Source organism: Oryzias latipes, chromosome 12, assembly GCF_002234675.1.
Source record: "Oryzias latipes chromosome 12, ASM223467v1".
Lineage (NCBI taxonomy): Eukaryota > Metazoa > Chordata > Actinopteri > Beloniformes > Adrianichthyidae > Oryzias > Oryzias latipes.
The window spans coordinates 14,552,354-14,695,207 of NC_019870.2; the positions used below are offsets into that span (position 1 = coordinate 14,552,354).

The 142,854-nt window shown below is 38.3% G+C and overlaps 8 protein-coding genes and 3 non-coding genes across 19 annotated transcripts in view; 4 read left to right on the forward strand and 7 right to left on the reverse strand.

Moving 5' to 3' along the window:
• The first annotated feature begins 5,932 nt into the window (after nt 1-5,932).
• On the forward strand, nt 5,933-8,928 carry LOC101173157. Of its 6 annotated transcripts, none has more exons than XM_004074810.3 (12): nt 5,933-6,066; nt 6,218-6,271; nt 6,361-6,387; nt 6,645-6,695; nt 6,829-6,864; nt 6,949-6,969; nt 7,044-7,079; nt 7,333-7,401; nt 7,530-7,556; nt 7,757-7,792; nt 7,869-7,901; nt 8,830-8,928. In XM_004074810.3, the coding sequence occupies exons 1-12, from the start codon at nt 6,021-6,023 to the stop codon at nt 8,841-8,843; spliced, it is 450 nt and encodes a 149-aa protein (XP_004074858.1). In that variant the 5' UTR covers nt 5,933-6,020; the 3' UTR covers nt 8,844-8,928. The 6 variants fall into 6 exon arrangements, with proteins under 6 accessions (XP_004074858.1, XP_011480159.1, XP_004074859.1 ...); XM_011481857.2 differs by having other exon boundaries at nt 7,363-7,401; XM_004074811.3 differs by having other exon boundaries at nt 7,366-7,401.
• Nucleotides 8,929-9,197: 269 nt separating this feature from the next.
• On the reverse strand, nt 9,198-17,269 carry LOC101173722 (sodium-dependent phosphate transporter 1-B). The gene is made up of 11 exons (XM_011481855.3): nt 16,975-17,269; nt 15,237-15,930; nt 14,929-15,069; nt 14,416-14,501; nt 14,100-14,196; nt 12,074-12,193; nt 11,540-11,824; nt 10,817-11,411; nt 10,548-10,733; nt 10,372-10,456; nt 9,198-10,280 (listed from the first exon to the last, which is right to left on the reverse strand). Exons 2-11 carry the CDS (start codon nt 15,583-15,585, stop codon nt 10,125-10,127), a joined length of 2,100 nt encoding a protein of 699 aa, XP_011480157.1. The 5' UTR covers nt 15,586-15,930; nt 16,975-17,269; the 3' UTR covers nt 9,198-10,124.
• Nucleotides 17,270-21,290: 4,021 nt separating this feature from the next.
• On the forward strand, nt 21,291-26,295 carry stard7 (StAR related lipid transfer domain containing 7). 2 transcript variants are annotated; one of them, XM_004074813.3, is made up of 9 exons: nt 21,291-21,595; nt 21,720-22,181; nt 22,469-22,632; nt 22,736-22,785; nt 23,413-23,523; nt 23,624-23,706; nt 23,791-23,890; nt 23,974-24,058; nt 24,242-26,295. In XM_004074813.3, the coding sequence occupies exons 2-9, from the start codon at nt 21,733-21,735 to the stop codon at nt 24,418-24,420; spliced, it is 1,221 nt and encodes a 406-aa protein (XP_004074861.1). In that variant the 5' UTR covers nt 21,291-21,595; nt 21,720-21,732; the 3' UTR covers nt 24,421-26,295. The 2 variants fall into 2 exon arrangements, with proteins under 2 accessions (XP_004074861.1, XP_020563376.1); XM_020707717.1 differs by having other exon boundaries at nt 21,291-22,181.
• A 3,134-nt stretch (nt 26,296-29,429) lies between these two features.
• mir218b (microRNA 218b) lies at nt 29,430-29,519 on the reverse strand. The gene has a single exon (NR_107152.1). It is a non-coding gene; the product is annotated as a microRNA 218b (primary transcript).
• A 2,939-nt stretch (nt 29,520-32,458) lies between these two features.
• drg1 (developmentally regulated GTP binding protein 1) lies at nt 32,459-40,372 on the reverse strand. Of its 2 annotated transcripts, XM_020707718.2 has the most exons (10): nt 40,196-40,372; nt 37,493-37,531; nt 37,254-37,377; nt 36,966-37,141; nt 36,796-36,865; nt 36,258-36,427; nt 35,670-35,800; nt 35,132-35,299; nt 34,893-35,015; nt 32,459-32,799 (listed from the first exon to the last, which is right to left on the reverse strand). In XM_020707718.2, the coding sequence occupies exons 3-10, from the start codon at nt 37,375-37,377 to the stop codon at nt 32,700-32,702; spliced, it is 1,062 nt and encodes a 353-aa protein (XP_020563377.1). In that variant the 5' UTR covers nt 37,493-37,531; nt 40,196-40,372; the 3' UTR covers nt 32,459-32,699. The 2 variants fall into 2 exon arrangements, with proteins under 2 accessions (XP_020563377.1, XP_004074863.1); XM_004074815.4 differs by lacking the exon at nt 37,493-37,531.
• A 4,153-nt stretch (nt 40,373-44,525) lies between these two features.
• LOC101174204 (small conductance calcium-activated potassium channel protein 2) lies at nt 44,526-80,681 on the reverse strand. 2 transcript variants are annotated; one of them, XM_023960704.1, is made up of 9 exons: nt 79,785-80,558; nt 79,345-79,440; nt 58,690-59,108; nt 58,322-58,463; nt 58,125-58,235; nt 56,779-56,906; nt 54,618-54,626; nt 51,544-51,613; nt 44,526-46,303 (listed from the first exon to the last, which is right to left on the reverse strand). In XM_023960704.1, exons 1-9 carry the CDS (start codon nt 80,556-80,558, stop codon nt 46,028-46,030), a joined length of 2,025 nt encoding a protein of 674 aa, XP_023816472.1. In that variant the 3' UTR covers nt 44,526-46,027. The 2 variants fall into 2 exon arrangements, with proteins under 2 accessions (XP_023816472.1, XP_023816473.1); XM_023960705.1 differs by lacking the exons at nt 51,544-51,613; nt 54,618-54,626 and having other exon boundaries at nt 46,149-46,303; nt 79,785-80,681.
• A 7,111-nt stretch (nt 80,682-87,792) lies between these two features.
• LOC101167557 (solute carrier family 2, facilitated glucose transporter member 5) lies at nt 87,793-92,982 on the forward strand. The gene is made up of 12 exons (XM_020707719.2): nt 87,793-88,086; nt 88,219-88,317; nt 88,388-88,548; nt 88,624-88,748; nt 88,856-88,985; nt 91,035-91,183; nt 91,284-91,471; nt 91,627-91,737; nt 91,912-92,013; nt 92,094-92,169; nt 92,258-92,385; nt 92,463-92,982. Exons 1-12 carry the CDS (start codon nt 88,030-88,032, stop codon nt 92,676-92,678), a joined length of 1,542 nt encoding a protein of 513 aa, XP_020563378.1. The 5' UTR covers nt 87,793-88,029; the 3' UTR covers nt 92,679-92,982.
• Nucleotides 92,983-95,759: 2,777 nt separating this feature from the next.
• LOC101174682 (cytosolic purine 5'-nucleotidase) lies at nt 95,760-103,928 on the forward strand. Its single transcript, XM_004074816.4, has 17 exons — nt 95,760-95,998; nt 96,977-97,050; nt 97,126-97,243; nt 97,352-97,447; nt 98,258-98,349; nt 98,434-98,491; nt 98,575-98,668; nt 98,750-98,803; nt 98,887-98,970; nt 99,073-99,108; nt 99,188-99,295; nt 99,386-99,452; nt 100,868-101,038; nt 101,123-101,174; nt 101,889-101,949; nt 102,147-102,323; nt 102,437-103,928. Exons 1-17 carry the CDS (start codon nt 95,937-95,939, stop codon nt 102,527-102,529), a joined length of 1,497 nt encoding a protein of 498 aa, XP_004074864.1. The 5' UTR covers nt 95,760-95,936; the 3' UTR covers nt 102,530-103,928.
• A 3,849-nt stretch (nt 103,929-107,777) lies between these two features.
• On the reverse strand, nt 107,778-107,882 carry mir301b (microRNA 301b). The gene has a single exon (NR_107153.1). It is a non-coding gene; the product is annotated as a microRNA 301b (primary transcript).
• Nucleotides 107,883-108,070: 188 nt separating this feature from the next.
• Nucleotides 108,071-108,174, reverse strand: mir130c (microRNA 130c). The gene has a single exon (NR_107154.1). It is a non-coding gene; the product is annotated as a microRNA 130c (primary transcript).
• A 9,612-nt stretch (nt 108,175-117,786) lies between these two features.
• The window catches only part of sppl3 (signal peptide peptidase like 3), a 31,225-nt gene continuing 6,157 nt past the window's right edge, over nt 117,787-142,854 (reverse strand). Inside the window, exons 2-11 of the mRNA XM_004074817.4 lie at nt 131,995-132,072; nt 129,079-129,170; nt 128,807-128,926; nt 128,498-128,576; nt 127,252-127,364; nt 126,543-126,649; nt 125,295-125,458; nt 121,566-121,756; nt 121,306-121,415; nt 117,787-120,428 (exon numbers count right to left, since the gene is read on the reverse strand). Of these exons, the coding sequence (XP_004074865.1) occupies nt 120,357-120,428; nt 121,306-121,415; nt 121,566-121,756; nt 125,295-125,458; nt 126,543-126,649; nt 127,252-127,364; nt 128,498-128,576; nt 128,807-128,926; nt 129,079-129,170; nt 131,995-132,072 (1,126 nt within the window). The 3' untranslated portion in view covers nt 117,787-120,356. The remainder of the gene's footprint in view (nt 120,429-121,305; nt 121,416-121,565; nt 121,757-125,294; nt 125,459-126,542; nt 126,650-127,251; nt 127,365-128,497; nt 128,577-128,806; nt 128,927-129,078; nt 129,171-131,994; nt 132,073-142,854) is intronic.

A 142,854-nucleotide genomic window follows, 5' to 3' on the forward strand; every position in this document is an offset into this window, starting at 1 on the left:
GACAGTTGTGTGTTTATGTCTGTACCTTGAGGGAGTGATGGGTGTGAGGTCCTTGCCCATAGTCTGGATGACTCTGCGACCCCATACCCAGAGTCCAACACAGATGCCTACACCACCGTACAGCAGAAGCCATATGGGTGTAGGTTGAGTTGACATCACGTCGCCTGTTGAGTAAACCAACCACAGGGCCACCAATGGTCCAATGGCATTACTGCAGAGGAAATCATCCAATTAAAAGCTGCCATAGACACCTTTTATTTTAATCAAACATGGGGGTTCAAACAAAGTTCCCACCTCACATCGTTCCCTCCGTGTGCAAAGGATCCAAAGCAGGCGGTGAGAATTTGGAGGAACTGAAACAGAGTGGAGACCTCTGGCTTGTCCTCATCAAGTTTATCATCTAGAGAACTTTGGCTGCTTTTCACACCGTCTAGTGTCACATAATTCAGAATTCCTTCCACAGTTCTCTCCTCTGTCACTTCGTTACAGCAGGCGGTGTAACTATTCACATGCTTATCACATGCTTACGTATATTATCCTAATCACCTGACCTTGGGGCTTTATCACCATCTTGTCCACCACAGATGTACATTTCTAAATGTTCTGTACCTGTGTTCAAACCAATGGCAGCTACAGTGTGTGAAAGGTTGGTGCAGACTTGGATTGGTTTATTTTCACCATCAGCCCTGCAGCTGCAAATCTTGGTCCTTTTGTGCAGTTTGAGTGTCTTCTGTAGTTTTGGCAGTAAACATTACGGGTAATTGGACTGTTCTGGAACTGAACCTGGTTGTTTAGACTGACCTTGCTAATTGGACAAAAAAAGAAACAAAGAAAAAAACAATCCTGTGAAACCTGTTTGGTTTATGCATGTGTATCCATGTCTGAGCTCCACATTCTGAACATTCCTTAATTCCAGTTATCATAAGCAGCAGATGGAAGTATCAACTCTTTAATAATGCAATAACTTACAGTCACTCTTCTTTTTCAAGTGAGGGCAAACAAACAACCTCACTAGATGAGCAGTTACCAGAGCACAGGTCAGTGAGATCAACAGGATACCCCACCAAGGAATCCTGTCAAATTCCAGTACTAAGAGATTGTCATCAAACATGCAAAGAAAAAAAAGCATAGACTGTTGTAACCCTTGTGCTATCCTAGGCACTTTAACGTTGGGAGTTGGGTCATCTAGACCCACTAGACAGTGCGCTGAACCTTTTTTCTTCAATGATTTTTGATCTTCACTGGTGTCCATGGATTACATGAAATCTTTCCACCTTTATCCACCTTTGTCATGGTAGGGAGAACACGTCAATGTAAGGGTGGGGTCATCTAAGATAGCACAAGGGTTAAACAGGGGTGTAACGATTAATCAACCTGATCGAGTTCTATTCCTACAATCCAACCAGATTGATCTGTCTGTGGCAAGTTGTTAAAGAAACACAAGGAATCTGGAAAACTTCAGCTGCACTGTTATTTATTTCTGAGTCACACTGGTTGAATTTTTGGCTAAAGATGACCATGATCAATTTTAGGTCAGTGAATCAGATTGAATCAGGTTATGATTTGAATCGAATCGTTGTTAATTACAGCCTGTCATTACAGCCTGGGTTTTAAAACATACATAAGAACCGAACCTCATCAGTTAAACCCTTCCAGGAAATCATGTTTTAAAATAAATATAAAAAAAATGTTGGATTAAAAAAAGTACTTTAGTACTTAGAAATTAGGGGCAGAAGTTGAACTTGTGAATGAGCATAAACACAAAAATTGGTTTCTAATCTACAAAAAAAAAATAAAAATAAACAAGAATGCAAATGTGTAAAAATAATTTACTTGAAGCTAATTGTATATTCTGTAAGTTCATAAGGTCCTTGTAAGTTCTTTTCTTCAATGTTGTATGAGTTAGAGTGTTTCCACACAGCCTCTCAGAGCAGAACCCGACAGTCAGACTTCTGTCTTTGTCGTGGGTGTGTCAAACAACAAACAGTCCCAAAATTTCAGCTTTTCCAAGTTCATTTCATAAGGCACCATGCAAACGGAGTCTTTCGTGCAGCAGTCCTCCACCATAAAACCTGGGTCCAAATATGACTAAGAGATGCTCACAGCACATGAACAAATAAAACGGCCTCTGTGTAAATGGTAAACAGTCTGGGACATGTGGGAGCTGTCTGAGGGAAACGTTTATTTTCGGCTGTGGGTATGGGGCAGACATTTAGACTGGCTAGAGTGCTACTTACTTTGAGGTCTAGAGAACAGAATGGAACAGATGTTGATTCCCATGGTCAAAGCATAAAAGACCGACAGGGATTTTAAACTGTTGGGTACTGAGTCTTTCTAAAGTGAAGAAACAGCAAAAGTTCTGTAATAAACATTTCACTTTCAACCTGGTTTAACTTTCAACCTGAGTTCAATGGCCGTGTATTTTGTAAGTACAGTAGAGCCTGGAAACATGCGTAACTACACATGAACGGTAAAGTTTTGAATGCGGAACACTACGTAGACTTTTCATTGAAAGTGGCCGTTTGAACGCATGTTGCTGCAGGTGGTGTAAATGCAGGGAAGCAGATTGAGAGGCTTTGGACACATTAAGAGGAGGGACAGGGATTATGTTGGTAAAAGGTTGCTGTAGCTGCCAGGGAAAAAAAACGAGTTTTGAGGAAGACCACTTGGAGGGTTCGTGGATGTAGTGAAGAAGGACATGAAGGTGGTGGTGTTAGCAAGGAGGATGCAGCGGAGCACTTGCTGTGGAAACCTAAGCCGAGCAGCCAAAAGGCAAAGAGGAGGCTACACAGTAAGCTGGTTTCGTTTGCTGTCTACACTCAACCTCTACAGCAGGGGTGTCAAACTCATTTTCACTGAGGGCCACATCAGCACAGTGGCTGTCCTTAAAGGGCCAGAAATAACTTATAGATGTAACTAAATGTAATTAAAAATAAATGTATCTACTCCTTAATGTTAATTAATTCATTATTTTTTATAACTTTTTAATCCTTGTGCTATCTTAGATGACCCCACCCTTACATTGACGTGTTCTCCCTACCATGACAAAGGTGGATAAAGGTGGAAAGATTTCATGTAATCCATGGACACCAATGAAGATCAAGATCACAAATCATTGAAGAAAAAAGCTTCTGCGCACTGTCTAGTGGGTCTAGATGACCCAACTCCCAATGTTACAGTGCCTAGGATAGAACAAGGGTTACATTGTCAATTGCATTTGCAAATATGTTTGGTTGTTACTTCAGCATAAATCCTTTTAAATTGATTCTGTCAGGTTAGGTTATATGGACAATGTTTAAGTCCTAATGTATAGTAATCCAATATTTCAAGTCCAATTCCCCCTAGATATGGATATATACACACCAATTTTTATTTTTTATTTTAAGAAATTAAAAATTTTTATGCTTTCGCGGACCACATAAAATGACATTGCAGGCTACATTTGGCCCGCAGGCCTTGGGTTTGACACATGTGCTTTAGGGAAAGGATATTCCCAAATGCTGTATGTAGTACCTGCTGCTACTTTCATCAAACTTCTTTATAAAAATAACTGAGAGTTAGCCAGACTTGGTAATCCCAGCAGTAAATGATCATCACAGACCATGCAAAATAAAAAAACTTAGAGAGAAAGGTTGTTTAAAAAACAAGATGAACTGTTCTGTCTCCAAGTCCAGATGATCAAATTTTGCTTTTTCCCATTTATGTAAAAGCAACAGTTTTTTTAACTGATACGTCTTGAAGCAAATTTCACAATTTAGGAGCTCATCCATCACGTCCATGCAGGAGTGGAAAACAGGAAGCAACAGTCACAGCTAATCCCACATGTGCACCGGCCACAGGCATGGAGTGCAAAAGGGAGGAAGAAAGTTCCAGAATGTGTAACACTACCCGCCACCAGTGAGTAACCTGCAATAGGTCACCAAAAATCCTTCTGGGTAACCAGTCTCAACTAACTCCAGCCCTCTGTGCTCCATAAAATAATGAAAGCTTCACAAAGAATATGAGTAAACTAAAATTCTAACAAGTCCTGCTTTTGTTAGCTCACATTACGTCATCAAATTAAAAAAAAAGTAAAAATAATAATGAGTTGGGCCGTGTCTTGTTTGTCTCAGTCATCCTGCTTTCTAAACAGAGCAGTTCCTTTTTAAACGGTGGGCGTCTGCAGACGAGCATCATAAATTATAAAACGGAGGCCAAATGAACGTAATGGATCCTCTGTTCAGTCTTTTGTTATTGTGGTCTCCTTGTTTTTTAACTTCCAACCAGACTCCTCCTTTGGGGTCCTCCAAAACACAGAACTTGAACAGACAACATACTTTTTAGAACAATTGAGTAGATTTGAATAGAAACTCCATGATGTCGCTTGCTGTTGTTTTTTTGAAAAAATGCTAATCTAATTGTTGAAGTGTGCCAAAAAGTAAATCTAAATTAACAAAATTAGTATAATTTATATTAATATACGGATGTAAACAAAGAACTGTGTATGAAATGTAACAGTACAAATGCTAGCTGTTGGTATTTCCATTCATTTACATCACCAGCATTCAAATTAAACATGTATTCAGAAATACAAACAAGATTTTTCTTCTAATTTAAAATGAGAGCTTAAAATAAAGAAATAAAATGAAGAAAATCAAATAAAAACTCTGTGATGAGCTCTGGAATGTCTTAGGTTGAGGAAGTACAAATGTTTTGTGAGCAAAAGCAACAAGCACAGATGAACACAGCCTCTAACAAAAATGTGGAAGTTAAAAAACGGGTCAGAACAAGCCTTATGTAAGACCACTGAATAAGCATGACAAAGTTTTAGCTCATGTGTGCCAAAGGTGGACAGTCAAGTTCACAAAATAAATCTGAAAGGAGCAGAAAACAGTTATTTGAATGAACTTGTGTAACAGGTGTCACCAAATAAATGGATAAGTTGTTTCTGTTAAATGAATAGTTCAAATCTACTCTTCTTGAATAGAGTTAATAATCATTCTACTAAATAAATCTAATGTGACCTAAGTGTGTAATGTGTCCATTACTGCTAAAATCTCTGCATGATTATAAACAATTACACTGTTGAGAGGATGGCGTCTTCATCTTACATATCTGGGAATTCTTCTTTGTTTTTGTAATCAACGCATTCTTTATTTTTAAAATGAGTTTGATAAATCTCTGTGATTTTTTGTTGTATTGTCTATAATTAATACTTGAAATAAACCAATAAATCAAATCCAATCTTCACTTTGTTCTCCCTAGATTGAAAATGTCAAAGACTATCCCAGCTGGGTTCTTTCTGCGTGGAGTTAGCATGTTCTCCCTGTGCATGTATGGCTTTTTTGTTTTGTTTTCTGGCCACTCTGGGTTCTTCCCACAGTCCAAAAACAGGCTTTTTAGGTCAAAATGACACTCATTGTGTGAATGTGTAGCGACAGACTGGCAACCTGTCCACCTTCACCCAGCAGTAGCTGGGATAGGCTCCAGCAACAATGTGACCGCAAAAGGGATTAGACGAGTTTGAGCGATGGATGGATTTATTTCCACTTTGTTTACTTAGAAGTAATTGTCATGTCCAACTCTGTACTATCATTTTGCTGTTGTTTATGTTGAGCAGTACATTGGGGTGATTGAGAAACTATCTCACTGAGCAACATGCTAACCTACCATCCCTAACCTAGATGTGCCCGTTGATATCACCACTTCCAATTCCAAGAGGACACAAACACTGTTTTGAGCTCTCATGAACAGAGCCTGTTTTTTTTCTTCTATTTTCCTTCCATCAGACATCCCAAATAATGGCTAGTGTGACTGAGCAGAAAACAATGGGTGTCATTGAGAGACTGAATAAGGGTACGTCTGTGTCGTGTTGTGTCCCCTCAGGTAGGGGGGGGGGGACAATGGTACCAGAGCCGCCTGTCAATACAGAGCATGTGATCTGACTGTGGATTCATATAAGAGGATGCAAAGTGACAACAAAAACAAAACGCAGTGTTTGCAGCCTCCAAAATCCTTCAAAACTCAGACCAACAGCCACAATGAGATTTCTTGGTGTTTTCCTTGCTGCAGCAGCATTTCAAAGCGGTAAGTAAAACAAAATTTAACACAGAAAAACTGGTGAATGAAGGTGTGCATTGTTTTTCACATTTCCTGTCATCTTGACTAGAAAAGCATATCTGAGTGTTAAATCTTTTTTAAATGTATTTTAATCTGAACTTATTTTATTTTATTTTAGCGCTCTCAGCATCTATTCAGTCCGCATCAAATGAGGAGAAAACAACTCCATCTGGTGAGGAATCCTGTTTACAATACATTTCAGCAACAATGATGTCTTTGACACAAATGGTTACATAACTAAACGCTTCTTTATTCTTGCAGATGGGCTCACAGAGCTACAAAAAATAGGTAAATCACACTGTTTCAATAAGAGAAGGGAAATTTGTCGGCTCGTGTGCTGCTAAGACAATTTCCTGAAAAGTTTACTGAAGGTGCAAATATTTTATAAAATGAAATTTTCAAAAGTTACTTTAATTCCTTCTCAGAAAAGCTTGTAGATTAAGCCTGTCCAAATTTTTTTTTAACCATTGCTTTGACAATTTTCACCACACTTTCACTACAAAAAGAAAACAGATTTTTTTTTAACCAGCTTGTCTTTTTCTTAGACCAGATGGAATTTGAGGCTGCTCAAAAGGCAGAAGAAGCACAGATGAATGGTAAATGAATGACACAGACAGAAATTGGCATCACAAATACTGGAATTTGCACCATGTAAATACATTATTTCACATCTGAATGCAAAGTAAAAAAAACAAAAGAGAAAACAATTACCGGTATTTTCCTGTAAAGTTACAGAGGGACGGGATGAAGATGTCGAAAAAGCCAGTAAGTATTAAAAGCTGTTGATTTTTTCTAAATGGTTGATCACATAGGAATCTGTTTTGAAAAGTTTTCAACTCTATCTTACAGGTGCTGGTCAAGAAGATTCTGGTAGATTCTGACACATTTTGTGTTTTTTTCTGGAGGACTTTCCTCTGTGAAAACTTGTTTTATTGTCCCCACAGTGGAGAAGCATGTTGAAGCTGAGAATGACAGCACAGGTGTGTGAAATTATAATGGGATAACATTAAAAATAAATATATTCATTTTTTTCGTTATTTAATTAAATCAACTTTATTTGTAGAGCAAATAACTCAAGTTAGTCAAAGTGCTTCATATAAAATTATTTACCAATTTTAAAAACCAAAAGCAAGATAAAGAAAAAGAAATAACACAAACATTAAAAACACACAATTATTTTAAAAATGCTTTTTTTCTGTATTATTTAAATGTTTCATTCAAACCGGTTTTCAGGGCATCCTAACTGTGACGCTGTTTCTCCAGCAGAGGGCGCAGGGAACAATGCCGACTCTTCAACAGAGGGTAAATCAGCGGTTTCATGTTTCATTTAGAGGCCTGTAGGTGGCAGTAAAATGCAGTTCAGAGAAAGGCAAGACCAACATAGAAAATGTTTTAATTGCTGCATTTTCTGCTTTCAAATTAAAATACAGAGTCAAATTCTTGTGAAGACGCTGTGGGTGAGTCTGAGAATTTACATTATTTTAACCTATAATATATTTGACATATGAAAACTCTATTTTCTGCTCCTGCAATAAAATAAACTGATCTTCTCCTTTACTTATCATTTAACTGTTTTATGCAAAACTTTACTTTCACTATAATGTCTAAAAATATGGGAGAGAAAGAACAGTCTGATAAAATGTAAATGTCTTTGTAGAGCGTCCTGAGGTTGTGACAGAGACGACCAAGTTAGGTAAGACCAAATAAACAATTGTTATTTTGAGTCCAGTCACCTGTTCCTATCCCATATTTTCTTTTGTCTCTCACAGAGGAAACCAGCCAGACTGTACCAGCAGAAGAAGGTGAAAACCTCTGAAATACAGCATTCCCAGTATATGTTGTATAGAAAGCTAAATGAGGGAAAATGTCTATAAACTGGTTTGATCCAGTTTATACCCTAAAGGTGGTGTTTAAAATTCTTTGAGTCAGACTCACAACTACCGGTACCTGCAAGGAAAACATGTGGTGAACCTTCCTCAGCAAGACAGTGAAGTCTAAATTGTGGGTTAAGCAATAAACCAGATTGAAAAACACAGGCGGTTCGAGCCAGTCCAGGCTAGATTTTGAGAAGTGGCAGAAACTTTGAGAAACTGAGTTGTATCTGCAATAAAAAGTGTTTGGAGCGCCATTTTCAAATTTACAACCAAGCAGTTTAGATGGTTTTACAATGATTTTCAAACTGAATAAACAAGTGTTTATCTGAGGAGGAACTTGGGCGATAAGATATACAGCTTTGACCTCCAAAAGGGACTTCAGGCTTGTTTGTTAGAGTCCTCCTTGTGTGAGTTCAGATTCTAGGACAAGAAACCAGGACACTCATACAAGTCTGTCCCAAGGCGCGTTTGATTTCAGTGATACATTTGTACCCTTCCTTTCCTTTAGGATTTTTCTACGACTTGGCAGGTTGCTGGCGCTGGTGTTAGAAACACACAGCTTCAATTCTACCACTCTATTGTAAATCAATTACCTTTAACAAGGTCAAACCTGCTGTGCTTAAGGGACTAAAACAATAACACTGCAGTAATGACTAGGAAGTTCCCATCCAACAGTGAGTCACGTCACGTTTCCACCTGCAACACACCTGATTCCTCAGCCGTCTATGAGCGATTTCAGTCACATTTGTTGCGAGCATAACATGCTTTAGCACAAGGGCGTAAAGAACCGGATGGAAGGTGCCGATGGCCCATTTCTGTGTAATGGAGGCCCGTTTTCATTCTGTCGTCCTCACAGATGTGTTGGAGTGATACAATGGACAGCTGCTCTGATGCACGACATGAAACCTGAGCCGACTCAGGGTACTATTACATAAATAAAGAGATCAAATGTGAATTTTCTGTATATTTGGCTTTTTTTTAATTTAATCAATGACTTGGGAGAGCTTCTCTAGGATGTCAAATGGAAACTCCATTGAATCAAGGGGTTATCATTTAAAGGTGGAAGTTTGTGACACTTTAAAAAGGCAGACTCAATATCAGGTTGTTTTTTTTTTATTTCAATTTTTCTTCATCCACTAATGTAGAGCAGATACTGTGCATTAAAAAAACAAGTCTTTGGTACCTAAAAAACATAAATGAATAAATTAAGGCCACTACTGCATCTATTGTCTGAAAAGTATTTAGTTCTGCAATCAACCATCCACCCGCTGGCGGTACACAATATGCGACTTAAGGAAAATGCAAGCCATTCCGTGCCAACACACTCATGTCTCCAGTTTGAAGGTCCAGTTCTTTGCATTTGGAAGATACAGAATGAAAGAGCAAAGTTAGAACATGCCATGTTGCGAGGGGCCGTTGTGGAAATGGCTGCTGGAGGGTGAACCACTAATGTTGAAAGCAATCATCTAAGTTTGCAGATATGCAGCTAATTTGAGAGCAAATTCTGTTCCCATTTAGAAATACTGACATGTCTTCTTTAAGGGCGCCTTTTCTTGTAGTGTTTCAGTTACAGCTTTCCTTTGATATGATTTATTCGACAAATAGAAAGTTTGTCTACAGCACATTCTGAACAATGCTAAATGAAGCTGAAGTTCACCAAAGCAGCTGTTAGATGTGACTGTTTTCAACTGCAAGGCTATAAAAAAAAAGATAAAAACTGATACGTAACAAATATATGGACATTAGAAAGGTTTCTTAATCTTGACAGAAACAAAAATAAACTGAAGCTTGAAATAAAACAACTACAGCATTGTTCCCCAGCATGTAAAACTAATTACACAGGTAATTGCATATAGTCTATGGAAAAAAAAAAAAAAGTTTTCAAGATACAGCACAGATATGCAAGTTCTCTACTTACATTGAAGTAAACCAGTGATATAACAGGAAAATAAAAATGGTGTGGCCAGGAACAACAGGCACATGAAATAAGTACTTTCATACTTTGATTAAACACGTCTACATGTTTTTTTTTCTCCCTTCAGTTGTCAGATTGAGGTCAGCAATACATTTTGGCCACGAAATATTACTCCTCTTCTGGTTAAGCATTGATGTAGCGGCTTCTCCCTTCTGGTCTGGGATGCAACTGCATGCTTATAGGATGCCATAGATGAAAATGGCCATGATAGCTGCACTGATGAGGCCAGAGATGGGCACAGTAACAAACCATGCCATGAAGATATTTCTAAACAGGCGCCAATCCACTGCCTTTTTGGAGCGAAGCCAGCCTACAGCCACCACTGAGCCCACCTGATGAACAACAGCAGTCAGAAACATCCAGCCATCCTTTCACTGAACTGACTTGATCTAAAGTCATGATTAAAATGAAAGATTTCATTACCTTGCAGTGGGTTGTAGAGACTGGCAGACCAATGTTAGAAGCAACCACTACAGTCAAGGCTGAAGCCAGTTCAATGCTGAAACCACTGCAGGGAGGAGACAAGGTAACATGTTTGTCTGTGAAAACTGAGCAGTGTGGTTTTTGTGACTAAGACAGTTGTGTGTTTATGTCTGTACCTTGAGGGAGTGATGGGTGTGAGGTCCTTGCCCATAGTCTGGATGACTCTGCGACCCCATACCCAGAGTCCAACACAGATGCCTACACCACCGTACAGCAGAAGCCATATGGGTGTAGGTTGAGTTGACATCACGTCGCCTGTTGAGTAAACCAACCACAGGGCCACCAATGGTCCAATGGCATTACTGCAGAGGAAATCATCCAATTAAAGGCTGCTATAGACACCTTTAATTTTAATCAAACATGGGGGTTCAAACAAAGTTCCCACCTCACATCGTTCCCTCCGTGTGCAAAGGATCCAAAGCAGGCGGTGAGAATTTGGAGGAACTGAAACAGAGTGGAGACCTCTGGCTTGTCCTCATCAAGTTTATCCTCTAGAGAACTTTGGCTGCTACCTCCATCCTGTCCTCCAATTTCAAGTTTCACATCATTTTGGTGACTTTCTGGAGTCGTCTCCTCTGCTACTGCGTTACAGTAGCTGGTGTAGCTGTCCATACGCACGCGCTTCTTCTCTGGACCACCCGAGCCTGGGGCTTTCTCGCCATCTTGCCCAGCGCGGGTATCTCCGTCTTTATGTCTGAAGTCTGTGTGCATACCAATGATGGCCATCGTGTATGAGGTGTAGCTGTTATTGCGACGAATGGGACGATCGCCACCTTCACCCATGCAGTCTCCAACTTTAGCCAGGTGGAGTTTGTGCAGCAAGTCTTTGTAGAGACCGGAGTCCTTGTGTACCGTGTGGTATGTGGTGTAACCGTTGTTTGGAATCTGTGAATCTTTGCTATTTAAATGACTGTTAAAGGTGACCCGGTGAGGAGCATTTGTAGAGCCATTGCTGAGGTTGTTCTTCGTCTGCTTGGAAGCTAAATGAAGATTGAAAAATAAAAAAAATGTTGTTGATAGTTAATACAACAGAAGAGCTAGATTTGAACATGATTTTAGAACCGTTTTTAAAATAAGTTTTTTTTAATTAGTCTTTTCTTGAACTTACATTCGTTGCTGTAGTCGTTGTCGTCAGAGTCACCTATGTTAAAAGCCACCCTGCGTTCCTTATACGTCCCATCTGTACCGTCAGCATCAGCGGATTCACTACAGTCCTTATTTTCCCCATCGTCGGCACATCCGATATCAAACATCACTTTGCGGTCTGCAGGAGCCTCCGTGGGTGCAGACATCTCTTCTGTGATCGGTTTTGGGACAGGATCCTCTTGAGAGTCGTTGAGATCCCTCTTTTCCATCAGGGGGCTCTCAGAGGGGCTAGAAGACTTCATATCCCCTAGCAGGTGAGAAGTTGGGCAAAACTTTCAGATCATGGGCAAACTTTTAAAGTAAAGCAGATTATTTTCAATTCTATTAAAATGCAAAGTGAAAACATTTGACATGAAGTGATATAGTACAAGTACAGTTTGTATTATTTATGCTTACATTTTGAGGATTCTCATCAATAAAATGCCACAAAATACTTTGCATGAATTGATATAAATACCAAATGTTAAGTGGTAGAAGTTGAGCATCATAAACTTACGTTCAATCTTTCTCTTTAAGTGAGGGCAGACTACAAACCAGACCAGGACACCAACCAGCAGGGCACAGGTCAACGAGATCAGCAGGATGCCCCACCAAGGAATCTTGTCAAGTCCCAGCACTGAGATCACCACGGATCACACAAAGACAGTCATTTTATAAAGGTCAATGCAGAGTTAACTTAAAAAAACAAAAACACTTGGAACCTGTGTACACACAGGATTTGTTTTTTGGTGACGGGTGCAGAGCTGCAGCAGTCAGGAGTGCGCTATGGCCAACACTGCAGTAAAGTTGGGTGCAGTACATGCAGTATGAACTCTTACTCCTCTTCACCAACATAGCACAAAAAACAAGAGGAAACTATACTGCATTTAAAGACAAAACAAATGAAGTCTAAAATTCCCTCCATTGTGGACTGGATGGGAAGTTTAAGATGAGCTAAAAGGAAATGATTGCTAAGGCCGAGTGATGAGCCTTAATTTCAGGGCAGAGTCCATGCAGCACTCTCTGGATCCACTCTGCAGCATGACACTGCAGAGCAACACACTTATGTTTATTTAGTTACGAAACAGGAGCTCACTCCCATCAGGAGAGGTGCACGACAGGGAAGGGAGGCAGCCTTGACACAGCTTTCCTTTGGTGCAGGATTACAGGCCAGCATGGAGCAGTTTGATTTCCACATCATATGAAACAAAACTCCTGGCATACTATATTTCTTTAAGACGAAAGTTACACAATTGAGAGAAACTTCGTCTTTTTTTTTTGTTAACTTTTGCTTCAAATATCTACATTATTACCACTAATCCACAATGGAGTGAGCTTCTCCAACCGCAGAGCAAATGAATGAGTATACCAAAAATGGAATTTAAGCACAACTTTGCTCTGTCCCTCCCTGACGCATTGGCCTACATTACATAATCCCAATGTTACATCAACCATCCCAGACAGAAGTTTGTCAGAAAATTGCTCAAGCACAAAATTTGGTCATGGGTCCAGAGTGACAGTGGTCAAGATAAACTGTCATGGTGACAATGTTTACTCTGAAACATCCAGAACGTTTCAATGAAGTACGTACTAAAGCTCACACGAGTGGATCATCTGTGTAAATTATGATGTGAAGAAGTCGCAATAAGCCAGTTAAGCAACTGGAATTTACTGACCACACTAATAAATCAACACAGACCATAAGTTTATTATGCAGACCAAACTGCTGCATTACCAGCAGTATTATGTGGGACAGTAGAATGCAAGAATCTAAAGTAAATGTAAACAAAACAAAAAATAAGAGGTGTGGCAAAAACGTAAGGTTGCATACTAACTGAGCTCTGAATAACATCTGTACCTGCAGTACAGATGCAGCACCTGCCAACTGAGGTACCCAGTTACAGGTCCTCAAGGGTTCCATCTTGAAGCACTTTGAACAATTCTTTAAGACTGAGCTCGGCTAAGCTCGGATTGGGCTATGCAAGTCATGTCCTCGTGAATTGCAAGTGATCTCCTCCCTGCGATGGTACTGATGTGCATGCACACAACAGTCCACCAAATCTTGTCAAACTCTGGTCTCGAGCCACCATTTAATGGCCCAGACCAGCTAACCTCCTGAATTGTTAGGCCCTGCAGAGAGAAGAAAAAAAAGGAGCAAAAGTTGCCAATTTAATGAAAGTTTTCAAAAGATATTAGACTATCAAATTCCAAATCACTGTAACCATTTCCTAGATAGTAATAAAACAAGCAGAGGACATTTACATGATCATCCTCTTTTTTTTATTTTCCCTAAATGTGAAGGACATCCAGCATCTAAACCTCCAACTCCCTGTTGTGCTCCACTCTAAAACTTGCTTGCAGCTCTGACCCACAAAAAAAACCCAAAAGCAACAGCACACCACAGAAAAGTTCAAATAAACACTGCTTCTGTGAAAAAACAGTAAACAGTCTGGTTCAGTCTGGAATATGTGTGAGCATCCGCCTGTCTGAGGGAACAGTTTATTTTAAACTGTGGTTAGGCACGCAGAGCAAATGACACTCACTTGGAGCTCCAGTGAACATGATGGAGAACAGGTTAATTCCCATTGTGATGGCATAGAAAACAGGAAGGGCCTTCAAACCATTGGGTACGGGATCTTTCTGCAGAAAGAAAACAAATCGGTAAGGAATTTGACATTTCGTGGGATCCATGTGTTTTGTTTGCATAGCGTTAATCCGAATCTGGACACACTGGTCCAAATAGAAGCTGAGAGACCATTTTCTGTTTGTAGATTGGTAACGTTTAGAAATGATCTAATATTAAAAAACGGGAAGTTCAAAAATGTAAAAATATTATCATCCTTACAAAAGCAAGCTTACCTTGTTTAAAATGAACTTGCTCACAAACCAGAACACAATGGCTGACATCATCCCAGACAAAAGTGGACTCAGGAACCAAGACCCAACTGAAAATGAAATTCAAAGACGGGGAAGAAAGAAAGTCATCACTTGAATTGTCTATGAACACTCATTCATGCAGATAGAATCCATCATAGTAAGGTTGGCATCTGGACTTGGTTTTTAAAGTTGAAGAAGTTTCACCTCTTATCCAAAAGGCTTTGTCAATTCTGAAATAGCTGGTTTTGGATAAGAGGTGAAACGTCTTCAACTTTAAAAACCAAGTCCAGATGACAACCTTTAAATCTACTACTGTGCTGGTTGTCACTTGAATTATTCTTTTTTTTTCATTATTATTTAGATCTCATTCTAACAGGTTACACAATACTGATATAAAATGATACAGTATACACACACACACACACCATTTCATCCATTGTGCAATTCACACAGGAACGAAGGAAACAGATTGATGAATCGAATTGCTTTCCTTACCGATACGGAGAAGCTCAAGCCACCGGACTCCTTGTTGGCCTTTGGCGATCAGTGAGAATCCAATAGTAGCACCAACAATGCAGTGTGTTCCAGAAATGGGGAGCTTAAGGAAGGAAGCAGCCAGCTGCCACACAGCAGAACCTGGTGACAAAAAAATTGAGGAAATCTGTGAAAAGAAGCTAAACTGCTAAGCTGACTATAAGAAAAAGCATGTTTCCCTAACAAAGTCAATAGTGTGGTAAATAAATGAACATGTCAAGCTTATTTTACACTAAATGAGTCTGAAATGTACACCGTGAATGACTTACCAACCATGGCACTGACAGACCCAGCCATCAACTCCGGCTCAGAACCATTGTACATGCTCACGTCGATGATACCCTTCCGAATGGTTTCGCTCACTTTAGCCCCAAGAAGTACAGAACCCAGAGTCTCAAACACTGTGGCCAGAATACAGGCTTGACGGAGAGTCACAACTCCAGAACCAACAGCGGTGCCAAAGGAGTTGGCAACATCATTGGCACCCACAGAAAAGGCCAAGATGAAGGCAATGATGAAGCCGAGAATCAGCAACCACATGTGCCCCACCAGGGCAGTTTGGCTTGCTAATCCTACAGTACTAACTACCATGATTGCAGCTGTAGTTGTTGATACCATGACTGCAGATTTTGTAAGATATTTCACAATCTTAAAGGGAAAGTAATTCCTGACAATATATGTATATTTGCTTCTTAAAAAGAAAAATTCAGCTGTAAACAGTAACTACAATACGAACCTATGAAATGAAAATAAATACTGTATTAATAAGACTTTTGAAATTCAGTGCAAACTTTAAAAAAATTGAATGGCCAGAAAATGATTCAATTCAACTACAGTCCCTAATAAATAGTTATTGCTATGCTGAAATTATACTGTGTCTAAGGGTTGTTTTGCCTTTTGCCATTAAACAGAGTGAGCAAACAGCCATTGCGAAGTTATGACTGGGGGGTGTGCCAAGATGGTCTGCAAGAAAGAAAGAAAAAGCACAGGAAATGAATTACTTAACCGCTTCAGCATTAGAATGGAGAAGAGATTTTTATGATTAAAGATTAATGAAGAATTATTTGACATTTAAACTAGAATCTAGGGTGAAGATGACAACATTACAGAAAATAGTAGTTGATGTTCAGACCGGAAGGTCTGCTACTAGCTTCTAGAAAACACGAGGAAGCCATATTTAGGCAAAATGGCGCTCGAACTGCACTAACTAATAACGTTTAAATTGATCACCAAATATTATTTTCAAACAAGACACGTGCCGTTTTATGAGAACGAAGATTATATTCATAAAGGTCGATTAAATAATGCGAATGTCAACTGAAGAGGAGAACTTGGTACGTAAGCACGTGTCGTCATTCATTCATACGGCGCAGCGCCGTATGTTTTCTTTATTTCAGGCGCCATAGAATACAATTTACGGCTCATAAGACGCGTTTGGGTGTTTGTATTTCATCTTTAATCGTGTGGATTTTTTGATAGACAACTGAGCTCAATAACTCGGCTTCATCGCACTTCCGAGAAGCTGTGTCGAAAGGACGACGCACCGTGACGTGACTAGGGTTGCACAAGGAACCGGTACAGGATCACGGACCAACCGGGTGGAACCGGTACACATCTCGACCCAGTTTTGCTTACAAAGATCTTCCCGATGCGTGCAAATCAGATGGTCGGCGTTTCTAATTTAGGCTAAGCGTATGAAAGCAGTTTCATTGGTCGTATCGTAACGGTTTTAAGTAACGTGGCCTAAGCTAGCATATTCTTAGTAATTAAAACAACGATCGCCTGTTTTAAGAACGCATTAAAATAAATGTAATATTTCGTGGAATTATCATACGTATATTTTGCACAAAATGGTAAAAACATAACATGTTAGAAAAGCTTTTTTTTAGCGTTAGCTTTGGCTAAAACTCGTTTATAAACGAACACCAATGCTAAATAAAATATGAAAAACCCCACAATGAACATCAAATGTGACACACATGACAAGTTTTTTAAAGTATTACTCACCACGCCGAGGTTGTTACTCTTGGTCAACTTAATGCCGGTTTGCTGTTAAGCTAATTAGCGCGCGCGCACTAACCAGTTACGATAGCAAGCGGCGCGCGGGATAAAAAAGAAAGATAACCTACAAATTACAACCTCAGGTTAAAAAAGACGAACCAAAAAACAATAAATACAGACTAATTGTATTTGACGATCTAAAAAAAATCTAACCGTCTTTTCGAAATTTGAAGCGTTTCCGTGTTAATAAAGCCTTCTCTGGCGCATTTGGAGCTCGCCTAAGTTGAATTACACGCCGGAAACACTTTTAAGGGAGTCGTTAAATAAGCTCCACCCGATGACAGTCAGGAAGGCGTGTTTCCTTTTTTTTATTCTTTCCTTTTCTTTTTTTTAGGATCACATGACAACCCACTCCCACTTCACGCTGTACGCGCATGCAAAAGATCACATTACACATGAAAGTTGAGCGATTACTTCTTAAAATCACACTTATTTCCTTTAGACCATAACAAAATACTTTATGTATTTATTTTATAAATCTGAAAATGAGGATAGTACAGATAAATGCCTAAACAAATTGTTTATTTCATCACACTAACTTATTTCATGTAAAAAAAAAAATCGTCATTGAAAACAACAACAATCTCTTTTCACCCTCTTCTACTCCATAGGAAGTAACTATTCAATTTTTTTAGTAGCATGATTTGTTTTAATTTTTTTGCCAGTTCAATAACGGAACAATTAAACGACTTTTTTGTGTTACCTTGAATTGAACAATCCTGTCTTATATGATCATGGAAATTTACCTCAACCGCCACCTACTGGTATAAATGGAAATAGCAGCGTCCTTCCAGACTAAGCAGCTTTTCTAGAGGGGGACGTCTGCCGCGTGCACTACGAGCTAAACATCTGGTTATGGATTGGCAACCAGACTTCCAGAAATCTATACTTAAAACAAACGAATAACTTGCCGTTTATTTTGTTCACATTTTAAGACAAACCCAACAGAGAGTTATGTAATAAGTTCCATGGGCTCCCCTTACCAAGAGTAACCAAAAACCGGACGACGTCAGAACCTGATGATCTGTGGCACAGATTCTGTTCCGCTTACTCCCATTTTATAAGATCTTTATAACATGAAGAAAGTATTTTGTATAATTTCTGGAGTTCAAACGAGTTATTTCAGTTTAAGTTTACACTTTTTTTTGCAATAATTTGCTACGAACAGTCATTTTGGGGGCATGCTCTTGAAATTCTTATGTTCAGCATGGGAAACGTTCTTATCTTAAAACACGAACGCAAGATGTCAAAAACCGTAGTTGCTCTACGTCCAAATGATTGCCAATAAACTAAAAACCAAAATGCGTCACAATTACGATGATACTTGTAGTGAAAGCTTGTTTTTTCTAAACAAGCTTGAACGCATCATTTCTGAAAAACGTGTGGGTGGAGTTATGTCTATGGTGGAGAATAGCCACAAGTTTTTTTTCCCGGAATTTACCATTTCAGGGGTATTTGCATAATCACAGGTATCTCATGTGACTCTTTGAACGCACCAGTTGAACCATTTAAAACTAGTTTACTTGATCTATAATATTTTGCTTAATTTCAAACTACAAGTTACTGGTCATTCATTTAAAAAAATACACGAATAACTAGAACTTGGGAAACCATGATATAGATGGATAGACACATAGATAGAAATGAATTGATCTTTGAAGTTTTATGAATTCTTGTTCTAGAAAACAACACAGAATTTTTACATTTTGGTTAAAAACTGCATAATCATAATTAAAAGCCCACTGGGAACGCTTTTACAGTAGATCAAAAGACGATCAGGTTGTGACTTTCCAGGATCTGGAACCTTTCCAGGAATATAAGTCTTTCAAAGAAAAGACTAGGTGTTGCACAGTATGATGGAAAATCATTCCTCTAAGTTGAAAACAAATGTTTACAGCTTCACAAGGCTTCAGGTGATCTGTTAAGGTGGCGGAAAATGTTTTGGTTTTTATCTAGTTTATTTTTGTGTATTGAAACAATCAAGTGACCAATGGAAACAAACCTTTTCAAAGCAACCTGTAGCCTAGTCTTGGGCTACAAGACCTACCTCCCTTGTTTTCTGGGAACCATGCAACACTTACTGCTAATTGCTTAGGGAAGTGTGTCTGAAAATATTACTTTACATTTTTTGGTTTCTACACATTTAAATATTTCAATGAGCATTGGTTGATAGTTTTATTCACTATCAAAGAAGTTCCCAACCTTGAACACATTTAAAAGCAAGTGTATGGCATTTAAAAAGTAAAAATACATACATTTTTAAAGATATGTTGAAAAATGTTGGCATTTGTTTATAACAATGGCGGTGAAGGAGATTAGCCACCCTGCATCTTGTATGGGAAGCACTCTATGCATCATAAAGCATGTCCCAGCAGTTAACCATATCTAAAGGCATAGCTTAGGGTTACTTAGGTCAACTTTAAGCTTTATTAAAAAGTGAAATTCTTAATATCTTCAAAGATAGAGATGTGTCTGCCTCCTGAACTGCACGAATGAGTGGTTTAACATAAAATCTGCTGAAACTATCATTTTGATTAGGAAAACTCTAGGAGTAACCAGAAAAACTGCCAACTGGAAACAAGGCGTTCTGCATCTAAGATAGCATGTCATTTTTTCTTTAAAAACTTTATGATGAAATTGTAATGAAATAGAGTCTGCTGAAAACAGGCAACCAGAGGATGAAGAGAGCCTGAAACTCTAGAAATATGATCTCTTCCGCCAGTTATCCTCAGAACTCTGCCAGCACCTTTTTTTTTAAATCAGCTGGAGGCTTCTCAGAGAAGTTACCTGATGATGAGGAAACACACAAGCATGTGTTTCATTGCAAATCTGTGACAGCACGTTCCTGGTTTTCCAACTGTTGCAAAGATGAAAGAAGACAGTTCTGAGAACCAGACGGACAAGTGGGTAAAAAGTCCACGTCAAAAAACAGTCCTTCTTTTAAGGAGGAAAACATTACCTTGTTTCATTGACACACTTTCAAGATAGCAAAATCAAATTTTTGTGTGTGTAACTTTACACCTGAGTATTTACCTTGGGCAATAGACTTATAAAAAACATACAAAATTGTGAAAAACACTTTATATGTGTAGTTAAACAGCGCCCTCCAGCGTATTTTCAGTTGAATTTATTATTCTCCATCCTTTGGGTTTTGCTTTTTTGCCTTTATATATTTATTTAGCCTATTTTAGTAAGCTTATTTATTTGTTTATTCAGTTTAGTTAGCTCGTTTCTCAGTAGACCTGTATCTTCAAAAACAATGAAAATATAAGCAAATAAATACAATGAAAATATTTCATGGAGTTGTCACAAGAACATTGGAGTGTATCTTCTGTTCAGGGCTTTTTTATCTCAAACAGATGACCAGCTTGATATTTTTCACTTTTTATTATTCATAAAAATAATGTAAACTAGTTCTTTGGGGAACAAAATTGTAAACTTAAAACATGATCAGCTTTTGAGTCACAAATCACACAGAATGTTGTCATTACCTAATAATGTACTACTTCAATTTAGGCCTTCTCAGTAGGATTAAGGTTGTTAGTTAGAATATTGATTGGTTTTTCTTTAGAGAAATGTAAGCTATATGTGAACCCAAATCAACTTTAAAGAACAAAACATTTTGATGGGATGATGTAAGCATACATACTTAAACATGAAGGAGTAGAGTATAGACTATATTATTAGTTTCCTTGGGAGACCATTAGCTACACAACACATTAAAACATAAAATGTGCAGTGGCATTTAATATACAAATATTTTAAACATCCATTGAAAAAAACACAAGTTATAATTGTGATTTTTAAAATACCATATTTAGATAATAATGTCCAATTCCTATTTGACTTTTAAAGTGGCAAGTGGATAATTCTTAAGTTGTCTGCAAATGTTTACAAGTGTGTCTTGTTTTTTAATTTTAAACAGTTGAATGTAAAACTAGGACGTTAAACGACGTAAACGAGGCGTTGATCGCCTTTTCTAAGAATATTAATGAATTCGGGGTCGTGACCGCAAATATTCAAACTAAAAGCCAAATTCAGCTTTAAATTCTGAACTGTGTTTGAATGTTGTCAACATTTGTTCAATAAAGTTTTGTTGAAAAAGGTTGATGTAACGTACCATCGCTTTGACAGACAAACGTGCTGTTCCTCAGTTGACAAGCTTTTTTATTCACCAATGAATTCTGCTCTATGGGAAAGAACTACCCAATGAACAGCCGAACTTTGTTTTGTAAGGCGGGCTGTAAAAGTGGGCGTGGCATAGTGGATTGTGAGAGGAGGTCAAATCCACAACTCGAGTTTAAGTAACGTAAAGGGTCAGATAAGCAAGTATATAGCTGTTAAGTAGTAATTTTTGTTTTGACGTTTCATGAAAGAGATTTATTTAGGATATTATGTAGGATATTCGTGAGTTTTCCAAGCAAAAATAGTTGAAGTGACAGATAGGATGTCTTGCTAAGGCTAACGCCTAGTCTCGTGTTTCGCACACGAGGGTGATTACCAGCGTTTTCATCCGACCAAAACAACTGCGACTTAACTGCCAGACAGCAACATTCTTCGTATACATGTATGATGCTCTGTGTTTCTTTCCGGGACATTAATTTTTTTCTACAGATCTTCTTTCGATAACCTTGATTCAGCAAAGTGCTTTAGTTTCTGTGCTCGTTTCCTTGGATCTCTTCTTGTCACAGCCCAACAGCTGTCATGTTTCACTCTGTACCCCGTCGTCCCGTCTGCGAGATCGGCGTAAACACAATGAGGCTCCAGAACAGCAGATCGTTCAGGCGAGCCGTGGAGGAGGCCAAAGAAAAGCTGGAGAAGGTCCCGTGGCTGGGGAGGAACGTGGGCCTGCTGTTGTCATGGCTCCAGAGGGCAGGTGCGGGTGCCAACGAGGCCGCAGGTCAGAGCAGGAAGGGGCTGCTGTCGATATTTGCGGACCACTGTGGCTTCGTCACCGGCCAGAGGCTCCGGCGCGCGTGCCAGATCGGCGAGCTTTACTCCAACATCTATTCCGAGCGAACCAAGTGGACCCTAGTTGGGAATATATGGCGCAGATTTCAGAGCAGGAACGCCCCCACGGGGAAGCTGGTGGCGGCCCTGGCTGGGATCTTCATGTGGGAAAGCGAGAAAATTCAAGATGAAGAAATGCGCAGGTGGGTGAACAAGCTTTAAACTGACAAAATGCCCCGTGTATATCACCACGGGGAAGCTGTGCACTCACATTCAATCATTAACTTCTGACACTTCAAGCTGAATGTCATAACTTAGCACATTTCAATAATTGTATTTACATAAATAAAACAGTTGATACCAATGCACAGTACTAATACTGTTGGAAAAAAGACAATAGTCACTCACTGTTGTGTTTCCTGATTTTTTGCATTTATGAACCATTAAAAGCTGCAGAACTTATCTTTTTACTGGAATCCTTTCTTTTTAGGTGTGGACTGGAGCTGGAGGCCCTGGAGGATGTTAAACGCATGTACACATCTTCTGCGACTGTGAGCGGACAACCGGATGCCAGTTGGGAAGCGGTGATGGAGAAGAAAGATTTCAGAGTATGGAAGCGACCTATTCCCAACAGTCACCTCTATGAATACAGAGGTCAGCCACGACAACACACTCATGACCAGCACAGGGCTAAAACCAGAAGGGGATTTATCTGACGAGTCAACCTCTTATCTGTTTTATTTATTTATTTTTTTAGTCTTGGGTTCTTACAACGATGTCACTCCAAGACAATTCTTCAACGTACAGGTAAAGTTTTCTTAAATCTTAAGGACTCCCTTTCAAGCAATGGGTTAAACTCATTTTGACAGTATTTTATGGTTTCAATGTGTCTTGTTCTGTATGCAAAAGAGCTAATAGGTCTATTTGTGATAAAGAGTAATGATTATTGAATTATTTTCATTTGTACACATGCTTATATTTAAATCAATTTGTGACTAATTATCCTAAGTTTGAAATATATTGTCTCCTTTAATTTGAGTTTTGTTTTGATTGCTTAAAATAAACAATTTCCAAATTCTATTAGTCAGTTAGTGGCTAAGGCTGTTAAAAAAAAAAAAAAAAAGCAGGCTGTACTGTAGGAGATGGGTTTGCTCTAAATAAGTAGAACAATCTCATGATGGAGACCTTTTGATTGATTCACCGGCTGTGATGCCAGCCAGAAAAATCCCCCAAATAATATGAAATGCATGAATTCATCACAGTTTAAGAAAACCAATGCAATGGCCATGGGTGATGTGGTTGATATGCACCTTGCATATTGTTCACCCGAGAGAGTTGCACCTTCAGCGTTTCCATTATCAAATGTCCTGTTTCAGGATACTTGCAGACCCGTAAACGTTCAGCTGTTTTTAATGTCTGATCTCCTTTTCCTAGTTGGACACTGAATACAGGAAGAAGTGGGATTCCTTGGTCATTAAGCTTGAAGTGATTGACAGAGACTCCATGACTGGTTCTGAAGTCGTTCACTGGGCAACACACTTTCCTGTAAGTTGACCTTTTTTCCCTCATGTATTTGTGATTTTTTTGTTATTGAAGCAGTTTTGGCTAGAAACATTTTTATTGTTCATTTGTTCTCTTTTTACAGTATCCGTTGTATTCAAGAGACTACGTATACGTGCGCCGCTATGAAGTTGATATCAACCACAATCTAATGATTTTGGTCTCCAGGTAAGATAGAAACGTGTCATTTTAAAGCCAAAACAACCCCCAAAAAGTTGAAACTGATCTATTTTGTTGTTGTTGCTCTTCCAGGGCTGTGCAGCATCCCAAAGTCCCAGAGACCCAGGAGTTTGTGAGAGTCCACTCGTACCAATCAAAGATGGTCATTCGACCTCACAAGTCCTTTGATGAGGTTTGTTTGTAAATGTGATGCAGCACAAATGACCTGTAAGATATGTTTGACACAGGTTTGGTTTTATCGTTTGGTCTTCCCAGAATGGGTTTGATTACCTGCTGACGTACAGCGATGATCCACAGACCGTCTTTCCACGTTACTGTGTGAGCTGGATGGTTTCCAGCGGTAAGCTCCTTTAATTCCAGAAACCAAGTTTTTAGTTCAGATGTAATCTTGATACATACTTGATTAACTACAGTTACTTAAACTAAGTTCTATATTCTACAATGTTTTTTTATAAAAAGTGTTTTTGGCCAATGTACATATTTATTTTGCTCATATAGGGATCTTTTTAAAAATGTTTTTCAGGAATGCCCGATTTCCTAGAGAAGCTGCATGTTGCTGCATTGCGAGCGAAGAACTTAGAAATGGGGATTCATGACTACACGGGCGTCATTAAATCCAGCGACACGAACCGCCCGGCCAACCAGGACCGGCTCGGTGGAGAAGGCGCGCACACAGGTGGTTCTGGGCAGATTTACGCCTGAGGTGGACGTTTCGTTGACAAGCTGCCCGGTTGGCGAATTTTCACTTGCACTTGAGTTTGAATTAAACCCTCCAGTCCCACTTTCAGGGGAACATCTCTATTTGCAAAGGAAGCTTGCAGCCTGCGTTGCATAAAAACACGTCCATCCAGATGTGAGGCAGTAGTGGTCGTTAAGGAGATCTCTCAACAATCGCATTAGTGACTGCATCACTGTCTTTGTAGGAATAAAAATGCAGTGAAAATGTCAACAAGACTCATGACAGACACTTTTTTTTGTCGCTTAACCAGTCAATGCCACACAATATTTTACATGGTTTGATAAAAGTGCTAAATTTAAAATTGCAAAGAGATGCTTTGGCCAAATCACAGTCTTTCACTCTTCACTATCTTTGAGCGGCGTGTAAATGATAAAGCCCGATATGGTGTGCTGTTCAGACCGCCAGCTTCCACATAACTGTGGCTGTGAATTCGGATGATAAGCATAGAGTAATGCATTGGATTTTGGAGCGTGTGACGAGGAAATCAAATCTCTGCTTGTTTTTTGGTGGACGATATGAGTAACGTTAAGACCTTGACCCTATGTATCCACTGGCAGTTGAAGAATTTAGCTTTATTTGGCACTATTATCAGGTTCCCTCATTTTATATATTTAAAGCACGTTGTTTTGCGTGTGTCTGCATGAGATTTATATGGTTGAACAGGAAAATTGCAAATAGTGCTTTTATAAAGTAACCCAGTCGGAGTTCACTGAATTTAAGATAAATTTGAAGCTTTTTTTGTTTTTGTTCTTTTGTACAGATTAGTACAGTTCTCATATTTTCCATTTAGAGTGTGTGTGTGTTCAGAGAAGCCAGCTCTCTGAAGTTGAAATCTCCTTCAGGCATTAGGGGCATAGTGTCTTATAACAACCAGATAAAGCCTCATGTAAAATGGTACTTAAAGCAGAGAAACAAAACGATGCCCTTCCTGATGCAAAACCTGCCCCATCCATCCACCAGTCAAAACAATTTCCGTTTGTCTGATTTTTACTCCAGTCAAATTTACATTCATCAAAGTGAAATGTTCTCTTTTTGTAGTTATGAGTGTTTATTTTCTTTCTGCTTTGTTAGTTTGTCTATAAAAAAACCAGACTGAACTGGAAGACGATTAAGTGTGCGTTGAGCTCTGTCAAAGAAAAAAAGAGAAAAGTTGTTTAATTATTTTTATTGAGTCCTTCTGGAATTGAATGAATTCACACAGGTCCCTCTATATGCATTGGTAAGAAACTGTATGAAAATGTATAGAAGGGGCCACATTTCAGTGAGTTTCAGTGTTGCCTAATCATTAAATGCAGTGTTTACAGCCTGTCAGACTGGCACTCATATACCAACAGTCTGTTGTGTTTAAAAGAACAAAAAAGAGCTTCACACTAAATTTATAGATAGAATTTGTGTACCTGGGACATTTTAATGAGTGTTCTTTCATTGTGCTATACTTTTCTTTTTGGTTGAAGTTCTGTGTCCTAATTCACCCTAATTATGTTTTCTGTGGTGAAGAAAGTCCTAAGATCTAATAGAAATGGCTGTATGTGATTATACTGGATTTGTTTGTAATAAAATGCATTTCCCCTCCAAATCTGATGTGGTCAAACCAAACTGTGAAATTCCCTTTTAACGTACTTAAACATGCCATATTTGCCGACAGTAAGCATGTGTCTGAATGTAGCAGCCAAGCCTGTTATTAAAATATACCAGTGTGCCACCTGCAGATCCCTACAGGGTTTTCTTTTTGTTTCTTAACCAGCACGTGTGGTTTACTGATGGTGAACACGAGCTGGTGCACTTACACCCAATGATGACAAAACATTTGAAATAAAGGACTAACCATTTGAAATGAATCCACTTTGTGTTCATCTTATTTCACCTTGTGACTGTAGAGGGACTCAGTCCTGTCTTGGTAAAGGAAGAGATTAGTGGTGTGTCTGTCTGAAACAACTGTCGTGGTCAACAATAATGGGATAATCTGGCGATGTGAGTGAAAGGTCGGTGCCAGATTACATGGAGGTTGGGTGGTTCATCTGGCCGTCTTTTGGAGAAGACGTCAAATCATGGAGACTTTTCAGGCGTCTTCCAAATGTTTCAAGTAGATTACACACACTATTTTCAATTATTTTTTGAGGATCTGGGGAAGTGTGTGGTTGTGTCTGACAAGAAAGCAGAAGAATTCTTTTCTGCTTCTGTACAATATTATAAAAAATGAACAATGCTGTTCCTTTTCCTGCCAATGTTTCGGTCATAGTGTCTCAGCTTCACTGGTTTCAAGTTTTCTTTAGCATCTATAAATGTCTGGTGCATTTCCCACTTAGACGTCTTTTGCATCTTTACCGAGGTCTTCTCTTACTGTGATTCAGGGGTCTGCAACCTGGGGCTGCAGAGCCACATGTGGCTCCTTTATCCCTCCATTGTGGCTCTTTAACTATAAAGAAAAATGTTAACAATTTCAATCCATTATTTTGGTTAATTTCTTTTATTTAATTTTTTTATTTCTATTTAGATTTTTAACATGCAAATTACTAAGAAAAATTATGGTAAGAGTAGTTTATGAATAGAATAAGCACATGTAACCCTTGTGCTATCCTAGGCACTTTATCATTGGGAGTTGGGTCATCTAGACCCACTAGAAAGTGTTCTGAACCTTTTTTCTTCAATGATTTGTGATCTTCACTGGTGTCCATGGATTACATGAAATCTTTCCACCTTTATCCACCTTTGTCATGGTAGGGAGAACATGTCAAAGTAAGGGTGGGGTCATCTAAGATAGCCCAAGGGTTAAATAGAAAATGGATTTTATTTCAATAGTAAAAGAAAAAAGTGCACCAAAGTCATAATGATGGAAAATGTCATGTTTGTTAGGCTTTGTTGCATTTTTAATTCAAGTACCGGTAAATATGCTGTAGCAGGATGATCTTATTGTGTTTTATTTTAAAAGGAAATTGTATGTGCTGCTGTCAAAAGTTAAATTGATATATTAGGAAAATTACAATAATTCAATTAACTCTTTAAAAGCTAGATGTTATGAAGAGATTTAATGGCCACAAAACATAAAGCTTATTCTTCTAAACAGGGACTTTGCAAACCGCTGCTGTAAGTGGAGGTCCTGCTTTATAACCTCTGCTCTTCTTGTTGCGTGTGACAGTTACTGTTTTTTTTTTGCACGAAAACTAAAAGAAATATAAAACATTGTTGAAATAGATACAAAGATCTTAAAACATTCATGTTTCATTACAAAAAAAGATAGAAATTTGGTGTTTTAATAAATCCTCTAAGAGACAACATGTACACTTCTACATGCAATTTAAAAAACAATTGACCTTCACATTTTTGTCAGTTGTTCTACATGTCAGGATAGAAAATAACCAGTCTTATCATGATTGCATACTAGAAAAGTTCAAGTGATCCCTGATGCAGTCCCACCTTCATCTTCTTTAACACTTATGCTGCACCACATGTCCTGCAGGGCTGACACGTGTCCCTTACTCTTGGCCTTAGGTATGGACTAAAGATCAGTGACTAAAATGGTGACACAAACATGAAACTAATTCTGGACTGCTGTTATTGCAAATAAGGGTTACTAATGAAAATTACGATTTTCTCAGGTTTATCTTAAAAGGAAAATGACATCAAGGTTTATTATAAAGCTGAAAAATTGAAACCAAACTGGGTTCATGGTTTCCCCTGATGCAAAAATTCACATTGCAGAGGAGCAGCATCCATCAATCTCATCTTCATTTTCAAATTCTGGATTACTAGTCTACAGGACTGATGCAGTAGTGGGTTGTATGGGGGCCATGCTGTCTGTTCTACTAAAACTGCTGTAGTCAATATTTCCACATGTCAGACAAGCAGGGCAGCAAAATAAAATCAATGAAGTCATGATTTAGTTCCATATTAGCTGAAGTAGCTTCTTCAGTTCAGTTCCCTGACATGCTGGCCCACCGCCTCGTCAGGGCCATAGAAACTCGCTCTCAGAGCAAAAAACGTGTGTGTCACTTGACAGACAGTTGACAAACTGTGCCTGATGTAACCAAAGGTCTTAGGATGCCAGCTGTGTCTGACAAAATGAAGAACCAAGAGGTTGGAAGTAAAAAACAAAATAGAGATCTAACTGGAAGACCTCCTAAATGTCGAGACAGAAAGCCTGAATAGTAAATAATTAGAATATATAAATAAATAAAAAAGCATAAATCATTTTTCTCCACAGCAAAACCTTCTTTCTCATCTCACTTGACTGAACTATATTTGTCTTGTGTGTGATCCAACATCCTAAACCTGCAAGAAATAAAGCATCAAGATAATGAATCAATGACAGTAAGTCATGCAAAAAATAAAGAGTCTGGTTTTCATGGGTGATTTTTATTGTTGCAGTGCATTAATTTTGATAAAACATGGATTCACACGGTGAAGCTTAATCCCAAATATTAAGAATACCCATTCAGCTTCTCAAACCTTTCGTGTTCAGTTTGACTGTTGCAAGGTTTCATGGTTTGATTCACTCATCTGTAATGGGTTTGCACTTCTAACAAGCGACACGTGGTTTTGTATCTTTACTCTCAAAAACGATGAAAGCCATAAAGTAATTACTATGATGCATCTTTCACTGTAAACGGAACGTTTTATCATTCATGAAGAGACAACAGCTTTTTTCTCTTTAGAGAGCATAACACTTTCCCATTCGTCTTCATTTTTCAATATTACACTTTGTCTTTATTCAATGCAAAACACAGAAAACATTTTTCATTTAAACACAGAAGCTGTTTGGAAGTTATTTATTTGTCACAATTTCACATTTTCACATTTAAATGGTCCTTGAATAAGAAAACATTTTAAATTGGAGCTGCTTTCAACCATTTACACAGCTGTTGTTCTTTTTTTCTTCTTTTAGACCTTCACTTTATTCACATTTTCATATCTTCAAAATGTCATTAACATACAAAAAGTATATATATATATATTCAGGCTTTTGCTCGCAGAAAGTGCTCGCAAGCCTCCAAGGTGCTTGGCACAACCATGGACAGAGCATCCACTGCATGGTTAGATCAAGCACAATGGGGTCCTGGGCAATGACAAAAATATAGAAATACCTAAAAACCCAAAAAAGGTCACATTGGTGCTGTGTCAGTAGCACATAAAATGTCAAAATTCAGATGTTAACATTTTGCATGCACGCTCAGTCACCAAAATCCCTAGAAAACATGACGCATAACTGCAAAACCAGTCTCTTTGGTTTCGATTTTAGCCTCTCTCCGCTGTCCAGCAGCTTCTGCAATTCAAGGTTCACAAATACTAAAAGGTATTTGGGAGAAGAGCCGAGATTTTTGGAGAAAGCATCATGAAGGATTGTAAGAAGTTGCAAATAGGAAGAGCTGCAGAATGATAAAAAAAGGGATTAGTCATAGGTCATGCTCACTGCGGAAAAAAGGGCTACACCCTTCCTGCGCACGAACTGCGTCAAACCACACCCTGTTATGCTTCTTTTCCAATTCTAACGGACTCTACTGGAAAAGGCATCCCATAACTTCTAAAACATTTTCTACAAATTTTCAAGGGAAAGCTGAATAACTTTCCTTCATTTTACTTGACGTTTATCCAATTATCATTGTCAAAGTTATCAAACATAGTGTGGGTGACCTTGACGAGAATTTTAGCTGCTCATAGAGTCCAGACATTGACTTTTCATAAAAATTGACTTTAGGAGAGACTTGTTGACCCACTGACCTTGAGAAATACACTCACATCACCACAGTCCCTCAAAGGACATCTCGTCAACTAAAAGGACGCAACCACCTTCAACGTTTCAGTCCTAACCGTGTTACCGTTCAGTGAGTGGAACGTAAAGAATCATGATACGATCAAGTTGAAGGAGCCGTTTCCCCAAAATGCCTCACAATCTTTTTACCTTCTCCCAAGTCTCTTTCAGCTCCCCAGGGACAGTTTACCAAAATGAGATGATGCTGTAATCAACTTACAGCTCAGATAGCTGAAGCACTTTGTGTAATGAAATGATGCCATGATGTAAATGAATGCAACAAAGACAAATCCTGCATTTGGAGCCATCAAATGGACCCAAAACGGTAGTACGTTAGATGTCGGGTAATAGTGCAGTGGATTGAGGAATGGAGATGTTTAGGACAATGCGGAGGGATCAATGGGATGATTTTAGTAGATGATTATGACACGATGGTATGTATTCTTACCTTGATTTTGGGGAATTTTCTTTCCCAATAGGTTTTCTTAATAAAGATCTTACAAGAGTTATTGTCACATCAATTAAAATTCTTTAACATGTCAATATGAACAAAGACATACAAGGAAAAAGAAGACATTGGATCCTTTTTAGATAAAAGGTCTCTGACTAATCTGACAAATCAGCAGTTAAATGTTATCAAATTAACCAGATTGATCTTGCCCTTAATTTGCTTAAAAACATCTAAAGTTCTCTTTGGATTTTCTTTGGATCTGGGAAAAAAACCCACCTTTTCCATCCATCCAGTGGCCTAAAAGTTGGAGTAAGATGTGAGCGGTTGAGTAGGAATAAAGGCGAGTAGTTGAAGTGGGCGCCGTCTTGGGGTCTTCCCGCTCGCTCAACCGGAGACACTCTGTCCAGAGTGCATCCTCAGCACCCTTCAAGTCCCCAACTCCTGCTCCTCCTTCAAGCTAGGAGGGGTTGGTAATGTGGTCTTGGGATAGGTGCAGTGGCAAAGAGGACTTGGTCAGTCTGGGATTGGATGGTAGTTGGGGAGTTTGGGTGGGTCGCTGGTTCCGCATTTCATAAATATTAATACAGAGTCCACCCTTTCTAAATGGGTAGATTCTTTAATTTTGTTAGAGGGGGAAGTGCTTTATTCACTTAATGGCTTTTATTAGTGGCCAGTCCTCAACTCTTTCATTAGCTAAAGTGCTGCTATAATTTACAGGGTAAAGGGAGTGGGGTGGGGGAGCAGCAGTGTCTGAGGAGAGTTGATCTTGATGCTGCTGTTGGACAGACAAGCATCGCCCCCAACACTGCAGCTGTACTCAGTGGCACTTATTTGCATAGACTGAGGACCCAAGTGTTTGATATCAAATAAACTCTTGGATGAAGACTGTCTGAACTAATATAGCGGCGTGATCGAGTTGACCTTTGCTTATAAATTCTGGATAAAGTTGACTAAAACATGCCAGGATAACATGTTGCACATTTCTTCATGCAAATGGTGGCAAAACTGCAATTACTGTCAGTAATTATTTAAGTCTGTCAAATTTTAAAATGTAATAAATAAAATTCGAGAAATGAAAAAAAGGTTGGAAAATATATATTTTCTGTAGGACATAAATCTAATTGTTTAACAATTAGATGTGGGATTTGTGCAATTTCTGCAGGAACCTACCGATACTTTGCAACTCTGTGCTTTAGTAACTCCAATGCGGTGTGTTGGAAAGAAAGTCTGCATAATGGTTACATCCATTACGCAAAGTCTGCATAATCATTTACAAGCAAAGCCGCCATGACTCCAATCAATGCAGGCACAAAATGGCCGAATCACGGCGTGTGGGGGGTGCTCCATGCGGCACCGGCTCCCAGATGTTTGCACAGCTTGGTCAGAAGGCTTTATTTTTTGCTTTATGAAAGCTTGTTTCTTTCTGAGCAGCTGGTATCTGATGACCCCAAACAGCACCGGAGGGAATGAACTGATTAACCTGAGTGGCTGTCCCCACCACAAAACTAAGGGTGTGGGCCAGCAGTCTGAAAAACTGCCCCCATCATCACTGTCACATAAATCACTGTGCAGTACAATGCTTTCAAATGGAACCCGCTTTTCCCCCTCTTTTATCCAGACTGGGAAAAAAAATTAAGATGGCTGCTTGATAAATTCAACAAGGTCACGTCTGGGAAATTTTTATTCAAATGCAATTTATTTCCTTTCCATATGTTCATAAATGTCACAACGCTTCATCCTTTTGAGAAGGTTCTTTGCTGGAAATTTTCAGAAAATACACATTAATGAGAGATGAAAGAATCAATAAATGATCAAATATGTTTTTATTGTTGGGATTTGTTTTTATACAGTTTTAACCAATATTCAATATGAACTATGCATATGGTTAAGAAATGTAGATTTGCTTTTTGATAGAATACTTTTTTTTCAAATTCAGCCAAACAATGTGGATCGACACAAGTGTCCTGACGGACACGTCGGTGATGCACTGTGAAGCCATTAAGACGAGGTGATGCAGAGGCCATGCAGAGACTTCAGATCCCTTTTCACTTTTTGACCAGCTGAATAACGTCTTCGTCCTCCATCACGTGGTCCTTGCCCACCTTTTGAGGGTTGTGTTTCACTGAGGCGCCCCACACAAGTGCACTAGAAAGGGGGAAAAAATGCTTTATTATATAAATATATCAAATAGAACTGCACCCAAAAAGATTTCAACACACTAAATCTGTGCCTAAACTGCACTGTTCAGCCCTGTGGTCCGAAAAATGGTTTCACTATGAAGAGAAATAATCTAATGTCAACCTTTATAAAAAGCCTTCTAAGTGCATATGACACCGTTTGACCCATCCATTCCCTCAAGGACGTTTAATGCACAGAAGCAGCAACATACAGACAGATTAATGACTTCAGCTCATGACTTTTTAGATGCTAGTTAAAGAAAATCATCTCAGATCCAAAAATAAACTCAAATCAATGCTTCATCCATCTCTTTCTCGATTAAAAAAAAAGGGAACTATGATTAAAGTGACTGTGCTATTTTAATGAGTGATGCACAAATAGGCTTTTTTTTGCCAGACCACAGGCATATAGTAATAGTACTTACGTTTGGGTAAAAGCCAAGAACGACAAAAAAGAAATAAATAAATAAAAATTATGAGCAACAGGATTACAGCTTCAAGAACAAGAGACCTTTCCTGTTCACAGAGACTGCAACGGGCACTACTTTCTGTTTTAGCGGTCGACGTCTCTTGTAAGAAAATGTTTAACAGCCGACTGTTTACATCTGACACGACCACGTCAATGCCTTCCAGCCAAAATACCCTAGTTACAAAATATCTGGGAAGTGCGAGTGACACTCAGCATTATGCAGTCTTGGATCGATCTAGAAAAACACATTAGATGCAGCTATTTGGTGCGTTAACCCTAAAACAAATTTGAATGTAACATTGCTTCTTTTAGCAAATCATTCTTATTAATCTCCTGCATAGGTACATAGATGAAACCTGCTTACACATGTATTAAAAATATCAACAAAGATTGCTGCCTATATGGCTGGGATTTGTCATCAGTAGACAACTAAGGCTTCCCATGCATGTTTAGCATAATGCTGCAGAATTGCTGTGCCTCCTGTCTTTAAAGATTGTGCATAAATGTGTGTATTAGACACATTTATTGATCGATCAGTACCGATTCATTTAAAACACTAAAACACTAATAAAAAGATGCATTTTTATTTGTGACTCATTACATGTAGGTGTAAACTATGGTAATAGGTGGATTAAGTTAATTCAATAAGCAGACGTTTGGAACCTTTTTCCTGATGTGTGTAAAAGAGAACATATGACTGAAAAATAGGGTTTCCTTTTCCCCATCATTCGGTTTAAAACTCTATTTTTTAATTTGATAAATAGCAAGTAAACTGAAGTAAAACCTAAATCCTTGAATTTAGCACAGTTGTTTGACACGTTCAATGTGAACATACAGGTATGCAACGAGTGACTTTCTGATTCGTGGTTTGGTTGTGACATTCCTCCAGGAAAGCATGCGGCAGCAGCAGAATGAGTTCAGATTTATCTATCATGCAGCCAGGAGGTTTAGGTGTGAGCCAGCTGTTATTGTTTGCAAATCACTGTTCATTTATCAATGATTTGATGAAAAAATACAAATTCACAGAAACAAAAACTTATTTAAAAAAAAAAAAAGGTTTAATCTTAAGTGTTTCTATGCAATAAAGGAACATTGAACTGATCAAGTGAGTAATAAAAACAAATGCACACTTGATTCATTATGTATAAAAAGCGCAAACAGAATAGAAAATAGTAAAGTTTTGAGTTACTCCAAACAGTTTTTGCTGCTGGTCAATTGTGAGATGCATATGTACCCCCTTCCGTTCAGCCCATTTGTATATAACATAACGTCTGCTCACTAAGAAGAAAGACATTTGACCGCAAACAATGTTTCAAAGCCGCATAAACTGCCTTGGAATCTAGTTTTATAGTTCTTTGGGGAATAACTCATTTAACCGTAGTGTATGTATCAGTGCCAGGCCCAGAGAAATGGACTTCATAAATGCATTGTCCAGAGAGAACATGTTGTACTTTAACTCCTCAGCAGGGAAACGTGACATATGGGATTTTTATTTCTTCTTCTAAATTAACTGAGACCTCTTCAATGTTCCCAAGTGACACAGACACAGCTAATTTTGCATCAGAATCTTTAGCTTGTGCAACAATACTCACTACTTCAACTCTTTGATGAGGTTTTTGTGAATCTTTAAGCAGAAATCCTCAACGGAGGTTCGTCCGTCAGGGAGCACGACGGGAGATGTGTAATCGGGAAGTTGTCCTTTGGGTTTGGTGTAGCTGCAAAAAAGCAAATTATTATCAGTTAGTTAAAATGTTCAGTAATAAACATATAGTTCCTGCTAGATTAGCTATTTCAATCCCAGAGGACCCTTTGAAGTCAGAGCCTCACTTACATGCGCACAAGCTTAAGGTAATCCCACATCTTCTCCAACAGGTCATCAAAATTCCAGCGGTGGTGGGCTGAGATGGGGACACAGTGTGGGACCTTGTAAATGACATCCAGCTCTTCAATTGAGATCTGGTCAATTTTATTTAAGACATAAATGCACGGGATGTAGACCCTGTTGAGACAAGGACAAACGGGAGTAAATGTCTGGAAAGCTGCAAGAAAACTGTTTTTACAGTTTCTTTTAATACTAATAAATTATAAACTAGATGAATGCAGTCCTGGTGTGTGCAGTCATAAATCACAAACATACAACCCACTTAACACAGCACACAATGCTTTTTTAAACAAATAAAAAAAGATTTTATCTGTTCTTGTAAATCTAGACTTTTGAGTCAGCAGAAGGTATGAAAGCTGGATCCTGCAGCTTAGTTTTTTCTTTTTTTAATACACCTGCACTAGTGTCAGGGGGTTCACATGTGAATTCTTAATGGCCACACCCACAGGGAATGACTGAGGAGCGCTGTGGCACTTCAGAGGCTTACCGATTTCCCTCCACCACATCGATGAGGTCATCAGCGGTGCAGTCGGCACGCAGAGTGATATCCGCGTTATGGATCTTGTATTCGGCCAGGATGCTCTTAACTGTTTCAGAATCGAGCTCAGTTTGTGGACACTAATGACGGACAGACAGAGAAAAAAGACAAAGACTTTGAGCTGTGCGATGGAAAGAAATATTGAATTAAATAAAATAAAAAAAACACTAAAGAATGATTTAATAACATAAAAAGACAGAATCATATAGGCACAAACTAGCATTTAGAAAATACATTTCTATTGATTTAAAGCATTTAAAATCAGAAGTAAATTTAAATATATGGAGAAATTCTTGCTTTGGTGCAGGAATTAAAAAATACCAACATTTTGGTACAAAATGTTTTGACTTTGCAACATCATTTCAGATACATCCCATTGGAGTGCAAGAATAAATCAAAAATTACAAAATGATTAAAATATTCATTCATTCATTAATAAGTGATCTATATTTTAACACTGCACTTCTTTTTTACTCTACTGTTTAGGAAAGGTGGCATCAGTAAATGTGAAGCCCTGGTGTGCTGCGCGTGACATACTGTGGTGGTAAAGTTAATGCCTCCTTTGTCCTTCTTCTTGAATCCGATGTTGGGTGGTTGTTTGTTAAGTCGGATTCCAAAGCCCTCCAGCTCGTGTTCTATTAGCTTCTTATGAACAAGAGGCTTCAACACATCCAGCACTATTAGGATTAGATTGCAGGTTCGAGCCACTAAAAGACAAAGGAAAGACAACGGCGAGCAGAAAAGAAAGACCTTTTAGTTTGTGCAGCAGGAGTAAAAAATTCTATAAAATATCATGGGGGGTTATTAATTTTACACAATAAATTAATTTGGTGGAAATTAAATCAAATGCTTAGTGTTCCTGCAGAAAAACAACAAATAAAATAAAAACAGGAAAGCAGTTTTTAAAGTAAAATATAAAAAAATATTTTGAATATGTTACATTTGCAAGATAATTTTGCAGATAATAGAACATTTTTAACATGAAATTTGAAGCCTATATGAGTGAGGGATCGCTCCATTTTCACAGTAGTATTTCTTATAGTCTAGTTGTGGCACAGAAGCACAATGAGCACACCTGCAATAACCTGTCTGCCTCTGCCCTTGCCATCTTTGGCTCCCTCAATGATTCCTGGGAGATCCAGAAGCTGAAAAGAAAAAGGAAAATACAAACTCACTGCAAACCAATCACTCCGACTTCTTATTTTTTTTCTGGAAACAGTGAAACAAATATTGAGATTCTAGTACCTGAATTTTGGCACCTTTGTACCGAATGACACCAGGTACTGTTGTAAGGGTGGTGAACTCATAGGCAGCAACCTCAGAATAAACACCTGCAAGATTACTCAGCAGTGTTGACTTTCCGACTGAAGGAAAACCAACAAAGCCGACACGAGCGTCTCCTGTCTTTGCGACATCAAAGCCTGAAAGCCACAGATAAGTCACAATCAACTGGACAGCAAAGGTAAACATAAGACAAATGTTTACATTTTGTTCAAAAATTAACTAGATTAAATTTGAAGCTTTTAATCACACCTTCCCCGGTTCCACCCCCACTGCCTCCTTTTGGTGTGATGAGCTCCCTCCTCAGTTTGGCAAGGCGTGCTTTGAGCAGACCCAAGTGGTGAGCTGTGGCCTTGTTCTTCTGAGTTCTGGCCATCTATGGGATACAACGACACCAGTTTGCATTATAGTTTGAATGCAAAATTCCCAGGTTGTCTTTAAATAAAAGTGATATTTTTGTTTAAATGCAAGAGTAAATATACAGGACATACATTGTTTTTTTATACACATCCTGTTGACTGATCTGGATTCTGTACACAGTGACAAACATTAATGGGAATGGTTGGTGTTCAATTTTATGATCAGATTTGTTTCTTATAAGAAAAAAACAAACATCATAAATATTCATAACTGCTTAAATCACAAAGAAACACAAGTAAACACTCAATTTATTTCATTGATGTGCACAATCTTTTAAAAAATTTATTTTAACCCTAATATTTCATATACTTGACATTTTTTGCAGCCTATTCCTTCATGAATTAGATACTAAACAGAACAAACTAAATACAATGTTAAATATACTTATTATAACTGGATTATAGAATGCAAAAATACATATAAAAAGCAATAACACAATAGGGGTGTGATTATGAAAATCCTGCTTCTCCCTCTTCCATTGAAGCAACAAATCAAACTCTAATTGACTAATTAATAATCATTATATTAAATGAATCTATTGTGATATGATTGTATTCCCACAAAAAAGTCTATTTATGGTTATAGTAAATGGCGTATACTTATACTTATACTTATATAGCTCTTTTCTACCTTCTTTGAAGCGCTTTACAGCCATAGTCCCATTCATCCAGTCACACACACATTCACACACTGATGGCGGCTCCGCTGTCAAACACTGGCGCCAACCTCCCACCAGAAGCAAGGTGGGGTTCAGTGTCTTGCCCAAGGACACTTCGACTCATGGGCGTGCAAGGCGGGAATCAAACCTGTAAGCTTACGATCATGGGTCAACCGCCCTACCGCTTCACCACTGCCACCCCAAGTAATGAGTAATTACACTGTCAAGAAGATGGCATAATCTTAAATCATTTATTTTTCCTTTTATTCTAATAAACACATTGCTTTATATCTGACATGGGTTTGATATATGTGTTTTGTTACTTTTTATTGTAGCAGTCAATTGTTTTTAATGCTTGAAATAAACTCACTGGTCACTTAATTAGACACACATCAAACTACTCATTAACCCAAATTTCTAATCAGCCAATCATATGGCAGCTACTGAATGTATTTAAGCATGTAGACATGTTCAAGATGATCTGCTGCAGTTCAAACTTAGCAACAGAATAGGGAAGAAAAGATGCAACTTTGAACGTGGCCTGGTTGTTGGTGCCAGACGGGCTGATCTAAGTATTTTAGACAGGGCTGATCTACTGGGATTTTCACCCACAACCATCTCTAGGGTTTACAGAGAATGGTCCGAACAAGTGAAAATATCCAGTGAACAGCAGCTCTGTGGGCGGAAATGCCTTGTTGATGCCTGAGGCCAGACTGGTTCCATCAAATGAAAAAGCAACATTAACTTAAATAACCACTCGTTACAACCGAGGTATGGAGAAGACCATCTCTGAACGCATAACACGTCCAGCCTTGAGGCAGATGGGCAACAGCAGCAGAAGACCACACCGGGTGTCACCCCTGTCGGCTAAGAAAAGGAAACTGAGGCTACAATTCACACAGGCTCACCAAAACGGAACAATAGGAGATTGGAAAAACGTTGCCTAATCTGATGAGTCTATTTCTGCTGCAACATTCGCTCGGGGGACATTTTCTAGGGGCCCCTTAGAATCAATTGATCATGGTTACACCACTACAGAATGCCTTGTTTCTTACAATGTCCATCCCTTTATGACCACAGTGCACCCATCTTCTGATGATGGCTACTTCCAGCAGGACAACGCGCCATGTCATAAAGCTGGAATCATCTCAGACTTGTCTCTTGAACATGACAATGAGTTCACCGAACTCACATGGCCCCCACAATCACCAGATCTCAACCAATCTGCTGCTACTGTGTAATGCTGTCATGTCAGTATGGACCAAATACTCTGAGGGATCTTTCCAGTAGCATTTTGAATTTATGCCACAAAGGATTAAGGCAGTTTCTGATGGCAAAACGGGGCCCGACCCAGTACTAGCAAGGTTTACTTAATAAAGTGTAAATTTAAATCAATCAAATCAAAATAAACAAGTTTTAACAGTCAAAGTAAATTCCCTATTGGGAGTTTTGACCCATGTCAATGTAATTGATAAATATAGTTTATAGGGTTTCAAAATAAATACCCTATAAACTATAAATAAAGTTTTAACTAGCTTATATGTATGGATACACAGGCACACACGATTCAAAAAAGAAACCCACATGGCAAAAATGCACAAGTGATTGGATAAATTCTACTATTTTCAGTCTTTGAGTAAGTATCATATGTAAAATAGCAAATTTCTAAAAAAAATAAAATCATTACAGAAGTTATTATTTTTCTCTAAATGCAATGTCTTGTAAATATATTGTGGATTTAAACTGGTCAGGTGCCGTAGCTACCCAAGCTACATCTAAAATGTCTGGTCAACACTTAAAAACGTCATCAGGCTAAACTTTTAAATTAATACAATTAACCACAACCTCATTTATTAGTCATGTGTTTTCGACATATGTTGTTTTTCTTTAACCAACATTCTTTGTAATCCAGGGGGGGGGGGGGGGGGGACGGACTGATACAAAACTTATATTGAGTATTTTAAGCTGTCAGGTGCATAAATGTCAAATGTATACAGATAAAACCCAGCCGAGATTATGATTATCATCAGTATTCACAACTGTTAGCATCCAACGCTAAGCGTTAGCTAAAACGTGTCTGCTGTGTTTGCTTAACTAGTCAACGTTTCAACCTTACCTCATTTTCAATCTCCGCTATTTTTGCAAGTATACTCATTTTGAGGACAGTTCCAGGACGCTGTTTACGAGAGGAAGATAAAATAAAAAGATTTTACACGAAAGTTGCAAAACTTAGCATCCACACCGCACAATGTAGAATGTGCCGTGTCTTGTGGAGACTCTCGCGAGACTGCAAACCTTTTTTCCCTCCCAAACTTTATTGACAAACAAAATAATACAATAACAATGTGAATGTCTCAGGGGGAATTGAAATGTATACATGTTGGAGAAAAATATAAGAAATAGAACAAAAAATATATAAATATATACACATACATATACAACATAGTACAAAAAGAATCATTAATTCAAATACCTTTGAGGTTTAATAAATTTTAAATTTTTCAAAAATCAAATTAGTTCGAATTGCTTTTTGGTTTTGCAGATGTTTGATACTGGTACAGTACTGATTTATTTCATTTAAAAACTGCTGTAATTTAGGTTTGGAGTTTGATCATTTGGCTTTATGAATATGGAATTTTGCCAATAGTAAAAACAATTGTGTGATGAAGATACAATCTTTGTCTACTTTGACATTAAAGTAACCCAGAGTAATGTCTTTATCCAAAAATGTAACAGTTTGTTTAGTTATATTTCCAATATAGTTCCCCACTTCAACCCAAAACATATTAGTATGTCTGCAGTCCACAAACAGATGATAAATAGTTTCCTCCTGAGTTCCACAGAATGAACAAGACAGGTCCATGTCAACAACAAATCTACTCAAAGTTTTTTTGGTAGGATATATACAATGCAATATTTTGAAGGACACCTCTTTTATTTTGTTATTTAGACAGTATTTATTACTAATAGTCCAAGCATAAGTCCATTTTATGTCCACAAATTTGGAGTCCCAATAGAATTTCCCAGCAGGTAAGGTTGTGGTCTGTAAAAGATTTCTTATTTGCTTATTGGAAACTGAATTAACACAAATATCCACATTGTCCAAAAAAATTGTCTGGGTTCTTAATTGACTTGTGTTATAAATCCCTTTAAACAGTTGAAGTAGACTGGTTGGAATGGCATCTAACACTATTGCATATTCTCTGGGTGGAACAGGAATACCGAATTTTAAAAGCAATTCTTCATACGTCAGAAGATATCCATGAGAATTGAAAAGTTGTCAGATTAAAACAATATCATTATCATACCATCTAGGGAAAAAAGTGATTTATTCTTGTATTGTATATTACTGTTATTCCAAATAAAACAAGATGTTGGAGAAAAATTGTGTTTATAAACGAGTTTCCAGGCCAGCAGGGCTTGTTTGTAAAAGTTTGAAAGTTTTGTGGGTAATTTTTCAATTTTATAATTACATTTTAGCAAGAATTTAATGCCTCCCATTGTGTCAAATATGTATTTGGGAAATGCGTTCCAGATATTGTCTTCCCCTTTCAATAAATTACTTAACCACCTTATTTTAAAAGAGTTGTTCAAAGGTTAATACTTCCAAGCCCCCATATTTTCTGGTGTGACACAAAACATTTTTCCTTAAATAATGACATTTTTTCCTCCAAATAAAATCAAATAATGTTTTGTTTAATAGGTTACAGATGTGTTTTGGCATTTCTAAAGACAGAGACACATAGACAGATCTAGAGATTCCCTCAGCTTTAGATAACAGAATTCCACCATTCAGGGAAAGATCTCTCATTAACCACATATTATATCTTTTGATAATTTGTTCAGTTATTGGCTTAAAATTAACATCACTGCGATTTTTTTCATTTTTATCAATAATTATACCAAGGTATGTAAGTGAAGTTTTAACTGGAACACCATCTATTTCTGGTGAATCACAGTCTTTAAGTGGAAACAGGACAGATTTGTTAAGATTCATTTCCAATCCAGAGACTCCCGAAAAGTCCGTGATTCCTTTGATTGCATTTGTTATTTCATGTTTATTGGCCAAAAAAATTGTTGTGTCATCTGCTTGTTGAGAGAGTTTAAATTCTCTCCCTAAATCTGTAATACCACGAAATGGACATTTTTTAATATGAAGGGGCATAACCTGAGCAACTAGTAAAAAGAGAAAAGGGCTGAGAGGACATCCCTGACAGATTCCTCTGTTAATATCATATCTGGGAGTTGTACCATGTGCCAGTTTAATGGAGCTGTTGCATCCGTTGTATAGAACCTCATTTGCTTTTAAAAATCTTTTACCAAATCCAAATTCTTTAATAACTCGTATCATGAAACTGTGACTAATTGTGTGAAATGCCTTGCAAAAGTCAACAAATAAGATAAAACTATCATCTTTAATATATTCATTATAATCAATCATGTCTAGTATTAATCTGATATTGTTGGCAAAATTTCTACCAGGCATGAAACCGGATTGTTCTTCATCAATAATGTTATCCAGTCCTGGTTTTGATCTTTTGGCAAAAACAAGAGCAAATATTTTAGCATCATTGTTTAACAGACTAATTGGTCTCCAGTTTTCTATGCATAATTTATCTTTTTGTGGTTTGGGGATGAGTTTGATGAGGCCTTGTCTGAGAGTTGCGGGCAACATACCAATGTCTAAAGCCTCTTCAAATAAATTTGTTAGAAAAGGGGTCAATTTAGCAATAAAAAACTTATAAAACTCACTTGTTAGTCCATCATTACCTGGACGCGAGACTGCAAAAGTCGCAGCAAACCAGTAACATGATGACGCTACAGTCAATTCTTTAACCCTTGTGCTATCCTTGGCACTTTAACATTGGGAGTTGGGTCATCTAGACCCACTAGACAGTGCTCTGAACTTTTTTTCTTCAATGATTTGTGATCTTCACTGGGTTCCATGGATTACATGAAATCTTTCCACCTTTATCCACATTTATCATGGTAGGGAGAACACGTCAATGTAAGGGTGGGGTCATCTAAGATAGCACAAGGGTTAAACAAAAGTCAACAATTTGAAAAAGTAAAAAAATATTTATAAATAATATTTTTTGAATAAATTTCTTTGACAATTTTACACTTAGACACTATGGATTGAGTTTGAAATCAAACAAAAACAAATTAAGCAATTAAGTAAATAAATCAAATGTATAGCAAATTTAATTTAAGTGTCCCATAGGCAGTTTGTTGTAAAAATTATTTATTTTGTTTTTAAAGGTTTTTAATTCTTGACCTTGTCTGCCACCTGCTGGCTGTACCACATTTCTGCAAATGTTATTCAAATAAATCTCTTAAATTTGTCCTTCAAGAGGGATTTTCACAGGGAAAAACAGACCATTTACAAACCAGAAAATATACAAAAAAATAAAAATAAGGAAATACTACTTCATTTTTGGAGGAAGTTTGAATGGTGAATTTTTTTACTTTTAAAAATAAACCTTTGGAAAAAGTGTTTCAATGTATTCTCAAAATGTCTAATGTCATATTTTACTAATTTAATATTCTATCACCTATCTTGTAAATAGCGATAGTGAAATAATGTAGACTAATCTAGAATGCAGGCAGAAAGTAAAAGTGAAATGAACTAAAGGAACTGCTTTGATGACGCTGTCATTTTAAATTTTGTTTCAAATTAGCCATGCTCACAAAAAACTTCTCAAAACACACAAAGAAATCCTGCATCTGCAAAGTACACGAATGACTGAGCAAAAAAAAAATCTTTTGACATCCAGCAATTAGGGGTATTATTTCTAAGAAAACAGATCTATATTTTCAAATGAGTCCATTATCAATTCATCTTCTTCCGCTCACCTGGGACCATGGTCATGGATGGACAGAAAGCAAAGATGCCCAGACTTTCCTCTCCCAGGCCACTTCCTCCAGGTCCTCTGGGGGGACCCCAAGGCGTTCCCAGGCCAGCCGAGAGGCGTAGCCTCTTCAGCGTGTCCTGGGTCTTCCCTGGGGCCTCTGCCCAGTGGAACATACCCGAAACACCTCCCTAGGGAGGCGTCCAGACTAGATGCCCAAGCAACCTCCTTATTTAATTTGAGTACATTATTTGTTGGTAAAGCATTTTCAAATATTTTAGTATATGTTTGTGAAAAATACATTTTTTCAGCAATCATTCATTATTAAAGTTACACAATAGCAGAAGTTTAAAAATAACATATGTGTTGAAACTTGTAGATGGTATTTTAAACCACTAAAAGTTCAATTCAGTACTATAGAAATCATTTACATTTAGACCGCCTTCAGTTGCAGGTTTTATAGAGAAACAACCTGTTTGGTCTTAGTGTTCATTTGCTTCCGATACATCAGGTTAAATGTTAGAAACAATGTTCATCTTTTTAATTGTACATTAGATAAAATGTCACACACAAGGAAAAAGGGGCACAAAAGTGTCTAATTCTGTATTTTTATTGTTTTTAATTCAAGTCACATACATTGTAATTTCCTTTTGGATTCTGTTTTGCTAAAGTTTGAGGACTGCTATTTGTTAAGCTTCTGGTTGATTTGTCATTAATGGATAAGCAGGTTTAAATCAGTGCTTCTGGTTTAATGACTGACCACCTGATACAATCTAATCAATTCTATTTTTCCTGAAATATGAAAGGGTATTGTTATATGTTCATACACTGAATATTGACGCATTAAGGATGCAGACTTTATTTTATCGTCTCGGGATGCAACCTCTTTGAACTACTTAAGAGTTTTACTCAAGTCCACAAAGTCCTTAAACACAAGCAAGATGGACTGAATCTACCTTTTCTACCACCTTGTTTTAATTTGTTTATAAGAGGTGTGCTTATCCTCACAAAAACATAAAAAAATAGGCATCATTTTTATCTCCATTTCAAAAGTTGTATATTTTGTACAGTTCAGCCTTTGTTGTAGCCCAGCTGACACGACAGCAAGCAACAGCAGAGGAGGAGAAGACAGGATGTGGAACACAACAAAACATTTGGGTCATCACAGAAGGATTTTTGATTTATTAATGCATTTTTGTAACCTCTACAAGTCTTTATGTATTGGCTTTGTCAAAAGAAAAGGGATTAAATGAGTTTTTGCTTGATTCAACACTTGCTTTATCAACATTAACCACGACATGTGAATTGACGGTAATAAATCCATGCCCAAACATGTCACATGTTCTTCTTTTAATGAGTAACACATCTTTATATGATATATCAGTCAGCATTGAAGTGCATTGAAGAAAAATTAAGTGCAAGTAGAGATTTTGATGCATTCATTTCCTCTTGAGGTTTAAAGTATTTGCCATGTCGCCCCAAAAATAGTCATTCTAGAGGAGATGCTGGGAAAAATAAAACAGCTATAGTTGATTCTGTTTCTAACCTAAAAGTTAAGTGTTTTTTCCCCCCCTATTATTTCAAGCTTTCTAAAGGTATCTCTACCTGATGGGGTAGAGGAGCCATTTTCACCTGGTTCCTGCTGTGATTTTATTCCAGATCTTCATAGTTTTCTCCTTTTTGTCCCTGACACGTTCCCTTACGGATTTCTCTGTTTGCTTTGAGGAACCCTGCAGCTAAATCAAGCTAGCAAGAGCATAAAGTCTGTTAGAAGCACTATTTTAGTGCAATAGTTTTGCACCTGGAAACCTTGTCATGTGGAACTGGCTACCTCTGCATAGAGATGGAGAAGACGTTGTGTCATAGCCCCATTTATAAGCCTTTTAGTTTTAGACTGAGGGAAACGCCATTTTTTTTGTAGTCGTGTCACCAAAGAACAGAATAACAACTTTTTTTTATAATAAAAACAATAACAGCATGAAGTTGCTCATTAAAATGCATCATCCTCAGTAACTCAATTCTGTCATCAGAATTTGGATAATACTTATTGAAACCATAAGGCTTTACGTTGGCCATATGATGGCAAATGTCAGACTTCAGCTGCTCTCTGAGGAAGTGGGTGGTGCTGTGGAGGACGACCTCCTTCTGGACACCGACTGTGAACGCTCTGGGCTGTGTTTGTCGTAAGGCTGGAGCTGACCCTCCAGAAAGTCCCTGTGCTGCTGGGTGATGACCTGGCTGATGAGTCCAGGAAGAGCTTGCAAGTTACTCAGCAGAGTCTCCAGCTTTGTCTCTAGTAGGGCAATCCTCTTCTCCATGTCCTCGCCTCGCTCATTTAGGTCTGACACCATGTCATACATGATGTTTTGAGTCTGCAACAGCAAAAGTAAACGCAGCGGGGTCATTTATCAAAATGTTGCAAAATTTTGGATAAAAACCAGTCACTGGATGTGACTATTATAAAACAACGTTTTATAGAAGACAAACCATTTATTGAAAATTTGAATAAATTTGTTGTGTGAAAAAGTGTGAAAAAAGGATAAAGTGAGATTCACACACAAAAAAACTGCTTTCAGTACCAGTCATACATAGAAAGACAAAAACAGGTATGACAGTTGTAATTAATGATAGTTAACAAACTGATGTTGAGTTCACTTTTTGAATCTTTGTTTCATTTTTAAAGAACTATGTAATGTTTCTTCATATCTCATTGTTACAAAAATGTTTCTTTATTTTTTAAACGTATACATTTATCCTTATAAAAACCCTCAAAAATAAAACTTTTTTTAAGGCTACATGATTTTAACATGAGTTAATATCTTAGCTGAGTTAACACATCCTCCCTGACCTACTTATGTTTTCCCCATAAAAGGCTTCATTCGCAAAGTAAAAAAACATAAATGTGTGATTATTTTGATGAATTTGCAACTACATGTTTTATTTTTCATGTGGCAATCCCATTTTTGCCCCTATTTATAGAAGTTGAAACAGCAAAGATGGGTTGAAAACCACAGAAGATACTCAAACATAGGATTTGTTTTCTTGATTTCTTTCCTACTAAAAATAAAATGTGCATATCTGTGATTAAAGCAGATGGATATCGGAAAGAAGGTTTACTTTAAAGACTGATGAAATCAAGTCATATTTGCAATTTCCAAAAGTTTGATGAAGCAAGAGGTGATGCAAACTGCTAAATAATTTAAAAAGTTTATGTAGGTCCACAATTTATTTTTAGACAATCAATGGACAGATGGATAAATTTAAGTCAACACATGTTTGGTAAACACATGTATACATTTTTAGACCATAAATGTGTTGACTTCCATCCATCCATCCATCCATCCATCCATCCATCCATCCATCCATCCATCCATCCATCCATCCATCCATCCATCCATCCATCCATCCATCCATCCATCCATCCATCCATCCATCCATCCATCCATCCATCCATCATCTATATTCTGAATCTGCGTAATCCCTTTCTGAGTTACGGGGTTGCTGGAGCCTATCGCAGCTTTGAAGTGTAGCCTGCCTTCACACAAATTGTCAGTCTTTTACAGGGCCACACAACCACACACACATTTACATTCAAATTTCCTAGGGAAAATACAGTCACCAATTAACACATTGAGGCATGTCGTTGGACTGTGGGAGGAAGCTGGAGTTCCCAGAGGAAACCCACTCGTGTATGAGGAACAGTGGGATGAACTTCATGAAACTAAAATGTGAATGGATTTGCTATTCATTATTTTTCACTTGTTTGTACACATATTCAATTTACACTTTTGCAAGAAATACAAGCAATGTGGAAAACTTCAGCTGCACTGTTCAGTACCCAGGTTTTAGTCTCTGAGTAACATCGGTTGAATTTTTGGCTGAAGATGTCCTGGATAAATTTTGGGTCAGTAAATCGGATCGAATTGGATTGTTCAAAAGGAACCTTTTTCGACCAAGAATCATATCAACAAGCACAAATTATAATGTAAAACAAATCAATCAATATGCATGAATTATACACAAAAAAAGAAAAAGCCCTCTGGGTCCAAAATTACTATAATTTGGCATCTAAATCCAAGCAAAAAACAAGGAGGTTTCTTTTTTCATAGCTGGAAAAAAAATTCAGGCGTCAGGGGTTTAGGTTGTATTTATGTTACAGCACATGGTTTAACAGGACATGTAGATAGAGAACCAAACAAAAATATGACAATTTTATTATCTCTGGAAGGACAACAGTTTTCCTGCTTTGTGCTTTTTTAGATTTACCAATGTTTTAGAATATCTAATGTATTTATTACTGTATATACATATACAAAGATATATATATATATATATATATATATATTGCATAAAACTTGTGTAATATATATACTTATATATACAATAATATATACTTGTATGATACTTATATATACTAAAATACTTATATATACTAAAATATATATCATTTGCTGTTGGTATTTCTTAATATATTTTTTGCTGCTGAAGATAAGAGAATTTCCCCATTGTGGGATGAATAAAGTTTATCTAATCTAATCTAATCTAATCTAATCTAATCTAATCTAATCTAATCTAATCTAATCTAATCTAATCTAATCTAATCTAATCTAATCTAATCTAATCTAATCTAATCTAATCTAATCTAATCTAATCTAATTTAATGAACTTTCTATCTTTATCTAAATAGTTATGACCCTGGTATAAAAACCTATGGATTTCAGGTGTAAAGCTACCAGAAGAGTGATTCTTGAAAAGTAAATTATTACTGTAATTTATTTAGGAGTACAGGCAATGGTGACTGGTACTTACCCTTTCCTCCTGAAAAATGTTTGTATGTTTTTTGTTTCTATATGAGTTACAAAGTGACACAAAGCAAATCAAACCACACACAGTGACATAGAACTTTACTCATAATTGTCAGTCTATCTCTGAGCAGGTCGATGATAAGGAAAAGGGAAATAGAGCAGAAAAGATTTCTCCAAACATCTGGTTGAGAGAACAGTTTTGCCATTAGTTGTGTGTTAAATAAACATAATAAAATAATCAATAAAAACAAAAAAAGTGTTTGTTAAAAGAGACAAGTGCGGTACATTAGAAAAAAGATGCAGCTTAGTTTAATTTAAAAAGGGGCTGTGAAAAAGGAGGTGATGAAAGAAGGGAAAATTGTGGGAACTGAAGTAATTCACAGCTTTCTCCTGTTGCAATGTATTTCTTTAAGGGACATGTTGACATGTGTTCTCTCAAAAAAAGCATGAAAATACAAAGGAAACACTGCCCTCTGATGGCCATAAGCTCCCAGGACAACACCTAAGAGCTTTCCTCATTCATCATTTTGACTCAGTGAGTGTGACGTCACCCATTTAAACTTACTTGCTTCCGGTTCCAGGCAAATGAGGGCAATTCATTCATTTTTCCACGATATGACCGTCGCCATGTTGGAACCAGACATTGTCAGTAAGCAGTGATTGGTCTGAGTCGATCTGAGTCATTGACTGTCTATGAGAAGTGGACTGAGTGACTCCTCCCCCATTGCGTTCCAAGTAGAAGGTACCTGTTAGTTCCAAGAAGCCAAAATCCCATTGACCTCTTTTGAGAAATAAACCGCTGTTACTAATTCGCCCTTTTTGTCAGAATAACTATTGTTGCTCTGCTGCCTTTTTATAACATGTTCTTGCTAATCCTTATTTTTTCTCATGATATTTTTCCTTTTATAGCGGGCTACTCAAGTTATAAACGGACCAATCAGATGCCTCAGTGAAAGCATGTGGCGTCTGTTGGTCCTCCCCTCAAACATTCTAAATGTTTGATTGACAGATTCTCCTAAGCTTTCTTTCAGTGGAAGGGGTGTGGACTTCCAACAAGCTCACTCCTGATTGGCAACAGTAAGGCAAGGCAAGGCAAGGCAAGTTTATTTGTAAAGCACAATTCGTACACAAAGTAATCCAAGGTGCTTCACAAAACAGAAAAATGTATTAAAATCACAATACATCATAGAAATAATCACGTAAAATTTACTTTAAAAGAAAAGAAAAAATTTGAAAATTGATTTAAAAATAAAGGAAGGAAAGGAAAGAAAAGTGCAGATAGGACCTTTCAGTCATATACACGGCTAAACAGAATTGTTTTAAGTCTAGATTTGAACATGAACACAGAAGAGGCCTGTCTTACGACTTCAGTGAAGCTGTTCCAGATTTTAGCTGCAGAATATTGAAACGCTGATTCCCCTTGTTTAGTTCTGACTCTGAGGAAACAGGAGGCCAGCCCCTGAGGTCAACAGAGTACGTGATGGTTCATATGGCACTAACATGTCAGAGATGTACTTTGGTGTGCGGCCATGGGGAGACTTGTACACAAGCAGAGCTGCTTTGAAGTCTATTCTTTGAGGTACAGGGAGCCAGTGCAGAGATAGTAGTTGCCAGAGATACGCTGACTCAGACTGACTTGGACCAATCACTGCTTACTAACCGTGTCTGGCTCCAAATGGCGACGGCCTTGAAGCAGAAATATGGTGACTGAATTTGCTTCATTTTGCTGGAGCTGGAAGTACGGAATTTTCTATGGGTGGCGTCACAATAGGTCAGTCCAGTTCTCTTATACAGTCAATGGGCTGAGTCTACATTTCTATAGAAACCACTGTCTCCAAACAGGAGTAAGCATTTTAGAAGGCCATATCCATTCCACTGAAAGCAGGCTCCAGAGAATCTGTCAATCAAACTCTTTGAACAATGTGCCACCACCTACTTTTATTGAGGCATCTGATTGGCTATTTTATAACTTAAATAACTTGCACTACAATAAAAATATAGTATTAAAAACAGAATTAGCAAGAACATGTTAAAAAATGATAGCAGAGCAAGCTTTTTAATTCTGAAAAATAGAATGATTGTAAATCCATGAGATTTTGGCTTTTTGGGACCAGCAGGCACTTCCTATTTGGAACTCGGGGGGGAGGGATGACTCAGTCAGGTTCTCACATACAGTCACTTATCCATCATGTCCAACTTTTTCAAAGCCACATTCCAGGCTGTACTGCTTTTTTTACAGCAGGAGATGATTAGGCTTAATTAACCGATACTTTTCACGACCTGCTGGCTCAGATCCAGCTAAACTGTGGTGTTCTTTGAATGTCAGAGCACTCTGCTTGTCTCTCCTTCCCCTTCTCTACCTTTATTTTTGGCTGATTCATCAGATTACACTGTGTCTCCCTTCCCAGGTTAGTGTTTTTGCTGTGTCAGGCTGGCATACTGCCTGGTCTTTCCCTGAGGGTTGTCGACTTCTGTTTAGTGCACCTGAAGACAAACACTAGAGGATACATGAAGTGGAAAAACTGGCTTTTGCAGTTTGTCTCATTTGATATTTCTTAAGGGAAAAAAGCAGGTTATTCTGTAAGATAAAGAAAGGTTTTTATTTGTACCTGAATAAATCGAGTGACAGGTGAGTGCGGTTGGTCACGGCACAAATATATTGCCTGTCTGTTTATTTGACACCTGTAGACTTTGGCTACACAAGAAAACACAACTAATACTTTGAATGAAATGACATGCACTGAATTCAATCAAACAAGCAAAACCTGAGGTACAATGCAACAGGAGACTGTAGCAGTCTATCTTACCTTAGCAAGGTCCACTAGTGAGTTTGCTTGGTCGTTCAGCTTGCGTTGCTCCATTTTAACACTTCTCAATCTGAACACAAGACCATTCAGAACCCAGTAAATCAGCGCCATCAGAAATGTCAGGTTTGTGCACACACAAGGCATATACACGGAGAGCACTCCTAGGACATGCACAGGACGTGTGTAGAGAATGCAGGGATTGCAGGGGGGGGGTTCAGTCTGTTTGTTTGAGCTGCATGCAAGTGGAAAGGAGACCACGGAGGGGGGGAAACAAGATCAGCTCTGGATCCTAAAAACTGATGCTTCTGGAACAAATAAGCCAGTGTGGGTGCTCGTCGATGAAAAGCACCCCTGAATTTCGGCTATCTCAAGTAAGATAACTCCTCTGTGCTCACGTATATTGGTGTACCATTCAGAGGCAAAATATATAACTCTACATTTTTATGTAAAGGTCCTATCTGCAACATATTTACATATAAAAGGTGGTATTAGGACTAAAATAACCAAAGATTTTAGACTTGTGATTAAAAGAATCTTATATTTTTCTCTAAAGATGAAATTGTGAATTGATCAAAAAAATACAAAGCAAAGCCTGCTTTCACTGTCTGCACACAACAAATTACCTATGTCACATAATGTGCCTAAATAATAAATATGTTCAGTTTAATTGGGCTTTTCAAGTCTGTCTTTATACCTTCTCTCCAGGGGCTTTAAAAAAAAGCGCAAGCGTGCAGTATTACAGGCTGTCGTCCACATGTGGTTTCAAGATATTAGTTTTTTTTTTTCTCGAGTCCTCCCACTGTTCCTAAATTGCTTTGAGCACAAGCACAATCACATCATGATGAGGATTGGTTGGGCTAACTTTCATTGAGTGAAAGTAATAAACCCTGCAACAAACTGCGATGCTTTTGCAGATTAAGGCCATTGTTTACTTGCGTGTGAATGTGAGCTTTAATGAAGATGGATAACGGCTTTCTCATTAGTCATTCATCAGCAGCACTTTTATTTTGCCTCTTGAAGGCAGATGTGAAGTGAAAAACTGCTCCAATAGAGGGTGCTATAGGAGTCACTACAGAATATTGCAGGCGAAGGGGGGAAAGCGTCCTGACAACTGAGCCCCCGAAACGTTTCATCCAAAGCAGGCAAGTACAGAACACCAGAAGAAGCACTTATCATTTATGTAAGTGGATGAAACAAAAGAGCAAGAAGTCTCTATTAAGTTATGACAAACAATAGATATTCAGCAACAAATAGCTTAGAGATCAATGCAAGCCCTGTTTAAATGTGCATTTCACAGTTGGAAGACAGATAGCTCAAGGTCAGAATGAAAAGGGTGATTACTCTGTCTGTTCCATTCTGTCTTTTTCCCTCAGTCAATCATTCCTCACACACAGTTCTTTTGAATGGGCTCTCTAAATCTGCTTGCTATTCATTAGAGGGGAAACAGCTATGCTCAGCTTTCCAATAGCTCACTAAATCTTTTAAGGCAATCTCAGTTAGTGCGCCTGCATATGTATTTTTTTCCATATATCTCTGCTTTTTATAATTGTCATGACTTGAGCTTGTTAGAAAGAAATGTGGGCAAAAAGGTAAGATTGAGCAAAACATTTCAGTTTTTGATACAATTGTCTATATAGGTTATCCCAAATAGATTTATTATATTATGTATACATATTTCATAAAAAAAGATCTAAGTCATAATCTTTAATAACCAGCAGGGCCAGGCTTAAAGTCATAAAACATACCCCAACAAATAGAGTAGAAATGTGTCCAAAGCCTGAGGTATTCTGCTCTAATGCAGCCTTACAATTATTGCAAACTTGACTTTAAGACATATTTTATTATTCATGTAAATATTTATCTAAATATTTTAGTCATGTAAAAGTTGAGCATGCTAGCGTCCTTCTTTTTTGACGTGTAGTGAATGAACAGTGGAAAGTAACTGCTGGATGGAAGCCTTATCCTTGGCGTAATAAACACTCTGCAGTCTTGTTTTTTGTATTTTTTCTGGGGGGGGGGGTATTTTTTTTTTAAATCTGTCCCAACTGACAGCTTCTTGTCGGCTCACAAAGTTCTCTCCAGCTCAAAGAGGATTGCTCATAGGCTGACCTTAGTCGCAGGTCTTTTTCTCACATCTGAAGTTCACTGATCTTTAAGCTAACAAGCACTCCCCTTCCTGCTACTTGCTACGATTCCTACTCCAACCTTGTGGAAGGAAAGAGACCGTGGTCCCTGTGGGGATCATTTGAATGAACCAGGACGCTTGGTTTCACAGCTGTTAAAGTCTTAAGCTTGTCTGATCCAAATAACCTCAGAAGGGTTTGCTGTTGCTTACTGTCCCAATTATCCTTCCTGACAGCTGTACATCCTTGTTTCTGCCCTGCTTTACCACTCTGGAGCACTGCTACCTTGTCATCCAACAGAGAAATGGATGAGATGTGGCTGCAAATGCTGTAACAATGGTTCCACTAGCCGAAAGATGACCCTGAGTCCTGATCTGCATGGTGTTATGTTGTAGAAAACACAACTTAGAAGGGCTATCTCACATTACATACTTGTTTTACTGCAGGTTTTCTCTTGTGGAGCTCTAGCTGTCATCCTTCGGTATGTGAAAACACAGTTGATTCAAGTTTAATCAGTAGCGCTCTGATTAAAGGTCCAAGTCTCGTCACATCCATGCAGAAAATGGAAAGAGAACACTCTCCATCACTGATAATTGAAATTCACTTGCTAAGGATCTGTATCATGTAGCATGTGTCTCAAAAGGTGTTTGCTCTGGTCATTCAAATCTGTCTGACAACTGTATGGAAAATGTATATGAGGTTTGCAAACTAAACAGCCAGCCAAAAGAGAAAATAAAAAAGGTAGAAACAAAAATAAGTAAATAATCTGAAATTATGATAGTGTGGTGTAAATCCATAAATTGCAAAACCTTTTTTGTGCATGAATTTCACTTATCAAATGAGGGAGTGTAATTTTTTAACGATTTTTTTAAAGTATTTTTGGGTTCAACGACAAGCTCTTGTTAGCATGCACACAACAGGTCTCTATCTACATGTCAGGCGAACACTTACTTTCGAGCTCTATTGCATTGTGTCGACACAAACAGGAAAAAAAAAGTAGACAAATGAATTAATACAACATCAGATACACACATTCAGATGGTAAAATGTGTTTGCTCCCTTCTGGCTGGATAGCTCTCACAACAGCAATCGTTACAAACTGTTCTTTTTATTATTTTTTTTCCATCAAGCACATCATCTCTGTGCTTTTGCAGATACTGGAGATGCTCTGAAATGTATTTCCTTTTTTTCTAATCCTCTTATCAGAAGCTCAGTAAATAAAGCAAGCCTCCTGACAACAGACTGAGCCTTGAGCATCCGAGGCTTCGTTGAACATTAGTTAACACTTTATATGATTGACTGACTGGTGAGGGTTTGCGGAGAGACAGTTCCCGATTTGATGTGCTCTACCTAGGGATGTAACGATTCATTAGAAAAATTCATAGTCAATCTTGCTTCATTGTGAACAATCTGATTCAATCAAATTTACTGACCTAAAATCTATCCAGGACATCTTTAGCCAAAAATTCACCCAGAGAATAGTTCTTGCAAGATAATCAATTGTAAATTAAAAATATATATAAACAAGTAAACAAGAATTAATGTCAAATCCATCCATATTTTAGTTTCATACAGTTTACCCCACTGTTGTTTTTCTACATCAAAATCATACAATTGGACAAGTATTAGAACATTTTACCACACTGTTAGGTCACATGTCTTTGCAAAATTCAAAGTGTTTTTTCACATTGGACTTTAATGATGGCTTGATCATCTTTTGCTGCAATCACATGTGTATTGTCTGCTGTGATGACCCTTGGTCATTTTTCTGTTATAGTAAAATAAACCTAAGGTGCCTTAATCCAAATGGTATTTTTCAATATAGATAATAATTGATTTATTTCATTTTATAGGTCGATTTGATTAACAACTTGCCTCAGACAGATTGGTCTGATTGGATAAATCGATTCATTGTTTAATCATCACACCCCTAGTTCTAATCACATAAAGGATACCTTTAAATCTTTGCCAGCCCAGCAGATGTGAGATCACCTCCTGTTTTGAATTAATCTCAACCAAGACTGTGTGTGATATTTTGCATTCACAACCAATGCCACCCCAGACAAAAGCTCTAAAAACTGTGCCTCTGGAGCAAGACTGAAGGCGTGACTGGAAGCTGCTGACACCATGCTGAGCTTTTTTCTGCACACAGACCTGGACATGACTTTTCACAGCTGAATGTGATTCTCTTCAGATTGAGCTGCAGCTCTGAGTTGTTCCATTATTAGCAGGCTGGCATGAGACATCGTAATCACTACTGCAAAGTGCCTGAACATAAAGGCAAGGGTATGATGACGCAAGACAAGCAGCAGTGAGAATATCCTCCAATATCAGTTTGCTGCAGGAAAGGTAGCTATTATGTGTATATTGATGGCCTCCTGCCTCCTTCCTAAACACGGAGGAGTCTTTAAGAGACAAATGTATTCATAATATTCATGAGCATATCAAAATTGTACGGAGACGTAGACCGCAGAGGCCAAAACCACAAAATGCAAGCAAACACACATCCACACGCTCCTATAAATGTACATATGAGCAAAAAATTGCTCGTCATTTATCTTGATAAAGTGCAGCTCAGATTTTACTGAAGGGAGCAGAGGTGCTGGTATGTGGTGAGGAAAAACAACAGCTAGATGAGACTTAAATCAATAATGATTCAAAGTAAGTTGGAGGTCTTCAGGGACCCACTAACAGACAAACTCACGAGTTAATGTCTGACCAGCCGTTAGAGTTAGAGACCCAGATACGTCATCTGTGAGGTCAGCCTGACATCTGACTCACAGAGAAAGAGACACAGGAGTCAAATCGACTGCAGTACCTTCAGTCTAAAACAAAAATCATTTTCTCCGTCATAAACACATTATTGCAACAGAAAGAATGTATACGCTGACACTAATGAATAACATCTGCATTCCTTTTAATTTTGCACACAAATTCAACAAGCCAAAACTAGCACATCATTGAGTGAATGGGAGACATGGTCATAAAACACCATATCCTTTATTAGTATGAACACAAATTTGCTACAGGTGTCAAACAATTCAGATTTCAGGTTTATGTGGATGAAATTAATCTCCTGGATAAAAAAAACTGTTCGAAACTGTGCACCTACTGGTGAATGGCTTGGAGAAATTTTCTCTGGTGCTTCCTGACTCTAGCGTGGTCCATCTTCCTCACCAGTTTGGTGTTCTTGTAGATGAGCCACGTCTCCCTGAGAACATTCGCAGCTGTGTTTTTCACCTACAAGCCAAAAAAATGAAGGTAGAAACATCGAAAAGATGGAAACATAATGAAAGGTTAGTTAAATATTGTTATTAGACCAGAACAACCTGCTATTAAAATTGCACACTTTCCACAGGTCTAATTTTTTAAAAACAAGTTGACAAAACTGCCTGAAAACAGCAGCTTCATGTTTTGTTGGTCAGCATTGCCTGAAACAAGCAACAATTGAAAAAAAAGCTTTCTTGTTTTACTTAATATTACTTAAAACTGACTCTACAAGGTTATTTCCACAATTTAGAAAGTCTGACTGCATTTAAACTGCTGCTAAACTGCACTGGGTTTGCCAGCAAGTGAACTGAGACGCTCAATTTCCTAAACACCAGAGATCTTAAATCTAGTCAACACAAGACTTCAGATGAGCTTTAATAGCTGCCTACACGAAGGGAACTATCTAAGATAATGATTTATTGTAAAGCCCTAAATGTTATCAATTCTTAAATGGGAGTTGATAGGCCTGCTAAATGGGTACTTTCTCAATTTTATACTATAATTAGAAAAAGATTTGATTGGTTTTGACCTTTTAAGTTTTTTCTATATCTGTACAGATCAACAAGAAATATTACAGAAATGGATAAACATAAAGGAAACCATCAGACATCTTGGGGAAACAAGTTGTGTTCATCAGATTTCACATAGTTATGTTATTGGCTTTATTTAATGAAATGTTTAATATTTTGGTAGTTTTCCCATCTGAGTAAATAATCTGTTGCTCAATAACTAAGAGAATAGACTTTTTGCGTTTGTGAAACTTTGGAACAATTTTAATAATATCTACCTCACTTCTGGATAAGCTGGGTTCTTACGTCACTCATCAATTAAGCTTCAGTCTAAACCAGTAGCTAATTTCCCCACATCTCTCCTCTTTTTCACTTCTCCTCCCAGTTAATCACATTCATATTTTAAATTCATGGAGGTTTATTTCTCTACATTCTAGACGGTTTTCCAGTCCTCCACCTGGAACAATGCTTTGTCATGGACTGGCCCTCAACCACCATCAGCGTCCAGGCTCTGGGGTTTGTTCATCTATGGACCGAGCTCATCCCAACATCAGCCCAGAGCCTAACTGTCAAAGACTATGGACTTCATGCACACATTTTGAATCACAAATTAATCTTCCTTTTTGTGCATTCCTAAGACCTCTCCTCGTTGAAATATAAATCTAAGAAGCTCACTTACTCTTTTCGTTAGCTGGGTGTCCATCATGAAATTGTGGACATGCTTTTCAGCTTTGGTTAGTTCTAATTTCTTTGCCACCACAGCCACCACCAAGGCAGTGCAGCCAGCACCCTAACAACACAAAAACAAATCACAGATGACTCCTTTCTTTTTCTTTTCTTGTCTTCTTAGAGAGGCCCTCCATGATGCATACTCACCATAATGCCAGTCAGGAGACAGACTCCTTTTCCACAGTATGTGTGTGGGACCATGTCCCCATATCCAATGGTTAGAAACGTGATTGAGATCAACCACATGGCTCCAAGAAAATTGCTGGTTATATCTTGGTTGTCATGGTACCTGTAATAAATAATATTTGTAACAAATGGACAGTTTTTCATTCACTAATACTTTCTTCTTCTTCATTTTTTTTTTACCCAGTATGGTACATAGCATCACATGTTTAGGCGTAAATTCTCCTATCTGGATGCTCAAACAGCAAGTGGGCTAACACTGTCTATTTTTATCCCTTATCTATGTTTCATGTTGTGCAGCACAGCATAATGTGAGAAACTAATCCAGGCACCTCTCACAAGCTCTCACAGTCCATGCAGCGATGATCCACAGCGAGATGGTGAAAACCAGCAGCACAGTGCCAGGACAAATGGTCATGAGGGTCTTCATCACAAAGCGTGTATTAAAGTTAATTTTGTTGAGGGCCCCAATGCTACGAGATGAGGCATCAGTGAAGAGCTTGCTGTGCAGCAGCATCACTCTAGCGATGAGATACAGTCGCAGGAACATGGGAATAGAAAGAATGATGTCCACATCTGCGTCTGTTCTGGACGGGACGTAGGAGTACGCCAAACGTGCTGTCCAGGTAAAGGTGTAGTTCCCTGGGATGGGGTGTATGGCGCAGACCAGGATCTCCAGACAAATGAAGAAGATGCGTTCGTACGTCATGGCTATCCTCCAATCATCAGCTGCATTGTCCACCATGAAGAGCTGCAATAAATGGATACAGTGAGAGTTGTGAAAGACAGCACACATATTCATTCATCTAATATAGAAGGCTAGAGAAAAACGTCTAACCTACAGAAGCAAATCACATAAAATGTTTTATATCTTTGTTTGGTTGGTTTGTTTTCGCTTTTAGTAGACAAAACCATCAGGATATGTTAAGCAGTTTCAATAGCAGTTCATTGAGGGGACATTATGGTCTAAAAAAAACAAGAAAAAAAAGGCGTAAACAAGAAAATCCTTACCCTGCTAGTAATCTGACTAACATATTTTAATAAGCACTTTCATCTCCTCACTGCACCACCTTTAACATCAAGCCATTTCCATCCTTTGTGTGATTCATGCTTTGTGCTGTGTGGGCTATCCTTTTTTCTTTTTTTTTTGTTGTTGCTGCTTTTAATGCAAAGAAATTAAAGAATTGGACTGGGTGACCCCTCTTCCCTTGCGTTTTAAAGAGAAGTCCCTAAAACGCAAAATCCTGTAGACTTCTATTGAGAAATAAACAGCTATACTCAGTTATTCTATTTGTCAGAATAACCATTCTTTCTCTTCTATATCTTTTTACCATGTTCTTGCTAATCCTGCTTTTTTTATGATATTTTTGTTGTAGTGAAAGTTATTAAAGCCATAAACTGACCAATCGGATGCCTCAATGAAAGTAGGTGGGCTTCTGTCAAATGTTTAAAGCGTTTGACTGACAGATTCTCCCAAGCCCGCTTTCAATGGAAAGGGCGTGGCCTTCTAACATGCTCACTAATGATTGGAGAGTGGAATCTATAGAAATGTAGACCATGATCGGCATGGTCCACTCACAGCTTATTGAGGAAATCTGGTTCCAACATGGCGATGGACATATCGCGGAAAAATGTCAACTAAATTGAGTTTATTAGGTTGGAGCAAGAAGAAAGTCATGTTTGCTCAGTCCAGTTCTCTTTATACAGTCAACGGGTCTATCTGCATTTACATTGCAGTGAGCTGGAAAAGGGCAAAACTTGCAAAAAATCTTGTTTTTAGGCAGTAGACAGCTTGCTTGTTTGTCCAGACAGTTGCCAAATATAGTAAACTAGGAAAAAGCTGTGGCTGAGATCACATTGTGAAAGCTCATTATGAAACAACTGTTTATCATATAAGTTGAAGACATGCAACAACATATAAATATATAAAAATGAAACCTATACAACCTCGATACATGGATGATTTTTAAGACTGGAAATGCTGAAAAAGATCTCTGATGAAAGATGAACATCTTGAAGAACTTCTATTTTATTTTCTAAATACATATTCAAAGAGATTCTGACCTACTTTACATGCTTTCATTTGTTTTTGGCCTGCAAAATTTGAATTCTTTGCTGCTATACTGTCCAAATGGAAAATGATTTTAAGATGATCATCTGTGTCTGAGATTTCTTCACTTTTAGTGTTTCAAGAAAGTTTTGACAGTTCTCAAAAGTAATAAGAAAACAGAAAATTCTGTTCTCCAATTTCCTTTTTTTATTGTTTGTTTTGCTTTGTTGGCAATTTAGTCTAAATATCTTTTCCTTGTTTTCTTTTTTTGTATTAAAAAAGCTAAAAGATTTAAGGTGAAGAGAATTTGAGAAAATCTGTCACCTCTGCCATCGCCTAGCCTGTCCGACCCGACCACATCTCAGGGGACGTGAACGTTAATGGTTTTCATCAGCTCTCATCACCCCTTCCCTCCCTGTCCTATGTCATCCACACAAGCTCCCTCACATGGTCACCTCTGCAGTTGCTGCAGATTCTCCTGCTCTTCAGCACTCCCTTTATCTTCATCTGAAATATTCCTAGCGAATGGTGTTCAGTCTGAAATCATGACCTAGCCAATCACCTCCATCACATCCTCTTCCTCGTGATCCCTGACTTACCCTGATGGCAGAAGACAGAGTGTCTCCATCTCTAAAAGGAGGTTTGTTTTTGCTGGTTTGGGTTGCAAATTAAATGCTATCGAGCCATATTAACTTCCTCTCCCTCTGACACACTGCTCTGAAATTCCTCCACCGCTACTCCCACTCCATCCACTTAATCACGTCAAGGTCCTCTGCCTGCGCAAGCCGTCACGAGTGGCAGTATATATTTCTCAAAATGCTGGTGTCAGCAAACGGGAGCGAGATTTCCTGGCGGCTGTTTTTACCACAAGAGCACACAGCTTTCTAAAGTGGAGGAAAAAGGGGGACTGCACCATCACATTTCATTGTAACCTTCTTGATGTGCTTTGTAATGAATTATGGGATGCTCAGTGGCTTCTCTGGCTTTGAAAGGAAAATATGTAACAACACTGCAATTGTTTTTGGCTCAAAATAACAGGGAGGAAAGCTCAAAATGTACACGTTTATAAATAAATCTTTAGATTTATCGTAACGTCCAAAAAAAAGACGACTTTATAGTGGCCTGAAATGATTGGATTTTAATGGGATTCTTCATTTGACCATTCTAAATTCACTGGTGTACATAAGAATTACTTAACAACATTTTCATCTGCATAAATATGTTTTTCAAGTCAATTTTAGTTTTCCATTTGACGATATTATGTACAACAGACTTTTGAAGTAAGAATACATGTGCCTAAATTATAACAAATGTTTTGCACAGTAATCTGCCTCACATCATATTGTCTTTTAGAAATTATTTCACAACAAATAGAATTTTTCTGATTCATGTCAAATTTTTTAATGTTTGCATATCAAAATTAAAATCAGAGTTGCTTTTGTGTCTTGACTTCTGCAGAATAAAATACACTATGGCTGCATTAAATGTAGCCTCTCATGCGTTTCTACCTTGCAGACGGTTTATCCCAGGATTCATCAATCTACAAAAACTGCTTTTTCAGTTTCAGTAATAAAATAATAAAAACAAAAACCCATTAGATTGCCTCCAATACTTTTTCTTAATGGTTTTTGTTACAGTTTAAAAACTGTTCAGAAAATGTAGAGACAATATAATTAAGAGACTTATTGTTCATTGTTGTGCATGATCAATCCGATTCAACAACAAAGACACAAACTTGAACTACTGTAAGAATCAACATAATTGCTATATTTTTCATTTTAGATAATTTTGTTTGTTAATATTATTATTATTATAATCTTTTTCCTATTTCTTACTCTTATTCTTCTTCTTATTATTATTATGTATATAGTATACTTTTATTTGTACATATACCATTTCAGTATACATGCTGTTTATAGTTTTCACCATTTGTGTTTTAGAAGTTTGCTTTTTTGGGGGTTGTGAGCGTTGAAAAAGCACAAAACTTTAGTAAGGGTTAAAGTCCCTTCTTCATTCTTCACAATGATTTGAAGAAATGAATACTCAGAAATGCAAATTTGAGCTAAATTTTCTTTATATGGAGGACGAACATAAAGGAAATTTAGATGCACCGGGAATGTTATGTTGGGCGTGTGAGGGTCTGTAAACTAGCGAGACAGATAGCTCAGTTATGGGTGATGGGAAGAGGGGGCTCAATGGCAGCAGTCCTGCTCACAACTCAGAGGCGACTTATTAATTAACTCCTGCCGGTCTGCAGAAGACCACGGGGAACGGTTTCACAATAGATCAAAAGATGATTGGAGTGGGAATTTAAAATGTTGTTTTTTCTAAAATTGTGGAAAGATGCACACAGTGTCTCAAATATGTGACACTATAATTTTGTTCTCTCTGAGCCCACCCAGGACATCTGCTTTGCCCTTTGACAGATGTGCCATCCCATTCAAAAACCCCCCTGCCATTAGTCCTGAAGTGGGTCATACCAAGCAGGTGCTGGAGGCTTGCCTTGCTGCCTTAAGTGATGGAGAGCTATGGGTTTGTTGGTATTGTGCTTTGGTCCAATCATTCTATTTTACATTTTGATGGTGTGTGCTCTCCTAGGCACTTTAACGTTGGGAGTTGGGTCATCTAGACCCACTAGACAGTGTGCTGAACCTTTTTTCTTCAATGATTTGTGAACCTCACTGGTGTCCATGGATTACATGAAATCTTTCCACCTTTATCCACCTTTGTCATGGTAGGGAGAACACGTCAAAGTAAGGGTGGGGTCATCTGAGATAGCACAAGGGTTAAACTAAAGATTACAGAGCATGCACACACAGTGTGTAAGAGAACACTTTAAAGCTGTGTTTCTCCACAGAATGTTAATGTAAAAAAAACATGGGTACGATTGACAAATGCAGAGACTATCTGTTCACTAGTTTAAACATTGAAGCGATGAGAACAGGACATTTTTCTCAGTTAAAAATGAACTTTAGGACAAAAATACAAAAAAAATTACCAAAGTTCAAAAAAACCACAAACGTACAATTTTCTACCAACCCTCTATTTGCAATTCCTCATAATAGACGTAAAGAGCTGTCCCATTCCAGAGAGAGTCTGGTGGGATCTGTGACCCAGATTGTAAATTTAACTCGCTCATAAAATAGAATGACTGAAATAGTCATATTTGTCACATAAAAAAAAGAAAAAGGAAGCTCTTGTTTGGTGTGTTCAGCTCAAGGACAAAGATGCAGAAAAATCAATAATGAAGTGCAACGCTGTCTCTCACAGATGTGCCTGAATGCCTCGTGTAGCACAGTTTGACAGCTTCAAAGTCCCTCAGAAACTGCAGCTTTTCAACCTTTTCACATTAACACACAGGCTTCACTGATGCTGCACGCTCAGCACAGCCTCTGAGCCAATTACATGGTAAAAAGCCTCTGTGCCAAAAATAAAAATTTGTCTCAAAGCGGGCTCATCAAAAACAAAATGCAGCAAGACAACACATCCTCAGACAAATGTTACATCTTTTATATTTTTTTAAAAGCCAGAATCAGACTTTCCCCCCAAACACAGAAACTATTAAACTTTCAGGCACAGTTGTTCGTATCCAGCGGGTGACAGAGCTCCTGTAACAAACTGACATGTGTCAGAGAATTGTGTAACTCTAACCACAGCTTGCCCTGTCTGGCTTTCCAAGTGAGTGTAATTTAGACATGGAAACACAAGCTGTGACTTCATTTGACACCTGTTTCCTAATGTTAAGCATCTGAGTGCATCTAAATTATTGTTTGCACACAGCACAAGAGAGTTTTATTTTACATTTCACGCAACAAACTAGTCATGTCAGGGGCAGTTAAAAAATTTGTTCCCTCAAAACAATGCAATTAAACATTTAAAGGAGGGTTGCATAACAAAAGTCTGCTTAGGGAGTAAAGCAATTACGTTAATGGACGACCTGAAACACAATACTAAAGGGCCCTTTTACCTCAGAAGGAGGTATTCCTTGCAAGCCCAAGAACTAGCAGATATGACAAATCCACTTCCGTGGGCTGAAGCTATTAAACATATTAAGACGTCAATACATGATTTTAATGGTATAGAATTAGTTTTAATGTATTTCATAATGAATGAAAAAGGCCTAAAACATTTTTTAAATGGTTCTTAGACAACGTTTCACAGTTAATAGAAGTTCAAAGATGCTTAAACAAGCCAAAAATACTGTTTTAATCAAAGCTTAATTATAATGTTTCAATGATTTGATACATTTTTGTTTGTGAAAAAACATTTGTGTGTAAGAAGATTAAATTCAGTTGTAGATTAAAACAAAATACCGGTAAAGCATAAAGAAAAATACTAAAATGTTGCAACCATTTTCCATCATTGAAAGACTTCTTAAAGTGATAATTTTACTTGTAAGACCTAAAAGTCACTTCACGAATTGCACTGAATTAAATGTGGTGTTATCACAGTGTATATGTGGCTGACAGATGCTGTGAATTACAGACTCTTGGTGTTAAAATTCCATTCGAACACTTTAGTTGAGGTATGAGACAATATTACCCCCCCTACCTGTAATATTTCTGGCCAACCTAACATTAACTCTGCAACAAAAATGGCGAGAGATGTCTATCCAAACGTAGAGTTTTGAGCCACGTTGGATGAGAAAAAAAAATGACATTTATAGATCTACCGGTAGTCGTCTACAAGTGGATGCAGGCCACTGGCCCATTGTATTAATTACATGTGTCACTGCTAGCATTATTTTTCAAACAGCATTTTTTTTGTCTGCTTCAGATTCACAAAGATTTCAATACATACATTTTCAGAAAGGCAATTTCTTTTAGCTTAATTTTCCTTACATATGTCCTCCATCATGACAAAAAACACAAAAAAAAATCTTCATTGGAGTGGATTTCTAGAGAAAAATTGCATGTTTGCAGCTTTGCAAGGCTACAAACATGCACAAAATTAACATATTCAAAGATGAATAAATATATTTTTTCTAACATGAACATTTGTTTTATAAGCCAAGCTTTTGTTTTGACCAATACATGCCTTGTAGAAAAACATTTTTAACTTGAGCCAACCTTTATTCAAAGTAGAAGCTCTCTCTTTTGTGGAGTTGTCCTTTAGACAACCTGGAGAACTCAAAATGTCCATCATGTCTTACAAAGCAAACATTTGGTAGCCATACAAAGTAAATAGATATTTGATTTCTTCCCATAATGTTAGACACATTGTGCAATGTGTTTAGCTATTCTTTTGAAAAATTGGACTCCAAATAATGCTGTTTGAAAATAAGTTTAGTTAATTTATGATGGAGAAACGATCGACACACTGTCTCGCAACTGGTAATATAATACATTATTTGTAATTTGAACTTTAAAAGAAGCCATGTTTTTTCAGCATGTCTTAGTTACAGAAACAATGTTTTTTTTCATCATACATATTTTTGTAAAAATATAAGACTCCAACATTTAAGCCTATTTGAAACAGTATTTGTAACACTTAAAGTATACTACTTATGCACGATTGCATGCCAGACCTCAAACATGGGAAGCATGCTGTCCGCCCCTGGTTTTTTGACTTGCAAAGCATCTTCTGAATTCTCAAGTTTAGTATTTAGCTGTTGCCCCCAGGGTTTTTTTAGCAGCCGTGTGAACGGAACTGATCTACTTTAGAAGTGCAGTCGCTCGATACGTTTCCATGTGCTGTTTAGTCAAGCCGTACCTGCAGCTCGATGAGACTGTTTTATTGGACAGCTGTCCTTGTCCTAGTTTACAAACACAGGGGAATCAATTTATTGAGTGAAGAATTCTGACTCTGCAGTCACACAAAGTGATATGCATTCCTCCAAGCAACCATTGAGATTTTTGACTTAGATGTATGGTCTGTGAAAACCGTGGTGAAAGTTCTGTGCAAGTCAGATGTATTTGAGTCATTCTCTGCTATTTCTGCCCCATGTTTGCGAGCAATGGAGCATGTGAGGGTTTGAATCCAGCTTGATAATCACATGCAGGGTTCATTTGGTCACAAGAAAGAGCATGTAGCTAAATTTCATCACATCCAGCATGGAGCTGAAGTCTTGATTTACCTGGGCCAACAACGGAATAAAACATGTTTTTGTGAAGTCGCATACACACTATGACTGTGAACATCCTCAGGTGTGCAGAACTTTCAGCCATTGACATAAATAAAACATGAGTTTTCGTGACTTCTTCATCAGATATTCATGACCTATATGAAACTAAACACAGCTACTTATTGTGTTTATGCTTAGTTCTGTTGTGAGGCTGAATGTCTTAACACAGACAAACGGACTTTTGGAAACGGATTGAAGGAAGTTGAGTTTTTGCAAAAAAAGATCACTAAAATGCTTAAAACAAGCTTGTACTCTTGCTGGTGTCAAGTTAAGTGTTGCAAGTCTAAATCTCTACACACACATGTTAGTACACCTACAAAAACTAATCTTTCACAACAGGTTAGTTTGCCAACGGTATTTGAGGGGACACATTTCTACTTTTTGTAAAAATTGGCTTGTTTCTATACTGCCTTTATGCCTGACTTTGTTCCCAATTACATAAAAAAAAGTTTTTCAATGATTTTCCATCGAAGGTGATGCTGAATTAAGTGGAGTCCTGGATTAAATGTTAAAATTGCAAATTAGCGGCATAGACATCAAGGGTTAATGCATCCGAATTTAAATCAAGCCACGCAGATACTGAATTAACATCAGCTGACAATGTGAATGTGATACAAGCACACTCTTAATGTACTGTTCCATTCATTTTTGTGGCAGTTTATATACACACAATATTAAAGAACCCTTGGTGACATCAGTGTGACAGAAAAACATCAGAAATGTGTGCTGTGGTCCATTTGGTTGGTGGTGGATCGCACATCATTTTCATTTTAGGGAAAAATGAGTTGAAAAAGACAAAAGTGTTGGAGACAGTTTGAACTGCCATCATTACATATCTTCAAGGCTAAGCTCATAGAAAAACAGTACTCCCTAAAGTATTGTTTCTCTTAATCACAGTTTTATTATTTTAATCCTTTAATGTTTTATGCCTCTGTATTTTAAGTTTAATGTATTGTTTAAATGTTTTAAAAGTTTTATTGTCTCAATGTTTTAAGGTATTTGTAACCAACTATGGCGGCCTCTTGGTCAGGACTGCCTTGCAAAAGAGGTCAGTAATAATATTAATAATTATCTAAACGTATATTTATCTGCACATGCTTTTTCATGCGCCCACTGTAACACTAAGTGTATACAATTTCTCAGGAAGTGCAATCAGTGTTATCACTTTTCATAAAATTACGCCTCAATAGTGCACTCACACTAAGTCTATTCTTTGTCAAACAAAGGTTATAGGTGAAAAACTGCTAACAGTGACTATTCCCAGCACAAAGCCAGGCATCCTTGCCTCCTCTCTGACTCTTCGCTTGTTTTGTTGCAGACCGAAAACGCAGTCTAATCACTCAGAGTGCACGCTTCTCCTCTGATCAATGCAAACGTTTATTCACGTCATGTCGACTGTCAGTCAAGCTGAACATGTCCTATAAGCTTATTATTCCTTCATGTACACAAACTGCGCAATTTTCTGAGGAGCTCGCCATGCAAGCTGGGTTAGTTACTGGTTTTAGTACTCTTAATATAACTAATGGAGTGCAACTCAATATTTAATCTGTGTAATGTGGAGATGGGAACATATATCTTGTCACCGAGAATGAAATCACTCAATCTAATTAGTAAATTAGGTTTGGAGGCTGAGTCCAATTAGACATTAATGCAATCCTTAATTCATGATATCAAAGTGAGCCACTAAGAGGCCACTTCATGGACTAAATCTGAGGCGGCTGCAGATTTCAATTGCCTTTGTTTCTGAGATTAATACTCAAATTTGCATAGACGATTGACTCAAGCCTGTTTAAAAATGTCTGTTTGCTCTGGCTGAGGCCCAATTGCTCACATCAATCATCTAAAATGGTTTGTTTAAAGTCACATGCAGAGAATATTCTAGTAAATGCCATCAATAAGTAATCCATGGTGTTCTGGCCTCTTTGGAAGCCTGGATATCTCTGACTGTTTGTTCAGTGAAAACTCAGGGAGAACCATAGGTAGTGGTTATCTGACTCCTGTCTGGAGTCTCAGGTAGAGGACAGATTTCACTTTGAGAAATGCAGGGTGTCTCCTGTAGCCGTACCCTATCTCTGACACAAACACCGCACTTGTGCCCCAAAGTTTAGCAATCCCAGGGTTCACTGGAGCAAGTTTGCTTTTAGGGCTGTGTTTTCCTTTTTTGCGTGAGATGTAAAATGTCACGTCGTGCAACTGTAAAATGTCAACATACAACACAATAAGTCAAAGGCAAGAAGACATTTTGGAAGAATTTGGCATCTGTTTAAAAAACTCAGCAAAGCCGTCGGTACTGATGGAATGTCCTTAACGCGAATGCCAAACAGGCAAGAATCTGTGATTTAAGAGTAGAGGAAAACTAAAATGTCAGTTTGTGTTTCCCTTAAAAAGGAGTGGATGTGTCAGCTGCCCACAGCTTGAACGGCCTCAGTTTTTAGTGCGTATCTTGATGTCAAGATGACAGATCAAGTAGGCATTGACTATTTCATTTTACAGTCTGCTTGTGACGTGTAACAAGTCAGAAAATCAAGAAACTGTGGCAGAAAATAATGCTGCAGACACGGAAAGCCTCTAAATGCTTCTTTGCATTCAACACATTTACAAACAACCACATCAATGCACCGAATTCTATTTCAGTCAGACAACTCTTGCAGTAAGAAATATTTATTTGACATTTTTCCACATTCTTTAAGTTGGCATTCACGTATTTTCGTTTGGCATAAGGCTCCGTTCAATTCCATAAAACTTCCATAAAATTCCATAAAATTTCCATAAAACTTTCGGGTAACAAAACCCCCCTTTACGGAGCCCACAGGTGGAAGCCGGGGAGGAGGGTGGGGCGAAGAATGAGCGCTGAAGGTAAGAAAGAATGAACAACTGCGCACCTGGCTTAAATAGGACGCTGAGCAGGTGAGTTAATTAACTGAACCGCCCTGGGGTATTTACCTGAAAACACTGCTTCGAGTATCTGCCCGAAATACGATAAATCGTCATTTCAGTCAGACAACTCTTGCAGTAAGAAATATTTATTTGACATTTTTCCACATTCTTTAAGTTGGCATTCACATATTTTCGTTTGGCATAAGGCTCCGTTCAATTCCATAAAACTTCCATAAAATTCCATAAAATTTCCATAAAACTTTCGGGTAACAAAACCCCCAACACTAAAATCATCCAGAAGAAGAGAAAATGTGAATGTATAATCAGTGTGTAATAAAATGGGGTGTGTTTTCGGCAGCATTCCATTTTCATTTCATTTCCCAGTATGACTGCTATGTGTGACCCGGCACCATTGACCGTTTGGGCCGCCCCCGTTCGAGTACAGCGCCACGAAGGGAACATGCTATCTAGTGGATCTGCTATGTGTGACCCGGCACCATTGACCGTTTGGGCCGCCCCCGTTCGAGTACAGCGCCACGAAGGGAACATGCTATCTAGTGGATCTGCTATGTGTGACCCGGCACCATTGACCGTTTGGGCCGCCCCCGTTCGAGTACAGCGCCACGAAGGGAACATGCTAACTAGTGGATCTACTATGTGTTACCCGGCACCATTGACCGTTGGGCCGCCCCCGTTCGAGTACAGCGCCACGAAGGGAACATGCTATCTAGTGGATTTGCTATGTGTGACCCGGCACCATTGACCGTTGGGCCGCCCCCGTTCGAGTACAGCGCCACGAAGGGGACATGCTATCTAGTGGATCTGCTATGTGTGACCCGGCACCATTGACCGTTGGGCCGCCCCGTTCGAGTACAGCGCCACGAAGGGGACATGCTATCTAGTGGATCTGCTATGTGTGACCCGGCACCATTGACCGTAGGGTCGCTCCCGTTCGTGGAAACCACTAGAGGAACATACTATCTGAAAGAGAGAGGGAAAGAAATAAAAGGGGAGCCAACATAAAATTACTTATACGTGATCTTAGAACGTAAGCTCACTTCCGCAAAACGCTGTGCAGAACTATAATTTAAACCGCCAAACAACCCGTATGATACATTAACTTAACATCCAATCCAAAGCTTCCGATGGCGTATGACATGCTTAACAGCCATTATTGGAACTTCTATTAAACCAAGAACAAGTTTGATGGCCATAAACTCTTCCATTTTGGCAACTATATATACACGCGCTTAAGTAACATCCATTATTTCGAAGCTCCCAACGACAGTACCACGAACGAGCTTAATAGCCATAATTTTCTCCATTTGGCATACCAATTATAAGCGCTCAAGGAACATCCATATAATGAGGTTCCATCCCAATATTAAGAACGAGTTCAACGCCCATAATTACTATGCTTCTTTGGCATACTACAAACAAATGAGCTTAAGAACCAGATTCGAGCTCCTCGCAGACTATGATACAACTTAGAGCAACCTAAATTTTGAGGCTTCCACCTGGCTATAATTTTCTTTTAACATCTATAATCGAAGAATTTACATTCATTCTGCGGTTGACATTGATTAATTAATTCAGTCAGAAGTGTCATTGGAATGCAGAGGAGGTCCAACGCCCCGTCACTTTCAGTCTAGCAATAGGTACGTCGAGCAGTCATCGTTGCAGCACCAGATCAAGGAATGCATGGGTGACATCATTTCCTGGAAACGGAGAAGCTGATCGGGGCGTAGGTGTTCGCAGGCTCAGGATGCGATGCATAGATAAAAACAAAGCAGTATTAGTCTTGACAAGAATATATAAATAACCCAGAAACTGATCAGTTTCAAAACGATTGAGATAAATTAAATAACAGTGCTTTTAAAAAAACAAATCTGAGAAAGTGAAATTTAGTAGATAGTAAAGGTAAAGACCCATTGTGGATTTATCGCACCCTAGAAACCACCATAATTACAAATTCCAACAGTGAAATGATAGTGAAATATATGACCTGCACGAAATCTTAACACCAATTTTTTATATATTCCAATGATGAGAAAAGTAACATTTGACAGTTTCAGAGGGACGCACCTTCAGGAGGCCATCGAGGAGTAGTAGATGGGAAGAGTAGCCAAGGAGATTTGTAGATGAGGAAGGTCAACATCCCACGTGGCAAAGGATTACAGCTCGGCTGGATTTGATGCCTTGTATTTGATATAAGTGGTTCTCAAATTTTTTTAATTAGCCAAGGGCGACTGGATACTGCAAAAGAGAACTTGAGAGCCATGAGGGATCATAGGTTTTGATAGTATTTTTTGCTAGACTGAACCTTAAGCATTTAGAGGCGGAGTATAACAAGCCTCTAAATGGGGATGCATCTAGCAGAGTGTCATCTGCTTAAAAAAAAAACAGATAGAAGACTGACTTGTGGACACAAGATTTAACTCTTGAACTAAGCTTGAGAGCGCAAGTGATATATATTTCCTACGGTCAGGGTAGAAGTTGCTCAAGGTGTTATTTAAACATTAACCAAGTCAACCGATGACACAATACTATCATTTAATATTGAAACAGCCTTAATATAATCTCCAAGGATGAAATAACCGGACGACCCCTTAAGAACCATCAGAGCCGTAGATTCTGGCGGCCGGACAAACACAAACCACTCTTCTTAAATCCTTTTCCCCCAAACCAGAAGGCGCAGACTCAGGAGAACAAGTGGAGGGAGCCTGAAGACACAACAGGTATCACAAAACCACTCCAGGCATAGAGAGGGAAAGATCAAACAAAACACGAAAATCCAGCACAGGAACACGTGGCCCAGGATCGAACAACCCAGAACAAGAACACAAGATGAACGGATGACCATAGGACCAAAGCTACAGCAAATGTCAGGTGGCCCAATCATTGACGAATCATATCCAACCAAAATTTGAATAAACGACATGCTGCACAAAAGCTAGAGATGACATAATGGGGAGAGACAAGCATCAATGAACCACCCAAATCTATAGAAGAAAAAGAAATCCGGACGGGTGGAGGACCGTACATTATAGATAACGTGGAAACCCAATTTTGAAAATAAAGTTTTTTCACAGAGATTCAAAAGACCAGGGATACAGAGGAAAGTTGGCCATCAAGAAATCATCGATAACATGCAAAATGAAGGGCACCCATCGCCTACAAATATCCAGTACAGGGCGATAAAGTCGATTTTATGAGGACTGCCACGACAACGGAAAGGTAAACCGGCAAACACCTCGAGCGCCAACTGAAGGCCAAGAGACGCCACTGAGAGGCATAGAGGCAGAACAGTGAGACCATCAGTGACAGTCATCCTCAGCCTTATATCGCGTTCGGAGGAAAATCGTGGAGACAGCATGGGGAGCTGAAGAAAATGTATACTAATCCTGAAGGCGCATGGGGAACCAGGCCACTGATGCCCAGAAGATTAACTGCGAGGCGCTAACAGGTCCAGATCAAGTCACGTCAACCTGAACACTTCCTAGGGGCCACCCTCAGTGGCGGCTTTGAAAACGATGCCCCGGAAGAATCCATCACACAGCCCCCACAAACCTCCAACCAAACTAGAGAGAGAATAACAAATTAACTGTCCAGCCGAGAAAACAAGGCCGCGACGAGACCGACACACTCACTAATGCGGCCGACGCAAGTCCCTGAGGACAGGGCAGGACCCACTGGGGTACACAGAGCGGGGAAAAACAGGCGAAGCAGAACCAGATGCAGAATGTGCGGGGGCAATGAACGAGGATCGCTGAGTGAATAAAATGAGCCATAGACGCTGCATAAGAGAGACCAATCATAGGGAAAAATGTCCACAGAGCAGAGACGGGTCCAAGAGACACTGATTCACATTCTAACTAACCAGCAGCTACAACAACGAAGAAAACAAACAGAAGAAACGCCATAATAATAAAGCCAGCATCAAATTAAAGATAAGATTTACACACAGCTCCCAAAGAACAAAACAGCAACAGAAAACAAAATGCTAAAAGCCACGATAAATTCAGCCAGCATGAGAAACCTGGCCAAACGAGGACTGCCAGCCTTCACAACCACAGAAAGGACCCCACAACCCCTAAAAAAAAACAACCGGACGACACAGAACTACGCAGCAGAAAAGGAATCAGAAGCGCATCATGAAGGACCCGGAGTCAAAACCACAATTCCCAGGGTCCTTAGGGGCGTGACGTCACCGAAGTAAACAGGAAGTGAGACGCAGCCATAGAAAACTACACGGGAAAAGTACCGCATGACGCTCACCGTGGATAATTGGGGTGACCACGGCAGACGAGAAGACCCGGACTACTCCTGATCGGGGGGCACGGACATCCAGAACATCGCGGAAAGCACACCCCTTGCAGATGCACGCGACTGCGGCGAAACGAACGCGCTGTGCGCCGTCAGCCGCCCGCGGATCGGAGGAGAAATTAAGGAGAGCAGACGCGGCGAAACGAAAACCCCACATCAGAAAGATGGGGATCATCCATCCGAAGGACGGGGGAACACAGCAAGACGCCGAAAGAGACGGAGACCCGCGGCCTCGGAGACCGGCGAAGAATGAGCGCTGAAGGTAAGAAAGAATGAACAACTGCGCACCTGGCTTAAATAGGACGCTGAGCAGGTGAGTTAATTAACTGAACCGCCCTGGGGTATTTACCTGAAAACACTGCTTCGAGTATCTGCCCGAAATACGATAAATCGTCATTTCACTGTGAGAGCAAAACTCTTCAACTTTCATCCTGTCTGCCCTTCTCTTTTAAGTTTTTTTTTTCTGTTAGAAGAAAAACTTTGTAGTAAAACTCTGGCAAAAATCAGCGCCTGTGATATTTATGGAGTTCGACAAGGAAATCAGATTCAAGGGGGCTGGAAATTGCGGAGAAACATTTCATCATCCTGACTCATCATCTGACAGCATCTGCGAGTACACATGGATGTGCATGCATAATCTATTTTCCTGCAGGAGTGGGGAAAAAGTGCACTTTAGAAACAGCAGTCCATTTTGCAGCACTGCAAACACCTTTGGCTTTTATACAAACTGGACAGGAATGATGCAGGAGGGCTTCAAAAATGCAGAACCATGTTAAATGGAAAAGTGTTGAAGTTTCTAAAATGTGTTGAAGCTCTGTTGTAAATTTATAATATTTTATTGAAATACGCATTTACATGTGGCTTTATTTATCACTTTTGTAGGTTTTGAACATTTCATTACATACTAAGCAACATGCTTAAAATTTAAAAAACTGAAATCCGATCTGCTTCAATTTTTATGATTAGGTGAGCCACAGGTTTGGAACAGCATAACATATTATTTCACTGTTTATTCTTTGGGAATTTAATAAAATGCTAAATACACCAATAATTCACTTGCTTATTAAATCATCTGACGCCACAAGCTGCAGAATAGATTGCGGATTTGAGTCCATGGTCGAGTCAAAACAAAGACTTTAGATAGAGAACTAACATAAAAGACATTTTTTTTTATCTTAGTGGGTCTTTAAGGCTTTAACAATGGTTTCAAAATTTTTAGAATGCAAAAGTGACTGCAGCTCATTGCACCCTCAGGTTTGTGGTCCACCTCTCCTCTAAAAGATGTTTCAGTGTTCATTTGTTTGTACACTACAAACTTACAAATATTTCCATTAGTTTAGGATCATTAAAAACTGTCAACCAAGATTTCCTACTCTTGCAGCTGCAAAACAAGCCCAAATCATGACCCCTTCACAACTGTGCATAAAAGATGAAATAGGATTTTTGTTTTGATCTTCTGTATAATCTGAACTGTACATAAAAGTCTGACATTTTCCCTCATATCTGAAAAAACAAAAAAACAAAAATAAAACAATTACTGTCTTAGACAAGTTCATCTTTGGAACTCCATCTCTGATCTTCTCAGGGAGAGGACTCTTTTGCCAAACAATCCTTCAAGCGTATGTGTTTAGTGCTTTTCTAAATGTGCTGCAATAGGCATTAAATAACTTAACTGAGGCCTATAAACTCTGGGATGTGCCTCTTGTATTTTGCACAGTTTCATAGAGCAGAACAGTCTGATCTGAACTCTCTGTGACTTCTACAAAGATGGGGAACTGATGTGTTATCTTCTTTACAATAAGATAAAACACACTTGAGTGCTTTAAGCACCAACCTACTAAAAAATCTCCTGTATTTGTGCCAAAACATATACATACTTCTAATTGTAGTATTCAAATGCATTTGATTAGCACCACATGGCATTCACTGACTTCCTCCGTTCCTGTAGGGAAAATGCTCCAAAATTTGCATTGACACGACCTGTGATATGTCATTCGCTGGTGATAAAATTGCTGGAGTGACATTTGCACTGGAGTGAGATCTATGATAGATAAAACTGAAGCATGTGATTCAAAATGAAGCGTTAGAAATCCTTAGATTTGAGGCGTAAATGTCATCACTGTTCATTTGCTTCCTGATACTTGCACTTTTTCAACGGGGATAGATACATTTGAAGAAAACATTTGATCTTTCTTTTTGTCTATGAATCATTTTGGGATGTTTTTTCTAATATTAACAATATTTTGCTGTTTGAAATATCATTTTTGATGAATACTCTTGATTGTCCACTTTTGATAAAACAGCAAATATGCAAAATTCTAATAGGTTTGTTTTAATTTTTACAGCTTAAAGTTGTAAAAACCTTTACTTTTTGACTGTTTTTGTACGCTTGTACGCCCCTAACATATCTATGTTAATTTCACACAATGAAAAAAAACTATTTCCCAAAATATTTAAAACCACAATTTCCAACTTATATGTACTTACATGTCAGATGTTAAACTCTCATAAAGTCATTATTCACTGAACCGTTGGTGGTTTCAAAACTCCCCAGTTCGTTTGGCGGTGAGTTTTGACTGCTTTGACTGTTTAAAATGATGTAGAAATTACACTGACACCCCCAATGGTAGAATAGTCATTAAAATGTTTACGTGAAACAAACACAACAAGAATTATGGCACCTAACTCGGATTCCACTTGGTATGAATATTTAGAACTTTAAAGTTTATACGAGGTGCACCTGTTTTTTTAGACATTTTTTTCCACTGTCCAACCTTATCTTTCATTTATTTGTCAATTTATACATTCTGTTGTCTCTACAAGTTTGACCTTTGTTATAAAACATAGAAACATTTTAATTTTTGCAGTTTTTGGAGTTTAAAAAATGATTGAAAAAACTACTACTCAGAATTTAGTTGTTTTTTTTTTGACATTTTCAGGCTTGTTCTGGAATTATTTTGCAATATTATAGTGAAAACTTTCAACATAAAAAGAAGCAGGGGTTATACTAAAAAAAACTATCAAGCATTGGCTTAAATACAATTTTAAACAGAATTGATTGGACCAAATTCGGAACGCAGTACAATAAAACACATGGAATGCAAAAACTCAAATATTTTTGGCCTTCATAAACTTGTTTTGTGGTGAATTAGCTTCTTGACTGTTTGTCACAGTGGTTGCACCGACAAACAAGAACGAGGAGCAGAGAAAACATGAGGAAATCTCAGACATCACCTTTATGCCTGCATGTGTGTCATCTGCATGACAACTTTTACCTTAATTCCTCTATGCCTGAATGTGTATGTACCAGCACATGTCAGTTTGCAACAACTGAATGATGGCGGCCTAGCAACAACATGCATAAAAGCCCTCAGGCGAGGAAGGAAATGAACAGCTGTTGTGGTGGAAGTTGCGGTGTAAACATGAAGAGTGTTGGATTCAATAAGTTGAAAGGTGGCGAAAGGTGCTCCCAAAGGAGGGCCTGATAAATTGGGGAGCAGAGTTAACAGTTATTGTGTATATTTTACAGAAATGGAGCCCAGCAGTAGCAGGAGCATTGTCGGTTGTGATTAATTTATGCTTTTAGTTATTGTTTATGTGTGAGGAAAAAATGCAGTACAGTAATCAACTCTGACTGAGCCAGATGATTGCCTCAATAAAGTTTTCTAGGTCATCTTATGAAGAAGTTCATTAGTAAGGAGAAACGTGCTCAGGATGATGCTGTGATTGTGAGAGATGCATGGATCAAAGAGATTTCAACAGCCTCTCTGCTGGGTAAAGACGAAGCAGCAGACTAAACACTTAGAGAGGAGCTTGTTTAATGTCAAAGTGAACGTTTTTGCTTGCCTTTGATGGTGGAAACAACCTGGCGTTGAAGCTGTTTATAAAAACTACTTGAATCCATCTTTAAAGTCCAGTGTATTACCTTGGAAAATAAATTCACAAGACATGTGTCCCCCTTTCGTTCCCATATGAGATGCTGCTGGAGCCTATCCAGCCACTGAAGGGCAAGGAAGAACAGCTTGCCAGTCCATCACAGGACAACACAGAGAAAAGCAAACACTAGCATTCACTCCTAAGAGAATATATGAGTCACAAATTAACCTATGAAGCACATTTCTGGACTGTGGGAGGAAGCCAGGGTGCTCTGAGAAAACCGACATGAGGAAAAAATGTAAACTCCACATATAAATAATAAAGAGTGCATTTATTAAACAATGCTAGAACAGAAAATGTGAAAATACAAAACATAGAAGAATTGATTTTATTTATTTAAACTCCAAGTTTATCTTCCGCTTTTGAAAAAAAAGCAGAATAAATTGAAAGCTCTAGTTATGCAACTAATTATCGTTAGGTTGTCAACTCATTTAAACAAAACAAAAATAAAAGACTGAGTTATAATGAGATGTGAAAAGAGAGACACATTCTTTGTGGAAAGCTTCCCCTGAGATTTGCCGCTTCTAAATATAACAATAAAGTGCATAATGATCAATCAAATGATGTTGCTTTCGATTTAAAAGAGAGAAGGAAAATCTTGGATGTAGTGGGGAGTTGTTAATTTTTGGTTCACATACATTATTTGCCAATGGTGTAAACAAAAACTCAAAACCATTGAACTAAGTTTAGGTCAATTAATTCAGAAATTGCAACTTTTGCACATAAAAGATGCTCATGCGTTAAAATTCCATTCTCTAAATTTCTGAGACAAATTTTGAAGTTTTAAAATAAGGTGTGGGTCGCAGGGTGATGCAGAAGTTGCCTTCTTGTTTCACAGAGTGGTTCGAATCCCGCATCTTCTCCCCATGCATGGATTCTCCCTGGGCACTCTGGCTTCCTCCCACAGTCCAAAAACCACGTTTCATAGGTTCATTGGGGTCTCTGAATTCCCCTAGGAGTGAATTATTTAACATTTATTTTACCAGGAAGTCCCATTGAGAAAAACCAGACTGGTGACCTTTTTAATGGTACCCTGCCTTCCCCCATCAGTAGCTTGGTTGGCTCTAGCAGCCCCCCAACCCCAGAAAGAGACTCAGCATGTTCTGAAGAAGGAATAAGAAAAAATAAGGCATTCCTATAAGTTAATAGAAATTAAAGACATGTAAAGTATTTTAATCAGCATGTCTGGAAAGGTTATACCATTAGTGTTGCAGCCACTCAATAAAGCTACAAGTGCAGAAAGAGCTTTTTAGTAATGCAATAATGTTCAAAGTCAAGGCCAACAAAGTGTTGTGCTGTAAGATCTCAGGAGACACTGATGATTAGTGGGGAAGTGAGCCTTGTGAGGAGTAATTAAGTCATTTATAATGTGGCTTCTGTTGCAGTTGATCCACAATCATTAAACATGTTTAGTGCTTCATTATGATTTGGCTGATTGATAGCATTGTTGGAGAAATATCACTTATCTGTTGTTCGGTTTGTAAAGTATTTCAAATTAAATAAGTCACATAGATTTTGGACAAAACCTAAAAATAAAAACTTGTTTTTACAAAAGGTATCTTTCTTTATACATTTTTAAGCCAATAAAAACCCCAAAGAATGTTTATGTCAAAAGTTCCAGTTCTTCTGGTTCTCATCGATCTTTTGGAACAGGAAAAAGTGTGCAAACGTTACCTGTATTTCTCTTGCATGGTATATGATGATCAGCCCCAGGAGAATGATTGTAGAAAGGCTTATCAGGCATTTTAGAGCTAACGAATACAGGGATTCCTGCAAAACAGAACAAAACAATCAAAGTTTCAACACAGGAAATCATTTTTTTGCATGAAAAAATGATACTTTTATTTACAAAATGTAAAAAGTATTGATAATTGAATGTACAATCAAACTAATATGACGCTGACCAGCTTTTTATTAAGAAATAACAGGGGTTTCTCCTTCATGATTGATCATTTCATCCTCAAAGGTGCAGAAAGTCCCAAAATATTGCTGCTGAAGTGGCTTCCAGGCTTCTGGGTGAAGTTTTTCAATGTAAAAGACTTGCTCCGTCAGTCATGAAGAAGTGGAGGAGCCACTAAAAATGAGATGGAAAAGATTTGGACTCATATACGCACCTTTCCATACGCTCCCCATGAGAGCTCAGTCTCTATAACCATAACAACGATCCCAAACATCCCAAAGATTAAAGCATAGTCGCTGAGCCGCTTCCTCTTCTCAAACAAGGCCCTCCTGTGCCCCAGCTTTTCCCCAATGTTCTGGTTTTTCTTTTTCCCCGATTTGCCGCTGCTGTGGCCGCAGCCGCCCCCTCCGTCTCCCGATGCGTAAGGCATCAGGGTGGTGGAATTGTTCTCCGGCTTGGAGACTAGAGTGTCCGACGCATCCGCGGCTGATATGGGTTGCAAAGGCTGGGACTCGGAATCAAACTCGTGTATGTTTCTTCGGGACGAGCTCAAGTTGCTCAGCGGCCGCATTACGCCGCCGTTGTATCTGCAGCTGCCCATGGCTATTTCATTGTAGGAGTTACTGTCTTTGCTGCCCAGGCTGCCCCGCAACCGATCGCGGCAAAGCTGCTGCTGCTGCTGACGGTGAGGATGATGATGTCTGGATGAACTACCATGACTAGAAGGCGTGAACTCGCAGACGCTGTACTGGCAGCCTTGCCTCGAAGACGTCTCCGAAGGTGTCTTCAAAGTTCCCACAGTGGTCGGCGACGTCCCGCGGAAGATGAGGCTTTTTCTTGCATCGCAGGTGCAGTCATTGCAGGTGCAGCATTGCTGGTGCTGCTTGCCGAGCCGATCCCCCCGTCCGCAGTAGTGCTGGTACTTACAGTGGTGGAACTGCTGCTGCTGTGGAAACAAATCGTTCTGCAGCTGTAAGGGGGTTTCCATGTCAGTGCTGCTCTTTAAAGCAGCAGCGGCGGGCAGGTGCGGAGCCCCCGATGAAGGACGTCCTGGTCCTTACGGGAGGACAGAGCTGCTGCATGAATAGATCCATTTCGGCTCCAGCTGAATAAAAGGAGCTTCCGATTGGGCAGGGGGGGACCAAAACAACTGGATCGACGTCATAAAAAAAGGGTTGCAACAATGAGACGTGAAGCCCTCCCTCATATGATCCTGTTAATCCTCCTGAATACATCGATTACCCATAATTATTTATTATTTTATTTTGTTGTTAAAAGTGTTTTTTAATGATCACCTATGTTTTCAACCTTTTTTTATTTTGACTTCAACAAAGCCCTAACAATAAATTCACCACTTATTTCCCCCTCACGCATCCGACTGTCACCCTTGATCTACAGGGTTTCGATCCCATTCACTTCACCAGTTCCAGAGCGCGTCACCACGAAGGCCTGTGGCACCTCCACGGCCAAGGCTTTTGTCTGCACTAACAGATTGATGTGACGACGGGTGGCTGTGTTGTTAATGGAGTGGGAGAGTTATATCACTCTGGGGAAATGCAGCCAAATGCCCGAGATGGAGCAGCTGTGGATGCATAAAGAAAAGCCCCCAACTCAATAATCCATACGTCTTTAGTCTGCGGGCAACATCGAAACACACATATCTCTGCTGAGCTTTGTTTGAGATTCTGTCTCTGAGGTGGGGTTTTACTCGCTCTAGGCTTTCAGCCAGCCGAAACAAATATTCACTTGTGTATTACTGTGAACAAGTATCGTTCATGGAAACAAAACAAAAATACAACATTTCTCTAAAATACGAAATGTAGAAAGAAATAAAGAAAGCTAAATCTCATTATTCATCCAAAAAGGAGGAGCAGTATGCAGGTCCGAACGGCAACCCTTTAAAAGCCAACTTTCAGGACCGTGGACAGCTCCAATAACTCATTGATCACATCCAAGCCCTCAGTAAAATAATCCTTCTGCACAGGATCGCAATGCGCACTTACTCCTGATTGGATGTAGACACACACCACGTGACACCTCCCACCGTCTTGTGGCGGAAGCTTGAATATTTTTAAATGTGCAGGTCTCCCTGAATGAAAAGAGTCTCTCTCTCTCTCTCTCTCTCTCTATGGAAAGAATTGAAAGAAAGACAAGCAAACAAAGAATTTTAATAACTCTCATTCTAAAAAAAGTGCTTCATTCTGGGGTACTTGAACTGAATTCCACTCAAGCAAGTATGGTTTGTTTTGTGTATGTTCACATGAGGTTATTATTGCACCCTCTTGTGGCACTGAAGAATGAGCACTTCAATGAAAGAAGTAAACGGAAATGCAAAGAGTCATCAAGAAGTGCCAGTTTTACTAAATGTATACGTTGGAGTGGTTAGTCAGACATTAAAACGTTTAATGCAACATAAGATTTTATGTCCCTTTTAAATAACTTTTATTCCCATATTCATTGTTATCAGTTATGCAAAAAGAAAACCCAACAGAAAATTGTTTATCTGTGGTTGACAAACATTTAGAATCATCCTCAAAAATGTGTTTGTGTGAACATAATTGGAAACAACAACACAAAGAATCATTTGGAACAAAGACACATATTTTTTTACCCTTATCACTTTTTACTGAAGCATGCAAGTACTAGTTACATCATTTGTCTCCAAACAGGCCATAAATACTGTGATTTGGAAAAATGTTCTGATGGTTCTGCAGATGCAAATAGTTTAACAGAAGAACCTTGCATCACATGATGGCAGCCTCACGTTGCTCTCTCTTGTTAGTTGAACGCTTTATTTGCTTTTACACAGCAAAGGGATGGTATAAAGGGGACATTTTTGCCCTCACCTAACCTTAAAAAAAAAAAAAAGGAAGATTTTGTCACGAGGCAGAACACAGACAAACCTTTCAACTGGTCACTTACCCTTGCAGGACAAGGAGATGGATGACCCTTGTAACCCTTGTGCTATCCTAGGCACTTTGACATTGGGAGTTGGGTCATCTAGACCCACTAAACAGAGCGCTGAACCTTTTTTCTTCAATGACTTGTGATCTTCACTGGTGTCCATGATATCTTTCCCCCTTTATCCACCTTTGTCATGGTAGAAATAACACGTCAGTGTAAGGGTGGGGTCATCTAAGATAGCACAAGGGTTAAAATCATGTCCTTTTTTTGTTTCAGTACGTTTCTCTATGGAAACATCTCCAACAAATTTTTCTATTGACATTTATGGATGTCATATTATTTGACTTTTGGCAAAATTATAAAAATAAATGTTTATGTTTGCTGTGTTTGATACAAATCTCAGCTGGGTTCTTTCTGTGTGGAGTTTGCATTTTCTCCTGGTGCATGTGAGTTTTCTTCAGGGGCCTTCCCACAGTACAGAAGCATGTTTTACAGGTTGATTGATGATCCTAAATTGTTTCTGATGATGATCTGGCAAACCACCTAGGGTGTACTCCACCTTTACAGCGAGGAGGCCTTGGTTCAAATTATGGCAAATATTTTCTGTGTGCAGTTTGCATGTTCTCCTCGTGCATGTGTTGATTTTATGCGGGCACTCCTGCCTCCTCCCACAGTCCAAAAACGTGCGTTGTAGATTAATTGATGATTCCAAAAAGTCCCTGGGGGAGATTGAGCGAGTGCATGGTGCCGCAACGAACTGGCAACCATTCAGGATGTACTTGACCTTTGCCCAAAAGTAGCTGATCATTTTAGTAAATATTTTAGATCAATTTTAATTAAACAATGTAAATACATGTAAGTTAGGTATATTTGTTTTTATTAAAAATGTACCTGCATAGCTAATTCTTATAAATATGTCGAACCCAATGCACATTTAATTGTCACAGGGAGCTTTTTCAATGGAAATGATCTGGCCAGGATTTATTTGGGTGCAAGTTATATGGACTCAGATTAACTGGTGTTAAAAGCTTGCCCTCTGGTTACAGTTTTCCCCTTTTATTCTCACTCTTATGTCTCTGATACTTTAATCCAAATAGGATTGAAGGGGATCCACTCAAGACAGGAGAGCCATTTTCGCGGAGTTAAAGATTTCCTGTACAGCCAATTTAGTCTAAAGTGCCACACTCAAGCAGAGGATGGCTTGTACTGCAAAATGTTGCCTCCCAGGCTCCCGGTTTGTTTCTTGGATGCCTCACTGGTATTGTACAAATGTGTTTCAGAATTTGTCACTTGAAAGAGGAGCAGACCTGCACATGGAGACAAATTCTCCCAGCCTGAAGGGCCCAATCGTCGTCGTAGCCAGTGGAGCAGTTACAAAGATTGAATACACTCCTTGAGATAGATGGCCTCATTTGTACTCCTTGGCTTGTGTAATATGGTGTGAAACTCATGAAACCTAAGTGCCTATAATTGCAACATCTCAACAACATGGTTGTTGCTACACATACCTGCTGCCACACAGCAGGTATCCACACTCAGATCAGGGATGAATCTCAGAACATCTTACGCTGATGCTTATATTGTTGTAGAAAAAATATTTATATTGTTAACCAATGGAAATTGTCAAAGCAGTTTTCTCTCTGTGAGAGAGAAACTTCTGCACATGTGGGAACCTGAATAGATCCCTGTAAAGTAAACCTGTGAGGCATCCATTATTCATGCTGACCGAGCCTTGCCTGACTCTCCATCTACTGAGGAGTGAGCTCAAAAGTTCTGGCACAACTACATGACTGTCCTGCTGAAAAATGTTTTTCTGAGAGCCAGAGTCTAGACCAGTGCTTTATTTAGAGCATTGAATGCTGGGATTATCAACAGGTCTTTTGTGTCCTCAAGGAAAATCCAATCAGGGCGACAAAAAAAGTGCAAAAGGGGCGATTATCTGCCTACATTTGATTGATTAGAATGATTTTATTGAGTTGATGGGTGTAGTGGTTAGCACTCTCCCCTAACAGCAAGAAGACCTTGGTTGAAATCCCAGATGGATCTTTCTGTGTGGAATGTGCATGTTTCTTCAGTGCATGCGTGGGTTTTCACTCTGGCATCTTCCCACAGTCCAAAAATGTGTAGGCTAATTGGTTTCTCTAAATTCTCCCTCGGTGTGAATGTGAGTGTGTTGTCGTGTCGCCCTGTGATGGGCTAGCTACTAATCCAGAGTTTACCCCGCCTTGCCCAACAGTGGCTGGGATAGGCTCTAGCAACCCTGTGACCCTAAAACGGATTAGAAGATTAAGAATAAATTGAGAAATGTTTAGTTGAAGAAAAAATGAGTAAATTTAATGTTTCCCCTTGACTACGGTTGGACTATACATAGTTTTATCATTCCATTGTGTAGTACATCAGCTATCTAAAAATTTATCGAAGACCTGGTTAACTTTAGTGCATCATAACTTTGATCAATTGCGTGCAGAAATCCTGTATCTGTAATCATATATGGGGATTGATGATTTTTACATTTTAGTAATTAAAAAAATTGTGCTCCAACAAATAATCCAAATGGCGCAGGTAAGAACAGAGAGTATCTCCTTCTGAGACAAGGTTTCTGAGATCTCATTGCCCCATTAAAAAAAGAGTGTCAACACTTTTGTTTACAACTCTAACACATCTGTACTGTTTGCTGCTTCTGTATGTGAAACCTTAGTTTTGTGCAGTCTTTAAATACATGCAGATTTGATAGAAAATTGGCTTAGAGGGCTTCTGTTTTATCTTTTTTCCCAAACCATAAATAGATTCTCTGGAAACTCTAAAGACTCACCTCCTCCTGAAGGTACTCATCCTGACATTTTTTTTCTTTCATGTGACTTCTTCACGAGTGTGATTTCTTGGCGAGTGCTGAGCTCTGACACTGTGTTATTTTATGAGAGATGGGACTGGTTTTTTTTTTCTGCGTCCCTAAAGAATAACATTTTGTCATCAAAGTATCTCAAGCAGTAGTCTTCATGAATCTTCTCAAGCTTCCAGCTTTTAATCTTGATTTTGAAGAAGAAGAAAATATATATATTTTTTATATTTTTTTCTTGCCAGGGGTTTGATGAGCAGCTGAGTTTACTATCGCCTGCAGCTCTTCTTCACGTGCTACATCTCTTTTATCGCCATGTGGACTGCCAACATTTTTAGTTGGCTTATGGGCCAGAGGCAGAAAACTGCGAGCTGCTGACATCGACACTTCAGAAGTAACAAATCAAAGGGATTTGCAAAAGAAATGTTTTATTTTTGACTTCTTGTATAACTGCTGATTTAATTTGAGTATAAATATATATAAAAAGATCAGTTGATTGAATTTCAACATTTCCTTTTGTGTATAACTAGAAATAGGATTAATTAGGCAAAGGCTGTTAGTTCTTTAGACAATACGGGAGCCGAGGCCAAGTTTATGATTCAGTATGTTGAGTCATATAATAATAATGTCATATATAATAATATAATAATAATGGTCTTTATAATGACAGATCCATAGGTGCCTATGAGGCAGATCTGAAATATATCATTAACAATTAACAAAAATGAAAAAACAAAATATATTTAAATGGGGGCTTAGGTTCCTGATGTTTCACATTTTTTTAAAATTCGAAAATGTATCAAGGGGGGAGGGGTAATTTTGTGCTGCATGATGGTGTAGTGGTTAGCACTCTTGCTTCATAGGAAAAAGGCACTGGTTTCAATTCATTATTATTTACAACAATAGTCCTCTCAATGGGCTTCATACCAGTGATTGTGTCATAACATGAATCATAAAGAATATAAAGTCAGAGAATTCGATAGGTAAAGGCTAAACTACACTAAACAGAGTAAACTAAAATGCCCATCCCTGCCCCTAAACCCCCCTTCGCAGTATGGAAAAACTCCTAAAAAAACAGATTCTGCAAAAAAGAAGAAATTTCAGAGGTTGAAGGAGGGATCCACTCCCAGGACAGACAGGTAATGTACAAGAACTAGAGAGAATTAGCTTATCTAACTCTACAACTACATACTTAAATAGTTGAGGAGATGGGCTTCATCCAGATGAGTAGGGGGACGGCTGGGGGCGCGAGACGAGATGGTTTGAATCCCAGCTGGTTTGAATCCTAACTCTGTGCATTTGTGGGTCCCTCTTGCAGTTAACAAATATGCATTGTTGTTCCTTTGGTGAATGTAAATAGTCCCATCCATCTTTAAAATCTGATGAATCCTCTTCAGGGTCACAGAGCTGCTGGAGACAATCCCGCTATAGTTGGGCAAAGGTAGAGTAAACCCTGAACAGGTTGCTGTTCTTTTTCAGGGTCACACACTCACATTCACACCTAGGGGCAATTTCGATACACAAATTAACCTATAAAACATGGTTTTGGACTGTGGGAGTAAAGTGGAGAAAACCCATGCATGCATGGATAAAACATAACAACTCAATGCAGAAAGGTCCCAGATGGGATTTGAAGCAGCTCAGCCTTGCAGTGAGGTGAGAGTGCTGGCCACTACACCCACCATGCAGCCCAACATTAGATTTATCTTAGTTTTAAGACAGTGCAGCCTTCTAAATTGTCCCTTAGGTGTTGATGTGAGTGTGTGTGGTTGTGTGACTGTGATGGTCTGGCGAACCATCCAGAGTGTGCTGTCATTAAACAGTGGCTGGGATAGGCTCCAGCAACCCCACAACCCCAAAAGGGATTGAGCAGGTTTGGGAAATGAATGGATGGATGGAATCTATCCAAATAGTATATTTATTTAATAAAAACATAGGATGTTTGTGTTTTGTTTGGTTGTTTGAAGTCTTTTTTTCACAGAAATTCAGTTATTATTTTGACTTCCATCAAGTTACAGAGACAAAGAAAATGTCTTAAAGACATATGGGAGATGGAGGGAGGGAGGCAAACTTAATTATGATGTTTTTCCTTCTCTCCAGAATTTGAACAGATGGACAGGTGAGGATCCATCAGCTTCCCTTCAGCACATTCTCTCAACTAATTCACATTTAAATGGTGCTTGGAAGAGGAATAGAAAACGTCAGGAGGAGTTTGGAGGCCAGTCCTACTAAAAGATTGTACCAGGATTGAGGATGTACATATATAAGTTAAAATAAAACTTATCTCCAAAGATAGATCTGTCCTCACTTGTATAGCTGCTTCTTTCAGGAAGTTGCCTATAAGCTCTAACTGGATTTCATTGTTGTGTTGTAATTTATACAAAGTCTTATTTTCTTTATCCAGAGGTTGTTGAGGTAGTTCTGCCGTTCAAACATTTTGATCCAAAATATCTCATTCTAAGAATAGACAGGAAAAAAAAAGGTCGGAGGCTGAAGATCCAGTCCCTACAGTTACTTAGTAAAGGTTTCTCAGATTTTGTGATTACGGGACAATAAATAACTTTGCACAGCAACTGTAATTTTTCACTGAGCAAAATCCTTCAGCTAACCAAGCACACATTTGTCATCCACACTCAAACATTTACAAGATACACTGACTTTGTCAGTTTCACCAGAAAGTTAATGATTTCAGTGCTCAGTAAATCAGAAAGTGAATGATATGACAAACCTCACATGGCAGTGGATTCCAGCCATGATGCAGCACTTAAGTTTCCTCGTAAGTAATGTTGGAAAGTATTCTATATCTACTTTATAAAAACATTTAAATATGTATGTTTATTCAATGTCTGTAAACTGAGCCAGAAATGTGCTTAAAATATGATATCTGTGTTTTTGTTCCCATCTACAGCTGGACTGCCCTACTGTAGTTGCAGCTATTTTTATTTGTGGTATTGGTGGAACCTTTCAGTATGGATTTTGTGTGTCTGTGATGACGTCCCCCTCAGTTGTGAGTAGAACATCCCATAGATATAAACATTCTGGGTGAATTTAAAAAAATATACATTTTTTGCTTTTAGTTTATAAAAAAGCTGATCAACAGAACCTGCGTGGAACGCTATGACTTCTCCTTAGAGGAGTGGCAGGTCTCTCTCATATGGTCCTTCACTGTCTCCATCTTCTGCATTGGGGGGTTACTGGGGTCGCTAACAGCTGGCTCCTTGACATCGAAATTTGGCAGGTTGGTGAAAAGAAACACAGTTTAACAGTCTTACATGTGGCACCGTTAAGGAAACAAAAGTGTTCTTTTCTACAGAAAGCGATGCCTTTTGCTGAATAATTTAGTGGCCATAGCTGGAGCTGTTCTGATGATTTTGAGCCAAACAGCTGTGTCTTTTGAGATGATCATGGTAGCACGATTTCTCTATGGCGTTAACTCAGGTAAACTCATTACACAAATCAATAAAGGTCCAATGTTTTAAGATGTTTTTTTTTGCTCATTATTTTCAGAGATAACTGGGTTCTCATTAACTTGTGGTTTCATTCAGGAGTTGGTCTTTCAGCTCAAACCATGTATCTCATTGAATGCGCTCCTAAAAGGCTCAGAGGGATGGTCGGCGTGTCTGTTGCCACCTTTCTCTCTTTGGGAAGATTCTCCGGTCAGCTCTTGGGAATCAGGTAACTATATTTCTAAAGTTAACTTTTAAAAGGGTTTACATACCAAACTCATTTTCCTCAAGGGTTTAAATAACTACAAGCATGATGTAAGAAAACAAAACAAAACAAAAAAAAACTATGGAAGCCACAAATCAAAGATGTCTTTACATATTAAAAGATATGGCCAAATGTTTTTAGATGAAGACAGACAAGACTAACAGGGCAAGCAGCCCAGGTTTTTGTTCAATATCCTTATATTTCTTACAACTTACTGATCAACATCTGGCCAAAGTCCACCGATATTTAAAAACTGCTAATGTTTTCAGAAACTGGTGTTGTAGGAACTAAAAATGCAGGAGACCACAATTGGTGGCAGAAACTTAAACATGCCAAAGAAACATGAACTATAGAAGCAACAAAAAAGGAGAATAAAACATATAACCTGCACCACAAAAACAGAGAACCAGACACTGAAACAAAGACAGCTGTGGTTGTGTAAGAGCCTGAACTTGGTGTGACGTGACAGGGGGGCAACTTAAAACAGAACATTACAAAAGAACATCACTGAAAAAACAAACCGAAGTGCACAAACCTACAGATATTGTCATTTTTAATCCACTTTTTAAATAAATTTTTTAAACATTTAACTTTTTCAAGTCTTCTGAAGATTTCTTAAATTTCATATATTTAAACTTTTGAGTTACTATTTGCCTGTTGAAGATTTTACCATTTTAGAGCATTTTAATAGTTAATATCAGGGAGACTTCTCTGTGATACTTATTTAAAAGTTTAGCCAAAATAACTGTATGATTACAGCAGCATTTTGTTTCATAAAATGCTTTCTCTTGTTACCTTTGTGATGAAGATATGCACATAAAAGCTGCTGTATAACAATTAAAACAATGACTTTTTACACAAATCTCTAAAATAACTTCCACTCTTCAAAACTGTCCCACTTTTCACATTTTTCATGATTCTTACCCTTCAAAGGCTAGTTTTTTAATTTCTCAACTACTTTGTGTGAAAACATTTTGCTATTTTCCTTACGGTTAATTATACAGTGATCATGCTTTTTTTTTCCCAAATGACTGTCTCTTAAATATCAGAACTATTTCATTTTTAAATGAAATGCTAACATTACAGAATGTTTGGGCGTTTTTTTGTTCTACGCTGACCAAAAATATAAACGCAACACTTTTGTTTTTGCTCCCATTTTTTATGGTATGAACTCAAAGATGTGAAACATTTTCCACATACACAAAATATTGTTCACAAATCTGTCTAAATCTGTGATAGTGAGCACTTCTCCTTTGCCAAGACAATCCATCCCACCTCACAGGTGTGTCCTGTCCCTAGGTGTGAATGTCAGTGTGCATGGGTGTGTGATTGAGACCCTGCGACAGACTGTCCAGGACAGCCCCTGCCTTCGCCCGCAAGTGGCCGGTAAAGGCTCTGGCAGCCTCGTGACCCCGAAAAGGGAAAAAATGAATCAGAAGATGAATGAATGAAGAAAACAAAATAAAATAACCAGGTGTGCTTGAGTATGCCTACTCATTGTACAGTGGGTATGACAGTGGTAATAAAAATTCAATTATGAGATTTCTGTAAGAATACCATGCAACCAAATTAATGATTGAAAATATTTTTTCAAAATGAGCAAAATGCAGGGAGTGCACAAGAGCTAAGGAAAGTTGTCACAAAGCTAAAAAAGAAAAGAAAAAAGAAAGCATATTAATATGACTGATAAACAATAAAAACTCTGCATAAAACTTTTTTCGATTTAATCTTTGTTGTTTTAGTAATTTTGTAACCTTGACCAGCCTAAGGAGGGAGGAGGGTGTCCTTGATAAAACAGCTGTAATCCCCACTTAATTACAAACTTGTTTCTTAAACTTTACAAAAAAAAAATGCGTCAATCTAATTGCACCTAAAATTGTAAATGTGCACATTATATATCTGTAACTGGCTAAACCACCAGAAATCCAGAAGACTCATGGCTGTCCAGATACTGTTTGGAGACCATGACAGTTCTTTCATTGCAACATTCTGAAGTAAATGTTGCTCTTTCAGGGAGTTACTTGGTACAGAGAAGGAGTGGCCTTGGCTCCTTGGATTTAATGGTTGCGCAGCGTTGTTCCAGCTCTTCACGTTGCCGTTTCTCCCAGAGTCTCCCAGGTTCCTGCTGCTCGAGAGAGGGGATAGCCAAGCCTCTGCAAAGGGTCTAAAACTTTGATGTTCTCTTCATTTACTTAAGCTTTTTTTTTTGTTTACCTGCAAAAACATATTCATTTAAACCTACCACCTTTCTGTTTTTCTTAGCTTTTAAAAAGCTCTGGGGCAAAAACGACTACAGCAAGGAGCTGGATGACATGTTGAAGGAGAAAGCCAGCCTGCACAGTATTCCTAACCAATCAGTATTGGAGCTATTTCAGAGCCAATCGCTTCGCTGGCAGCTCCTCACCATCATTATTGCCTTCATTTCCCTTCAGCTTTCTGGCATCAATGCTGTGAGTGTGTCATTCACATCTGAAGCACTGCAGTCCATGATAAGTATCATTTTTACACATAAACTTTCCACAAAATAGCTCAAATGTTTTGCTTTTTTTTTGCACTTAAAGAGTTAAACACTCTCTTCATATTAGATTGTGATGCTTCTTCTCAGGTGTACTTTTATTCATTTGAAGTCCTCGGTGCAGCAGGAATTCCACATGATAAGTTAGCTTATGCTGCGCTGGGAACAGGCCTGTGTGAACTCATCACATCCACAGCTTGTGTAAGTCCAGTTTCACTCATTTACTCAATAATACTACTTTTTTCATCATCAAAATTTTTCTTTTTATTTAAACTATTTACTTTGACTGACCCTTATGTGATGGCTTCCCCATCTGTCTGCTAAATTGTGATTTCATGTGATAAAACATGAATAACCAGAATTTTTTGGTTGCAGTTCATCATTATTGAGAGTATGGGCAAAAAAGTTTTGCTCTACAGAGGCTACATCGCCATGTCTGTAACTCTAGGTCTGCTCACCATCACTGTATACTTTCAAGTGAGTCAGCACAGGCCACTCCCACCATCAAACACACTTTGACCTCTGAACAGGAGCCTTAATCTTTCTAACCTCCTTAGAAATCCGTCTCCTGGTTACCATACTGCAGTTTGGTTCTTGTCTTCTTCTTCATTTTCTTTTTTGCGATTGGACCAGGTCAGTCGAATCATCACTTATTGAGTGTTTTTTATTTTTAAATCAGCAATAACAGCTCAAATGGAAATTCTGTGCTCTTGATCCTAAGCTGCAACAACGGCTCCTCTTCCTGGAGAAATCCTGACTCAGTCCTTCAAATCAGCAGGATACACACTAGGCTGCACCATCAACTGGATGGGCCTGTTTGTGCTGGGGATGCTTTTCCCCATTCTGGTGGTACGTCGATGCCTCGACATATCCAAAGATTAGATGACTTGAATCCAGTTGTTGACTCAAATGTTATTATTTTCCAGGAGAAACTTGAAAGTTTCTGCTTCCTCATATTTCTGGTGTTCTGCCTCATCTGTGGGCTGTACGTCGCGTTCAACGTGCCTGAGACTAAAAACCAAACGGTGCTGGAGATAGCTGCTGAGTTTGAGAGGATGCACTGCAAAGATGACAAGTCACAGAGGAAGAAGCACTCTGAACAGGATCCCAGTGGAATCAAATCCTGTAGTACCAAATTCTGATTCAACAAAGAAAAGAGTTTGCTGCTAAAATTTATGAGAACAAGGACAACAGATCACTGTTCACAAAAGTGTCTCATTCAAAAAATGAAAGGGCATTTATTATTTTTTAATTCATATTTCTAAACCTTCCTTTTCCCATAAACTAACAAATGAGTAAAAGATACCCTTGCTTATACGAAGGGAGTCAGTAAATAACAATTTAAACATCTTTTTTTTTAATGTTTAACAAACTTCTCTTGTTATATGTGAAAGCATTGGTGAATGGAAGTTGTTCTTTATTGAATTAAAGTTACAAAACCTTAAATATTTGGTAAAGTTAGTCAGTGGACAAACATGGGTGTGACTATACTTATTAGAAAACTTGTTCCTTTAGATAATTAGTGCTATCTGCATGTTTACCAGATTATCGGCACTGTGAGGCCACAGGGAGAAGTATTTTTAAAGAGTGGTCAACGACTTAAAAAATACTTTTTACTATTTCCTTTTTAGGAATCCACATGCTCCAGATGTTTGGACCCTTTTTTCTGATTTTCTAATCTAAACAACTGGTTGCCAAGGTGTCCTTGCATTTAATAGGGTGTGAAACAATGTTTTGCAACATTACTTAAGAAAATTGTCTTTGTAGAAATCCAGATAAAAGTTATGGCGCAGTAATGACAAATAAGACAGAGGCAAGCAGATTTGCATGTGTAGCACAGGTTATACATAACACAATTCAAGGTATTTTACAGAAACATTGACAAAATCACACATAAACAGGAAGATCACAACAAAACTTTACAATCATAACTGTGATTGCTTAAAAACATAATTCAAAGAAAAGAGTATACTCCTAAAAGACGAGAGATCATTAAAAAAGAAAGGTTGGAAACACTTAATAAAGGGTTAGGTCAGGCTAAAAACAACAAGTAAAACCTTTTGCTTCCTAACTCCAAACAATCATAATAAATAATTACTTTGGATATTATCATGGCTTTATATATTAACTAATATGTTGTTAATGCATACATAACACTAAACGATGTTGAGCAGAACCAGGTCCACATCTAATGGCCAGCGTAGAATAACTGAAAGGACTGCTCCAGACCAATCAACGTTTTCTTTTAAATCAGTAACTAAGTCCAATAAACTGCTAGCACACCTAAAATTATACAATAATTTTAACTAAATGAAAAGAAAAAAATATTTTTAACAAAACAGACATGCCAATATTATTAAATATGAAGTGTTTTGTTGTTTCCCTTTTGGCTTTTCCCCATCAGGGGTCACCACAGCTAACGAGTCGCATGGTAAACTTGGCAATGTTTTACGCTGGATGCCCTTCCTGATGCAACCCTCTCAAAGCAACCGGGCTTGGGACTGGCACAGAAGTAGAGAAGGGAAGAGGGACCAGCCTGGAGTCGAACCCTGGTTTCATGGATGGAAGGTGCTGCAAACCAGCACGAGCTAAACCGGCTCCCTTAATTATGAAGTGTTTTAAAAAGTAGGAATGTATTTATTAAACTATAATAGTACATGGTGAAGAATAGTGTTGACAACTTGTATGTATTTATTTCTTTTCTCCCCCTCTCTTGATTTTTTTTTATTTTTAATTTTGTTTACAATGAATTGATTGTACCTTTTATTTAATTGCACTGCATTATTTTAAGGCTAATTGTTTATTCTTGTATTTGTATGTCTTGGGGACTGCAGACAGAAATTGGCTCTGAGAGCTATAGTCTGGTACAAAGTATCTTTTCTTTGGCTAATGGTCCTGTAAATGGTTCCTGTCAAATAAACTAAACTTAATTGCATTGGGAAGCTTTTAACCCTTGTGCTATCTTAGATGACCCCACCCTTACATTAAGGTGTTCTCCCTACCATGACAAAGGTGGATAAAGGTGGGAAGATTTCATGTAATCCATGGACACCAGTGAAGATCACAAATCATTGAAGAAAAAAGGTTCAGAGCACTGTCTAGTGGGTCTAGATGACCCAACTCCCAATGTTAAAGTGCCCAGGATAGCACAAGGGTTATTAAAGATTTGTAATGCATTAAGTAAGGTTAAATAACAAGCATTTGTTAACTGCTAACAAATGCAATAAAATAAGACATGTAATGTTGCTGTTACGTCCACAAACGTACAGGTCTAGGGCTGGAGTGTACGTAACATAAACACACACAATGAATGACCTTTAAGAGTTTTATTGAAGAGGAGGAGGGAAGGTAGGGACTAAGGTTGAGCCAAAGGAATGAAATAAATAGAACAAAACCCAGCCTAAAACAAAAGTCTCACTGACTTATCTGTAAAGTGGTGATAAAACATACAAGGGGTGGCACTAACCAACTTACCTAGTGTGCCTAACAGAAAGCAAGCTACGTGAGGTGTACAGGGTACCCTGCTTTACCTGTCCACAAACCTCCCACAATCTCCAACACAAAGAGCTGTTCACATTCATCTGAGCTCCCCCCTCAAGTGATCCACAGAAGCTTATATGCAGGCCTGGTGGCTGGCTCTGGGGCCTGATCGTACAGCTCGTCAGGTCTCCACCAGGTGTCTTCTCTCAGCACTTGAAGTACATGCAGGAAGGAAACAAAAGAAAGACAATGAAAAAACCCTGCATGTAACAATTGCAAAGTAATGCATAGACGTGTCTGCTAAATCTTTATTAAATATTTAATTAATGGTTAATAATGCATTTACTAAGGTTAGTAATGGGACTCTTATTAGAAAGTTACTGAAAGGTGTTCTTGCCATAACTTGAACGTTGTCAGACATTATGGAGAAGATTTTTCCACATTTAGCTGCATAAAACTGAAACACTGCTTTATTTATGACAAGATGCAGCAAACATTGAACCTGTGTCTGTAGGATCACAAAGACAGCAATAGTCACCCACCCCCTTTCTGGAGAACTAGCACTCAAACTGAAATGAAAGAAATCCCAAATCAAAATGTGTGAAATGTTTAGAACTTTTCAAGTCAAAGAAGGACTGACGGCCATCAGGGAACACCCAGTGGCTTACGCACGCACGCGGCTCGGGTCCATCTGTGCGCCCCTGATAACGCAATCTTCACTCTCAAAGTGAAAGTCGCGCGGCGTCAAGACGCGCAGGCGGGCGGAGGAGGCTGGATCAGAGAGTCCAGCACCTCGACGCTGCGCACGTCAACAAAAAAAACAAACAAAAAGAAAACACTTTAGAGCCACGCCCACACACTTGACCATTTCTCATCTCGATGACCGACAGCTGTCCGCAAAGCTGCTTCACCCAAGAGCCATGGACAACTTAGCCAGCTCCTCCAGCTGTGAGCCCGCACTGAAAACAGGGTTCGAGAAAAAGTGAGTTTATTTCTGATATTTACAAGAAAGTTTCACAGCTGAAATTCTTATTTTTAAGTTAAAAATAATATGTTTTCATTTATATATTTGTGCCCATTTTGAATATACTTTTTTTAGATATTTATATCAACAAACATTGTCAAAAACGTGTAGCCAACTTTTTTAATCCCTTTTTTAAGTACAATTATTTTTTACTAAAAAATGTAAAAGTTTTACAAACTCCTTAAAGCTAAGAGAATTTCTAAAATGTGTCATGAAATTCTAAACAACAGAAAAATATCAGCTCTTCTTGGAAAACTGAGATGCTGCAGACAGACTGAGAATGGGGCGAGCTTGATTGAAACTATTAAAGTGGATTGATGTGTTAAAACAGAACAATACATCAAAAATACATCAGGTTGGGTCAATAGCAGTCTCTGGAAACAGTGGAAATGATAGCAAACTGATAACATCACATACCTCCACCCAGCTCCACCCCTCACCAAAGAGCAGAGGAAGTTTGCACTGAGGTGAGCAGCATGCAGTCTGCTGGAAAACAGTCCTAAAAAGCTGCTGCACACATCAAAGAACTTGGCAAAAATACAGAACTGATGACGATAACTTATTTCAAGTCACATATTTATCAGATTAACCCTTTTAAATGGTTTTATGATTAGTTTTGGGTCAATTTGTTGTTACAGTCTGGAGTTCAAATTGTTCTGCTACCAACAGAACCTCTTTTGAAGAGAAGTTTATTTCTTCATTTTGTTGGATTTCATTTTTTTGTTTGACGTTTTTTTTGTTAGTAGGTGCATTTTTTCATTTCTTTCAAAACCTTGTTACACATATAGACTGATTACTCAAAATGACCGTATTTCACATTAAGGTAACCAACATTTCCAAAAAAGGGAAAAAGAAGAAAATCCCAAATAATTTGATGACAAAAATGACATGTATGTAACAAACTGTGTATTTCTGACTTCTGGCTTCTGTTTATAGAATATTTGTCAACAGAAGTCTGACTCTTGAAAACATCAAATGCTATGGCTTTGATATGGACTACACCTTGGTTGGTAAGTAAAAAGATGACGCACCGCTAGATGTCTGAAACTTTTACTGGAACTTATTGCCTGTCTTTCTGTTTGCAGCCTACAAGTCTCCTGACTATGAAAGCATGGGCTTTGAGCTACTCAGAGACAGAATGGTGTCTGTTGGATACCCGCACGAGATTCTGCGATACACGTATGACCCCAGCTTCCCCACTCGGTACGTGTCTTTGCAAACTTTTTTAACAATTCCACAATTTTTTCTTGTCGTTTAACCCAAAAAGTCATCAGAAATTGTTTCTTTTTTGTTTTGTTTTTTTCCTACCAGAGGTTTGGTGGTTGACACCAAATATGGGAACCTCTTGAAGGTGGATTCTAACGGCAATGTGTTGGTGTGCACTCACGGCTTCCGATTCCTCAGAGGGTAATGACAAAAGCAAAAGAACAAAAAGAGAAAAACCTCCACACACAACAATAATACATTTAGCAGAATCTTTAATCCACATCAGCTCACAGATTTTTTCACTCTGGAGGGAAACGTGATGACCTGCTGCTTTACCGATGGAAACGAACACAAAGCCCAAGCCACCTGTAGGGACGAATAAAGAAACAAGTCAGGAATACAAAATATAACAGAGATTAAAAAGCAGCACAAGTGAAATACCTTATTAATTCAGAGTTGAGCAATCTAAGTGAATTTTAAAGATTTAAATGTAGATAACTCTTCTGTAAAATAACAAAAATAGTAAATTAAATGAAGTTAACTGAGAATAATAATTGAGATAAATGAAGACATCGTCATAGATGTCAAAGGGAGGAATTACTATTTTATAAAAATGATTTAAAAGATACAAAAAATGTGCTGTAGTTGACGTAATTTTTAATGTTCTAACCAGCACAAAACAGCTTTACCAAACCTTTACAAAACTACAAAAAATATAGGAAAACAGTGAAATAAATTGCATTTATAAGACGGTTTGGCATCACCAAAACCATAAAGTTATGCTAAGTTTGTCCACAGTTTCCATGGTGGCCCCACCTGTGTTTTCCCAATAGGTTTTATATCATATTTTAGGTTTGTTTTAGTATTTTTTTTCTTGCATTATTAAAAATTCAGCAAAATTATGTAACAGTCTGACAAATAGCAGCTTTGATTTAGGTAATTATCTACATTTCTTTGTTTATGAATACAGTTTGAGACAGTGTCTCAGTCGTTGATTCTTTTTCTACAAAGGGAAGACATCCAGAACTACTACCCCAACAAGTTCATCCAAAGAGACGATACAGAGCGTTTCTACATACTTAACACCCTCTTCAATCTTTCAGGTAAAAAAAATAGGTCATTTTCTCCCTTTATTGCATTAGATGAATTCATTGATTAAAAATTACATTAAATCTTGCATCTTGCAGAGACGTACATCTATGCCTGCCTGGTAGATTTCTTCACCAGATGCAACAGATATACAAAGTAAGTAGAGATCGTTTGTCTTTTCACTTTAAACCCTAAAAAAGGATGTACTAACTTTTCGTAACCTTTCCTGTCAAACTTAGCCTGCTGAAAGGTTTCCAGCATGGCGATTTGTTCATGTCCTACAGAAGCATGTTCCAGGACGTTCGAGATGCCATGGACTTCATTCATGACTCTGTGAGCTACAAAAGAGCAATTTCTAAAACTGATAGAGAATCGTTGTGTGCTAGTCTAAAATGGTTCATCTGGGACATACAGGGTATCTTGAAGGAACAAACTATCAAGAACTTGGAGAAATACGTTGTCAGAGATGTGAGTAGACATTGAGTTTGCTGCATTTGCAGGACATCATTCAAGACAGCATTGTTTCTTTCTTTCTTTTTTTGTTTTTGCAGCCAAATATTCCTGTGCTTTTAACTCGAATGAAAGAGGTGGCCAAGGTCTTCCTTGCCACCAACAGTGATTACAACTACACTGAGGTGAGCGCTTTTGATTGTATGACATCAGGACTGCAAAAGAGAGACCTAACATGATTTGATAATCTACATCAATGTTTTCTTTAAATTTCCTTTTTGCAAAAGGCTATCATGAGGTACCTATTTGAAAGCAATGTTAAGGTAAGATAGTTGTGAGTGGGGTGAGATTTTATGGATTTTAAAAGGCTCACAAAATCTCTGCTTTTGTTGTTTATTCCAGCCTGGAACTCCAAAACTGCCTTGGCGCTCCTACTTTGACCTTGTTGTCGTGGATACCAGGAAGCCACTGTTCTTTGGAGATGGGACCGTGCTGAGACAAGTGGACACTGTATGAGAACTGTCTCTTAGTGAGGTTTGAAAAGTCAACAAAATAGCTTTGTTAGGTTCCTAATAAAAAAAATGGTTGCATTTTTCACAGAACACAGGAAAACTGCGCATTGGGACTTACACCGGCGACCTGCAGCATGGAACAGTGTACTCTGGAGGTGAGTCCACATTGTCAATTTTATGAACCAAACAGAGACAAAGGTTTTTGTAACACGCAAATAAAACACCAAATTACCGGTTAACCCTTGTGCTATCTTAGATGACCCCACCCTTACTTTGACGTGTTCTCCCTACCATGACAAAGGTGGATAAAGGTGGAAAGATTTCATGTAATCCATGGACACCAGTGAAGATCACAAATGCCTGTGATAGCACAAGGGTTAAACTGTAAATTCATCTGCATTTATTAGGATTAGAGATTAGGCATTTGCTCAATGCCAATGACATTTTTTATAACATTCCAAGTGGTATTTTAACTGTGTTTCTGAAGTTTTTAACCAAAATACCACAACCTAAATTCATGTTAATCTGAAGCATCTGTTTCCAAAATCTCCTCCACATGGGCGTGGCCATTGGTGCTGAGCTGAGTAGCCCCGCCCTTGATCCCCCCTTGATGATGATGATAGCTGTGTCTTGCGGTGAAGAGCTTGACACAAGGGGGGCACAAACGACACAGACTGACAGTCTCTATTCTCAAAAGTTTATCTTTAGCGATAAAGAATCATATTTTTGGTTTCTTATCAATCCTATTTGAACAACATGAGGAATGACAAAACGAAAATAAGTACCAGACCCTGCTGTTCAATAAAATTACACATGAAAAAGAGGATAAGTCCATGAAAAATGCACAAAAAATGGGTACAGTTGGGTGGGTACACCCGGGGAGGTGAGGCGCTGCGGGGGAGCCAGCCTGCTCAGGCCTCCTGAACTTTATAAGATTTTTCTTATTTTCATCAAGGCAATACTGAAAAAAGGGCAAGTGAGTTTATTCTTTTTTTTATTTTCCCCCTCTCAGGTTAATGCGGGACAGCAAGCTTTCAAACTCAGTCAGATTTTGAACACAATCGCGTAGAACACATTTCACACTGGACGGGGCAAATCAGGGAGCTTAAGCAATGCACATGCACCACTGGGCCGTTGTGACATCACAATGGCTCATTAATTCAAACCAAGCGCCTTTGCGACAGTTTGATTGACAGGAGAAATACTCAAAAATGTACAAATGAAATGATTTTTTCTAATTACTTTTGTTCTCTTTCATTAGAAAAATGCCAGACGTACATGTCAAAAACTCAAACATGATTTTCATCAGAGTGGGCTTTAATAGATGATAGGTGAAAAGGTTTGGTATTCTCAATTTAAATTTAATTAATTTTTTTATTGCGGGAACATTTCATAACATTGGAAACAAATATTTTAATCTGTCTATATAAATAAATCAAATTCTTGAATCTCTAATTCAGAATATTATAATTCTTGAATCTGATTATTGAATAAATGAGAACATGAAGAGCTAGAAATAAAGACAATTTCTATACTTTAATTTCTTTCAAGTTGCTTTTGTGTTTTTCAGGTTCTTCAGACACAGTGTGTGATCTGTTGGGTGTTAAAGGCAAAGACATCCTTTATGTTGGCGACCATATCTTTGGCGACATTCTTAAATCCAAGAAACGGCAGGGATGGAAGACTTTCCTGGTTGTTCCAGAGCTCACCAAGGAGCTGCAGGTGTGGGAGGAAAAGCAAAGTGAGAAATTTAATCCTTATTTAGGTTTCTATTGATATTGTGTTTTTTATTTCTGAGATGTAAAAATGTTTTTGCCGTTTTCAGACCTCTTCGAAGAACTGAAACGACTGGACGTTTTCTTAGCAGAACTATACAAGTAAGTCTTGTAAAGGTTTATGAACAAAAGTAAAATATTGGTTTTGTAATCATCACTCACATATTTATTTATAGCAAAGTAAATGTATTATCTTACATATAGATTGCTGAGTAACAACAAATTATTCAGATATTTCTAATCTTATTAATAAAGAAGAGATTACTTTGATAAGTAGAAAGAAAAAAACAACCAATCGGCAAATATCCGCAGTAATAATTAATATAATTAATTTTCATTTAACTAAATATTTTAAAAAAGATATGGTCGCAAAGAATGAAGTATTTCTGTCTATCTTGAATAATAAATGTACATACATGGGTTGCCTTTTAATTTTTTTTCATACTACACAAACAATTTATTTTATGCTGTATTAAAAAATCCTCCTCATGTCTTGTAACATTTGTTAGTTCATGTAGTGAATTTAAATTTAGTCTGAAAATCACCTACATTTGCATAATAATTTTTTTAATTTCCAACTTTTAGTCGCTTTTTGTTACGTAATGCGACTCAAAATGTTGTTAGTGTTGTACGCACTTTGGCCAGCAGGGGGAGCGAGAACACTTTTTGTCATAATTAATCGGAACGTGTTTGCCTTTGTGCTCATTAATGGAGTTATATGTGCAGAATAAAATGTAAGTAGCTTTAAAACATTTTTTATAGTGTTTTAGTATGGTATTATATTATCCTGAAGTTATTTTTTTAATTATTTTACAGGCACCTGGACAGCGGTAGTCGGGGATGTCCTGACATTGGAGCAATTCAGACCAGAATGAGGGTAAAGTCACTCAACTTTAAAATATTTCTTTTTTTAATATATATTTATATGTAGAGAGACGTTTTTGAAATGATATTTTCTGTTTTCTAACCTCCTCCTGTCTGTGAGTGCATGTTAATGACATTTTAACACAAAATAGCCTTTAGGCATTCCTCCATGTTTTCCAGAGAAACAGACAATAACCCCCCCTGTTTTAGGTGCTGACCCACAGAATGGACATGTCCTACGGTCAGATGGGCAGTCTACTGCGCAGCGGCTCTACGCAGACGCTGTTCGCCAGCCAGCTGATCCGTTACGCAGACCTGTACTCGTCCTCCTGCATCAATCTGCTTCACTACCCCTTCAATTACCTCTTCATGGCTCCCCCTGTCCTGGTCAGTCAACTACTTCATTCATGCACAAGAAAGACACTCTTGAAGTCTCTCTAAAAAAAGAAAAAGAAAAGAAAAAATGGAAAGATGGTCATCCCGCTGTGTCTGTTCTTCAGATGCCTCACGAAGCTGCTTGTCAAAACTCCGCTGAGGTTGCTTCAACTGAGCTGAGAGTGAAAAACCACGCAGTCGCAACAAACGGAAACTGACTAACAAAATAAACCGAAGGAGAAAAAAATATGTCAACACTTCATTTAATTTTTTATAACCTAAGAGACACAACCGGAGTTTTTTTTTTGAAGAAAGGATGAAGGTAACTGCGCCTGTGTGGAGATGAAAGGCTTCTTAAGCGAGTTCTTTACCTCTACATGGTCAACTTCCGGTCCACATCTCCACCCCCACAACCTCCTTTGAAAAAATATAACTAAACAATGTCTTTGTGGTGATTTTATTATTGTACGAATTTATAAAGAGAAAATCGTTTAAGTGTGTTTAACAACTAAAGCCTATTGTTTAAAAATGTTTCCAAAAATTTAAAATTAAAAAACAGATCGGGGAAATAACGCTCCTTTACAAGACTCACTGCTCCCTCTGCTGGACATTAGTTGTTATGACATCTAAATGTTACAAAACATGTTGCAATTGGAATAAAAACAAAAACAAATCCAGGGTTAATTTAAATAGAGTGAACACTTTTAGGATTGTGAGTATAAGTTAGATTCAAGTTGTTCTTTTCAGGAAATTTTACTTTTTTACTGCTTTATTAACTCTATTACTTTTGTTACGGAATAAAATAAATATCCATTTTAATATATAAAACAGTTGCGAAATATAAAAAAAAAATCTAAAAGTAATTGGAATGCATTTGTGGTTTTTCGCCATGCGGGTTCTAGTTGAACTTCATAATCAGCCCGCTAGATGGCACTCAATCCATCTGCAGCAAAATTGATCAATGCCTGTTTGAGCAGGATTATATCACATTTCTTGCAATAATATCAGCCTTACACATCACTGCGTAATTTATTTATATTTTTCACAATAATGTTAATTGATTTCATGTGAGACTGAATAAGGCTTGTTGTTTTTTGTTAAGCTGCTCCATAGATCCCTGAAACACATCGTTCTACTTTACACTTATCGAAGAGGCAATACAGGTTAAAATGAGGAGCTTCTGTCCAAATCTAAAAAACGCTGATATGATCAGTTGTGATATTTATACAATACATACAGCAACACAAACACACACGCACAATTTGGTCTGTCAGGTAATGATTCAGCCAGTGCCGCGAACACACACATGCATTCCCTGTTCCTAACAGCATGATGTCACAGCTCATGTGATTGCATATTATATTTTTACCTTGGAGGAAATAGTCTTCTCTTCTTGCAGAACTGAGGAGGGACGTTTTCCTGTTGTGCTCCTGCACAAATGCACGGCTTGTTCACGCATGGCTCTGTATTTCTGCGCCTTTTTGCTGGTTTCAGCTTTTTTGCCCTTTCCAGCATCAGAATACTAAAAGCAGAAAACAACCATTCTTTAAGGGAATGTGAATAAATGTGATGTGAATGAATCTTAATTTAAAAAAATAAAAGACGACTGAAGCATAATAGGACTCATTTTCAATTGAAATGATTTGATTCCCTTTCAATCTGATCCCCTCTGTGATTTTATGATAGCAAAGATCCTGAGATTTCTTAAATTTTCTGATGTTTTTCCCTGATGGTTTGTGTCTTTGTGTTCATTCATCTGCTCCTGGTCTGGGTAAACACACATTTCCTGCATGATTTCATGTCTTGTTTCCCATCTGCTCTTGTTTGTTTCCATCTTTCTGTCCATTGTTCATTGGTTGCATCTACTTATTGTTGTTTGCCTCTCTCTCTCTATATATAATTTCCTTAAAAAGGTATTTAAAAAATGTTTTTTCTCATCTGTTGGGAGCGGAAAGACAAAGATATTTCACCTTTGTTGGACAATACCATGTGTTCCTGCTGTTCAACAGAAGCACAAAAGTACCAGTTAGTGGGAACCAGCAGGACGATTTCCTATTTTCCAGATCCATGTTGAAACCTTCATATCATTAATATTTGTTTATTGTGAATTAATATCATCAGAAAATAGCTTTAATGTTCTTCCTTGCAACTTCCATCTTTTGACAGGCATCAAAAATGAGTAGAAACCTTTTAGAATCTGCGTGTTGAGTCCGATGAGGCTAAATTTCTGTCCTTCTCTCTTCACAAACTAAAACCCTGAGAGGAAACTAGTGGAGGCCCCTTTTCACCTTTTAAATGTCATAGTCCTGCTGACTGTGTTTAGTCTGACAACAAGTATTCCTTTCAGGTGGACGTAAATAAGCTTCAAAAACTCAAAAGTGGCTGGACAAAGACAAGAACTATTTAGTAATGTGTGTGTATATATATAATTAATATCTGTTGGGAGCGGTAAGACAGATCTTTCACCTTTGTTGGACAATAGCATGTGTTTCTGCTCTACAACAGAAGCATAAAAGTACCAGTTTCTTTGACTTCTGTTTGGAATGTCACCCACACCTTACTCCAGAGAAGCATGACTTAAAAAAAAATCCTGCTTACACCTTCAGTAATGACAGTGAGATGGGAAAGGAGGTGGAGGCTTTTGGAAGCAGTCATAAAATACCTGAAAACATTGTCTTTAATTTTTCAAAGAAGCTCGTGGTGTAAACGTAAAGCCCCATCTATTTTATGATGCGCAGAACCATGAAAAAGCAGAGAACCAGTCTTTGCTTGGATGTTCCATATCAAACAACCATGAATTGACAAATTGACATTTGTAGGAAATACAGTCTCTCTTTTTATTGTATAGAACAGTTCCTTGCTTTACAAAAGGGTTTAAATCATCCAATATATGCCTAAATATCCAGTAAAAACCATAAAAAGTCTTGTTTTCTTTAGTTGATCTGTATCTAACATTGTTTTGGAAGGATTTTAGCTTAGCCTTGTAGTTTTTATTTACGTCTCTAAAGGTTTGAGCACAATTAAGTTAAAGGTCTGGACTTTGACTGGGTCAACTCTTTCATTCCTATCTTTATTAAGCCAGTCTGCCACAGATTTGCTGCTGCAGTCGGAGTAACTCTCCCGTCCTGCGTCTACAAATTTCCGTCAAGTAAAACTCGACTGAAAATGTTGACATTTGACCCAGAAACACTTAAATATTCAGAGGAATTTTTTGTGTCTACTGAGAGTCTGTAAGGCATGCAGGCCCTCTGTCTACAGAGGAAACCTAAATCTCAGAACCTTGGAAAGGACTGCTTTTTTATTAATATGTTGTTTGTTTGTTTCAGATTCTGAGCAAAGTAGATGCATGCATGTTCCGTACAGCAGCCTGCAGCTATAGATGAATCTTTGCACGCTTGCATCACAACCTGTCCAAACAAGCAACACTTATGTAATCTTTTTGTAACTGTTCTCTTGAGAACTCTAAAATGTAACTGATAGAGACTTTCAGAATTAAGGTCTCAGATTTATTTGGAAGGAAACTCAAAACCTTTTCTTTTCCTCACATTTCCCAACGTTTTGCTCTCACCTGTTTGGATTTTGTGGACGCACACCTGAATGGTTTTAGGCCCCAAAACTTTTGCTTTTTTTTTTTTTCAGAGGTCTTTCCAAATTTCTGCAAAGCGTTTAAAGAAAAATTCTCTTTGCTTCTATATGGTTTTTATGAAATAACTAGAAGCATAACAAACTAATTTGTGATTAATTGACCAATTTTCAAAATAAAATAATTTTCAAGCTTGGTAAAACCTAGAAGCAGTTTTGGTTCTAATGGATAACTCATTAAAGATAAACTTTTTTATCCTAATTTTTATTATTTTTATCATTTATTTTTTAACATTTACTATTAGGTAATAGTTGTACTTTTTAGAGGCAGTTTTCTTCTTATAACAACTTCAATTGAATTTTGTTTTACGGGGGTACCAGAGAACAGCAAAGTAAAACACATAAAGATTTTTATGAAGTTCTTTCTGCTCTGAGGGAGTTTACAACAATCAACAAATCTGTTTTTTTTTAAATAAATTAAAGCTTCTATTGAGAATGTATTACGTAAACAAAAAAAGCGAAAGCTTTAACCAATGTATAAAGTTGGAGAGCGGATGTTTCAATCTTTAAATTCAAAATAACAGCCTTTAAGAGATTTTTTTTAAATGCTTCAGATAACAGCAAAATTGCCTTAAAACAAGGTGGTTAATAACATATTAACAAATAAAGAAGATAGCAAAAGATATATAAGGATATAAGGATTTATTAAAACTTTATTTAGAGTTCTTCCATATAAAAACAAGTCAATATGAAGCAACAAAACAGTTCACATCTTTAAAATGGGGATTTTAAGGTGTTCAAAAATATGTTTTAAGATGTGTACAACCAACACCCATGAACAGATGACACAAAAGGCCCAACACCCAGTTGCGTTTGTGTTCTGTGATAAATGAGGAGCAGATGCCCCTTTTTGATCTGCTGTTATTCTCTGCGGTCTGACTCCGATTCACATCCAGGCACCGCTGACATGTTGGGCTTCAGTGCTGCTCCGAGCACTCAGATAACTGCAGAAGCACCACCGTCCCCCATTCCACACATTCCAGGATTTCCCAGCAAGCATTGCAAAGCAAGCCCAAACAAGTCACGTTCTCTCCAGTCGGGGAGAATTTCACACAACTTAGGTCTCCTTGCACCTCTTCTTCTTCTTCTTTTTCTTCTTCTTCTTCTTCTTCAGACCTCGACACAGCAGCCACCTGAAAGCTTTTTACTCTGAACTGTGCTTCCTGTCTGTTTCCAATAACGAGCTGCGTGTCCTTCTGCGGCAGCTTCTAACAGCAACATGGACTGTGGTTAAACATTTTCACTAAGAGGGGTCTGCTGACAGTCATCAAAACAAACAAACTCCTTCGCTCTGTTACTCGAGGGTTCAAACACGAGGCACAGCACAGGAGCGCTGACACCTAATCTGCACGCCGAGAGGAGGAAGAGAAAGGGAAGGCAAAACGCGAGGGGCCAGGAGGGCCCGGCTCCCTGCATTCCTCCCAAGCGGCCCCCTCCCCCCCTTTGTCGACCTGCTGCCACCGAGGATGCTCAGAAACACACGACGACCTCCAACCCCCATCCTGCCTGATCCCTTCTTCCAACCCTCAGCAGTGATTTTTGACCAGAAAAACTAAATATCACAGAGAAAGATGATTTTCAAAATAGAGAAGATTCCAACCCCAAGTTGAGCTTTCATTTTGAAAGGATTGCACCCGCTCTGCATGATTCCAAAGTAAAAGCCTGTGCCTTCCTTTAAACTTTGCTCGTGTACCTTCAAACTCCCCTCAGTAAACACACGAGGACTGTGCAAACACTTCCAGGAGGCTCCAGCTCTGCGCCACCACCTGCTACCAACCATCAGCTCCGCTCAGAGCCGCCTGAACAAGCCCAACAGCACCGCTTCTAGAGCGAGCTGAGGCCAAATGCTATGACAATACTATTGCACTGCTAGAATGGATGGTACAGTAGTGCAACATTGTCAGAGCAGCTGACCTCAGCATGTGTCAGCATGTGGACGGCCATTCTTCACAGACTACACTCCAGTCAGCCCTCAACCCTCCACATTGGAGATTTGATCATTTTAGTTTTTTGGAATTGAAAACACAAATAAAAAACACAGCAACTTCAGAGCACTGAGGAGTTTCTCTTCCATCAAAACCCCTCCAGAGCTCCCTGTGCAGGTTTAAAGGGAGGTGTGGGTCTCTGTTTCATCAGCCAATGCCCTTTTAATATTGCACTGCTCATCCCAATGTCCAGTAGTGCAACAGAAAAAGGGCAGTGGACAACAACATGGAAACCATCCCCCTCAATGCACACAACATAAAAAGAAAATCAATTCTGCTAGTTTGTGTTAAAAACCCAGATTCTGTTTTTTGTGTGTTTGTGTGTGTGTGTGTCTCAAAAGAGGAACATTTAGAAAAAAATGTAAGGATGTGACAGATTAAACAATATCACTTTTCTCTATGGAGTTAAGTGAACTTCCCAACTTAACCAACACTGGTTCCCCTCACCCTCAGAGAATGGGAATTTCCCAGCATGTGGGTCCATACTATTCTCTCTAGTGAATGACATGCATTCTAATTTTGGGAGAAAATTGGAGGTTGGAGTCAAAGACGTCGGGAGGAGGGGGTTATAAACTGTCATATAAAAATCTGAAAATCTATACGAAAGACCATTTCTTTTCCTGCCACTTCAAGATTTGGGCTCTGAATTTATTCTTTCTAAAATAATAATAAAATAAAATAAAATAAAATAAAATAAAAATAGGCGAACAAACTTTACCAGGAAGTTGTTTGGCTGTGAAAACGAGCAGTTCAATTTCGAAAACAACAACAACAAAAAAGAACAACTTTCGCACTGGGAATGCGTGGTTACACAATGTACAGAGTCTATACCATGAAAGAAATGAGAAACTGGAGATCTCCAGACCACCATGTCGCTTTCTGACGCACGATCCACTTGATAATTCCTGCAAAGACGCCCCAAAGGCGGAGGTTTTCTTTAATTTACCTGCAGATAAACGTTTTCTTAAATCCGCCATACATCTGTGCGAGCGGCCTGTCCGCCTCCTCGCGCACAGGATCTGCTCGGAAGCCATTCCGGCCAACAATACGGCACAAAATTGGCAACTTGTTAGATTGCACTTCGGCGATATATAGACTTGCACGCACGGACACGCGTACACAGCAGCACCGCGGAGAAGAGGGGAAAAAATGTCCCCCCCCCCCCCCCCCCCCCTCTTCAGAGAGCCATTACAGTGTGATAAGAGCATGATCAGCCGCAGGGACGCGCGTCTCGGTCCACAAATCGCGTCCTGGTCAAGTTTGGAGCTTCCAGATGCGCAGAGCGCACGGATCGAGGCAACTCTCACTGGCGTTTTCGCTCCCTTGGGTCGCAATTAAGGACCATCTTTCCAACTTCCAAGTTTTGCAGCGAGCTTCTGACGATTTACGCAAAAAAAAGGTTACAACTCGCAGTGGACACCCCCCTCCCCTCTGTCTCTCACCCTCCCTCTCTTTCCCCTCTCTACGACCACCTACTCCTCCTCCTCTGAGAATCATGAACTGTTTCTGGCCAAGGGAGGGACGATCCGTTATAGGCAGAAGGAGAAAAGTTGTCCATAAAACAAAGGAAGCGAGCCTCTTCCGCGCTCCGCTCCTCTGTGGATTCGCACCGTCATCCCGAAAGGCGCAAAGATCAAATCTGCACAGCTTGAAGAGTCGGGAGGGGTTCAGCGGAGGTTGAAAAGGTGTAAAAAAAATCTTCCATGCACAAGCACACGGCCCTCGCAGATCCGGACTCCATCTTTGACTACTTGACATTCAGAGCCTGCCGGAGCAAATTCCTCGTTTGCATGCCTGGCGCCAATTGGTTCCCTCTTGCGCTAGTCTTTGGCTCGCGGCGCGCCATTGGTGCGCTCTCCGCCTGTTCGACACTTCCAGCGCCTCCGCCATTGGCTGCGTGGACGCGTCACGGAGTACAACCATTACCTGTTTAATGTGATCCATTCACAAATTTCTCATGATCTCCCCGCGCTGTGTCGGGACACTAATGACTTGATGTACTTTGTGGCGCAAACAGTTTCCGCACTTGCGCAGAGGATTGCCTTAAATGAGCAATTTGGCCTCTACAGGGACGTTCAACTGCTAGTTAGCGCAAATATGGACTAAACCCGGCTTATCCTCTCACTGTCAGGATCAGTCCCGCAAAATTTAAATAATAAATGCAGATCAGACTCTGGGATCTGATCTTTAAATGTACTAGAGTCCAAAAGTACCTCCAGCCCCCCTTCGCCTTCCCCGCATAGTTTGAACATGATGAATGAGGGTGCACGCTGTACTTCCTGAGGGATCAATGGATGGATCGGGTCACACGGTGCCTCAGGAGGCGGACCCCACGGGCGCCTCGGCCCCTCACGCGGCTTTGATTGACGCGCGGAGAGGAGTAGCGGGCTGTAAAATTTGGCATTCCTGACCAGAGGAGCTGAAATAATGGCATTATCCAGTGGGAGAGGGCCCACTTTTCACTCCCCACCCGACTACAACCCACTCAGTAGGGATCTGACGGTGGGGGGCAGTTTGGATATACAGGCGGACGGTGGATACTGTGATGCCGCCTGCGTCTCTCTTCACACGCACACGCGAGGCTTTTCCAGGGACTCTAAAAACTGTTCCCTCACGAATTTACGGGGCTGAAACTTTGAATCAGGACATCTTCTGTCACTGATCTAATTTGGGTTTCCAAACTCCTTCCACAATTCTATTAATAGCCCACATGTGTTTCCCCTCTTTTTTTAAAACGCGTAAAAGTCAAACATAACGGGAAAAAAAACAACATTACAATATTAAAAAATAATTCTGGATCAAAAAAAATCGTGTTTCTAATTTAGATCATCACCGTTTTATCTTTATAATTTCATAAACTATTTTAATTCATTCGTATTCCGATATATTTTCTGATATAAACCCAAAATTTCAAAAAGAATGTTTCTAGAAAGCATCAAACGTTTTTCTTAATTTCCATCTAAAAATTAGAATAATTTTAGCTGCTTTTCCCCTCAGCCCTTTTCTTTTTTCCATAAACTCACTAAAGGGTCGCTATCAATGGATTGTTTATTCAAAAAGAGTTGCACACATATTTTTTTTAAACTGATTAAATCACCAAACAGCAAGCTGCAGGTTGTGGTAAATTTCTATGAAAGTTTAAGGACTAAACTTTGAGCAAATCATTGTTAAATTTTAGGATTTGTGCAAAAAAAGAAATGATTGAAATCCACTCAGAATTTGCTGAAATAATTTGTTTAATCTATCATTACATCAACTTCACTTTTTACCACTCAATAATTGATTTGTGTTTTAATGCATCACAATTTTGCCTTATTTCTGTCTTTAATCCAGATAAAGACAACATTTCTGTAAATAACTGAACAGGAATTGATTATAGAAATGTAAGCAGTAATCTTCTCTGCATATTTTTAACTGTCAAGCCTAATTTTACAAGATGTATTTACATTTTACAGCTAAGTTTGTTTTTTAAATCTTTTTTTTGCCTGTATTAATTCTCAAAGGTTTTATATATAAATTCTACTTAGTCAACCAATAAAGTTTGTTGTCTTTCAGGGCAATAAATCTTTAGTCTAAAATAAAATTGTTCCATTTTAAATCTAAATTTAATTCATAAAAAATCTAAAAGTAAATCAAGCAGATCTGCAACATAAAGCTCTGATTCAAGTGCACAGAATCTACTTTAGTTATTTGTTTTCCTCTTGAAATTGCCGAAATAAATCTTCCCATTTAGATTTCACACGCTTTTCTATTTGGTTGAATCATAAAAAAGAACATTTGTGTTAAAAATCAATAAAAATGAATCCCAATCGTGTGAAAAAAGACAATTGTGACTCTAGGATTTTTAGCTAAAAGGAAAGAAAAAGTGTAGTTGTACTCTAAAAAAAAAAAAGGTTCATTTCTTGCAAAAATGTTTCTCCTGAGCCTAAGGGGGGAAAAGCCACAAAGTACCACTCCCTTCTGAAAGGCCTCACTCCGAACTGCTGCCTGTGTGAGGTGTCATGGGGGCTGAGAAAAACCCTTTTAAACATGGGAGTTATTGTTCCCTCTTTTCCCCCCAGCCTCCCAACCTCCGAAAATGTACCTCCTTTCTTCCTCTGCCCTTTAACCTCTCCCCAACCCCCCAGCCCTCCTCCATCTCACGTCTCCCACCACATTTCCTCTCGGCAGCTGAAGACCAAACAACCTTGATGAATCGTCATTGATAATTTCCCACCACAAAAAAAAAAAAAAAAAAAAAAAAAGTTAATGGAGAAACTTTTGGAGGGAGGAACGTTTCTTCTTCCTTCCCGTTTTAGCACCCCACCTAGAGAACCATGCTCCCCAGTCTCTTTTAAACAGGGCTTCTCACCTCACCTCCCCCTTCAGCCTCCCTCTTGAAACAGACTCTATGGACTGCATGCATGACATTCCAGCTGTGTGGGTGGCACTGCTTTTTACAGCTTCTCCAACAGTACACAGGCATCCTGAGGCACAACAGCAAAGGAACCCATGGTTCCACATATCCTCCACGCCGCCGCCCAGCTTCGCCCCTGTCAGCTCACCTGGAAATGCGATAAGGAATATCGATGGTGCGCTATCTGATGACCCAAAGGTTCATAGGGCAGAACGTGCAAAACAATGAGTTACTAAACAACACAGCTCTTTTCTTTGCCATCTTTAACTACAGGGTTCTGTTTGGGGATCTGCAGGGTAATCTAAAATTGAATTTAAAAAAACTTTTTAGCTGTTGTTTCCAAATTTGCATTAACAAGCTGGTTGACATCCACAGATATCTCCTTTACTAATCCAGAATAAAGTTATTTCACATTGAATCAGCAATTTATTTACACAAAACAAAAGCCTTTTTCTATCAAAGTGGAGAAATAATGAGACCGCTAGATAAAAATAAATATACAGATAACATTTCTTACTGTTGGGATGCAGTACCACAAAACCATTACAAATACTTTTACAAAAAAGGGTCGATTCTAAAAGAAAATGTCAAAATTCTGGTAAAAATGTGTGATCATGCTGAAAGAAATTCCTTCACATTTCAAAATCTTTTGTTGTAGCTGCTATAAATGGCAATTCAAATGATGTTTAAGCAGCAATATGTGAATGGTTTTAGACGAGGCAGTTTTTATAGAAAGGAAGAGTGTAAATCTCTTCTGTTTTTATATGATAATCATTCAAGCATCACCTATCCAAAAACATTCTTTAATGCTAGATCATCTTCTATTTTAATTCTTTCTCAATGAAAAGCATGTTTAGTACTCTTTTATTAACTTTATTTAAACTTTTCCTTTACTCTCCTTCAAAATAAAGTGTTGTTATTGTGTCTTCATGCTTTAGAGGTCTATAAAAAGGTCAGGCTAGCACGGAAAATGTTGATACTCACATAAAAAAATGCTAGTAATGTTCAGATTTTCTTTAGATTCAATCATAAATCTTCCCACTTTTGGTATGCTGGTGCAGTTTTTCCTCCAAACCTAAAAAAAACCAACCTCCTCATCATGTTGCACCACCAGCAGCCAAACAAGCTCTGCTTCCTCAAGACCTGCACACTTCCTCCCAGCAACACCTTCCATTAAATCCACCGCTCATCATCCATCCCCCCTACAACGCGGATCGGGGCCAAATTCTATTAAAGCTCAAAATCGGCCGGTGAGAATCATTGATTCCTAACAACAAAAAACCCCGACACGAACCTCATCCATAACTCACAGCTTTGACTATGTCAACTTTGTTTTTTTTTTCTTTCACTAGCACACGAACAGAGTCCAAAGGATGAAGTAGAAAAAAAAAAAAGAAAAAAAAAAACAAAACCAACCCCATTAACTAAACTTCAGAGGAATTCCTCACTTTACATACGGAATGCACATTGGGTCAAAGGGCAAAGGGCCAGAGGGGAATCCACCCTCGCCCAAGCAGGCAGGCCTTATTTAAACAAGCAAGGAATGCCTGACTGGATGGGAGAGAAGAAGAAGAAGAAAAAGGGGGAGGAAGCTCTCAGCTATTAAAATGAGCAGAGGCCACCGCTAATAAATACCAGCACTTTTTAAATTACCTGCATTGGCTGACTTCATGTGCTACTGAAATTTATTGAGAGTGTTTCCTGTTGGAGAAAAAATCTGCAGCAACTAAAGTCACAGTAGAGGCACTTAAAAGGTTGTTGGAGCAGTCAACCCTGTAAAAAATACCCTTTTTTCCTAGTTTGGTTAAGACGAGTACTACATAGACCTTTCAAAATGATGAACTGAAACATAAAAAAAAAATCCTTACAAAAACGTTTAACGAATAATGGGAGATAACTCTGCAGCTGGGTCTGTCCTCTCACCTGCCTGCTTGAGTCTAATGGCACAAACTCTTCTGGATACCTGCATTCCAGACAAGACCCAAGCTCTGGCTTTTTAGGACCACCGCGCCAAAATGTCTTACAAATGACATGCTACAATCCCCATGTCCATGGTGGAATTCTGTCCACTCCAGAGCTTCAAAGCTCAACCAGAATCCTCCGCCTTTCTGGCCCAATGCATGCAGAGGGGTGGACCTCGCTTGGCCTGACCTCGCCGACCTTCCCCCAACCACCCTGTGTCCTCATCCCCCCACCACAGCCTCTTCATCCACCCCTCCACACATCCACCCATTGATCCATCAAATGTCCCTGTCAGCCCATTGGCTTTGGAGATGAAAAGAATTTAGATTTTTCTTCTTCATCAAACCAAACTCAGGTGGATTTCAGTCTCAAATGAACACCTTTCTGAGCGACGGAAGCTGCTGGTTCAGTCGGTGCCCTTGTGTTTCAGTCGTCTCCCATTGTCAGTGTTCATATTGACAACAGATGCACCCCCCAGAGAAAAGACCTCCACATTCACAGATGTAATTCCCGCTCTGCCGCAGCCCCACTCCAAACTCTTGACTCAGCATCTTTGGGGTTTTTTTTGTGTGTGTCGTGGAGGCAGCCATTTTCCCGCCGAGTCTCATGATAACTCTACCAACAGGCCAACAGGAACCAATTACCAGACTTTGACGAGGGCGTCTTTCAGTTTAATTGCCAGCTGCTTGAAGGAATTGACTCATTTTACCCCCTAAAACTCCCCATGTAAAAATTCAGGCTTTGGCCATTTGTCTGCTTTTAGTTTTTGGACTTGTTGGTTTCCGATCAACAGGAGTCATGATACTACAGGTAGCTTTACAATCAGCTAATAATATATTCAACATAGATTTATTTAAACAAAACAACTACGTTTTTATTTGCCATAAAGACGTTTGCAGATTCCCGTTCCCTGCTGCCATCTGCTGGACGAGTTGGGTTTTGCAGATTTTTTTTGAAACACTTCAGTTTCTTTTGCAGTAAAAGTATATAAAAAATAAAACTGATTTTAATTTATCAGCAAATGAAATGAACTAGGTTTTTGCAAACAATTTGTTGTTATTCTGTTTTATCACAGGATTACAGACACGCCTAATTTCCAAGTTGTTTCAAATTAAACCAAACATTTCAATTTGCTAGAGCATCTGGTCACATAAAAAGTCAGATTAAACTCATATTAGAATAAGAGATGCAATAATAAAAAATAAATAAAATCGGATCTTCAGGGCAAAACTTGTTGCAAGCCTGTCATTTGTTTATTTATTTCTTATTTTGGCACATTTGTAAGAGACGTGCATGTGAGCGATGAGCTTCAGCTGCAGAGTACGTGTTGTGAACCAAGCAGGCAGCATCAGTGAGCAGGTTCAAGATTCAACACACCATGTTTCACTGTTTTGGATATGGGCAGAAAGTTTCAGCTCTGTGTGGTTTCCAAATTGTTGTTTAAGTTCTATGAAGGCGACACCTGAAGGCTTCCTCCCCCCGTCAGCACTAAGGAGCGGAGAATCCTTATTGGTGGGCCGACCAGAGCAATGTGGAGGCATTTCCCTCACTAAAAGAACCACTCTTTGCAGGAAAACAGAGAAAAGCTTCTGTGACCATCTGACCACAGTCAAAAGTTGATTTTATCCTCCAAGATGATCCCTATGTTTATCATAGACTTCCTCCAGAATCTGGGAGTGCAGAGTCTGGAGCATCAACTAGAAGTACTAGTGTCAGCACAACCACTTGATCGTAGTTTGGCAAAGGAGATGGTGATCGACTTCCGGGCCACATCGTGCACTTCTAGGGAGCATCCAGGGCTCAGACACTGAGGTGATGGACCGCTTTAACCCTTGTGCTATCCTATGACCCCAGCCTTATATTGACGTGTTCTCCCTACCATGACAAAGGTGGATAAAGGTGGAGAGGATTTCATGTAATCCATGGACACCAGTGAAGATCGCAAATCATTGAAGAAAAAAGGTTCAGCGAACTGTCTAATGGGTCTAGATGACCCAACTCCCAATGTTAAAGTGCCTAGGATAGCACAAGGGTTAAGTACCAGGATGTTCACCTCAACAAGAAACGGGACTGGACTAAAAAGACAGACAGGAAGGGCTAAGGTTGCCTCCACCTTGTGAGGAGGATGAGGTCCTTTGGTGTGTGCAGGTCTCTCCAAAAGACTTTCTATGACTGTGGTGGTCTCTGCTCTCCATAATGCTTTGGACTGCTGGGGAGCAGGCAGGACAAACCAGGACAGAAAGAGACTAAACAAGCTGGTCAGGAGGGCTGGTTCTCTTCTGGGCTTTTCACTAGACCAGGGGTCTGCAACCCACAACCCAATAGAGCCGTTTGGGTCTGTTTTATTACTGCCAAACCCCAGCAAGAGCCGCAAAGCTCCACTTCATTGTTTAGAAAAATACACTTTTTTAAGTATTTGTGCGACCATTCAGCCATTGATTTAAAAATGTGTAGCTTTTAAATATTTACGATAATTATTGTTGTAAATATTCAACAATAAATCATTATTGTTGAATCATATCTATTTTAATTCCCTTTACTCTCGACAGCAGCAGACAGAAGTTCCTTTTTAAATAAAATGTCAAAAAAAAGTCATTTTGCTGCAGCAAACATACTTGGATAAAGAATGGAAGTCAAGTATGGTATTTTCTACATTTTGACTGTGGTAAAATCTTCATCTTGTTTTAATTTTACCATTTAAATACAAACATGAAAACATTAAGGAAGAAAAACAAAAGTATACATGAGCAATTATTTACCTTAAGATAATATGTTCTTGAAGCTTACTTTAATATTAAACCATCACTAAATAAAATAAAGTTAACCAAACCCATTTTTTATTTAAATCATTAGCATTCTTTTCCTAAAGCTATAGAGCCGCATGTGGCTTCTTTACACCAGGCTGCAGACCCCTGATCTAGACCCCTTTAAGGAGGTGGGTGAGAGGAGGATGATGGGAAAACAGAAATCCATCATGGGCACCACCTCTCATCCACATCAGACTGTGGAGGCGATGAAGAGCTGCCCCAGAAGCAGACTGTTACCGTACCACTCAACAGTCTAACGGCTGACGCAAATAACGGTTTATTGTTGATGATGCGTTCACTGCACTACATTTTTCTGGTATTTGTTGCTTATGCATGTATACTGTAAAAAAAACGTTGATATTTTAAAGTTTTTCTGCCATTTAACTTTTCCGATCTTTGCACTTTACTGTTTGACTACATAAGATGTTGTGACAATTGAATTTTGATTTTAGGTCAGACGATTGGAGCTTTCTCTAATTCAGTATAAAATTTGAACACAATTAATTTTCACGTTCCTCTGTTTACAGCAAATAAGCTATGGCCAGGAGAGTCCCCTTACTTTACCTTAAATAGACATTTATTCAACAAATTCTTCCAAATTTCAATTATTTAGATTCGACCAAACAACTCAAAAGCGTAAAAAGAAACTTCCAAAAGAAAAAGGTTAAAGAAAGAGAGAGTCATTACAGTTAGAGTCATGTTTATTTACAGCAGAATCCTGAAGGAGGAGGAGGAGGAACTGATGAAGAAAGAAGGGTTAAAAGTCTGGTTCAGATCAAGCGCTTCAGGATCCATGTTTCACTACACAGTTCTTAATTTATTTATTCACCATTTCTCTATACAGAATCCATTCAGCCATAATATCAACGCACCGACAGAGCTGAAGTGCTCTGCTGGTGGAGGGGAAGAGGGGGGAAAAAAAACCGTAAGAGAAAACAAAAATACAAACGAAGGGGCTAAAAATAAAACAATTTTCTATAAAAAAACTTCATCAATGTGATCATCACCTGTTATTTATATATGTATATACACACAAACATATTATATATGCATATAATATGTTATCTTATGTTATAAAATATTATATGCATACAGCTTTACAATTTCTTGCCATGTCCATGAAGAGGTGAAGGGCGTTCGTGGTTCCACGTCAGATTAGTTCTGATGTTTGAGGTCGGAAACCTGACGGTAATCAGATCAGCCTTTTGTCCGTCTGTGAAGTCGGTGCCGACTGCAACCGTTCTGAGCCTGTGGCGCAGTGGCGAGCTCACAGATCCAGTGCGTCTGCGCTGGCCAGCAGAGCTCAGGACTGCAGCAGCCCTGTTAATGCAACCTATGAAATCATACACTGTACATTTATCATGCATGGCCACATAGCAAAAAAAAAAAAAATACAATTGGAAGAAGAAAAAGAAAGAAAAAAAAAGACAGGTAACGGCACCGTCTGTGTTCTGCCGTGCACTCACTGCTGGATACCAAATGTAACAGTAAAAACATCCGCTGGGTTCACTGCACGCTCAAATTTCAGGGTTTGAAATGGCAAGACGGATTCCCCCTCCAGAGGTCCAAGCAGAAACTATATGTGGAGACGAAATCCATACATCCCAACCCTGAATTTACACCATCACAAATGTTCAGCTGGTATCAGCCGAGGTGAAGCACTAACATTTAGAAAATTGAGACGTGGTTTAATGAACTGAAATGTTGTGAAGCATATTTCGAACCCCGAAAAACCTACATCTTTTTTTGAACCTTTAGTGTTTCTTGTGGCCAAAGTTGGGCTTAAATTTAAGATGTGAGCAACTGTTTTATCAGGACGACGAATGACGACGTATCAAAGCCAAACAGACTCACCCCGAAAAATCAACACTAGGGAAATGCTCAATACTGCTGTTTTTGCCTTCTGCAGAGAAACCAATTAAAAGAAAAATAGGCTCCTGTTAAGCTTCTTTGTTTCTTAAAGGCAGACACACAGCATTCCAGTTCGGCTGGTGTGACATCCTGGGATGGAACTGCTCAATGCAAACCTGACCGGCGTCACCGCTTCCCACATGGACACGATTCAAAGGAACAGAGTTAAAAACCGCTCGCTCTCTCGCTCTCACACTCACTCACACACATTTGTACACAGGAGCAGGAAACTGTCAGTCACCATCAACAATGCTCCCTCCTATTAAAACAAACAAACAAACAAAAAACAAACAGACGCCTGAAAACAGCCTGTGAATGACGGACACTCGCTTGTTGACTGGAAGTCATTTCACCAAAGTCCAGCTGATGGCTGGCGTCAGTTTCCCACCCCGCTTCAACATGCTTCCTAACACAAATACAAACTCAAGATACCGCAAATACATGTGTACACATATATACAAATAGAATCTAACCCCACAACCCGTCTTTTTTTCTGAAGGGGGGGGGGGTAACCATTTATAATGCATCATTTCTGTATATGCCAAGAATAAAACTTTTCTAAATAAAATACATAGTTTTTCTGTAAAGAGGGGGAGGGGTGTGTGTGTGTGAAGACAGCAGATGAACAGAGGAGGAGGATGGGGGGCGTCAGGACCGCCAGGGAGGAGATGGAACTGAAGTAGAAAACAGGAGGAGGACGGTGGACAACGAGGAGCCCTCCTCTCCTGTGTGTCGCTCTGCTTCGGGGCACCAACCAGTTGTCTTCATTCGGTTCAACAAATTTAAGTATAAGGACCACAACAACTCTTAAAAAAATATGTATAAACCCCCCCGGGGTGTCTCACAACCGTAAGTCCACAAAGAGAGAGGAGGCCTAGTCTTTGAGCTTAGTTGTGGAAAGCAGGTGAATAGGAGATCCAAAAAATTTTTATAAAAAAAAAAGGAGGCCTGATGAGTGGCACCGACCATGACGGGGGGGGGGACGGGGGGGGGGGGGAACAAGATGATTTACAGAAAAAAGAAGACAGGGCGGGGACCAGATCAAAAACGGCACAGACAGGATGTGCTCTAATGAGGAGAACATAAACAGAAAAAGGGGGCGTGGAGATGAAAACAGCGACGATGCGGGGACCGTTGATGAGCCATGTTGGGGCATTGATCCTCACACCAGTGTCCTTCTGGGGGAAGGGGGGGGGGGGGGGGGGGGGTTCACAGAAGTTTAGTGGAAAGCATGAACAAGTGATGACGACACGGCCTCACTGAGTGTGCCCTGTCTCCTTCCCTATGGTGAAGGGAAAAGATCAGCAGTCTTCTCCGCGCTGGTTGTTCATCTCCAGGTGCATCATACCTCCAGGAAGCGAGAGCTGCTGGCCTTTGTGTGGAAAGGCTCTGACCACATGCGCCGCAAATCCCCCTGTCAACACCAAATCAGAGTTAGGAAATAGAAGAATCCCTCAATCATACAGCAGTAGGGATGTCTTGATCTGATCATCGAGAGGTCGGGTCTGATCACGCCGTTTGAGCCTAGATCGAAATTGGATTTTCTATCCCGATCAGGGATCAGATATTTATTTTATTACTAATATATCCATCAGTGATGGGTATATTTCAAGCTTATCATTTCGAGTCTGCGTATCTTGAACGGATTGTGACATTCTATCGTCGTAAAGCGCAACAGAATACAGCACCAGTTTGAGGAACAAAACCATTTGGGTACAAGATATTCACAGCTTCCAGGCTCAATAACTCTTTTAGTAAATGTTTAAAGCTGAAAGCAAGTGTCTCTATTAGTTTGTCCTAATGCACACAAAAACCTTAATAAAATAACTTCTTTTATAATGAGAAATACAGGGAGATGGCTGCCAAAGGACCGTCTACAAAGTGCAAGCAAAGGTGATAAAATAAAGAAAAATCAATAATCTCTTTAAATCTACTTAAACTAATAAATGGTTACATTGATTAAAGTTTGTCATGAAAACTTAAGAACATGTTTGTGCTACAACAACAATTTTAAAAGAAAGTCCTCATTAGTTTTGATGAATTTTAAATACAATGAAATTGAATGGAGATATGAATCACAAATGAGCACAAATGTTGAATAGTTTTAATGACACTACCTCTACTGTCACCAAACTTTCTTGCATGACTAATTATCACCTGTTTACCGGTTGATAGTTACGTTTTTTTCTAGTGGCTAGTTACACAATATATATTGCTAATATATAGTAATATATATAACCTTACTAATATATGGTGCACATATTTTTCTGTTTTAGTAAATGTTCTTGTACCTTCAGGTAGGCCATGGTGAGCAGAGGCAGCAGGGTGAAGGGAACCAGGTAGAGTAGAGCAGGCTGAGCTGCACGATGGATCCGAGAAGCCACGGTGGCAGTCAGGAGTCCTAAAGGGATGCACACAAACAAAAACAGCTCTAAAAAGGGCCAGAAAGAAGTCTAGTTTGGAAAGGATCTAAAGCCACTGACCTCCAGAAATACACTTCATGCTTAAGACAATAACTGTGACCTTTTGCATGTATTGATTGGTTGCTTACCAACAAAGTATCCGATGAGGGTACAGTGGAAATAGGAGACGCGCTGCATGCGTCCGGACATGTTACCCGGTCCCGGTACTTCACCATTAGCTTGTTTCTTGTAGTTGTCATAACGCAGGACGAAACATAACAGCAGCCCCGGCATTACGATGTCTCCGATTCCCAGCATTGAGAAGTGACTTCCTGTAGAACTACACAGAGCAGAAATAAGGTTGAAGCAGCAGGAGGCAGTGACGTCATTCGCCGTTGTTGTGATGTTTGTGGTCGACCAAATTACTACAGAGGTGTGAGGAAGTTGCTGCCCCTCTTTAAGATTTCTTATTTTTTCCATGTTTTCCAAACTTAAATGTGTCCCATCATCAAACACAGTTCAATATGAGTTAAAGACAACACAACAACACAGCTAAATAGAAAATGCAGTTTTCAAATGTTTTTTTTTTTATTAAGCAGGAAAAAATACTTTATTGTCCTGTGTGAAACACTGATTGTCCCTTCTGCTAAAAACATAGATTAACTGTCTCTAATCAAGAAATCACTGAAACAAGATGAAGTAGGCCAAAAGATCCTCAAACCTAGACATCATGCCAAGGTCTAAAGACATTCAGGAACAAATGAGAAAGAAAGTAAAAGAGATCAATCGGCGTGGAAAAGGTTATAAAGTCTGTTCAAAAGCTTTGAGACTCCAGTGAACCACAGAGAGAGCAGTTGTGCACACATGGAGGAAGCATGGAACAGTACTGAAGCTTCCCAGGAGTGGCCGGCCGAGCAAAATTACCCCAAGAGTCCTGCGAAGACTCATCCAAGAGGTCCAAAAAGATCCCAAAACAACATTCAAAGAACTGCGGGCCTCACTTAACTCAGTTAAGGTCCGTGTTTATGACTCCAGCATCAGAAAGACACTGTAAAAATGACATGCACGGTAGAATTCCAAGACGAAAACCGCTGCTGAGCAAAAAGAACATTAAGGCTCGTCTCAATTTTGCCAATAGACATCGTGATGATCCCAAAGACTTTTGGAATTATATTCTAGTCTGATAAGACAAAAGCTGAACTTTTTGGAAGGTCTGTATCCCATTACATCTGCTGTAAAAGTAACACTGAATTTCAGAAAACTAACATCCTATTAACAGTAAAAAATGGAGGTGGTAGTGTGATGATCTGGGGCTGTTTTGTTGTTTCAGGGCCTGGAAGACTTGCTGTGATAAATGGATCCATGAGTTAATCCGTCTACCAAAAAATCCTGAAGGAGAAAATCCGGCCATCTGTTCGTGACCTCAGCCTGATACGAACTTGGACTCTGGAGCGAGACAATGACCCAAAACATACCAGCAAATCCACGAGGAATGGCTGAAGAAATACAAAATAAAGACTTTGGAGTGGCCTAGTCAAGTCCTGACCTGAATCCTATTGAGATGCTGGCAGGTCATGCTCAAAAATCCTCCACAGCGCTGTGACAGACTCATTCCAAGTTATTGCATACGCTTGATTGCAGTTGTTGCTGCCTAACTAAATATTAGGGTTAGAGGGCAATTCATTTTTTACACAGGCCAATTACGGTTTTATTTCTTTTCTCACTTAATAATAAAAAAAATCATTTAAAAACTGCATTTTTATTGTTACTTGTGTTGTCTTTGACTCATATTTAAATGTGTTTGATGATAGGACAGATTTTAGTGCGGCAAACATGGAAAAAAACAAGACATCTTGAAGAGGGGCAAAAACTTCCTCACACCACTGTATGTTCTGATTCACATACAAAGGAATCTAAGGGGAAAATAAACTCACAAGTTCTAAAGATGTCATCATTTTACCTTTGCTAATCAGAACAGCTGAAGGAACATTAGTACAATGCTGAGCGATGAATTAGATTGTTTAAAAAGTACATTGGAGTGTTCTGCACTTTACCTTCTACAGATAAGATGCATGAGCTCCCTTGTGGGCATTCTCTGTTCTTACCAGCCTCTTCTTCAGTGTACCGGCTTCTTTCATGACTGGCGAGCTAAAGCAGGGCCACGAATATGGAGTACGTGCCGAAGGCCTTGGCCAGTTTGGGTCCCACACATGCAGGGGGTAAAGTCAGCACCTAGCTGTATTATTTTGAAAGTGTTTGTCCAAATATGAGAAGCTTCATTTGATTAGATTCTAGAAAAACTGACAACCACAAAGATTCTTATTTCATTGGCTCCTAAAGGAGAACCTTGGAGTAGCGTGGGCTCTGGGATAAACAGCAAAGGATATTTGCAAAAAAATAGAGCCACTTGAAGAGCCACTTGAAATGAAAATTGTGTTTTTTGTGTGTTTAACAAGTTCTTCTGGCATTCTGTAATCCTTTTAAGTGGGAGAACTTGCACATTTGGTGGCTGACTCAATACTTGCCCCACTTTATATATGGTTCCTTAAGCTTCAGGTACTCAAATTGATCCAAAAAGTACCAGAATATTTTATATCATTTGTATTTTTACACTACATTAACCTAAATACAGGATATTTTAAAATTCTGCTGCATCTATATTAACCTGGGAGAATCTAACAAGGGTCCAGCTGGGTAACAGATGATAAAACGGGCCATCGGCGTTAGCTTTAAATCCAGACTTGGAGCAGCTACAGCTTAAGGACTGGAAAGCGCTGTCAGATACCGACAGGTATGTTGTTACCATAGCAACACATACAGATTGGGTGTCACAGATGATGATCTAATTAAAAACTAGCACATAATAGTGTGTTCAGTCAAATGGTTGTTTTTTCCCCCCCCTCCAGCTGCCAGAAGTCCCTAAGTGAAAGGAAGGCTTTCAGGTGGAGGCCTCAACCTGTTTGTACATTACGTCCTAAAAAGCTGAAGAAAAAGTTGGGACAAATCACCGCCATTACTAAACCAAAGCATCAAAAGAGCAAAGGAGCGCACAGCAGTAGATTCTTCTCAGTGAAAGACCTGGATATAAAAGTTGGAATTTCTTCTCTTAATAACAGTGGTGCTTCAAGCCCAAGTTACAATTTCATCAACATGCAACATATTTCCATTCTTCTTACATGTTAATAGATGTTCAGTGGTCCCTTGCTATAGTTTTCCCTCCCCACAACACAGTAGATCCTTCGCGGTCTCACTGTTTTGCAGATTTCTTTCAGTACAATATTGCATGCTTTTTTTTTTCCACAGTGCACTGTGTCCTGATTGGCTGCTGACCTTGTCAATCAATCTCCTTCATGCCATTTCTCCTGTAAAAAGGGTGCTCAGTTTGCTACATTCAAACAAATCTTCAATAGGAATTTTGTTTTAATTTAATTAATTCTGGACTTATGAAGGTTTGAGTGTTCAAACAGAGAAAAGAGTCAACATGTAAATGCCTGTCTGAGAAAAGTGTGTAATGAGGGGTTTTAAAGCCCTAAAACATCTATAATCCTACTTTGTGGATTTCACCCATCGTGGATTATCTCTTTAGAAGCAACCCCCACGATAATCGAGGGACCACTGTAATCTGCAGGGCCCCAAAGTAACGTTTTTCAGTGCATTTTGCAAAAAAGTTCAAGGCCAACAATGATGAAACTGGCTAACATCTGCAACAGGATCAACAACGATTTCTTTTTCCTTGTTAAAACAACAATGTTTTTATACAATGTTGTCTCATTTGTTAAATTGGACTGCCTTCAGAACTTCTGCATACTCTGATGCTTTGTAAGGAATCATAGAGCGGTTTCCAAAGCCTTGAAGCACCACTGTTATAAAAGTATTACCTGGGAAAGACCAGTTTTCCTGGTAAGGAAAGGCGTGGTACATCTCGCCCCATCCCTGGGCCTAAGTGCAGCTTCCTGGAAAGCACGTCTATTGGATTTTCAGCAGGTTGAGTGGCGACTTTAACCATCACGTTACTGTTGAAGATGTAGGCTGAGAAAAACACCTGGAAGAAGAAAGCAGATGTGTCAACTTTAAACTATTCTAAAAACTCCAAAGGTTTTTCAAGAAATGTTCTAGATCCCAGCAATTTGTTCCGTTTAAATGTTAGAGACGACTAAAGAACTCCACAACTGCTAAACACATTTTAGCATTGTGCACATGGGAGGAGGACAATGCAATGCTAACAAAAATAAAACTTAAAAGTCAGGTCTTAGTGAAAGGTGTTTCTTGTTGTTTTTGTTTGTTCAAGCATAGCAGAACTCCACCAATCATGCTGATGCACAAGTTCCACACAAAATAGTGAATGAGTTTGATATTTAGCCAACAAAATGAATGAAAGAGATAATCGGGGAGAAGAATTACAGCCAATGGAGAGCTAGTATAGTTTCATAAAAGCAAACAATGAATCACAACTGGAATCATGGCATTCTCAAGAGTGACTACATGGTTTTTAATTACATTTCACTTCTAGGAACTTCATCTAGCAATTCCCAGTACCGTATAATAAAATCCCTACTGAATATTGACTTGAAAGGCACCACAACTATGAACATCATCCCTTGTGTCTTCAGTCATGATTAGAGCTAGCAACAAGCCTCTAACGTGGCAGTGACAGGAGAAAAAACAAAAACAAAAGCGTTTCATTTCCCAAATGAATGATAATCTGAGATTCTGTTTGGGCTGGTTCAGTGAGCACCCTTTACTTTTAGAGGCGTGGCGGGAAACGTTGGTTTTGTGTTGAAATACAAACATTTCCTGGTCGTTTTTCTTTAATTGCTCAGACTTGCAGGAAACCCACTGCTATCAGCACCAAACTATGCCGTCTTCTCAACTCTTGCCAGAAGTTGCACAAATATGACATAAACGTGTTCAGAAATAGCATTTAAAAACACACATGTATATATATAAAAAAATCGTTTTTTTTATTTGTAATCAAAATAAAAATATCTATAATGGTAACTGAGAAAATACATTAAAACCCTGACCGCCTGTGGTATATTTAGACAAAAACAGAATGTAGGGGCAATTACAGCATACATTTAAGTGTTTACATATAAACTCTACAGTTTCACTGGTTTATTTCTTACCCAGAACACATCATAGATGAGCAGACCTGACAGCAGCAGGCAGGACACCTTGAGACTGGGGAGCCGAACAAACGCTATCATGGCCACACATAAGCCCATGGCTAAAGCTGCAAAAAACAAAAACACAAGAAAAGGAAAACAGAGTTAGAAAAAAGAAATCTGCAAACAGGAAGGTAATTTATCCTGTAGACAATAATCATTCAATTATTTTTTTATAATCCAATTTACAAAAGTTAATTTCATTTCAAAATAAATGTATGATATGTTTAAGCTTTTAAAACATGAAATCTGTTGATCTACATTTAAGTCTGCTTTTCTTCCAGGCTTTTTGTTTTGGGCATAACTGATAAATGACAGATTTGAATTTAAATGAAAAAGAGCTGGTCGCACCAGACAGCCGGAATTCCAGTGATGATTTATGAAGGCGCTTAGTAACAACTCATTCTTCTGGCAGAACGCAGAGAAGACAAAGCAACTTAGCTCTCTGGCATGCCAAGGTCCTTCTTGCCCGAGGGAGATGACGACAATCGAGTTGTGTCTAGTAGCTTTTTGAGCAGCTGGCTTACAAAACATCAGCTCTATCTGTCCTCATTGAGACTTTTACATGGAGGAACTCAGCAGAGGCTTTAATGAGGTGATTCATGGAGGAAAGGCACTTCGAAACGAGCTTTCTCTACGCAAACACTGAATTTTCATTGGAGCAACTTACCGTCCATGAGAAGCCAGTGCCCAGTCAGCACCCAGATGAGCACCAACAGTACAGAGAGCGAGAAGGACAAGAGCTCAGCCAGAGTGAAACGTCCACAGCAACCAAAGGAAATCCTGGAATAAAGTGAACGCACACAGAAAAGATGCAATATGAACCATGTAGAACTGTCCATCACTGTGCACCTCTATTAGCGTTTAAAGAACAACAATAACAAGAGAATCTGTGTCTTCTGGGTAAAGCGTCTGTCACAGGGGACTTATTTTGAAAAACTAAACACCAACAACAGGTGTGTTGCTAGCACTAAAACATTCAATCATGCCAACACCTTAGCCATTATTTGTCACACCCTTTGGGCCTCTGCAATTAACCTTTTCAGAAAGAAATACAAAAATGCTCCATACAATTATTCATCTATTCATCTCATAAATCTGTTTTGTTCCTTTCAGGTTCATGGGGCTGCTGGAGCCTATCCCGGCCACTTGTGGACGAAGGCAGGAGACATTCTAGACAGGTTGCTCGTCTGTCGCAGGACCACAGATCACACACCTATGCACTATCACCCTCACACCTAGGGTCAATTTAGAATAACCAATTAACCAATGAAGCGTGTTTTTGGACGGTGGGAGGAAGCTGGAGTCCAAGGAGAAAACCCACGCATGCACGGGGAGAACATGCAAACTCCACACAGAAAGGTCCCCCAGCTGGGATTTGAACAGAGGGCCTTCTTGTTGTGAGAAGAGAGCGCTAACCACTGCGCCTCACAATTCTTCAAATAAATCTCTTAAAAGAAAGATTTTAGACACCTGATATAGTAATAGACACTCATTTACAGACAGTGGCAGAGTGAGCAAACAGTTTGCACTGCCCTGGTATGTTGCCTAGTATAACTTTTCTCAGTATAAAAACAAGAATTCAGTTTGTCTAGATTCAAACAATTTTAGTATTTTAGTAGATCAAGTTATAACTAGTACATAAAAAACAGATTCAAGGGCATTGGCCTTTACTGCTTCTCAAGGCAGAAAGCAGTTGTTTATTCAAAATAATCAAACATAAAGACAAATGCTACTATTAAATACAACTAGTTTAGAAAAGAAAATAGAAGAAATTTGATGAAGGACAGCTCCTGTATGCATATTCAATTCTATTTGGTCTGTTTCTGCCCAGTTTATGATTTATGATGATGTGTAGCAGGTACAGCTGTATTGCGGAGAGTGGTTCTGCAAAGAAAACAACTGGATACACTCACTTGTTCTGTGGGGAGCATGGTCTGGTCAGATACTGGCACATTGGCAACAACAGGAATGCAAATGCAATTGTAGCGAGAACTGTTAAAAAAAAAGAAAAGAAAAGCACAGCTGACGGACTAGTACACCCATGACGGTTTACTGCAGTAGTTTCTGTCTGGTTAATAGAGTTTCTAGTGGTTTTCAGTATCAGTAATCAATGATCCGAGGAGAAGTTTCATATTGTGTTCCTACAGATTCAAAAATGTGAAAGCTTAGTGAAAAGTCCACAAATAAAAGTGTTTTGTGCTGTGCTATAAAGGAGCACGTACCTGCAGTGCAAATGGTGAAGACCACTTGTACAGAGTCAAAGAAGAAGAACATGACTAGCAGAGATACAGAGGCTCCTATTGGGAGAAACAGGGCCTGTGTCGAGTCTATAGTCTGAATGCCTGAAAAGGAAAAAAAAAAAACACAAAACAATGTTACAAATAACCTTAAGATAAAAATTCAACATCTAAAGAGAACTAGGGGCTCATCAAAAACCAATTAATACATCTGTCAGCACTTTTTTAACAGGTCATTTAATTCATGTAGCACTCACTGTTGTTTGTGTTGCTGTTATTAAAAGACCCTGTTGTTGAAACGTTGCCATCTTTATCTTTCTCCTGGTTCTCACAATCCATATTTAATGACCTGCAGAAAGGTGACAAGAGTTCTGTTATTATGGATCCAAATACATTTTGATATGATGTGTGATGCATTGATCATTTGGTTCACTCATTCAATCAAATTAACAAAATGCTGTAACTTTTAATCCGATTTATATTTTCTGTTCTAAAACTTAATTAAAAGGGGAGTTGCAGGTTTTAGAGCTGAACCACGTTCTCCCACTTCCACAGTAAAACAGCCACTCATACTCGCACACGTGCAGTATAAGCAATAAAAGTACAAGAAATTAAAAAGAAATTGAAAACGGACAAAACCGTTATGTTGAGTTAGAAAGAGTTTTTCTATTATTGAGTATTTATGTTGTGAATCACTGTAGTGCAAGCCCCCAAAAAGATTGGACAGTCAGGAATTTCAATAAAATTGATTTTAGGGCTGATGTGTTTTCTGTGTCAATGTTGTTTTCTAAAAGAAAAGAAAAAAGGTTAAAGTTTTTTTTTTTTTTTTTTAAAGTTTGCCTTTTCTTATATTTGGTAACATTCAAGGTTAATTGCAAAATTTCCAATATTTTTATCCAACAGCTTCCCCACGTCCTGCAGTTATGAAAATCTTATCAGTAACTTATTTTCATTGTTTGCGTTGCTGTTTTTTATCTCTAAGTGGTGAGAAAAAAAAACAGATCTGCAAAGTTTATACATGTTACACAGAATACATTAAGAAGTAAAGAAAAAAATGCAGAACTTGAAAAAGGTCTTGTTTTTTTTTTTAAAGAATTTGTAACACCAAAAGAGCTACAGGACACTTTTTGCTACAGTCTGTGGTTAATTATAGGATTTAATGAAGCTGAGCACATGTCTTTTTGTCCTCAACAGCGCTACAATGGATTACTGCCTTTGAAGCCAGTTGTTCTAACTACAGCTTCACAGGACATGGAATTAACTTTTTTATAAAACAGAGAAAAAAGGAAGTAAGCTCATTTATATGCTTAGGTCTTTTTTTTAAAAGAAAAACTTGATTTAATTAATTAAAGAACTTTGTTTCTGTTGAAGTTGTGCGATTTCTACAAGCATTTACACCTATGTTGTTTCAACATCAGTTTTAAAATTATTGCACACTAAACTTCAACAAGCAATCCTCATCCTCTACAAATACTAAAGATAATCTTCCAGATCTCAAAGATCTTGATTGGTAAAATCTTGCTCTTACTTTCGGTTCAAGGATTTTATGATTCATGGATAACGATTTTTACATGTTTGTCTCCATTGGAAATTAATGGTATTGAACTTTGACGCTGAAGATATACAGAGCACTTAGGAATTTTCTGCTTTAACTAGCTCAGTTATATGCATATTCCCTTATAACCATTAAACTGTAAGTCATTGAAAGAAAATCTTTTCCCGCCGTAAATCCTTGAATTTTTGCAACTGTTACATAATTGGACCAAAAACTTGTGTTTGTCAAAAATATTTGGTCCAAATTCTCTATAGTTGCACTAAAATTGGTATTTTCAAACATTCTGCCTCAAAATTCCACCTAAGTTTCAATACAGTTCATAATTTTGCTCCAAACTGAATTTTGGCAGTGAGCTCACTATATATGCAGTTTCAAATATAGCAATAAAGATGATTAAAAAATTGGTACATGCATAAAAAACACTTTTTTGAGGCGAGTCTGCAAAGTTTTACAAGTGCTGAACTAAAAAAACTTTCTCTATGCACAAGGTGCTTGCAGTTGCCAGTCAGATATAGTTTATCTTGCAACGGTCTTTGCTCCCATGTAAATCTTCCTGGTGAAGACATACATTTTAGAATTTTAAGGAGGTTTTTATTAATGCAAACAAGAAAGGCAAAATTTGATTTATCTGATATATACAATGCTTTTACAAAGCAATTTACCTTCTTTATATGTAGCCATAAAACCAACTGACACCTGATTATTGCCCTGGGTAACTAAAACTTTTATAAACCTGACTATTTGCTACAGTGTCTGTTCAACAAAAGCCCCCAATGGTAAATTGTGTATAATTATATAGCACTTTTCTACCTTGATTAAGGCCTATGGTACTATACAGCCCTATTTACCAATGCACACACACTGATGGTGGCTCTGCTCCGTACAGAGCTGCTAACCTGCAAGCACCAAAAGAAATGAGGAGTTCAGTGTCTTGCCCAAGAGACATGGGCTGGCAAGGCAAGAACCAAACCTGTAACCTTACCTCTGCACCAAAGCCACCTAAATGTCACTCCTTAACATAAACATACTTGTTAACAAAGTGGTTAACACATTTGCCTTACAACCTAAGATGACAGTCTGCCAGAGACTTTTTTTTAACATGGTCTGCAGTTTTAATATTGCAGACAACAAGTGAAAACTTTCATTCATCTCTTAAATAAACAGTTTTTAACGTACCTGGACTCATTATTTGTTATGAAGCTTCTTTAGATCCACACAAATGAAAAACCTAAGCTATGATTTAAAGAATTTCAGTAACCTGCTGCAAAACAGCAGAGGCAGGAACAATAACAGCACGCTTGAAGGACGCAGCAAACTCATGCAATTTCTTTCCAGAAATTGCTAATTTAGCTTGTGCTTGGAATGGTATATTGCAGCTAGGGCTGAGTAAAACTTTGGAGCACAATAATACTGGATGAGGTTACACTGCTAGCTGCTCTTTGTAAAAATTCGACCATGCGATCATTTCTTCCAGTTAAATGAAATAAACAAATGAACAGGTGCTAAAGCCACCCACGTTTTTCCATTTTCAACTTTAAAGCACCAGAAAGAGTCCCTTAAACCTGGCCATTTCCTCTTATGTGTTGCTTTTATTTACTGATTAGGTTTTATTACTCACCTAAAGCTGCCATAGACGATGAGAAGAATGGAGATCAAGAAGGTGGACACCTGGCTGGAGTCGACAAGGGAGTATGCCCTATAAATAAAACAAAGACAAAGACAACATTGTCATTTCGAAGCACAAACAACTAAGACATTAAACATGGGGGAAATAAGTATATCGCATTTAGTTTTGCACTTGTAAAAGAGATAGAAAATAATCTTTTAAAAAATGTTTAAAGCTAATGTGGGGTTTCCTCCTGTTGTCTCAGATGAGAAGACAAAGTCCTAACTGCTTCCACGCCCTGTTTACAGTTTCCACGTGTATCAATAGGTTGTTTTGTGTGAAGAAGACACTTCTACTTTTCTTCACAACACACTTGCATTGTGGACTATTGTCCAATATGAATGTAAAGGGAAATGTACGTGAATTGCAATGGTGTAAAATGTTAAAAAGGGATTAGTCTGGGTCCCCCTGTTCCGGCCTGGGGATTGGCACAGGGGGACCCAGACTTGGGCCCTCTTGTGGATGCATAGTTAGGCAGCAGCACGAAGGGTCTTGCCCAATTACCCACACTCATATATGCAGGTATTAGGATTGATATAGTCACAAAGTTGATACAAAATTGCATTGTGGGTCAGCATAATTCAGAATGACACTTAAAACTTACTGACAGAGTAAAAAAATAAATAAAACTACGGCGTTGCATTGTCCTTGTCTGTGGAGATCATCATCAACCACAGAAATAGAATTTCTAAGAAAACCCCCCAAAATCCATTAGAAATAAGAATAGCAAATGAAGCATTTACTTAAAATAGATGAGGAATAAGTTTTGATTCCGAAAAATTATTATAGAGCACATGCAGATGAAAAACATTGTTTTATAACCGAAGAAGGTGTTAATACACGGATCTAATTCATTTCTAGTACTGAGTATCTTGAGTAAAAGATGAACATAAATAACTTCTGTCTTGACATTTGTACTTCTTACAGATACATTGCTTTATTTTGTAAGAAAAACACTACATTCAAAAAACCAAATTACAGAAAACCAAATCTTAATCTGTCTTGACATTATACAAAACTTTATTAGTGTTTTTGGATAAATGTTACAAGTTATCTACAGCTGTTTTTGCTGTTTAAAGTAAATCATGTCTCTTTTGTTCCCAGACTTCCTTTGCATGTGGAGCACAGGAAGATAGTAATTCTAAAGAAAATAGCTTCTGGAAAAACAAAAAAACAAAACAAAAAAAGTTCCCTGAGTATCTATATTCAGTCAAAAGGCAAACTGGTTTTCATCAAAATACTTTGGTGTCTTACAAAAATGAAAGTGTGGTTTTGAATATATCTTTATCAAGTCATTTTCTAGTTTATCAGATAGGAGTACATGTAAGATGCTGACACCAAAACAGTTAAAACACTTCATAAAAAGAATCCCCTGCAGTTCTCCATAACCACAATTTGGGTATTAGCGTTACTGTTGAGAATTTCACAGAAGCTTGATTAAACCAGAATGATGTTAAACCCGCGAACTGCGATCCAACATTTCTGACAATGTAGAGTTTAAGCCATCCTTCAGGGTTCTTTTAGTTTACAAGGTTGTCTGCTGGGAGGTAGTGGTATTTGCACAACTTGTAACTCTAGTCCTTTTTTTGAAGTTCCCAGCTCCTTTCTACTGAACCAACTCAAAAACCAACAGTGATAATTGTCAACAATTGAGAGCATTTTGACCACTAGCGTCACAGCTTGGTATGGAAATTGCCATTTCAGACCGGAAAGCGCTACAGAGGGTTGAAAAAACAGCTCAACACTTCCTACGTTGAGAACATCTGCAGGAAGCGACGTCTCAGGAGAGCACAGTTGATCATGAAGAACTTCTCTCACCCAGCCCTCAGCCTTTTAGTCTGCTGCTTTCTGGAAGGCGCCAGAGGAACAGAAGACCAGAAATTCAGAAAAAAGTTTCTGCTGTTTTCCCTTAAAAATAAAAAAAAGCTATGTCCCTGTTATCACACAACTACAAGGCATCAATTTCACACACTTGACTTTTATCTGCATCTTATTTTGTAAATACTTTGTATTGTCATGTTTGCACTGTTCATATATAAATAATTTCAAACCATCACATTATTGTAACTGTGCTCATTTATTTATAAATTCTGGTGTAGAATATAATGAATACACACATTTTTAGATAACATGTACCTATGTAAACATTTCATAGTACTTCCAATGCCCTTTTGGTTTATAGCATTATATTGCCTTTAGTTAACCCGTGCAGTAAAAATAATTTGAATCTAATCGTGGACAGATGGATAATGCTCCTTCAATTGCAGCTATTCTCTCTGTATCCCTTAAAACAAAGAATCAAAAGGGCCAGAGTGCATAGCTGCTTAATTCGGTTTTTTAAGTTAATTTTCTCCTGTGGGCTGACTTAGTTTTATGCAAATTTACCTGCAGGATTCACAAAGCTCAAATACTTTTGCCTAAAACTAATAACCAAATAAAGTTCACAAATTACCTCAGTCAACCTAAAGACCGATATTCACTTCAAACTGTTAGTTTAAAGCTCTGAATTTTTGCTGCATATAAATCTAAACTTTGAGGTAAATGCAAAAAAAAAAATCATGTTCTTTATTCATATATTCTAAAAAAGTATTTACCAAGGGAAAACAGGCTACAACAACAACAAAAAGCATACAATGCATCTAAAGAGACTTCCTTTACAGCATCCTGTTGACAGCCAAGTCTATGAATTAACTGTTCAGCAGAAAATATAAGTTGCTCGCACTTATGGTGTATGAGTGATGTTGACCCTTATGCAACACCCTAGTCCAGGGGTTAGCAACGTTTATGACATGAAGAGTCAATTTGAAATTTTTCTCCTTAACAACTGTGCCATCACCAATTATTATGCAAACTCCGGGACAAAAAAAACCATTTCCAGTATATCTGAAATTTTAGTTAATTCACAAACAGCAGGTCAAATTGCTTTTAAAAACATATTTGGGCATTAACTCAAAAAGGTGCTTTCATGATAATATTGCACAAGGAAAATAGGCAACTTGTACTGCAACTATGTTTGTCTAATACAAAAAGCCCTGCATTTGTGGTATGTCATACAGAGAAAGGATCGATTACGTTAAAAACAAAATACCATGAATACTTCTAAGACCTTTACAACCATTATGAAAAAACTATGCGTATGTGTGATGGCATACCCTGCCACACCCATAACAAAATGGCGGTGACCCTCCCCCCAGCACGGCGCACTTTCTTCTTAAATAAATGCACACATTTCTTTGAGTTCAAATGTACATTTATTCCTTGTTTTCCGTATTTATTTGTAGCACATAGATGTACATATCTTGTTTAGTCTACTCATTTTGGCAGGTTTAATTAAGGTCACCTGTTTTGAGTTGCCAGTTCTGAAAGTGCTACTGGTTGCTACATGAGTGGTTGAGGTTCTGCCCCTGGAGCTGTGCTGTGAGGCCTGGCCAAAAGAGGAAGTCAAATCATCACAGCCTTTAAATGCTCCAATCAGGTAAATGGGCAGGCGCCATCCACAGAAGCCTCCAATGGGAGAAACCATGGACTTGTTTAACGCTTATTTGCTTTGCTTCTCTTTGGTTATTATTCATTTTGTTCTAATTTTTTTTTTCTTTTCCACTAAGGGACCAAGTTTTGTGTTTAGTCTTGTCTGTGTAGTCTCTGTGTAGTCTTTTTTAAATGTTACATTTGTTACATTATGAAACAGGGACTGAGTAAGTTAATATAACTTTATTCTGTGATGGTTCTTTTATTGCATGTAAAATTTTCCACAATTGGAGAGCATCCTCATTTATTTTTTTCACCCCAGTACATAGAGTGCTGATCAGCTGTAGTATTCAAACTTGTTCACATTTCATATTGACATTTGGCAGAACAGAAAAAAAGTCTGGGTATAATCTGACCTGGCGTGATTATTTTTCAATAAACTGAATGTATAACTTTTTAAATGTCAGCTGTTGACGCCTAAAAACAGGTAAAAAAAAACCAAAGAGCTATGCAGTCATAAATAACTCGCGGATCAGCTTTGCGCCTTTCACGCACGCGCTCAGATTCTTTCCACAAACACTCGCTCATATCGCCCCAGGTGTCATCTCACCGCCAACAGTTTCTAAACAAAGGCTCATTATTAAAAGGTTTAAATTTCATGTTATTTCGGGGTTTGCTAAAACCTGTCACCCACACCATGCATGTAGAAAAAACCGTGCATGGACATTCTTGCTATGCAGGCCAACAGAATGGTCTACGACCTTATTTTGTGTGTGTCACAAACAAGCCCCATACAGGTTTGCCCATTTATCCCTCGCAGACTGCCCATATCCACCTGTAAGGGCAGTTATGACTAAGGGTTTAGATGGGGATAAGATTGCAAACAAAATAAATGAACGGAAGTCAATTTCCCATTGTAATTGACAAACATTATGGTGACTCAATCTACACTCCATTCTGTAATCTAGCAGTTGTCCTAGGTAATATTGTATTCTCAATATAAACAGGGATTTTTATCAAAATATCTATCTTAAAAGACAACTAAATTTGAACTGTAACAGATTTTAATATTTGAGGGTTTGTGAACTTATGGGATATAGGCAAGACATAATAGTCCTAATACATTTCACATAATCCCTTTATAGAATATTTAAGATAATTAATTGAATGCTAATTTTTTATTGATTAAAATAATTGAGAGATTCTGTCTCATAGTCAGCCCAAATCTGATTCTACTCCATTGTATTTTTTTTTCAAGTTGTAACACTAAAAAGTCTTCTAATCAGATTCACATCCAGTATTAGCAGTATTGTCATTAGGAAAGTGACCTTGTTCCTCTACTGACTGATGCTAATGATGGTACTACTTCACTGTCAACAAAGCTATCAGCAAGACAGCTAGTTTAATCACCACAGACCTAATTCATATTCCAGTATCGAGCCGGTTCATCAGAATTCAGTGAACAGACGTCTGGGGAACATGAGTGAGATAGATGAATGGAACGTTTAAAAACAAAATACAATCCTGGACTGTTGAAAGCTGGCTGGGAGCCCAAAACGCTATAAGACATCCTTGTTCTGACAGACTTGGTTTTCCACAACACAATTCTAATACAGTCTTCCACCAAACCAAATCCATGCATGACTAGACCACTGAAGGCCAGGTTAACAGGCCTTTAGAGTTTTAGGAAGGCTGTCACTTCACTGTGTTATCATTTTCAAACTGCAGACATTTCATTATCTAGCCTGTCCTGTTATAGACATAACTAAAAAAAATGTTTAATAAACAAAGCCATAACAACGGGTTTTCCTCAGATATTTTAACGGATTCAAGCCCTTCTGGCTGGTCAACTTATTTTTCCCTTTCTATAAAACTTTGTCATTATTTTCTCAGAAATTAGGGCTAGGCTAAATCATATTTGAGGTTTCTTCTTTATAGTTCAAAATAATTTTTTTTATAGAATCAGGATTTCAAGCTAATACTTTTTCAGGTCTAAAAACTCAAATGTTTTTGTGGTTGTTCCTCTGCTTTCATTAGGTTCCTAAAATGTATCGGAGCGAAAAGGTTTTGTCTTGATTTCTCACAGTTAAGAACCACAGACATAATTCATTCATCTGCACATGAATTATAGTACGACAACTCAAGTTCTACACATAGACTGTAAAAACAATGGACAAATCGAGGTGTGACATCACCCATAGAAAGTGCCTAACCTCCAGCTCTCGTGAAATGAAGCAAAATCCCTCACTATTGCTTCCTGATACGGATGCAGCCATGTTGAAACCAGTCGATAGGGATTGGTCCAAGTCGCTCTGAATCCTATCTATGGCAACGGCTACAGTAGTTGTCGCCATTATCACCTGTACTAGGAAGCAATGGTACCTCCTATTTGGGAACGCGAGAAGGGAGGGGTTGAGCTGTACACTGTTTTAATTACCATTCAAATAAAAGTTGTAGAACTTTTTTAGTATTCATTTGGTGATTTTTTTTTTAAGAATAAGAAGAAACAAAAAAACAAAAAAGAATTGGTGCAAACACTTTTACACAGCACTATGGATAATCAAACTGATGAGTGACACAAATGCGTTTACATTTTCTATTTGGACAAAGTTCCTTCGTCTCCAATCATTACAAAGTATACTCTCGCAATTAACGGTAAATGCATTTTTAAAAGTTGAGTCACTAACCACATTATAAATATTATGGCTTGTTTTACACATTTAGTTAACCATTGCTAAAAAAATTTATTTCTAAAAAGTGGTGGGCTGTACTTTTCAGCTGCCCTTATGCTTTACCTCAGAGTCCAATGTATGTGCTTCTCTTTATTATAAGCAACCAAAAAAGAAAAAGCTTCAGCAATTGATGAGCCACATTTTTGAAGGTTTTCAAATATATGCAGCGCGGCAATGAGACAGACTGACAGTGACGAAAGGGAACCTGGCGTGTTTGATAGAAACCCCATGTAACCCAGTGTGCAATATGGCCGTGTTACGGTAGATCAAATTAAAACCAAAGTACAAATACTCTGACGAGCAACATAGTTAACACAGATATAGGATTATGACATTTAAATGAAATGAGGACATTGAACTAACAGGGCAGGAAGTGCATCTGAGGTTACATTATATACTCAGTGACAGATGACCGCATGAGCAGAGGCACTTATACTAAACTCTATTCAAATAAAAGAGGACAAGTGATAAAACCATGCTGATAGAAATGTTAAATACATTTTGGGAAGCAACTAACAATTATTTTGGATTGTTGACTAATCTATCAATTATGTTTTATATTTGACACAATTACTTTGAACGCATCTACTTTCATCCAACCACATTAGGTTCAGCCCTGCAGCAGAAAGGCATTTGTTTTCTTTTGATTGTTTTTCTGTTTACATCCAACAGTTTGCATTTATTATTATATTATTAAGAATGTCGCTTCAATTTGTTTCACTAAAAACTGTTTTATTTGGTAAATTTGTCTCAATCGTTTATTCTTTTAAACAGAAATTCTGTCAATTTTAGAGAATGTTTTATAGTGCAAGTTTAATTCTTCCAACAACAATCTAAAGTCAAATTAAAGACTGTAAAAAAATTAATTTAGTTGGGTTTTAAATTTTAATTGGTTACATTTCACCAATAAACATTAAAATCATCGACAACAGTAGAAAAGGAGAATATTAGATTTTGTGTAGGAAAATCAGGGTCCCGAGGGCATCCATTCATTATTTATGTGATTGATTTGCTTTCTTCCATTGACGTTTACATTCAAGCCTGTGGTTCACATTTGTGTATGCATTTGTCGATAAATATGACCTTGTGGTCTCAGAAAGCAAATAAATAACTTAAATGTGTTTCCTTACATTTAATTTAACTTACAGGAGTATAAATCAAGCTATTACAATCAAATAGAAAAACTAATGGATTCTTGGTAATATGTTAGCAACAATATAAAAATACTGCAGTGGTCATTTAACAAGCTAAATATTAATAAAAAATAAAAGGAATTTAAAACAAAAGAAAAATGGAAGAAAATTGCCACAGATTTAAGTAATATTCTTCCATTATCCTCCAGCATTCATTTCCTTATAAGTAAATCATTTTGAGACATTTTAAAGTAAAAAAAACCTGCAAATACAATTTCTTCTTTTTGTTTAAGTTTTGTTGAGCATGTTGTCATTTTAAAATAAGAAGAATTTTAAAAATTTGTGTCCGCGGGTCACACCATTCTCATTGTTGATAAGACTTCTAAAAAAAATAATCCCTAGAGGAAAGCCCTGAGAAATGTGACAAAAAAATTTTAAAAAATGAAAAAAGTTCAGCCGCTTTAAACCCCAGTTAATGAGAGCAAAGGTGGTCGCAAATGTTAACTTTGGTTTACAATGAGTTCTGTGGTGTCTTTAAACCTTTTAAATGCACAAATTCAGAGCAGATAACAAACGTTCTAACACACAAGCCCCAATCAGGATTTAAAGTAAAAAACTCTTGTTTTATTTTTATAAAAAGGCAATAGAGGGATGTGCTACATCATTAATGGAACCCACACTTTAGGTGAATAATAAAAAATATTAAAAATAGTTTTTTGTTCCACCTTTAAGATAGCATTAAGGGTTGTTTTCCATGTTTCCCTGCCAGGTTAAATTTGGAAAACAACTTTTGCGATAACAGGCCAACATGGATTTTCTTACATAACCCACTCTAACACATTTTATAATTATTTGAAATAGTCTGAATAATTTTAAGCACATCTAGACAAAGAAAGAACAAAATAATTGCCATTCTGTAATTTATGGTTATTCTTAGGATTTTTCTTTTAAAATCATTGCAAAAAAAACAGTCAATTTATGGAAAAAGGGGGAACACATTTTAAGCATGATGGTTATAAAACATTTAAGACTTTAGTTTCCCTAGATGGAGAATGCTGCTACTTCTAAGCTAAGAGGTTTACAAATCATCTAATACAGTAAATCTGACAAAGAGGCTTGGAAACATGAATGAAAAATAGCCTATTGAATAGACAGAGCATTATGGTCTGAGAGATGCCTCAAGTCATGGCAGCATTATGCAACGATGAAACAACAAACAGCTATGGATCTATAACAGGACATCAAACAGGTAAAATGGACATTGAAAGTTGCTCAAGAAAATAGGAGCACACTGCTGATCAATCACTGCTGATTGATTGGTAAATGTCTTATGTCACTATTCAGACACTTTGAGAAAACTGTTTTTTTTGTTAAACTAAAACACACCCAAACTTGACATATAAAGACATTGTCCCAGTCATAGCAAAATCTTTAGCGTCTAAAGCAGGGTCAACTTTATACCGCAAGCAGAATAGGTGACACAAAGGTGACATGCTAACTAATACTGACCAAGATCTTCCATCAACCTTTTCCTTCATTGCCGATGTATGTTCCAAGCTGTCGTGCTGCCTACATTCATCATGGAGCATTGGGAACAAGTGATTCAGGGTAGATGTGATATCATTTTTCCATTCACAAAGTTGCTACCCTGACCTTAGCTCTCTTAAAAAACCTTTAGGACAAGCTGGAACAGACAACGCAGTAAATCTAACGTCTCATTACCAGCAGAAGTATGCAAGCCAAATGAAGGAATGAATGAATAAATAATATTAACTGCATGACTTGCTCTAAAAGAAAAGTACCTCAACTACAAAGACTCCAGCACCACACAAAAACAGTTAACACTTTCAGAAAATTAGCACACACTAAAGTTAACATGACTAATATCTATGAAAAAAATGCCTGAAATCTGTTTTGAAAAAAAAAAAAAAAATCAATAAAAATGGCAAAGAAACAAGTTTTATTAAAACATGAACAACATTAATAACTATCAAATATTTAAGTTTGAAAAATTGAAGAAGAACATAAACTAGGGCTGCACGATATGAGGAAAACTTGCGATATGCGATATTAGTGATCAATATTGCGATAACGATAAATTTGCGGTAAATAAACAAATAGAAAAATAAACAAAAACATCATTCCCATTTCATTGCAACAGTTTAAAAATTATACTCCAAATGACCCTCATCGACATGGGGGACAAACGTCAGGGTGGCTAACCCTGGTCCTCAAGAGCCTCAACCTTGTCTGTTTTCCAATTCCCCCTAGACTGCTCGATAATGATAACCAAAATCAGGTGTGTTCAGTCAATCAGGATGTGAAATCACTTGAGTCAGCCAATCAACAGCAAGCTGGTTAAGGAGAGCTGGAAAACAGGCAGGGTTGAGGCTCTTCAGGACAAGGGTTAACATAATAGGCCTCCATCTGATTGGTCAACAATGTGAAGGCCTCCATCTGATTGGTCAACAATGTGAAGGCCTCCATCTGATTGGTCAACAATGTGAAGGCGTCCATCTGATTGGTCAAAGCATAAAGGGATTTATTTGATTCGTTAAATGCTTCAAGCTGCTAGAAGATTGTTTTAACACATTTTGGGTTTGCGATTTATTGCGATATTCGCCGTCTTTTGCAATATGCATATTGCAGAGCTGGATATTGCAATAACGATAAATTTGCGGTATATTGTGCAGGCCTAACATAAACAGTTATAAAAAGTCTGCTTGGGTTGGTATAAAGTAGTAATGTTTTATTCTAGCACAAGTAAATGTCAATGCTAGGATTCTGTTTTTAAAAGCATAGATCTGGCTCATTTAAAACACAAGCATTAACATTTTACATGACTTAGCTGTGAGTTGAGATGAGCGTCTCTTTAAAATAAGTGAAGCAAGACTATTAGAATGTGTTCAGCAAATATGTAGATTTCACATTGTTACTATGAATTAAAGGAGTTGTGATTTAATTTAGTATCTGGTAAACATTTTTTTTAAAAATTAATTACCTACTGACAATTTCAAATATTCAAATTCCACTTTGTTATAGAACACTTTTCCTGTTACAGAACGTCTCAAAGTGCTTCACATAAAATGAATGAATGAATAATTAGTAAAAAATGGTAATCATAATAAAAGAACTCCAACACAGAGACACGTTGTACAAAAACAAACTGCAAAAAATAGTCCATTAAACAAAAAACAAGCGGAATTGTAAAAACTATTTAAAAGCTAAGCTTTTAAACTACGTGTTTTTGAGTTTTTCTTTAAAACCTCAACAGTAGATGAGGTGCTCACATCTACAAGCAGACCACTCCACACGCAACTATGTATTAAAACACAGAAAGATAAACCAGCCAATAGACAATAATAAAAATCCTAGTTTCTTCTCACTGATGAGAAGGAACTTGGCATCAAAATGACTCGTCAGCTTTAAAAACAAAGCTTTACACACTGTTTACTTTTCCTTTACCTAGCAAGATTAAA

What these genes read in the sequence shown, in the direction of transcription:
- LOC101173157 (XM_020707714.1), top strand. Translation starts at nt 6,021, where the DNA reads ATGAGATTTCTTGGTGTTTTCCTTGCTGCAGCAGCATTTCAAAGCG. An exon ending in CACAGAGCTACAAAAAATAG is followed by an intron (nt 6,388 to 6,644) that starts GTAAATCACACT and finishes TCTTTTTCTTAG; the next exon opens with ACCAGATGGAATTTGAGGCT. An exon ending in AGCTGAGAATGACAGCACAG is followed by an intron (nt 7,080 to 7,332) that starts GTGTGTGAAATT and finishes ACCGGTTTTCAG; the next exon opens with GGCATCCTAACTGTGACGCT.
- LOC101173722 (XM_011481855.3), bottom strand. Translation starts at nt 15,585, where the DNA reads ATGGTATCAACAACTACAGCTGCAATCATGGTAGTTAGTACTGTAGGA. An exon ending in GTCTGTCAGTGCCATGGTTG is followed by an intron (nt 15,070 to 15,236) that starts GTAAGTCATTCA and finishes TTTTGTCACCAG; the next exon opens with GTTCTGCTGTGTGGCAGCTG. An exon ending in GCAAGTTCATTTTAAACAAG is followed by an intron (nt 14,197 to 14,415) that starts GTAAGCTTGCTT and finishes TTCTTTCTGCAG; the next exon opens with AAAGATCCCGTACCCAATGG.
- stard7 (XM_020707717.1), top strand. Translation starts at nt 21,733, where the DNA reads ATGTTTCACTCTGTACCCCGTCGTCCCGTCTGCGAGATCGGCGTAAAC. An exon ending in TCACCTCTATGAATACAGAG is followed by an intron (nt 22,633 to 22,735) that starts GTCAGCCACGAC and finishes TTATTTTTTTAG; the next exon opens with TCTTGGGTTCTTACAACGAT. An exon ending in GAGCTGGATGGTTTCCAGCG is followed by an intron (nt 24,059 to 24,241) that starts GTAAGCTCCTTT and finishes AATGTTTTTCAG; the next exon opens with GAATGCCCGATTTCCTAGAG.
- drg1 (XM_004074815.4), bottom strand. Translation starts at nt 40,234, where the DNA reads ATGAGTATACTTGCAAAAATAGCGGAGATTGAAAATGAG. An exon ending in TAGCGGAGATTGAAAATGAG is followed by an intron (nt 37,378 to 40,195) that starts GTAAGGTTGAAA and finishes TGTATCCCATAG; the next exon opens with ATGGCCAGAACTCAGAAGAA. An exon ending in GATGTGGTGGAGGGAAATCG is followed by an intron (nt 35,300 to 35,669) that starts GTAAGCCTCTGA and finishes TTGTCTCAACAG; the next exon opens with GGTCTACATCCCGTGCATTT.
- LOC101174204 (XM_023960704.1), bottom strand. Translation starts at nt 80,558, where the DNA reads ATGGAAACCCCCTTACAGCTGCAGAACGATTTGTTTCCACAGCAGCAG. An exon ending in ACTGTGAGAGCTTGTGAGAG is followed by an intron (nt 58,464 to 58,689) that starts GTGCCTGGATTA and finishes TATTTATTACAG; the next exon opens with GTACCATGACAACCAAGATA. An exon ending in GTCTCCTGACTGGCATTATG is followed by an intron (nt 58,236 to 58,321) that starts GTGAGTATGCAT and finishes TTGTGTTGTTAG; the next exon opens with GGTGCTGGCTGCACTGCCTT.
- LOC101167557 (XM_020707719.2), top strand. Translation starts at nt 88,030, where the DNA reads ATGACAAACCTCACATGGCAGTGGATTCCAGCCATGATGCAGCACTTA. An exon ending in TGCAGCACTTAAGTTTCCTC is followed by an intron (nt 88,087 to 88,218) that starts GTAAGTAATGTT and finishes TCCCATCTACAG; the next exon opens with CTGGACTGCCCTACTGTAGT. An exon ending in TGATGACGTCCCCCTCAGTT is followed by an intron (nt 88,318 to 88,387) that starts GTGAGTAGAACA and finishes TTTTGCTTTTAG; the next exon opens with TTTATAAAAAAGCTGATCAA.
- LOC101174682 (XM_004074816.4), top strand. Translation starts at nt 95,937, where the DNA reads ATGGACAACTTAGCCAGCTCCTCCAGCTGTGAGCCCGCACTGAAAACA. An exon ending in AGAAATACGTTGTCAGAGAT is followed by an intron (nt 98,804 to 98,886) that starts GTGAGTAGACAT and finishes TTGTTTTTGCAG; the next exon opens with CCAAATATTCCTGTGCTTTT. An exon ending in TGGAACAGTGTACTCTGGAG is followed by an intron (nt 99,453 to 100,867) that starts GTGAGTCCACAT and finishes TGTGTTTTTCAG; the next exon opens with GTTCTTCAGACACAGTGTGT.